The sequence below is a fragment of the Balaenoptera physalus genome, assembly GCF_965194825.1.
Source record: "Balaenoptera physalus genome assembly, contig: HAP1_SCAFFOLD_1694, whole genome shotgun sequence".
NCBI lineage: Eukaryota > Metazoa > Chordata > Mammalia > Artiodactyla > Balaenopteridae > Balaenoptera > Balaenoptera physalus.
The window spans coordinates 1-138,000 of NW_028125107.1; the positions used below are offsets into that span (position 1 = coordinate 1).

The 138,000-nt window shown below is 46.5% G+C and overlaps 1 long non-coding RNA gene across 1 annotated transcript; it reads left to right on the top strand.

Moving 5' to 3' along the window:
* Positions 1–3,848: 3,848 nt before the first annotated feature.
* On the top strand, positions 3,849–87,797 carry LOC309654016. Its single transcript, XR_014259724.1, has 2 exons — positions 3,849–3,906; positions 87,671–87,797. It is a non-coding gene; the product is annotated as an uncharacterized lncRNA (long non-coding RNA).
* Positions 87,798–138,000: the final 50,203 nt, after the last annotated feature.

The following is a 138,000-nucleotide window of genomic DNA, read 5'->3' on the forward strand; positions in this document are numbered from 1 at the left end:
GTTGTCATGGAGCATTTTGATGACAAGTGTCCATGAACATTGTGATGACATGGTTCATGGAGTATTGTGATGACAAGTGCCATGGCGAATTGTGATGACAGGTGTCATGGGGCATTGTGATGACAGTGGTCATATAGAATTGTGTTGAAATGTATCATGGAGGACTCTGATGACAGGGGTCGTGGAGCACTGTGATGAGAGTGGTCATCTAGAATTGTGATGAAATATACCACGGAGCAATGTGATGACAGGGGCCGTGGAGCACCGCAATTAGAGGGGCCATGGAGCATTGTGAATACAAAGGTCATGGAGCATTGTGATGACAGGGGTCATGGAACATGGTGATGACAGGGGTCCTGGAACCTTGTGATGACACAGTTCATGGAGCATTGTGATGACAAAGGCCATGGAACATTTTGATGACATGAATTCTGGAGCACTGTGATGACAAGCGCATGGAGCATTGTGATTATAGGGAACATGGAACATTGTGATGACAATGGTATGGAACAATGTGATGACAAGGGTCTTCGTGCATTGTGATGACAGGGGTCATGGAGCATTGTGATGAAGGGGATCATGGAGCAATGTGTTTACAGGGGCCATGGAGCATTGTGAATACATAGGCCATGGAGGATTGTGATGACAGGGGTCAAGGAGCATTGTGATGAAAGTGGTCATGGAGCATTGTGATGACACGGGCATGGAGCATTATGATGACAAGAGTTCTGGAGCATTGTGATGAAATGGGTACGGAGCATTGTGATTACAGGGGACCAGGAGCATTGTGATTACATGGGCAGTGAATATTGTGATGACAGGGGTCATGGAGCACTATGATGACAAGTGTCATGGAACATTGTGATGACAGGGTTCATGGAGCATTGTGATGAGAGGGGCCTTGGAGCATTATGATGATAGGCGTCATGGGGTATTGTGATGAGAGTGGTCATAGAATATTGTGATGAAATGGATCATGGAGAAATGTGATTACAGGTGCCATGGAGCATTGTGAATGCATAGGCCATGGAGCAATAAAATGACAGGGGTCAAGGAGCATTGTGATGTAAGCGGTCATGGATCATTGTGATGACAAGTGTCCTGGACCATTGTGATGGCACGGATCATGGAGCATTGTGATGACAAGGGCCATGGCTAATTGTGATGACATGTGTCTTGGGGCATTGTGATGACAGTGGTCATCTAGAATTGTGATGAAAGGTATCATGGAGCACTGTGATGACAGGGGCCATGGAACATTGTGATGACAAAGGCCATGGAGCATTGTGATGAAAAGTATCATGGAGCTTTGTGATGACATGGGCATTCATCATTATGATGACAAGAGTTCTGGAGCATTGTGATGACAAGGGCATGGAGCATTGTGATTACAGGGGTCATGGAGCATTGTGATGACAACTCTCATGGAACATTGTGATGACAGGGTTCATGGAGCATTGTGATTAAAGGGGTCATGGAGCATTTTGATGACAAGGGCAGGCGAACATTTGGATTACATTGGTAATGGAGCATTGTGATGACATGGGCAGGTAACTTTGTGATGACAGGTGTAATAGAACATTGTGATTACAGGGGACATGGAGCATTTTGTTGACATGGGCAGGCAATATTGTGATGACAGGTGTCATGGAGCATTGTCATGACAATTGTCATTTAAAGTTGTGCTGACAGGGATCATGGAGCATTGTGATGAGACGGGCATTGGAGCATTGTGAAGACAGGCGTACTGGAGACTTCTGAGGAAAGATCTCATGGGTCATTGTGATTACAGCAATCATGGAACATTGTGATGACAGTGGTCATGGAGCATTGTAATGACAGGGGCCATGGAGAATTGTGATGACAGGGTTCATGGGGCATTGTGATGACAGTGGTCATGGAGGATTGTGATGAAAGGGGTCATGGAGCACTGTGATTACAGGGGCCATGTATAATTGTGATGACAAAGGCCATGGAGCATTGTGATGACAGTTGATATGGAGCATTGTGTTGAAAGGGGCATGGAGCATTGTGACGACAATGGTCATGGAGCATTGTGATGACTGTTATCATGGAGCTTATTATGAAAAAGGTCATAGGGCAGTGTAATGACAAGTATCATGGAACATGTGATAAAAGGAGTCATGGAGCATTGTGATTAAAAGGATCATGAGGCATTTTGATGATAAGAGTCATGGAACATTGTGATGACAGGGATCATGGAGCATTGTGATGACAAGGGCTATGGAGCATTGTGATGACTGTGGTCATGGGGTATGGTGATGACAGTGGTCATGGAGCATTGTAATGACAGGGGTCATGGGGCATTGTGATGACAGTGGTCTTGGAGCATTGTGATGAAAGGGGTCATGGAGCACTGTGATTAAAGAGGCCATGTATAATTGTGATGACAAAGGCCATGGAGCATTGTGATGACAGTTGTCATGGAGCATTGTGTTGAAAGAGGCATGGAGCATTGTGACGACAATGGTCATGGAGCATTGTGATGACTGGTATTATGGAGCATTGTTATGAAAAAGGTCATGGGGCAGTGTAATGACAAGTATCATGGAGCATGTGATGAAAGGAGTCATGGAGCATTGTGATTAAAAGGATCATGAGGCATTTTGATGACAAGAGTCATGGAATATTGTGATGACAGGGATCATGGAGCATTGTGATGACAAGGGCTATGGAGCATTGTGATGACTGGGGTCCTGGGGCATGGTGATGACAGTGGTCATGGAGCATTGTGATGACAAAGACCACGGAGCATTGTGATGACAGGTGTCATGGAGCATTGTGATGAAAGGGGTCATGGATCACTACGATGACATGGGTAATGGAGCATTGTGATGATACGGGCATGGAGCATTGTGATGACAGGGATCATGCAGCATTGTGATGAAAAGGGCTATGGAGCATTGTGATGACTGGGGTCGTGGGCCATGGTGATGACAGTGGTCCTGGAGCATTGGGATGACAAAGACCACGGAGCATTGTGATGACCGGTGTCATGCAGCATTGTGATGAAAGGGGTCATCGATCACTACGATGACATGGGTAATGGAGCATTGTGATGATACGGGCATGGAGCATTGTGATGACATGGGCATGGAGCATAGTGATGACAAGAGTTCTGGAGCGTTTTGGTGACCAGGGCATGGATCATTGAGATTACAGTGGCCATGAAACATTGAGATGACAAAGGAATGGAGCATTGTGATGAAAGCAGTCCTGGAGAATTGTGAGGAAACGGGTCATGGATTATTGGGCTGGAAGGGTTCCTGGAGCATTGTGATAACAAGTGCCATGGAGCATTTTAATGAAAGGGGTACTGGAGCATTGTAGAGAAAAGGTTCATGGATCATCATGATTACACGGATCATGGAATATTGTTATGACAAGGGTTTCGGAGAATTGTGATGACAGGGGTCATGAAGCACTGTAATAGCAGGCGTGATGTGGCATTGGATGACAGGGGCATGGAGCATTGTGATGACAGAAGTTATAGAATATTGTGATGACAAGGGCCATGGAGCATTGTCATGAAAGGTCTTATCTGGCATTGTGATGAGAGTGGTCATGGAGCATTGTGATAAAAGTTGTCATGAAGCACTGTTATTACAGGGGCCATGTAGAATTTTGGTGACAAAGGCCATGGAGCATTGTGATGACAGGCATCATGGAGCAATTTGATGAAAGTGGTCATGGAGCATTGTGGTGAAATGCGCCATGGAACATTGTGAAGACAAGTGTCCTGGAGCATTGTGATGACAAGGGCCATGGCCAATTCTGATGACAGGTGTCATGGAGCATTCTGATGAGAGTGGTCATCTATCATTATGATGAAAGGTATCACGGAGCACTGTGATGACAGGGGCCATGGAGCATTGTGATGACACGGTCATGGAGCATTTTGATGAGGAATGATCTGGAGCATTACGATGACAAGGGTATGGAGCATTGTGATTACAGGGGCCAGGGAGCATTGAGATGACAAGGGCAGGGAACATTTTGATGACAGCGGTCATGGATCATTGTGATGATATCTGTCATGGAACATTGTGCTGACAGGGTCCATAGAGCATTGTGATGACAGGTGTCATGTGGCCTTGTGATGACAGTGGTCATAGAACATTGTGATGAAAAGGATCATAGAGCAATGTGATTACAGGGGCCATGGAGCATTGTGAATACATAGGCCATGGAGCATTGTGATGAGAGGGGTCAAGGAGCATTGTGATGAAAGTGGTCATGGAGCATTGTGATGACACGGGCATGGAGCATTATGATGACAAGAGTTCTGGAGCATTGTGATGACAAGGTTATGGAGCATTGTGATTAGAGGGGACCAGCATCATTGTGATTACATGGGCAGTGAATATTGTGATGACAAGGGTTCATGGAGCACTGTGAAGACATGTTTCATGGAAAAATGTGATGACAGGGTTCATGGAGCATTGTAGATGAGAGGGGCCTTGGAGCATTATGATGATAAGCGTCATGGGGTATTGTGATGAGAGTGGTCATAGAATATTGTGATGAAAAGGATCATGGAGCAATGTGATTACAGGGGCCATGGAGCATTGTGAATACATAGGATATGGAGGATTGTGATGACAGGTGTCAAGGAGCATTGTGATGAAAGTGGTCATGGAGCATTGTGAGGACACGGGCATGGAGCATTATGTTGACAAGAGTTCTGGAGCATTGTGATGAAAAGGGTATGGAGCATTGTGATTATAGGGGACCAGGAGCATTGTGATTACATGGACAGTGAATATTGTGATGACAGGGGTCATGGACCACTGTGATGACAAGTGTCATGGAACATTGTGATGACAGGGATCATGGAGCATTGTGATGAGAGGGGCCTTGGAGCATTATGATGATAGGCGTCATGGGGTATTGTGATGAGAGTGGTCATAGAGCATTGTGATGAAAGGGATCATGGAGCAATGTGATTACAGGGGCCATGGCACATTGTGAATGCATAGGCCATGGAGCAATGAAATGACAGGGGTCAAGGAGCATTGTGATGTAAGTTGTCATGGAACATTTTGATGACAAGTGTCCATGAACATTGTGATGACATGGTTCATGGAGCATTGTGATGACAAGTGCCATGGCGAATTGTGATGACAGGTGTCATGGGGCATTGTGATGACAGTGGTCATATAGAATTGTGTTGAAATGTATCATGGAGGACTCTGATGAGAGGGGCCGTGGAGCACTGTGATGAGAGTGGTCATCTAGAATTGTGATGAAATATACCACGGAGCAATGTGATGACAGGGGTCGTGGAGCACCGCAATTAGAGGGTCCATGGAGCATTGTGAATACAAAGGTCATGGAGCATTGAGATGACAGGTATCATGGAACATTGTGATGACAGGGGTCCTGGAACCTTGTGATTACACAGTTCATGGAGCATTGTGATGACAAAGGCCATGGAATATTTTGATGACATGAATTCTGGAGCACTGTGATGACAAGCGCATGGAGCATTGTGATTATAGGGACCATGGAACATTGTGATGAGAATGGTAGGGAACAATGTGATGACAAGGGTCTTCGTGCATTGTGATGACAGGGGTCATGGAGCATTGTGATGAATGGGATCATGGAGCAATGTGATTACAGGGGCCATGGAGCATTTTGAATGCATAGGCCATGGAGCACTGTGATAACAGGTGTCATGGGGCATTGTGATGACAGTGGTCATCTAGAACTTTGATGAAAGGTAACATGGAACACTGTAATAATAGGGCCATGGAGCATTGTGATGACAAAGGCCATGGAGCACTGTGATGGAAAGTGTCATGGAGCATTGTGATGAGACGGGCATGGAGCATTATGATGCCAAGAGTACTGGGGCATTGTGGTGAAAAGGGCTTGGAGCATTGTGATGACAAAGGCCATGGAGCATTGAGATGAATGGGGTCATGGGGCATGGTGATGACAGTGGTCATTGAGCATTGCGATGACAAAGACCTCGAAGCATTGTGATGACAGGTGTCATGGAGCATTGTGATGATTAGTGGTCATGGATCACTACGATGACATGGTTAATGGAGCATTGTGATTATACGGGCATGGAGCATTGTGATGACAGGGGTCATGGAACATTGTGCTGACAGGCATCATGGAGCATTGTGATGAGACGGGCACTGGAGCATTGTGAAGACAGGCGTACTGGAGCCTTGTGAGGAAAGATCTCAAGGGTCATTGTGATTACAGCGATCATGGAACATTGTGATGACAGTGGTCATGGAGCATTGTAATGACAGGGGCCATGGAGAATTGTGATGACAGGGGTCATGGGGCATTGTGATGACAGTGGTCATGGAGCATTGTGATGAAAGGGGTCATGGAGCACTGTGATTACAGGGTCCATGTATAATTGTGATGACAAAGGCCATGGAGCATTGTGATGACAGTTGTCATGGAGCATTGTGTTGAAAGGGGCATGGAGCATTGTGACGACAATGGGCATGGAGCATTGTGATGACTGGTATCATGGAGCATTGTTATGAAAAAGGTCATGGGGCAGTGTAATGACAAGTATCATGGAGCATGTGATGAAAGGAGTCATGGAGCATTGTGATTAAAAGGATCATGAGGCATTTTGATGACAAGAATCATGGAACATTGTGATGACAGGGATAATGGAGCATTGTGATGACAAGTGCCATGTAGCATTTTAATGAAAGGGGTACTCTAGCATTGTACATAAATATTTCATGGATCATCGTGATTACACGGATCATGGAATATTGTGAGGACAATGGTTTTGGAGCATTGTGATGACCGGGGTCAATGAGCACTGTAATAGCAGGGGTGATGGGGCATTTTAATGACAGGGGCATGGAGCATTGTGATGACAGAAGTCATAGAATATTGTGATGACAAGGGCCATGGAGCATTGTCATGAAAGGTCTTATCTGGCATTGTGATGAGATTGGTCATGGAGCATTGTGATAAAAGTTGTCATGAAGCACTGTTATTACAGGGGCCATGTAGAATTTTGATGACAAAGGCCATGGACGATTGTGATGACAGGCATCATGGAGCAATTTGATGAAAGTGGTCATGGAGCATTTTGATGAAATGCACCATGGAACATTGTGAAGAAAAGTGTCCTGGAGCATTGTGATGACAAGGGCCATGGCCAATTCTGATGACAGGTGTCATGGAGCACTGTGATGACAGTGCTCATCTATCATTATGATGAAAGGTTTCATGGAGTACTGTGATGACAGGGGCCATGGAGCATTGTGATGACACGGGCATGGAGCATTATGATGAGAAGTGGTCTGGAGCATTTCGATGACAAGGGTATGGAGAATTGTGATTATAGGGGCCAGGGAGCATTGACATGACAAGGGCAGGGAACATTGTGATGACAGCGGTCATGGATCATTGTGATGAGATCTGTCATGGAACATTGTGCTGACAGGGTCCTTAGAGCATTGTGGTGACAGGTGTCATATGGCCTTGTGATGACAGTGGTCATAGAACATTGTGATGAAAAGGATCATGGAGCAATGTGATTACAGGGGCCATGGAGCATTGTGAATACATAGGTCTTGGAGCATTGTGATGACAGGGGTCAAGGAGCATTGTGATGAAAGTGGTCATGGAGCATTGTGAGGACACGGGCATGGAGCATTTTGATGACAAGAGTTCTGGAGCATTGTGATGACAAGGGTAAGGAGCATTGTGATTACAGGGGACCAGGAGCATTGTGATTACATGGGCAGTGAATACTGTGATGACAGGGGTTCATGGAGCACTGTGATGACAAGTGTCATGGATCATTGTGATGACAGGGTTCATGGAGCATTGTGATGAGAGGGGCCTTGGAGCATTATGATGATAGGCGTCATGGGGTATTGTGATGAGAGTGGTCATAGAATATTGTGATGAAAAGGATCATGGAGCAATATGATTACAGGTGCCATGGAGCATTGTGAATGCATAGGCCATTGAGCAATGAAATGACAGGGGTCAAGGAGCATTGTGATGTAAGTTGTCATGGAGCATTGTGATGACAGGTGTCATGGGGCATTGTGATGACAGTGGTCATGTAGAATTGTGATGAAAGGTATCATGGAGGACTCTGATGACAGGGGCCGTGGAGCACTGTGATGGCAGTTGTCATCTAGAATTGTGATGAAATATACCAGGGAGCATTGTGATGACAGGGGTCATGGAGCCCCGCAATTATAAGGGCCATGGAGCATTGTGAATACAAAGGTCATGGAGCATTGAGATGACAGGGGTGATGGATAATTGTGATGACACTGTTCATGGACCATTGTGATGACAAAGTTCATCAAGCATTGTGATGACAGGGGTCATGGAGCATTGTGATGCCAAAGGCCGTGGAACATTTTGATGACATGAATTCTGGAGCACTGTGATGACAAGCACATGGAGCATTGTGATTATAGGGACCATGGAGCATTGTGATGACAACGGTATGGAAAATTTGATGATAAGGTTCTTCGAGCACTGTGATGACAGGGGTCTTGGAGCATTGTGATGAAGGGGATCATGAAGCAATGTGATTACAGTGGCCATGGAGCAATGATATGACAAGGGTCAAGGAGCATTGTGATGTAAGTTGTCATGGAGCATTATGATGACAATTGTCCATGAACACTGTGATGACATGTTTCATCAAGCATTGTGATGTCAAGGGCCCTGTCCAATTGTGATGACATGTGTCTCGGGGCATTGTGATGACAGTGGTCATCTAGAATTGTGATGAAAGGTATCATGGAGCACTGTGATTAGAGGGGCCATGGAGCATTGTGATGACAAAGGCCATGGAACATTGTGATGACAAGTGTCCTGGAACATTGTGATGACACGGGCATGGAGCATTATGATGAAAAGAGTTCTGGAGTATTGTAATGGCAATGGCCTGGAGCATTGTGTTTACAGGGGCCATGGAGCATTGTGATGACAAGGTTATGTGGCATTGTGATTAAATGGAACAAGGAGCACTGTGATGACATGGGCAGGGAACATTAGGATGACAGGGATCATGGAGCATTGTGATGATAGTGGCCTTGGAGCATCGTGATGACAGGCTTCATGGGGCATTGTGAATACATAGGCCATGGAGCATTGAGATAACAGGTGCCATGGAGCATTGTGATGAAAGTGGTCAAGGATCATTGTGATGTTAAGTGTCCTGGAACCTTGTGATTACTCGGATCATGGAGCATTGTGATGACTCGTTTCATGGAGGATTATGATGAAAAGGGCAATGGAGAATTGTGATGCCAGGTGTCATGGGGCATAGTGATGACACTGGTAATCTAGCTGTGTGATGAAAGGTATCATGGAACACTGTGATGAAAGGGGACTTGGAGCATTTTGATGACAAAGGCCGTGGAGGATTCTGATGACAAGTGTCATAGAGCATTGTGATGACATGGGCAAGGGGCATTATGATTACAAGTGTTCTGGAGAATTGTGATGACAAGGGCATGGAGCATTGTGATTACAGTGTCCATGGAGCATTGTGATGAAAAGTGCAGGGAACATTGTGATGAGAAAGGTCATGGAGCATTGTGATGACAAGGGCTGGGATCATTGTGATGAGAAGGGTCGTGGAGCATTGTGATGAAAGGGATCATGGAGCAATGTGATTACAGGGGCCATGGAACTTTGTGATGACAGTGGTTATGGAGCATTGTGATGAAAGAGGTCAAGGATCATTGTGATGACAAGTGTCCTGGAATCTTGTGATGACACGGTTCATGGAGCATTGTGATGTCAAGGGCCATGGTGAATTATGATGACAGGTGTCATTGGGCATTGTGATGACAGTGATCATCTAGCATTGTGATGAAAGTTATACTGGAGCACTGGGATGACAGGGGCCATGGAGCATTGTGATGTTAAAGGCCAAGGAACATTGTGCTGACACGTGTCATGTAGCATTGTGAGGACAAGTGCATAGAGCCTTATGATGACAAGAGGTCTGGAGCATTGTGATGAGAATGGCATGGAACATTGTGATTACAGGGGCTATGGAGCATTGTGATGACAAGGGTCATTGAGCATTGTGATGACAGGGGTCATGGAGCATTGTGATGATAAAGGCCATGGAGCATTGTGATGACAGGGGGCATGCAGCATTGTGAAGAAAGGGATCATGGAGCAATGTGATTTCAGGGGCCATGGAAAATTGTGAATACATAGGCCATGGAGTATTGTGATGACAGGTGCCATGGCAAATTGTGATGACAGTGGTCATCTAGAATTATGAAGAAAGGATTCATGGAGCACTGTGATGACAGGGACCATGGAACATTGTGATGACAAAGGCCATGGAGTATTGTGATGACAAGTGTCATGGAGCATTGTGATGAAATGGGCATGGAGGACTATGAAGACAAGAGTTCTAAAGCATTGTGATGACAACTGTCATGGAACATTGTGATGACAGGTGTCATGCGGCATTGTGATGACAGTTGTAATGGAGCATTGTGATGAAAAGGATCATGGAGCAATGTGATTACAGAGTCCATGGAGCATTTTGAATACATAGGCCATGGAGTATTGTGATGAAAGTGGTCATGGATCATTGTGATGGCAAGTGTCTTGGAACACAGTGATGACACTGTTCATGGAGTATTGTGATTACAAGGGCCATGGCCAATTTTGATGACAGGTGTCATAGGGCATTGTGATGACCGTGGTCATCTAGAATTGTGATGAAAGGTATCATGGAGCACTGTGATGATAAAGGCCATGGAACATTTTGATGACAAATGTCATGGAGTATTGTGATGACACCGTCATGGAATATTGTGATGACAAGAATTCTGTAACATTGTGATGAAAAGGGCATGGAGCATTGTGATTACAGGGGTCATGGAGCATTGTGATAACAAGTGTTTAGAACATTGTCATGACAGGGATCATGGAGCATAGTGATGAAAGGGGCCATGGATCATTGTGATGACAGGCGTCATGGGACATTGTGTTGAGAGTGGTCATGGAGCATTGTGATGAAAGGGATCATGGAGCAATGTGATTTCAGGGCCCATGGAAAATTGTGAATATATAGGCCATGGAGCATTGTGATGAAAGTGGTCAAGGCTCATAGTGATGACAAGTGTCCTGGAATATTGTGATGACACGTTTCATGGAGCATTGTGATGACAAGGGCCATGGCAAATTGTGATGACCGGTGTCATGGAGCATTGTGATGACCAGGGCCTTCGAGCAATGTGATGAAAAGGGTCATGGAGTATTGTGATGAAAGGGGTCATGGATCATTGTGATTACAGGGATCATGACACATTGTTATGACAAGTGCCATGGAGCACTGTGATGACAGGGGGCATGGAACATTGTTATGAATGGGGTCATGGAGCATTGTGATGTCAAGGGTCAGGTAGAACTGTGATGGCAAGTGTCATGGATCATTGTGATAAAAGGGGTCATGGAGAACGGTGATTACAGGGGCCATGGACCATTGTGATGATAAGGACATAGAGCAATGTGATGACAATGATCAAGGAGCATTGTGATGAAAGAGATCATGGATCATCTTGATTAGAGGGGTCATGGAGCATTGTGATGGCAATGATCCTGGAGCATTGTGATGAAATGCGTCAGGGAGCATTGTGATGAAAGGGGCCATGGGCCATTTTGATGACAAGGGCCATAGAGATTTGTGATGAAAGGTGACATGGACCATTGTGATGAAAGTGGTCATGGAACATTGTGAGGAAAGCGCAATGGGGCATTGTGATGACGGGGGCATGGAGCATTGTGATGAAAATTGTACTGGAGCACTGTGATTACAGGAGTCCTGGATCATTGTGGTGACAAACGCTATGAAATATTATGGTGACATGTGTCATGGAGAATTGTGATGACAAGGGCCTGGAGTATTGTAAAGATAAGTGTCATGGAGCATTGTAATGGCAAGGGCCATGGAACATTGTGATGACAGGGGGCATGGAGCATTGTGATGACAAGGTCATGGAGCATTGTGAGAAAAGTGTCATGGAGCATTTTGATGACAATGGCATGTAGCACTGTGATGACATGGGTCATGGAGTATTTTGATGACAAGGGTCATGGAGCATTGTAATGAAAGTAGTCAGGGAGCATTGTGATGAAAGGGGTCATGGAGCACTCTTGTGAAAATGGTCATGGTGCTTTGCGATGAAAAGTACCATGGAGCATTGTGATGGAAGGGGTCATGGAGCATTGTGATTACAGGGATCTCGGAGGATTGTGAAGATAAGGGCGTGGAGCATTCTGATGACATGGGTTATGGAGTATTTTGATGACAAGCGTCATGGAGATTTGTGATGACAAGGGCCAGGGAGCATTGTGAGGAAAGGTGTCAAGGATCATTGTGATAAATGTGGTTATGGAGCACTGTTATGACAAGGGGCATGGAGCACTGTGCTGACAAGGGCCATGGAACATTGTGATGACAAGGATCATGGAGCATTGTGATGAAAGGGGTCATGGAGCATTGTGATGAATGGGGTTACGGATCATTGCGATGACAGGTGTCATGGAGGATTGTCAGTGTAAGGGCATGGAACATTGTAATGACAAGGGGCATGGCACATTTTGATGAAAGGGGGCATGGAGCATTGTGAAAACTGGGCTCATGGAGCATTTTGATGACAAGTGTCATGGATCATTGTGATGAAAGATATCATGGAACATTGTGATGATACGGTCATAGAGATTGGTGATAATTGTCATGGTGTATTGTGATGGAAGGGGTCATGGAGCATTGTGATGAATATGGTCATGGAGCGATGTGATGAGAGGGAACATGGCGCATTGTTATGACAAGCGCCATGGATCATTGTGATGAAAAGGGCCATGGAGCATTGCTGTGACAAGTGCCATGGAGCATCGTGATGAAGGTGTCATGGACCATTGTGGTGACAGGGCCATGGAGCATTGTGTTGACAGGAGTCATGGAGCACTGTGATGAAAGGGGTCATGGAGCTATCTGATTACAGGGACCATGGAGCATGGTGATGACAAAGGCCATTGAGCATTCTGATGACAGGTGTCAAGGAGCATTGTGATGAAATGGGTCATGGATCATTGCGATGACAGGAGTCAGAGAGCACTGTGATTTCAGGGGCCATGGAGCTTTGTGATGACATGGGCATGGAGCATTGTGATCACAATGGTCATGGAGCATTGTGATGAAAGTGGTCATGGAGCATTGTGATGAAAAGGGTCATGTGGCATTGTGAGGACAAGAGTCATGTAACATTGTGAAGAAAGAGGTCATGGAGCATTTTGATGAAAGTTTTCATGGAGTATTGTGATGAAAAGCATGAGGTAGCATTGTGATGACAAGTGCCATGGACCATTGTCATGACAGTGTTCATGGTGCTTTGTGATGAAAGGGGTCATGTAGAATTGTGATGACAAAGACCATGGAGCATTGTGATGACAGTTGTCATGGAGCATTGTGATGAAAGGGGCATGGAGCATTGTGACGACAATGGTCATGGAGCATTGTGATGAAAGAAGTCATGGATCATTGTGAGGATAAGGGCGTGGAGCATTGTGATGATAGTGGTCACGGAACATTGTGACGATAAGGGCATGGAGCCTAGTTAGGGACAGTCTAGCGGCCTTGGGAGTAAATTCAGTGCCTGAGATAGGCACAGTATAAGGTCTTTAGTTAGCATAAGAGGTAGGACATTGGCTCGGGACAGGGTTAGGGAAAAGGCTAGAAATCATGTCAGGAAATGACCTAAGGATAGTGTGAAGACCTTTGTTACTGAGAATATCAGGGCCTTATTCAGAACCAGTGTTAAGGCTTCAGGTAGGGACAGCATCGTGGCCTGACTTAGGGAGAGCGACAGGGACTGAGTGAGGCCTAATGTGAGGCCCTTAGCTGGGGACACTGTCAGGGAGTGACTTAGGAGCAACATCAGTGCCTTTGTTGGATCAGCTTCAGGCTCTTAGTTAAAGACATGACCGGAGCCCTAGATAGTCACAGCATCAAGGTCTCAGTTAGGGAAAGCTTCAGAGCCTGAGTTATGGACAGCCTCAGGTCTTCACTTAAAGACAGTGACAGGGCTTTCATAGAGACAGTGTCAGGACCTTGGTTAGAAATGGGTCAGCATATTAGCTCAGGAGAGTGTCAGGACTTTAGTTATTGCTGGCAGCAGGGCCTATATTAGGGACAGATTCCAGGCCTTTGTTAGAGACAGTGTCATGGCCTTAGTTAGGAGTCGTCAGGGCCTTAGTTAGGGAGAGCATTAGGGTTTCAGTTAGCATAAGATGCAGGAGATTATGTCGGGACAGAGTCAGGTTCTAAGCCAGAGATAGTGAAAGGAAATGACCAAGGGATAAGGAGAAGACCTTACATATTGAGAGCATCAGGACCTTAATTAGCAGCAGCGTGAGGGCCTCCGGACCATTACCAGGGCTTGATGTATGGACAGCGTCAGAGCCAAACTAAGGTACAGCAACAGGGCCTAAGTGAGGCCTATCTTTAAGACCTGAGTAAGGGACAGTATCAGGGCATGACTTAGGAGCAGCATAAAGGCCTCTGTAGGGTCAGCATTAGGGTCTTCGTTAAAGCTATTACCAGGGCCTCTCTTAGGGACAGGCTCAAGGCCTCACTTAGGGAGAGCGTTAGGGCTTACTTTGGGAAAGTTATAGGACCTTGGTAAGACATGGGTCAGGCTATTAGCTCAGAATAATATCAGGTGTTCAGATATTGACGGCAGCAGGGCCTTAGTTAGAGGCAGTGTCAGGGCCTAAGTTAGGACTAGCATCAGAGCCTTTGTTAGGTATAATGTCAATGACTGATTTAGGTGTAGTGTCAGGGCCTTAGTTAGGGACAGTGTCACGGCCTGCGTTAGAATGAGCCTCCAGGCCTCAGTTAAGGACAAGATCACTGCCTCGGACCTAAATTCAGGGCCTCATTTAGGGACAGAATCAGGAATTTAGCTAGCATAAGAGGATCTACAGTTGAAGGCAACTTGAACACCACCTCAAGCAGATGCAGAAGTGAACCATGCACGTTCCTATGAAAGAATATGGCACAGCAGTTGAGTACATTTTGTTTAAAGTTAGTAACACTATAAAAATTATGTCTTTAAGAAAACTATATTCAGAAGATGAAAGAATCTCATTCTAAAGAATCTCTTTAGCTAATCTCTACATTAACTAAAGAGAAAGTTAGGTTAAGGTCTAGGGACAGTGTCAGGAAATGACCTAGGGGTAGTGTCAAGACCTTAGTTACTTAGAGCATCAGGGCCTAATTTAGGACCTGTGAGTGTCAGGGCTTTGGGTAGGGACAGCGTCAGAGCCTGACTTAGGGAGAGCGACAGGGCCTGAGTGAGGCCTAGCGTCAGGGCCTTAGCTAGGGACAGTGTCAGGCCGTGACTTAGGACGAACATCGAGGCCTTAGGTAGGGACATGGTCACAGCCTCGAGACTAAATTCAGGGCCTTAGTTAAGGACAGCAACAGGGTTTTAGTTAGCATAAGAGGCCTGACATTTGCTAGGGACAGGGTCAGGTTACGGTCTAGGGATAGTGTCAGGAAAGGACCTAGGCATAGTGTCGAAACCTTAGTTACTGAGAGTATCAGGTCCTTATTTAGAACCAGTGTCAGGGCTTCAGGTAGAGACAGCATCAGAGTCTGACTTAGGGAGAGCGACAGGGGCTGAGTGAGGCCAAGCATGAGGCCCTTAGCTGAGGACACTCTCAGGGCATGACTTAGGAACAGCATCAGCGCCTCTGTTGCATCACCCTTAGCATCTTAGTTACAGACATGATCAGGGCCTGAGTTAGTCGCAGCGTCAAGGCCTCAGTTACGGAAAGCTTCAGGGCCTTAGTTAGGGACAGCCTCAGTTCTTAACTTAGGGACAGCATCAGGGCTTACTTTGGGACAGTGTCAGGACCTTGGAAATACATAGGTCAGGATATTAGCTCAGGATAATGTCAGGACGTTAGATACTGATGGCAGCAGGGCCTTAGTTACAGACAGTTTCAGGGCCTGAGTTAGGCCTAGCATCAGAGACTTTGTTAGGTACAGTGTAAGGGACTGTGTTAGGAGTAGTGTCAGGGCCTTGCTTAGGGACAGTGTCAGGGTCTGATTTAGGTGTACTGTCTGAGACCTAGTTAGGGACAGTGCTAGGGCCTGAGTTAGGATTAGTGTCAAGGCCTTATTTAGGACCAATTTCAGGGACTTAGTTTGGACTAGCATCAGAGCCATTGTTAGGAATGGTATGAGGGCCTCAGTTAGGCCTACTGTCAGGGTCTTAGTTAGGGACAGTGTTAGGGCCTGAGTTAGGATTAGTGTCAAGGCCTTATTTAGGACCAATTTTAGGGCTTTTGTTTGTAGTAGCAACTGAGCCTTTGTTAGGTATCATGTCGGGGCCTATGTTAGGTGTAGTGTCAGGGCCATTGTTAGGGATATTATCAGGGCCTGACTTAGGAGAAGCTCAGGGCCTTAGCCAGGGAAAGTGTCAGGGCCTTAGTTAGTGACATTATCAATGCCGGAATTAGCAGTAGTGTCAAAAGTCCTTAGTGAGGCGAGTAAGGAGTAAGTTAGGAATCAGGCCCTGACACTGTCTTTAACTAAGTCCCTGACACTACTAGTAACACAGGCCCTGATCTGATTCCTATTATAGGCCATGAGGGTAATCTTAACTAAGGCCCTGACACTGGCCCTAACTAAAACTGTGACACTACTCTTAACTCAGTCCCTGACACTGTCACTTACAAACCTCTGACACTATTCCTAACTCAGGCACTGACACTGTCCCTAACTAAGGCCCTGACAATACTCCTAACTCAGGCCCTGACACTGTCTCTAATTAAGGCCCTGATACTACTCTGTACTCAGCAGTGACACAGTCCCTAACTTAGGCCCTGACTCTACTCCTAACTCAGGAAGTGACACTGTCATTAACTAAAGCCTTGACACTATTCATAACTCACGCCCTAACACTACTCCTAAATCATGCCCTGGCAATGTCCCTAACTTAGGCCCTGACACTATTCCTAAATCAGGCGCTGATACAGTACCTAAGGAAGGCCCGGACATTACTCCTAACTCTGGCCCTGAAAAAGTTCCTAACTAAGCCCGACGCAATTCCTAACTCAGGCACTGACACTGTCCCTAAATAAGGCCCTGAAACTATTCCTAACTGAGGTGCTTATACAATACCTAATGAAGGCACTGATGTTACTCCTAACTAAGGCCCTGACACTACTGCCAACTCAGGCACTATCAGTGTCCATAACTAAGGCCCTGACACTACTCCTTACTCAGAGTGTCCCTAACAACGGCCCTCACACTACTCCCAACTCAGGCACTGACGCCGTCCCTAAGTAAGGCCCTGACACTACTCTCAACTCAGGCACTGACGCTGTCCCTAACTAAGGCTCTGACACTACTCCCAACTCAGGCACATATGCTGCCCTAACTAAGGCCATAACACTACTCCCAACTCAGGCACTGACACTGTCCCTAACTAAGGCCCTCACACTACTCCTAACTCAGCCTCTGACACTGTCCCTAACTTAGGCCCTCACACAACTCCCTACTTAGGCACTGACATGCTCCCTAACGTAAGCCCTGAGACTATTTCTACCTCAGGCCCTGACACTGTCCCTAACTAAGGCCCTGATAGTACTCACAACATAGGAACTGAGACTATCCCTAAATACGCGCTGAGAGTACTTCCAACACAGGCACTGACACTGTTCCTAACTAAAGCCCTGAGACTACTCCTAACTCACGCCCTGATATTGTACATAACTAAGGCCCTGACACTATTCCAAACTCAGGCACTGACACTGTCCCTAACTAAGGTCCTGACACTACTCTCAACTCAGGCACTAGCACTGTCCCTAACTAAGGACCTGTCACTACTTTTAACTCAGGCCCTGACACAGTCCCTAACAAAGGTCCTGACACTACCCCCAACTCAGGCACTTACATTGTCCCTAACTATGTCCCTCACACAAGTCCCAACTCAGGCACTGAAGCCATCCCTATCTAAGGCTCTGACACTACTCCCAACTCAGGCAATGACGCTGTCCTTACTACAGCCATAACACTACTCCCAACTCAGGCACTGACACTGTCCCTAAATAAGGCCCTGACACTACTCCCAACTCAGGCACTGGCACTGTCCCCAAGTAAGGCTCTGACACTACTCCCAACTCAGGCACTGACACTTTGCTTAACTAAGGCCCAGACAATAGAACCAACTCAGGCACTGACACTGTCCCTAACTAAGGCCCTGACATTACTCCCAACCCAGGCACTGACACTGTCCCTAAGTAAGGCCCTGACACTACTCCTAACTCAGGCTCTGACACTGTCCGTAACTTAGGCCCTACACTACTCCTTACTTAGGCACTGACACACCCCTTAACTAAGGCCCGGAGTCTACTTCTACCTCAGGCCCTGACACTGTCCCTAACTAAGGACCTGATACTACTCTCAACTCAGGCACTGACACTGTTCCTAACTAAGGCCTTGACACTACTCTTAACTCATGCTGTGACACTGTCCCTAACAAAGACCCTGACACTATTCCCAACTCAGGCACTGACACTCTCCTTAACTAAGACCCTGACAATACTCCCGTCTCATCCACTGACACTGTCCCTAAGGCTCTGACACTACTTCCAAATCAGGCACTGACATTGTCACTACTTAAGGCCCTGACCGTATTCTCAAGTCAGGCACTGACACTGTCCCTATCTAAGCCCAGACACTACCGCCAACTCAGGCACTGACACTGTCCCTAACTATATCCCTGACATTACTCCCAACACCGGCACAGACACACTCACTAACTAAGGCCCTGAAACTACTAACAACTCAGGCTCTGACACTGTTCCTAACTACCGGTGTCAGATTGCTCCTAACTCAAGCACTGACACTATTCCTAACACATTCACTGACACTGTTCCTAACTAAAGTCCTGAGACTACTCCTAACTCAGGCCCTAACACTGTCCGTAACTTAGGCCCTCGCACTACTCCCAAATCAGGCACTGACGCTGTCCCTAATTAAGGGTCTGACACTACTCACAATGAGACACTGACACTCTTCCAAATTAAGGCCTTGACACTACTCTTAACTCAGGCCCTGACACTGTCCATAATAAAGACCCTGACACTACTCCCACCTCAGGCCCTGACATTGTCCCTAATAAAGGCCCTGACACTAATCCCATCTCAGCCACTGACACTGTCCCTAAATAACGTCCTGACACTATTCCCAACTCTGGCACTGACACTGTCCCTTTTAAGGCCCTGACACAACTACCAACACAGGCACTGACACTTTCGCTAAATAAGGCAGTGAGACTACTCCTTACATAGGCACTGACATCATCCCTAACTGGGCCCTGACACTACTCCCAACTCAGGCACTGACACTGTCCAGAACTACTGCCTTGACATTACTCCCAAATCTGGAACTGAAACTGTCACTAACTATGTCCCTGACAGTACTCACAACTCAGGCCCTGACACTGTCCATCCCTAACTACCGCTCTCACACTACTCCTAACCCAGGCCCTGACACTATTCCTAACACGATCGCTGACACTGTCCGTAACTAAGGTCCTGAGATTACTCTTAACTCACGCCCTGACGTTCTCCCTAACAAAGGCCCTGACTTTTATCCCAACTCAGGCACTGACACAGTCCCTTACTAATGCCGTGACACTACTGCCAACACAGGCACTGACACTGTCTGTAACTGAGGCCCTGAGAGTACTCCTAACTCATGCCCTGACACTGTCCATAACTTAGGCCCTGACACTACTCCCAACTCAGTCACTGATGCTGTACCTAACTAAGGCCCTAAGACTACTCCTACCTCAGGCCCTGACAATGTCCCTAACTAAGGCCCTGATACTTCTCCCAACTCAGGCACTGGCAGTGTCCCTAACTGAGGCCATGATACTACTCCCAACTCAGGCACTAAGGCTTTGGACCATTGGGATGACAAGCACCATGGAGCATTGTGATGACAAGGGCATGGAGCATTGTGATGACATGGGACATGGAATATTGTTATGAAAGGGGGCATGGAGTACTGTGATGACATGAGTCATGGAGCATTGTGATGACAGGGGTCATGGAATATTGTGATGACAAGGGTCATGGAGCATTTTGATGACAAAGGCTATGGAGCATTTTGATGAAAGGGGTCATGGAGCATTGTAATGACAGGGGTCATGGAGCATTCTGATGAGAGGGGTTATGGAGCATTGTGATGAAAGAGGTCATGGAGCATTGTGATGACAGGGACCATGGAGCATTGCCGTAAAAATTGCCATGGAGCATCGTGATGAAATTGTCATGGAGCATTGTGGTGACAGGGGCCATGGAGCATTGTGATGACAGGGGGCATGGAACATTGTTATGAATGGGGTCATGGAGCATTGTGATGTCAGGGGTCATGTAGCACTGTGATGGCAATTGCCATGGATCATTGTGATAAAAGGGGTCATGGAGAATGGTGATTACAGGGGCCATGGAGCATTGTGATGATAAGAACATAGAGCAATGTGATGACAATGATCAAGGAGCATTGTGATGAAAGGGATCATGGATCATCTTGATTAGAGGGGTCATGGAGCATTGTGATGACAATGATCCTGGAGCATTGTGATGAAATGTGTCAGGGAGCATTGTGATGAAAGGGACCATGGGCCATTTTGATGACAAAGGCCATGGAGATTTGTGATGAGAGGGGACATGGACCACTGTGATGAATGTGGTCATGGAATATTGTGATGAAAATCGCCATGGGGCATTGTGATGACAGGGGTCCTGGAACATTGGGATGACAGGCGTCATGGAATATTGTGATTACAGGTGTCCTGGAGCATTGGGATGACAAGGGTCATGGAATATTGTGATGAAAGGCGTCATGAATCATTCTGATGACAGGGTTTACAGGACTTTGTGGTGTCAGGGGTCATGGAGCATTGTGATGAAAAGTATACTGGACCACTGTGATTACAAGGGTCCTGGATCATTGTGATGACAAACGCTATGGAACATTATGGTGACATGTGTCATGGACAATTGTGATGACAAGGGCCTGGAGTATTGTAAAGATAAGAGTCAAGGAACATTGTAATGGCAAGGGCCATGGAGCATTGTGATGACAGGGGGCATGGAGCTTTGTGATTACAAGGTCATGGAGCATTGTGAGAAAAGTGTCATGGAGCATTGTGATGACATGGGTCATGGAGCATTTAGATGACAAGAGTCATGGAGCATTGTGATGAAAGTGGTCAGGGAGCATTGTGATGAAAATGGTCATGGGGCATTGTGATGTAAAGGACCATGGAGCATAGTGATGACAGGTGTCATGGAGCATTGTGATGATAGGCATGGAGACTTTATTGCAATGGTCAAGGAGCATTGCAATGAAAGGGGTCATAGATCATTGTGATTAAAGGGGTCATGGGGCATTGTGATGAAAAGTGACATGGATCATTATAATTAGAGGTTTCATGGAGGATTGTGATGACAAGCGCCATTGAGCATTGTGATGACAAGGGCCAAAGAGCATTGTGATGAAAGTGGTCATGGAGCATTGTGATGTCAAGGGTCATGGAACATTGTGAGGATAAGGGCGTGGAGCATTGTGATGACAAGGGTCATGGAGCCCTGTCATGACAGAGGTCATGGAGCAGTGTGAGGAAAAGGGCCATGGAGCATTGTGATGACAGCAGTCATGGGGCATTGTGATGAATGTTTTCATGGTGCATTGTGATGACAAGGTCCTGGAGCTTTGTGATGACAATGGCCATGGAACTTTGAGTTTACAAGGGTCGTGGAGCATTGTGATGACTGGGACCATGGAGCAATATGATGACAAGCGCCATGGAGCATTGTGATGACAGGGGTCATGGAGCATTGTGGTGACAGGTGGCATGGGCATTGTGATGAAATGGATACAGCAACGTTGTGATTAAAGGGTTCATGGATCATTGTGATTACAGGGATCATGGATCATTATGATGAAAGAGGTAATGGACCTTTGTGATGACAGCGGTAATAGGGCATTGTGGTGACAGGGGACATGGATCATTGCGATAAAAGTGTAATGGAGCACTGTGATTACAGGGGTCCTAGATCATTGTGATGACAAGAGCCATGGAACACTGTGATGAAAAGGGTCTGGAGCATTGTGATGACAAGGGTCATGGATCATTGTGATGGCAGGGGTCATGGAACATGGTGATGAATTGGGTCATGGGATATTGTGATGACAAGGGCCATGGAGCATTACGATGTCAGTGGTCATGGGGAATTGTAATGACAGGGGTAATGGAGAATTGTGATGAAAGGTGTCATGGAGCACTGTGATTACAGGGGACATGGAACATTGTAATGACAAAGGCCATGGTGCATTGTGATGACCGGTGTCATGGAGCATTGTCATGAAAGGCATCTTGGAGTATTGTGAGGAAAAGGGTCATGGGGCATTGTGATGACAGGGGCCATGGAGAATTGTGATGAAAATGGTCATTGATGTTTGTGATGAAATGCGCCAGGGACCATTGTGAAGACAAGGGTCATGGATCATTGTGATGACAGGGGTCATGGAATATTGTGATGCAAAGGGTCATGGGTCATTGTGATGACAGGGGTCATGGGCATTGTGATGACAAAGGCCATGGGGCATTGTGATGACAGTGGTCATATAGCATTGTGAATGACAGGGGCCATGTAGAAGTGTGATGACAAGTGTCATGGAGTGTTGTGATGACAGGGGTCATGGAGCATTGCGATGACATGGGCATGGACCATTCTGATGACAAGTGTTTTGGAGCATTGTGATGAAAAGTGCATAGAGCATTGTGATGACAGGGGTTATGGAGTATTGTGGTGACAGAGGGCATGGAGCATTGTGATAAATTGGGTACTGGAGAATTGTTTTGAAAGTGGACATGGATTATTGTGATGACAGGGATCATGGAGCATTGTGAAGACAAGTGTCATGGAGCATTTTGATGACAGTGGTCATGGAGCATTGTGATGACAAGGGCCTTGGAGCATTGTGATCAATGGGGTAATGGAGCATTGTGATGAAAGTGGTCATGGATCATTGTGATTACCGGGATCAAGGAGCATTGTGTGGACAAGCGCCATGAATCATTGTGATGAAAGGGGTAATGGAGAATTATGATGAAAGGAATCATGGATCATTGTAATGAGAGGGGTCAGGGAGCATTGTGCTGAAAGTGGTCATGGATTTTTGTGATGACATGTGCCAGGGAGCATTGTGATGCCAAGGGCCATGGAACATTGTGATGACAAGTGGCATGGAGCATTGTGATTATAGGGGTCTTGGAGCATTGTGATTAGAGTGGCCATGGAGCATTGTGATGACAGGGTGCATGGAACATTTTGATGAAATGGGGCCTAGAGCATTGTGGTGAGAGGGGTCATGGAGCACTATGATGACAAGGGTCATGGACATTTTGATGAAAGTGGTCATGGAGATCTGTGATTTTAAGGGCCATGGAGCACTGTAATGAAAAGGGCATGGAGCAATGTGATGACAATGATCATGGAGCATTGTGTTGACAAGGGCCATGGTGCATTTTGATTAAAGGGGTCATAGGGCATTGTGATGAAACGGGTCATGGATCATTGTGATTACAGGGATCATGGAGCATTGTGATGACAATGGTCATGGAGCATTGTGATGAAAGACGTCAGGGAGCATTGTGATGAAAGGGGCCATGGGGTATTGTGATGACAAGAGCCATGGAACATTCTGATGAAAGGGGTCATGGACCAATGTGCTGAATGTTCCACAGTAATCAAAATGCTCCATGAGCCATGTCATCACAATGCCCCATGACCACTTTCATCACAATGCCCCATCAACCATTTCATCACAATGCTCCATGACCCCTTTCATCACAATGATCCATGACCACTTTCATCACAATGCTGCATGACCACTGACATCTCAAGGCTCCATGGCCCTTGTCATCACAATGCTCCATGACCCCTGACTTCACAATGCTCCATTACCCTTGTCATCACAATGCTCCACGCCCTTATCCTCACAATGCTCCATGACCCTTGTCATCACAATCCTCCATGAACTCTGTAATCACAATGATCCATGACCAATTTCATCACAATGTCCCAATACCACATTCATCGCAAAGCTACATGACACATTTCATCACAATACACCATGACCATTGTCATCACAAGTCTCCATGCCCGTATCATCACAATGTTCCATGACCGCTTTCATCACAATGATCCATGACACTTACCATCACAGTGCTTCATGACCCCTGTCATCACAATGCTCCATGCCACCTTTCATAACAATGTACCATGCCCCCTGTCATCACAATGCTCCATGACTCCTGTCCTTACAATGCTCCATGGACATTGTCATCAAAATGCTCCCTAGCGCTTTTGATCTCAATGCTCCATGATGACATTCATTACAAAGCTCCTTGACCCTTGCATGACAATGCTCCATGGCCTTGTCAGCACAATGCTCCATGGCCCTTGTCATAACCATGCTCCATGACCACATTCAACAAAATGCTCTTTGACACCTTTCTCACAAGGCTCCATGGCCTTGTCATCAGAAATCTCCATGACGCTTGTCGTCACAATGCTCCATGACCCATGTCATCACAATGCTCCACGCCCATATCCTCACAATCCTCCATGATCCCTGTAATCACAATGTTCCATGACCCCTTTCAGCACAGTGCTCCATGGTCCCTGTCATCACAATCCTCCATGAACTCTGTAATCACAGTGATCCATGACCCCTTTCATCACAATGCCCCAATATCACTTTCATCACAAAGCTACTTGACCCCTTACATCACAATACACCATGACCATTGTCATCACAAGTCCCCATGCCCTTAACATCACAAAGTTCCATGACCCCTTTCATCGCAATGATCCATGACCCTTGTCATCACAATGCTCCATGACACCTGTCATTGCAATGATCCATGACCCCTTTCATCACAATGCTCCATGACCCCTTTCATCACAATGCTCCATGGCCTTATCATCACAATCCTCCATCAACCTTGTTATTGCAATGATCCATTACCCCTTTCATCACAGTGCTCCCTGACCCTTGTCATCACAATGCTCCATGGCCTTTGGAATAACCATGTCCATGACGATTGTCATCACAATGCTCCATGACTCCTGCCCTCACAATGCTCCATGGACATTGTCATCAAAATGCTCCATAGCACTTTTCATTACAATGCTCCATGAGCCTTGTCTTCACAGTGCTCCATGCCCCCTTTCATCACAATGTGCCATGCCCCCTGTCATTTCAATGCTCCATGCCCTTATCCTGACAATGCTCCATGACACCTGTCATCGCAATGACCCATGACCCCTTTCATCACAATTCTCCATGATCCCTCTCATCAGAATGCTCCATGACCCGTCACAATGTTCCATGACCCATTTCATCACAAGGCTCCATGACTCCTTTCATCACAATATTCCATGACCCCTGTCATCCCAATGTTCCAGGACCCCTGTCATCACAATGCCCCATGGCGCTTTTCATCACAATGTGCCATGAACACTTTCATCACAATGCTCCATGCCCCCTGTCATCACAATGCTCCATGGCCCCTGTCATCAAAATGCTCCATGAAACTTTCATCACGATGCTCCATGGCACTTGTCACGACAATGCTCCAGGTCCCTTCTCATCACAATGATCAATGGCACTTGTCATAACAATGCGCCATGATCCCTGTCATCACTATGCTCCATGACCACATTCGTCACAATGCTCCATGATCACTTTCATCACAATGCTCCAAGGCCTTTGTCATCACAATGCTCCATGGCACTTTTCTTCACAATCCTCCATTATAAATGTAATCACAATGATCCATGACCACTTTCATCACAATGCTTCATGACCCCTTTCATCACAATGCTCCATGACCACTTTCATCAAAATGCTCCATGACCACTGACATCACAAGGCTCCATGGCCCTTGTCATCATAATGCTCCATGACCCCTGACTTCACAATGATCCATGACCGAATTCATCACAAAATTCCATGATCCTTGTCATCACAATGCTCCATGACCCCTGTCTTCACAATCCTCCATTACTCTTGTCATCACAATGCTCCAAGCCCTTATCATCACAATGCTCCATGACCCTTGTCATCACAATCCTCCATGAACTCTGTAATCACAATGATCCATGACCAATTTCATCACAATTCCCCAATACCACTATCATCACAAAGCTACATGACCCCTTTCATCACAATACACCATGACCATTGTCACCACAAGTCTCCATGCCCTTATCATCACAATGTTCCATGACCCCTTTCATCGCAATGATCCATGACCCTTGTCATCACAATGCCCCATGACCCCAATTATCACAATGCTCCATGGCTCGTGTCATCACAATGCTCCATGGGCATATCATCAGAATGCTCCATCACCCCTGTCATTGCAGTGATCCATTACCCCTTCCATCACAGTGCTCCTTGACCCTTGTCATCACAATGCTCCATGGCCTTTGGAATAAACATGTCCATGACACCTTTCATCACAATGCTCCATGACCCTTGTCATCACAATGCTCCATGATCCCTTTTATCACAATGATCCATGACCTCTTTCATCACAATTCTCCAATACCACTTTCATCGCAATGCTCCATGCCCCATTTCATCACAATGACACATGACCCCTGTCATCACAGTGCTCCATGGACCTTGTCATCAGAATGCTCCTTTGCGCTTTTCATCACAATGCTCCATGATGATTTTAATCAGAAAGCTCCTTGACCCTTTTCATAACAATGCTCCATGGCAATTGTCATCACAATGCCCCATGACCCATTTTATCACAATGCTCCTTGACCCGTGTCATCACAATGTTCCATGGCCCTTGTCAGCAAAATGCTCCATGGCCCTTGTCATAACCGTGCTCCATGACCACATTCATCACAATGCTCCTTTATACCTTTCCTCACAAGTCTCCATGGCCCTTGTCATCACAAATCTCCATGACGCTTGTCATCACAATGCTCCATGACACATGTCATCAAAATGCTCCACGCCCATATCCTCACAGTCCTCCATGATCCCTGTAATCACAATGCTCCATGACCCCTGTCATCACAATGCTCCATTACAATTTTCATCACAATGCTCCATGACCACTGACATCACAAGGCTCCATGGCCCTTGTCCTCACAATGCTCCATGACCCCTGACTTCACAATCATCCATGACCGAATTCATCACAAAATTCCATGACCCTTGTAATCACAATGTTCCATGACCCCTGTCTTCGCAATGCTCCATTACTCTTGTCATCACATTGCTCCAAGCCCTTATCCTCACAATGCTCCATGACCCTTGTCATCACAATCCTCCATGACCTCTGTAATCACAATGATCCATGACCAATTTCATCACAATGCCCCAATACCACTTTCATCACAAAGCTACATGACCCCTTTCATCACAATACACCATGACCATTGTCATCACAAGTCTCCATGCCCTTATCATCACAATGTTCCATGACCCCTTTCATCACAATTATCCATGACCCTTGTCATCACCATGCTCCATGACCCCTATTATCACAAAGCTCCATCACCCCTGCCATCGCAATGATCCATTACCCCTTTCATCACAGTGCTCCATGACCCTTGCCATCACAATGCTCCATGGCCTTTGGAATAAACATGTCCCTGACACCTTTCATCACAATGCTCCATGACCATTGTCATCACAATGCTCCATGATCCCTTTAATCACAATGATCCATGACCTCTTTCATCACAATGCTCCAGTACCACTTTCAGTGCAATGCTCCATGCCCCATTTCATCACAATGACACATGACCCCTGTCATCACAATGCTCCATGACTCCTGTCCTCACAATGCTCCATGGAACTTGTCATCAAAATTCTCCCTAGCGTTTTTCATCACAATGCTCCATGACGATTTTCATCAGAAAGCTCCTTGACTCCTTTCATAACAACGCTCCATGGCACTTGTCATCACAATGTCCCATGACCCCTTTTATCACAATGCTCAGTGACCCTTGTCATCACAATGCTCAGTGACCCTTGTCATCACAATGTTCCATGGCCCTTGTCAGCACAATGCTCCATGGCCCTTGTCAGCACAATTCTCCATGGCCCATGTCATAACCGTGCTCCATGACCACATTCATCACAATACTCCTTTACACCTTTCCTCACAAGGCTCCATGGCCCTTGTCATCACAAATCTCCATGACGCTTGTCAACACAATGCTCCATGACCCATGTCATCACAATGCTCCACCCCCATATCCTCACAATCTTCCATGATCCCTGTAATCACAATGCTCCATGACCCCTTTCATCACAATGCTCCATGGTCCTTGTTATCACAATGCCCCATGAACACTTTCATCACAATGCCCCATGACCCCTTCCATCACAATGTTCCCTGACCACTTTCCTGACAATGCTCTATGACCCTTTTCATCACAAGGCTCCATGACCCTTGTCATGGCAATGCTACATGCCATTGTCATCAAAATGCTCCATACCCCGTCTCATCAAAATGCTCCATGACACTTGTCTCACAATGCTCCATGAACTTGTCATCACAATGCTTCATGCCCCCTGTCATCACAATGCTCCATGGCCCTTGCCATTAAAATTCTCTATGACAGTAATCTTTACAATAATCCAGTCCCTTGTCGTCACAATGCTCCATGACACTTGTCATCATAATGTTCCATGGTGTTTGTCATCACAATAATCCAGGACCCCTGTCATCACAAAGTTCCATGACCCTTGGCATCACAATGCTCCATGGCCCCTGTCATCAAAATGATCCATGACCCTTGTAATCTCAATGCTCCATGGCCCTTGTCATCACACAGCTCCACGCCCTTGTCATCACAATGTTCCATGACCACTTTCAACACAATGCTCCATGTCCCCTTTCATCACAATGATCCATGGCCCTTGTCATCAAAATGGCCCATGGCCCCTTTCATCACAATGCTCCCTCACATCTTTCATCACAATGCTCCATGACCATTGTCATCACAAGGCTCCATGATCCCTCTAATCAAGATGATCCATGATCCCTTTTATCACAATGCTCCTTGATCATTGTCATTATGTTGCTCCATGGCCCCTGTAATCACCATTCTCCATGAACCCTTTCATCACAATGATCTATGACACTTGCCATCACAGAGCTCCATGACCTCTGTCATCACAATTCTCCATGCCCCCTTTCATAACAATGTTCCATACCCCCTGTCACCACAATGCTCCATGACACTTTCATCAAAATGCTCAATGAGCATTGTCATCACAAAGCTCCATGCCCTTATCATCACAATGCTCCATGACCACTGACATCACAATGCTCCATGGCCCTTGTCATCACAATGCTCCATGAACCCTGACTTCAAAATGATCCATTGCACTTGCCATAACAAAGCGCCATGATCCCTGTCATCACAATGCTCCATGACCACATTCATCACAATCTTCCATGACCCCTTTCATCAAAATGCTCCAAGGCCCTTTTCATCACAATGTTCCAAGGGCCTTTTCATCACAATGCCTCATGACCCCTTCATCACAATGCTCCATGACCACTTTCATCAATATGCTCAATGAGCATTGTCATCACGAAACTCCATGCACTTATCATCACAATGCTCCATGACCACTGACATCACAATGCTCCATGGCCCTTGTCATCACAGTGTTCCATGACCCCTCTCATCAGAATGCTCCATGACCCATCACAATGTTCCATGACCCATTTCATCAAAATGCTCCATTACCCCTTTCATCACAATATTCCATGAACCCTGTCATCCCAAAGTTCCAGGACCCCTGTCATCACAATGCCCCATGGCGATTTTCCTCACAATTTTCCATGACCACTTTCATCACAATGCTCCCTGACCCCTTTCATCACAATGCTTCATGACAATTGTCATCACAATGCTCCGTGATGCCTCTAATATAGATGATCCATGATCCCTTTCATCACAATGATCCTTGATCATTGTCATCACATTGCTACATGCCCTTATCATCACAATGCTCCATGGCCCCTGTAATCACCGTTCTCCATGACCCCTTTCATCACAATGATCCATGACACTTGCCATCACAGTGCTCCATGACCCCTGTCATCACAATGCTACATGACTCCTGTCCTTACAATGTTCCATGGACATTGTCATCAAAATGCTCCCTAGCGCTTTTGATCTCAGTGCTCCATGACGACATTCATCACAAAGCTCCTTGACCCTTTCATGACAATGCTCCATGGCACTTGTCATCCCAATGCCCCATGACCCCTTTTATCACATTCCTCCGTGACCCTTGTCATCACAATGTTCCATGGCCTTGTCAGCACAATTCTCCATGGCCCATGTCATAACCGTGCTCCATGACCACATTCATCACAATACTCCTTTACACCTTTCCTCACAAGGCTCCATGGCCCTTGTCATCACAAATCTCCATGACGCTTGTCAACACAATGCTCCATGACCCATGTCATCACAATGCTCCACCCCCATATCCTCACAATCTTCCATGATCCCTGTAATCACAATGCTCCATGACCCCTTTCATCACAATGCTCCATGGTCCTTGTTATCACAATGCCCCATGAACACTTTCATCACAATGCCCCATGACCCCTTCCATCACAATGTTCCCTGACCACTTTCCTGACAATGCTCTATGACCCTTTTCATCACAAGGCTCCATGACCCTTGTCATGGCAATGCTACATGCCATTGTCATCAAAATGCTCCATACCCCGTCTCATCAAAATGCTCCATGACACTTGTCTCACAATGCTCCATGAACTTGTCATCACAATGCTTCATGCCCCCTGTCATCACAATGCTCCATGGCCCTTGCCATTAAAATTCTCTATGACAGTAATCTTTACAATAATCCAGTCCCTTGTCGTCACAATGCTCCATGACACTTGTCATCATAATGTTCCATGGTGTTTGTCATCACAATAATCCAGGACCCCTGTCATCACAAAGTTCCATGACCCTTGGCATCACAATGCTCCATGGCCCCTGTCATCAAAATGATCCATGACCCTTGTAATCTCAATGCTCCATGGCCCTTGTCATCACACAGCTCCACGCCCTTGTCATCACAATGTTCCATGACCACTTTCAACACAATGCTCCATGTCCCCTTTCATCACAATGATCCATGGCCCTTGTCATCAAAATGGCCCATGGCCCCTTTCATCACAATGCTCCCTCACATCTTTCATCACAATGCTCCATGACCATTGTCATCACAAGGCTCCATGATCCCTCTAATCAAGATGATCCATGATCCCTTTTATCACAATGCTCCTTGATCATTGTCATTACGTTGCTCCATGGCCCCTGTAATCACCATTCTCCATGAACCCTTTCATCACAATGATCTATGACACTTGCCATCACAGAGCTCCATGACCTCTGTCATCACAATTCTCCATGCCCCCTTTCATAACAATGTTCCATGCCCCCTGTCACCACAATGCTCCATGACACTTTCATCAAAATGCTCAATGAGCATTGTCATCACAAAGCTCCATGCCCTTATCATCACAATGCTCCATGACCACTGACATCACAATGCTCCATGGCCCTTGTCATCACAATGCTCCATGAACCCTGACTTCAAAATGATCCATTGCACTTGCCATAACAAAGCGCCATGATCCCTGTCATCACAATGCTCCATGACCACATTCATCACAATCTTCCATGACCCCTTTCATCAAAATGCTCCAAGGCCCTTTTCATCACAATGTTCCAAGGGCCTTTTCATCACAATGCCTCATGACCCCTTCATCACAATGCTCCATGACCACTTTCATCAATATGCTCAATGAGCATTGTCATCACGAAACTCCATGCCCTTATCATCACAATGCTCCATGACCACTGACATCACAATGCTCCATGGCCCTTGTCATCACAGTGTTCCATGACCCCTCTCATCAGAATGCTCCATGACCCATCACAATGTTCCATGACCCATTTCATCACAATGCTCCATTACCCCTTTCATCACAATATTCCATGAACCCTGTCATCCCAAAGTTCCAGGACCCCTGTCATCACAATGCCCCATGGCGATTTTCCTCACAATTTTCCATGACCACTTTCATCACAATGCTCCCTGACCCCTTTCATCACAATGCTTCATGACAATTGTCATCACAATGCTCCGTGATGCCTCTAATATAGATGATCCATGATCCCTTTCATCACAATGATCCTTGATCATTGTCATCACATTGCTACATGCCCTTATCATCACAATGCTCCATGGCCCCTGTAATCACCGTTCTCCATGACCCCTTTCATCACAATGATCCATGACACTTGCCATCACAGTGCTCCATGACCCCTGTCATCACAATGCTACATGACTCCTGTCCTTACAATGTTCCATGGACATTGTCATCAAAATGCTCCCTAGCGCTTTTGATCTCAGTGCTCCATGACAACATTCATCACAAAGCTCCTTGACCCTTTCATGACAATGCTCCATGGCACTTGTCATCCCAATGCCCCATGACCCCTTTTATCACATTCCTCCGTGACCCTTGTCATCACAATGTTCCATGGCCTTGTCAGCACAATGCTCCATGGCCCTTGTCATAACCATGCTCCATGACCACATTCAACAAAATGCTCCTTGACACCTTTCCTCACAAGGCTCCATGGCCCTTGTCATCAGAAATCTCCATGACGCTTGTCATCACAATGCTCCATGACCCATGTCATCACAATGCTCCATGCCCATATCCTCACAATCCTCCATGATCCCTGTAATCACAATGTTCCATGACCCCTTTCAGCACAGTGCTCCATGGTCCTTGTCATCACAATCCTCCATGAACTCTGTAATCACAATGATCCATGACCCTTTTCATCACAATGCCCCAATATCACATTCATCACAAATCTACTTTACCCCTTTCATCACAATACACCATGACCATTGTCATCACAAGTCTCCATGCCCTTATCATCACAATGCTCCATGAACCTTGTGATCACAATGCTCCATGAGCCCTGTCTTCACAATGCTCCATGCCCCCTTTCATCACAATGTGCCATGCCCCATGTCATGACAATGTTCCATGCCCTTATCCTAACAATGCTCCATGACTCCTCTCATCACAATGCTCCATGACCCATCACAATGTTCCATGACTCATTTCATCACAATGCTCCATGACCGCTTTCATCACAATATTCCATGACCCTTGTCATCCCAGTGTTCCATGACCCCTGTCATCACAATGCCCCATGGCGCTTTTCTTCACAATGTGCCATGACCACTTTCATCACAATTCTCCATGCCTTTCTCATCACAATGTTCCATGCCCCCTTTCATTACAATGTTCCATGCCCCCTGTCATCTCAATGCTCTATGACCCTTGTCATCACAATGCTCCATGGTGCTTGTCATCACAATGATCCAGAGCCTTAGTGCCTGAGTTGGGAGTAGTATCATTGCCTCAGTTAGGGCCACTGTCAGTGCCTGAGTTGGGAGTAGTCTCAGCGCCTTAGTTAGGGACAGTGTCAGGGCCTGAGGTAGGAGTAGTCTCAGGGCCTTAGTTAGGGACAGTGTCAGTGAGTGTGTTGGGAGTAAAGTCAGGGCATTAGTAAGGGACAGTGTCAGTGCCTGAGTTGTGAATAGTTTCAGGGCTTTAGATAGGGGCAGTGTCAGTGCCTGAGTTGGGGATAGTGTCACGGTCTTTGTTAGGGACAATGTCAGGGCGTGAGTTAGGAGTAATCTCAGGGCCTTAGTTAGGGACAGTATCAGTGACTCTGCTAGGAATAGTGTCAGGGCCTGGGTTAGGAGTAGTGTGAGAGCGGTAGTTAGGGACAGTGTCTGTGCCTGAGTTGGGAGTAGTGTCAGGGCCTAATTAGGGACAGTGTCATTGCCTATGTAGGGAGTACTTTCACTGCCTTGTTTAGCGAAAGTGTCAGTGCCTGTGTTGGTAGTTGTGTCAGGGTCTTAGTAAGGGACAATGTCATTGCCTGAGTTGGGAGTAGTGCCAGGGTCTTAGTTAAGGACAGAGTCAGGACATGAGTTAAATATTCTGTCAAAGCCTTAGTTAAGGAGAGAGTCATTTCTTGAGTTAAGAGTAGTGTAACGGCCTTAGTTATGGGCAGCGCCAGTTCCTGAGTTGGGAATAGTGTCAGGGCCTTAGTCATGCACAATGTCAGTGCCTGAGTTGGCATTAGTGTCAGGGTCTTTATTATGGACAGTGTCAGGGCCTGAGTTAGGAGTAGTCTCAGAGTCTTAGTTAGGGACAGTTTCAGTGACTTTGTTAGAAAGAGTGTCAGGGCATGAGTTAGGAGTAGACCGACACCGGTGGTTTGGAACAGTGACAGGTTCTGAGTTGTGAGTAGTTTCAGGGCCTTAGTTAGGGCCAGTGTCAGTGCCTGCGTTGGGAGTATTGTCAGGGCCTAGTTAGAGACAGTGTCAGTGGCTGAGTTGGCAGTAGTGTCAGGGCATGAGTAAGGGACAGTGTTAGTGCCTGAGTTGAGAATAGGGTCACGGCCTTAAATAGGGACAATGTCAGTGCCTGAGTTGGAAGTGGTTTCAGGGACTTATGGACAGTGTCAGTGGCTGAGATGGGAGTAGTGTCAGGGTCTTAGTTAGGGAGAGTGTCAGTGCCTGAGTTGACAATAGTGTCAGGGTCTTTGTTAGGGCCAGTGTCAGGGCATGAGTTAAGAGTAGTGTGAAGGCCTTAGTTAGGGACAGTGTCAGGACCTGAGGTAGAAGTATTCTCAGGGCCTTAGTTAGGGAGCGTGTTAGTGCCTAAGTAAGGAGTAGTGTAAGGGCCGAAGTTAGGGACAATGTCAGAGCCTGAATTAGGAGTACTGTGAGGGCCTTAGTTAGGGACAGTGTCAGTGCCTGAGTTGAGAGTAGTGTCAGAGCCTTAGTTAGGGACAGCTTCAGTGCCTGAGGTAGGAGTAGTGTCAGTGCCTTACATAGGGACGGTGCCACTGCCTGAGTTGGGAGTAGTGTGAGGGCCGTTGTTAGGGACACTGTCAGTGCCTGAGTTGGGAGTAGTGTCAGCGCCTTAGTTAGGGACAATTTCAGGGCTGAGTTAGGAGTAGTCTCAGGGCTTTGGTTAAGGACAGTGTCATTGACTGAGTTGGGAGTATTGTCAGGGCATATTTAAGAACAGTCTCAGTGCCTATGTTGGGAGTAGTGTCAGGGCCTTTGTTAGGAACAAAGTCAGTACCTGAGTTGGGAGTAGTGTCAGGACGTTAGTAAGGGACAGTGTCAGTGCCTGAGTTAGGAGTAGGGTCAGGGCCGCCATTAAGGACAGTGTCAGTGGCTTAGTTGGGATTAGTTTCAGGGTGTTTGTTACGGACACTGTCAGGGCCTGAGTTAAGAGTAGTGTCAAGGCCTTAGTTAGGGAAAGTGTCAGTGCCTGAGTTGGGAGTAGTATCAGAGCCTTAGTTAGGGACAGCGTCAGTGCCTGATTTGGGAAGAGAGTCAGGGCTTTAGTTAGGGACAGCATAAGTGCCTGACTTGGGAATAGTGTCAGGGTCTTTGTTAGGGACAGCGTCATTGCCTGAGTTTGGAGTAGTGTCAGGGCTTTAGTTAGGAACAGTGTCAGTGCCTGAGTTGGGATTAGTGTCAGGGTCTTTATTATGGACAGGGTCATTGTCTGATTTGGGAGTAGCGTCAGGGCCTTAGTTTGAGACAGTGTCAGTGCCTGAGTTGGGAGTAGTGTCAGGGTCTTTGTTAGGGACAGTGTCAGGGCCTTAGCTAAGAGTAGTGTTAAGGCCTTAGTTAGGGAGAGTTTCAGTGCTGGAGTTGGGAGTAGTGTCAGGGTCTATTTTAGGGACAGTTTCAGGGCCTGAGGTTAGAGTAGTCTCATGGCCTTAGGTAGGGGTAGTGTTAGTGCTTGAGTTGGGAGGAATGTCAGGGCCTTAGTTAGGGATAGCATCAGTGCCTGTGTTGGGAGTAGTGTCAGAGCCTTAGTTAGGCACACTCTCAGTGCCTGAGATGGGAGTAGTGTCAGGGCCTTAGTCAGGGACAGTGTCAGTGCCTGAGTTGGGAATAGTGTATTGTGTCAAGTTCACTTAAGGAGAGCATCAGTTCTTGCGTTAAGAGTAGTTAAATGGCCTTAGTTAGTGAAAGTGACAGTGCCTGAGTAAGGAAAGGTGTCAGGGCCTTATTTAGGGTAGTGTCAGTGCCTGAGTTAAGACTAGTGTCAGGGCCTTAGTTAGGGACAGTGTCAGTGCCTGAGTTGGGCGTAGTGTCAGAGACGTAATTAGGGACAGTGTCAGTGCCTGAGTTGGGAGTTGTGCCAGGGCCTAATTTAGGGACAGTGTCAGGGCCTGAGGTAGGAGTAGTCTCAGGGCCTTAGTTAGGGACAGTGTCAGTGACTGTGTTAAGAATAGTGTCAGGGCCTGAGTTAGGAGTAGACTGAGACCGGTAGTTAGGAATAGTGTAAGGGCCTGAGTTGTGCATTGTTTCAGGGCCTTAGTTAGCGAAAGTGTCAGTGTCGGAGTTGGGAGTAATGCCAGGACCTTAGTTAGGGACAGTGTCAGTGCCTGCGTTGGGAGTACTGTCAGGTAATTAGTAAGGGACAGTGTTAGTGCCTGTGTTGAGAATAGGGTCAGGGCCTTAAGTAAGGACAATGTCAGTGCCTGAGTTGGAAGTAGTGTCAGGGACTTACGGACAGTGTCAGTTGCTGAGATGGGAGTAGTGACAGGGTCTTAGTTAGGGAGAGTGTCAGTGCCTGAGTTGGGAATAGTATCAGGGTCTTTGTTAGGGACAGTGTCAGGGCATGAGTTAAGAATAGTGCCAAGGCCTTAGTTAGGGAGAGTGTCAGTGCCTGAGTTGGGAGTAGTATCACTGCCTTAGTTAGGGACAGCATCAGGGCCTGAGGTAGAAGAAGTCTCAGGGCCTTAGTTAGGGAGCGTGTCAGTGCCTAAGTAAAGAGTAGTGTCAGAGCCTAAAATAGGGACAGTGTCAGAGCCTGAGTTAGGAGTAGTGTGAGGGCCTTTGTTAGGGACACTGTTAGTGCCTGAGTTGGGCGTAGAGTCAGGGCCTTAGTTAGGGACAATTTCAGGGCTGAGATAGGAGTAGCCTCAGTGCTTTAGTTAGAGACAGTGTCATTGCCTGAGTTGGGAGTTATGTTAGGGCGTATTTAGGGACAGTCTCAGTGCCTATGTGGGAATACTGTCAGGTCCTTTGCTAGGAACAATGTCAGTGTCTGAGTTGGGAGTAGTGTCAGGACGTTAGTAAGAGACAGTGTCAGTGCCAGAGTTAGGAGTAGTGTCAGGGCCTAGTTAGGGACAGTGTCAGTGGCTTAGTTGGAAGTAGTGTCAGGGCCGTAGTTAGGGACAGTTTCAGTGGCTTAGTAGGTATTAGTGTCATGGTCTTTGTTAGGGACAGTTTCTGGGACTGAGTTAAGAGTAGTGAAAAGGCCTTAGTTAGGGAGAGTGTCAGTGCCGGATTGCGGAGTAGTATCAGAACCTTAGTTAGGGACACCGTCAGTGCCGGGGTTGGGAGTAGTGTCAGGATTTTAGTTAGGAACAGTGTCATTGCCTGAGTTGGGATTAGTGTCTGGGTCTTTATTATGGATAGTGTAATTGCCGGAGTGGGGAGTAATGTCAGGGCATTAGTTAGGGACACGTTCACTGTCTGAGTTGGGAGTAGTGTCAGGGCCTTTGTTAGTGACAGTGTCAGTTCCTGAGTTAGGAGTAGAGTCAGGGCCTATGTTAGTGACAGTGTCAGTGCTGAGTTCGGAGTAGTATCAGGGCCTTATTTAGAGACAGTGTTAGGGCCTGAGTTTGGAGCAGTGTCAGAGGCATTGTTAGGGACAGTGTCAGGGCCTGAGTGAAGAGTGGTGTCACAGTTTTTGTTTGGACCAGTATCACGGCCTTGGTTAAGACCAGCATCAGGGCCTATGATAGGAATCAGATCAGGGCCTGTTTTACGAGTAGTGTCAGGACCTTAGTTAAGGACAGTGTCAGGGCCTGAGTCCTGACTTACTCCTTACCCTCCTCACTAAGGACTTTTGACACTACTGCTAATTCAGGCGCTGATAATGTCCCTAACTAAGGCCCTGACACTTTCCCTGGCTAAGGCCCTGAACTTCTCCTAAGTCAGGCCCTGATACTGTCCTTAACAATGGCCCTGACACTACACCTAACTGAGGCCCCAACATGATACCGAACAAAGGCTTTGTTGCTAGTCCAAACTAAAGCCCTAAAATTGGTCCTAAATAAGGCCTTGACACTAATCCTAACTCAGGCCCTAGCACTGTCCCTAACTAGGTCTCAGACAGTGCACCTAAATCAGACCCTGACACTGTCCCTAAGCAAGGCCCTGACACTACTCCTAACACAGTCCCTTACACTGTACCTAACAAAGTCTCTGATGCTAGGCCTAACTCAGGCCCTGAAACCGTCTGTAACTAAGGCCCTGCTGCCATCACTATCAAAAGTCCTGACATTATCCTGAGCTAATATCCTGACCTATGTCTTTCCAAGGTCCTGAAACTGTCCCAAAGGAAGCCCTGACGCTGTCCCTAAGTGAAGACCTGAGGCTGTCCCTAACTCAGGCCCTGAAGCATTCCTTAACTGAAGCCTTGAAGCTGTGACTAATTCAGGCCCTGATCATGTACCTAACGAAGACCTTAATGCTGATCCAGCAAAGACGCTGATGCTGCTCCAATGTCATGCCTTGACAGTGTGCCCAGCTAAGGGCCTGACGTTAAGCCTCACTCAGGCCCTGTCGCTCTCCCTAAGTCAGGCCCTGACACTGTCACTAACTAAGGCCCTGACTCTACTCCTAATTCAGTCCCGTACATTGTATCTAACAAAGGCTCTGATGCTAGTCGTAACTCAGGGCCTGACACTGTCTCTAACTAAGGGCTGCTGCCATCAACATCTAAAGTCCTGACATTATCCGGAGCTAATAACCTGACCCATGTCTTACCAAGGTCCTGAAACTCCCAAAGTAAGCCCTGACGCTGTCCCTAAGTGAGGCCCTGAAGCTTTCCCTAACTCAGGCCTTGATGCTGTGACTAACTCAGACCCTGATCATGTCTTTAACTAAGACCCTAAGGCTGATCCAACAGAGGCCCTGATGCTGCTCCTAAGTCATGCCCTGACAGTGTCCCCAGCTAAGGGTCTGATGCTAGGCCTCACTGAGACCCTATCGCTCTCCCTAAGTCAGGCTCTGATGCTGTCCCTATCTGAAGCTCTAACACTGGTTCTGAATAAGGCCCTGAGAGTCTCAGTAACAAAGGTCTTCACAGTATCCTTAGGTCATTTCCCGACACTATCCCTAGATGTTAAACTGACACTGTCACTAGCTAATGTCATGTCTCTTATGCTAACTGAAGCCCTTAGGCTGTGGCTACCTCAGGGACTGAATTTAGTCCCAAGACCGTGAAACTGTCCCGAACTAAGGCCTAGATGCTCGCCCTACATCCGGCCCTGACACTGTCCCTAACTAAGGCCCTAACACTATTGCTAACTGAGGACCTGACACTGGACCTATCAGAGGCCCGCTACTCCTAACTAACGCCTTGACACTGTCCCTAACTTAGGCCCTGCTACCATCAATATCTAAAGTCCTGACATTATCCTGAGCTAATATCCTGACCCATGTCTTACCAAGGTCCTGAACCTCTCCCAAAGTTAGCCATGACACTGTCCCTAAGTGAGGCCCTGAGGCTGTCCCTCACAGAGGTCCTGATAAAGTCTTTAACTAAGACACTAATGCTGATCTTACAGAAACATTATGCTGATCCTATGTCATGCCCTGACGCTGTCCGTAGCTAAGGCCCTGACTCTAGACATCACTCAGGCCCTGTCACTCTCCCTAATTCAGGCTAACACCCTGTCCCTAGCTAAAACCCTGACACTGGGCCTAAATTAGGCACTGATGCTCTAATTAGCTATGGTATTGACACTATCCCTAGGTCACTTCCTGACACTATCCCTAGATCTTAAGCTAAACTTGTCTTTAGATATTGTCGAGCCTCTTATGCTAACTAAATCCCTGATGCTGTCTCTAACTAAGAGCTTGAAATTAGTCCCGAGGCCATCAACCTGTCCTTAACTGAGGCTTGGAGGCTCATCCTAACTGAGGTGCTGACACTGTCCCTAACTAAAGCCCTGACACTACATCTAACTCAGTCCCTGACACTGTGCTTTACAAAGGCTCTGATGCTAGTCCTAACTCAGGCCCTGACATTGTCTCTAAGTAAGGCTCAGAATTTGCCCCTAATATAGGCCCTGCTGTCAGCAATAACTAAAAACTGGACACTAGCCTGAGTTAATATCCTGACATATTTCTAACCAAGGACCTGACACTGTCCGTACGAAAGCCCTGTCGCTGTCCCTAAGTTAAGAACTGAGGCTGTCCCTAACTCAGGCCCTGAAGCTTTCCCTAACTGAGGCCTTGACGCTGTGACTAAGTCAGGCCCTGATCATGTCTGTAACAAAGATGCTAAGGCTGATCCAACAGAGGCGCTGATTCTGTTCCTAAGTCATGCCCTGACAGTGTCCTCAGCTAAGGGCCTGACGCTAGGCCTCACTCAGGCCCTGTCGCTCTCCCTAAGTCAGGCTCTGATGCAGTCCCTACCTGAAGCCCTGACACTGGTTCTAAACAAGGACCTGATACTCTCAGTAACTAAGATTTTGACACTATGCCTAGGTCCTTTCTTAACACTATCCCTAGGCCGTAACCTGACCCTGTCCCTAGCAAATGTCCTGCCTCTTATGCTAACTAAAGCCCTGATGCTGTCCTTAACTAAGGCCCTGAAATTAGTCTCGAGGCTGTGACCTTGTCCCTACCTAAGGCCTCGATGTTCGTCCTCAGTCAGGGCCTGACACTGTCCCTAACTAAGGCCCTGCTGCCATCAATATCTAAAGTCCTGACACTATCCTGAGCTAATTTCTTGACCCATCTCTTACCAAGGTCCTGAAACTGTCCCTAAGGAAGCCCTGATGCTGTCCCTAAGTGAGGCCTTGAGGCTGTCCCTAACAGAGGCCCTGATAATATCTTTAACATAGCCCCTGAGGCTGATCCTACCGTGGCTCTTATGCTGTTCCTAAGTCATGCCCTGACACTTCCCCTAGCTAAGGCCCTGACGCTAGGCCTCACTCAGGCCCCGTCGCTCTCCCTAAGTCAGGCTCTGACGCTGACCCTACCCAAAGCCCTGACACTCACTGGTCCTAAATTAAGCCCTGATGCTCTAAGTAACTAAGGTTTTGAAACTATCCCTAGGTCATTTCCTGACACTATCCCTAGACCTTAACCTAACCTTCTCTTTAGCTAATGTCGAGATTAGCAAAAGAGATTCTTTAGAACGACTTTCTTTCATCTTCTGAATATAGTTTTCTTCAAAACATAATTTTTATAGTGTTACTAACTTTAAACAAAATGTACTCAACTGCTGTGGAATATTCCTTCATAGGAGCGTGCATGGTTCACTTGTGCATCTGCTTGTGGTGGTGTTCAGGTTGCTTTCAGCTGTAGATCCCCTTATGCTAGCTAAATCCCTGATTCTGTCCCTAAATGAGGCCCTGAATTTAGGTCCGAGGCCGTGAACCTGTCCCTAACTGAGGCCTGGAGGCTCGTCCTAAAGCAGGCCCTGACCCTGTCCCTAACTAAGGCCCTGACACTACACCTAACTCAGTACTGACATTGTACCTAACAAAGGCCCTGATGCTAGTCCTAACTTCGGCCCTGACACTGCCTCTAACTAAGACCCTGCTGCCGTCAATATCTGAACACCTGATATTATCCTGAGCTAATATCCTGACCCATGTCTTACCAAGGTCCTGAAACTTTCCGAAAGTAAGCCCTGACGCTGTCCCTAAGTGAGGCCTTGAGGCTGTCCCTAACAGAGGCCCTGATAATATCTTTAATGAAGACCCTAATGCTGATCCTACAGAGGCTTTTATGCTGCTCCTAAGTCATGCCCTGATACTGTCCCTTACTCAGGCCCTAAAGATAGGCCTCACTTAGGCCCTGTTGCTGTACCTTAGTTAGGCTCTGATGCTGTCCGTACATCAAGCCCTGGCACAGGTCCTGTTTAAGGCCCTTATGCTGCTGCTAACTAAGGCCCTGATGCTCTCAATAATTAAGGTCTTCTCGTTATCCCTTGGTGATTTCCTTTCACTATCTCTCGCCTGGAACCTGACTCTGTCCCAAGATAATCTCCTGCATCTTATGCTAACTGAAACCCTAATGCTCTCCCTAAATAAGGCCCTGACTACTCCTAACTAAGGCCATGACACTGTCTCTAACAAAGGCCCAGAATCTGTCCCTAATATAGGCCCTGCTGCCAGCAATAATTGAAATCCTGACACTCTCCTAAAGTAATATCCTGACCCATTTCTAACCAAGGTCCTGACACCTTCCCTAAGAATGCATTGTCGCTGTCTTTAAGTGAACACCTGAGGCTGTCTGTAACTCAGGCCCTGAAGCTTTCCCTAACTGAGGCCTTGACGCTGTGACTAAGTAAGGCTCTGGTCATGTCTTTAACTAAGAGCCTAAGCTGATCCAACAAAGGCACTGATGCTGCTCCTAAGTCATTCCCTGACAGTGTCCCCAGCTAAGGGCCTGACATTAGGTCTCACTCAGGCCCTGTAGCTCTCCCTAGGTCAGGCACCGATGCTGTCCCTACCTGAAGCCTTAACACTGGTTCTGAATAAGGCCTTGATATACCCATTAACAAAGGTCTTCACACTATCCTTAGGTCATTTCCTGACATGATTCGTAGCCTTTACCTTAAGCCTGTCCCGAGCTAATGTCCTACCTCTTATGCTAACAAAAGACCTTATGCTGTGCCTACCTCAGGAACTGAATTTAGTCCCAAGGCTTCTAGACTGTCCCTAACTAGGCTCCATGCCCTCATCGTCACAATGCTAGGTGACCACTGTCATCACAATGCCCCATTACTCCTGTCATCACAATTCGCCATTGCCCTTGTCATCATAATGCTCCATGAACCGTTTCATCACAATGTTCCAGGACACTTGTCATCAAAATGGTCCATGACCACTTCCAGCACAATGCTCCATGACCACTCTCATCACAATGTTCCAAGGCCTAAGTATTCGCAATGCTCCTTGGCCCCTGTAATCACATTGCTCCATGATCCCTTTCATCACAATGCTCCTTGACCACTTTCATCACAATGCCCCATGACGCCTGTCATCACAATGCTCTATGAACACTATCATCACAATATTCCCTGCCCTTGTCATCACAAGGCTCCATGGCCCCTGTAATCACAATGCTCCATGTCCTTTTCATCACAATGCTCCAGAATTCTTTTCATCACAATGTTCCATGACAGTGACATCACAATGCTCCATTACCCATGTCATCTAAATTCTCCATGATCCTTTTCATCACAAATCTCCATTGCTCTTGTCATCACTAGGCTCCTTGGTGCTTTTCATCACAATGCCCCAAAAAATTTCTTCACAGTGCTCTATGCCCCCTGTCATCACAATGCCCAATGCCCCCTGTCATCACAATGTCCCTTAACCCCTGTCATCACAATGCTCCATGAACACTGTCATCAAATATTCCATGTCCCCTGTCATCACATAACTCCCTGATCCCTCTCATCACAATGCCCCTTAACCCTTGTCATCACAATGCCTCATGAACCCTGTCATCACAATGCTCCATGGCACCTGTCATCACATAGCTCCATGACCCATATCATCACTATGATCCATGACCCCTTTCCTCACAATGTTCCAGTACGCCTTTCATCACAATGCTCCATGCCACTTGTCATCACAATGCACCATGACCTTTTCAGCACAATGCTCCTTGGCCCCTGTAATCAAAATGCTCCATGCACTTGTCATCACAATGCTCCTGATCTCTTCTCCTCCCAATGCTCTATGCCCGTGTAAACACAATGCTCCAGGAACCCTGTCATCACAATGCTCCATGCCCTTGTCATCACAATGCTTCATGAACCTTGCCATCACAATGATCCATGATCCCTGTCATCAAAATGCTCCATGACCCTTGACATCTCAATGCTGCATGATCCCTCTCATCACAATTCTCCGTGACCGCTGTCACCACAATGCTCCAGGACCCTTTTCATCACAATGTAACATGACCCCTCTCCTCACAATACTCCATGCCATTATCATCACAATGCTCCATGAACCTTGTAATCACAATTCTCCATGCCCTTGTCATCACAATGCTCCAGAACTGTTGTCATCACAACGTTCATAGCCTTTGCCATCACAATGCTCCATGGCTCTTGTCATCACAGTGCCCCATGATACCTCTCATCACAATTTTAGAAAACCACAGTCATCAGAATGCCCCATGACACCTCTCTTCACAATTCGCCATAGCCCTTGTCATCACAATGCTCCATGAACCGTGCCATCACAATGTTCCAGGACACTTATCATTAAAATGATCCATGACCTCATTCTTCACACTGCTCAATGACCCCTGTCATCAAAATGCTCCATGGCATATGTATTCACAATGCTCCATGTCCCCTGTAATCACATTGCTCCATGATACCTTTCATCACAATGCTCCATGACCCTTGTCATCACAATGCCCCATGATGCCTGTCATCACAATGCTCCATGTCCACTGTCATGACAATGCCCCATGACACCGGTCATCACAATGCTACAAGGCCACTCTCATAACAAAGTTCCATGATCCCTGTCAGCAAAATGTTCCATGACACTTGTAACCACAATTCTCCATGAACCCTCTCTTGACAATGTCCCTGCTCATATCATCACAATGCTCCATATCCCCTGTAATCACAATGCTCCATGACCTTTTCATCACAATGCTCCAGAATTCTTGTCATCAGAATGTTCCATGACCCCTCTCATCAAAATGTTCCCTGCCCATGTCATCACAATGTTCCTTGTCCCCTGTAATCATAATGCTCCATGCCCCCTTTCATTACATTGTTCCATGCCCCCTGTCATCACAATGCTCCATGGCCCCTGTCACCACAATGCTCCATGACACTTTCATCACAATGCCCCATGACACTTGTCACCATCATGTTCCATGGTCCTTGTCATCACAATGATCCATGGCGCTTGTCGTAACAATGCGCAATGATCCCTGTCATCACAATCCTCCATGACCACATTCATCACAATGCTCCATGACCCCTTTCATCACAATGCTCCAATGCCCTTGTCACCAAAATGCTCCATGGCACTTTTCTTCAAAATCCTCCATTATCCTTGTAATCACAATGATCCATGACCCCTTTCAACACAATGACTCATGACCCCTTTCATCACAATGCTCCATGTCCACTGACATCAAAATGCTCCATGGCCCTTTTCATCACAATGCTCCATGACCCCTGTCTTCACAATGCTCCATTACTCTTGTCATCACAATGCTCCAATCCCTTATCCTCACAATGCTCCATGACCCTTGTCATCACAATCCTCAATGAACTCTGTAATCACTATGATCCATGACCAATTTCATCACAATGCCCCAATACCACTTTCATTACAAAGCTACATGACCCCATTCAACACAATACACCATGACCATTGTCATCACAAGTCTCCATGCCCTTTTCATGACAATGTTGCATGACCCCTTTCATCACAATGATTCATGACCCTTGTTATCACAATGCTCCATGAGCCCTGTCTTCCCAATGCTTCATGCCCCATTTGATCACAATGTGCCATGCCCCCGTCATTACAATGCTCCATGCCCTTATCCTGACAATGCTCCATGACACCTGTCATCGCAATGATACATGACCACTTTCATCACAATGCTCCTTGACCCCTATCAACACAATGATCCATGACCCCTTTCATCACAATGCTCCATTGCTCTTGTCATCAAAATGCTCCATGGCTTTATCATCACTATGCTCCATCACCCCTGTCATCACAATGATCCATTACCCCTTTCATCACAATTGTATATGACCACTGTCATCACAATGCCCCATGAAACCTGTCATCACGATTGGCCATGGCCCTTGTCATCACAATGCTCCATGGCCACTGTCATCACAATTCTTGATGACCCTTGTCATCACAATTCTCCATGCCCTTGTCATCACAGTGCTCCATGACACTTTTCATCACAATGCTCCATGGTCTTTTTCATCACAATGCTCCATGGCACCTGTCATCACAGTGCTCCTGGATACCTTTCATCACAATGCCAGATGACCTCTGTCATCACAATCCCCCATAACACCTGTCATCACAATTCACCATGGCCCTTGTCATCACAATGCTCCATGAAACATGTCATGAGAAGGTTACAAGACACTTGTCATCACAATGATCCATGACCACATTCGTCACAATGCTCCATGACCACTGTAATCACAATAATCCATGGCCTATGTATTAACAATGCTCCAAGGCCACTGTAATCACATTGCTCGATGATCCCTTGTCATCCCAATGCTCCATGAACCATGTCATCACAAGGTACTAGGAAACTTGTCATCACAATGATCCATTACAACATTCATCACAATGCACCATGACCACTGTCATCACAATGCCCCATGACGCGTGTCACCACAATGCTCCAAGGCCCCTGTCATCAAAATGCTCCATGATCACTGTAAGCACAATGTACCATGGATCTTGTCATCACAATGCTCCATGATGCTTTTCATCACAATACTCCAGGACAAATTTCATCACAGTGCTCCATGCCCCCTGTCATCACAATGCCCAATGCACCCTGTCATCACAATGCACCCTGACCCCTGTCATCACAATGCTCCTAACACAGTGACTCCTAACACAGTCCCTGACACTGTCCCTAACTAAGGCCCTGAGACTACTCCTAACTCAGGCCCTGACACTGTCCATAACTTAGGCTCTGGCATTACTCCCAACTCAGACACTGATGCTGTCCCTAACTAACGGTCTTACAGTACTCCCAACTGAGACGCTGACACTCTCCCAAATTAAGGCCTTGCCATTACTCTTAACTCAGGCCCTGACACTCTCCATAATAAAGACCCTGACAGTAATCACAATTTAGGCACTGACACTGTCCGTAACTAAGGCCCTGACACTACCACCATCTCAGCTACTGACACCGTCCCTAACTATGTCCCTGAAACTACTCACAACTCAGGCACTGGTGCTGTCCCTAACTAAGGGAGTGGTACTACTCCAAACTCAGGCACTGGCACTGTCCCTAACTAAGGTTCTGACACTACTCCCAACTCAGGCGCTGACAATCTCCCTAATTAATGCCCTGACACGATTCCCAACTGAGGCACTGACACTGACCCTAACTAAGGCCCTGGCACTACTCCTAACCCAGGCAATGGCACTAACCTAAATAAGGCCGTGACTCCACTCCTAACTCAGGCACTGTAACTGTCACTAACTAAGACCATTACACTACTCTTAACACAAGAACTGACACTTTCTGTAACTAAGGCTTTGACACAGTACTTAACTCATGCCCTGACACTTTACTTAACGAAGACCCTGACACTACTCCCAAATAAGTCACTGACTCTGTTCCTAACTAAGGCCCAGAAACTACTCCCAATTCAGGCCCTGACAATGTCCCTAACTAAGGCACTGATACTACTCGCAGCTCAGGCACTGACACTGTCCCTAATTAAGGCACTGACACTACTCCCAACTCAGGCACTGACACTGTCCCTAACAAAGGCCCTGACGCTACTCCCAACTCAAGCACTGACACTGTCACTAATTAAGGCACTGAAACTACTCCCAACTCAGGCAATGTCACTGTCCCTTACTAATGCCCTGACACTCCTCCCACCTCAGGCACTGACACTGTCCCTAACTAAGGCCCAGATATTACTCCCAACTCAAGCACTGACACTGTCTCTATCTTAGGCCCTTACACTACTCACAACACAGGCCCTGACACTGCCCCTAAATACTGCACTCACACTACTCTTAAATCAGGCCCTAACACTATTCCTAACACAGTCACTGACACTGTCCATAACTAAGGCCCTGACACTACTCCCAACTAAGCCACTGACATTGTCCCTAACTACGGCCCTGACACTACTCCAAACGCAGGCACTGACACTGTCCCTTTCTAATATCCTGACTCTACTCCCAACTCAGGCACTGACAGTGTCCCTAACTATGGCCCGCACAGTACTCCCAACTCAGGCACTGATGCCGTCCCTAAGTAAGGTCCTGACACTACTCCCAAATAAGGTACTGAAGTTGTCCTTAACTAAGGCTCTGACACTACTACCAACTCAGGCACTGACGCTGTCCCTAACTAAGGCCATAACACTACTCCAAACTCAGGCACTGACAATTTCCCTAAATAATGCCCAGACAATAGAACCAACTCAGGCACTGAAACTGATCCTAACTAAGGCCCTGACACTACTCCCAACCCAGGCACTGACACTCTCCCTAACTAAGGCCCTCACACTACTCCTAACTCAGGCTCTCACACTGTCCCTAACTTAGGCCCTGACACTACTCCTTACTTAGGCACTGACACGCTCCCGAACTAAGGCCCTGAGACTACTTCTACCTCAGGACCTGACATGGTCCCTAACTAAGGCCCTGACACTACTCCCAACTCAGGCATTGACGCTATCCCTAAGTAAGGCTCTGACACTACTCCCAACACAGGCATTGACACTGTCCTTAACTAAGGCCATAACACTACTCCCAAATAAGGCACTGACACTGTCCCTAACTAAGGCCCAGAGAATAGAACCAACTCAGACAATGATGCTGTCCCTAACTAAAGCTCTGACTCTCTTCCCAGCTCAGGCACTGACGCTGTCCCTAACTAAGGCTCTGACACTACTCCAAACCCAGACACTGACACTGTCCCTAACTTAGGTCTTGATAATACTCTTAACTCAGGCCCTGACACTGTCCCTATAAAAGACCCTGACACTACTCCCAACTCAGGCACTCACACTGTCCCTAACTAATGGTCTGACACTACTCCCAACTAAGCCACTAACACTGTCCCTAACTACGTCCCTGACACTACTCCTAACTCAGGCACTGACACTATCCCTTACTAATGTCCTGACACTACACCCAACTCAGGCACTGACATTGTTCCTAATAAAGGCTTTGACACTCCTCCCAATATAAGCACTGGGACTGTCCCTAAATACGTCCTGACACTACTCCCAACTAAGGCACTGACAGTGTCCCTAACTACGGCCCTCACATTACTCCCAACTCAGGCACTCACACTGTCCCTTATTAATGTCCTGACAGTACTGCCACTCAAGCTCTGACACTGTCCCTAACTAGGCCCTGACACTACTTTCAACTCAGGCACTGACATTGTCCCTAACTAAGGCCCTGACACTATTCTCCACTCAGGCACTAACACTGTCCCTTACTAATGCCCTGACACTACGGGCAACTGAGGCACTGACACTGTCTCTAACTAAGGCCCTGACACTACTCCCAACACCGGCAGTGACACTGTCCCTTACTAATGCCCTGACACTACCCCCACCTCAGGCACTGACACTGTCCGTAACTAAGGCAGTGAAAACAATCCCATTATAGGCACTGACACTGTCCGTAACTAAACCCTGATACTTCTCCTACCTCAGGCACCTACGCTGTCCCTAACTAAGGCCCAGAAATTACTCCCAACTCAGGCACTGACACTGTCACTAACTTAGGCCCTTACACTACTCACAACACAGGCCCTGAGGCTGTCCCTAAATACTGCTCTCACACTACTCCTAAATCAGGCCCTAACACTATTCCTAACACAGTCACTGACAAGGTCCCTAACAAAGGCCCTGAGAATACTCCTATCTCAGGCCCTCACACTACTCCCAACTCAGACACTGAAGCTGTCCCTAAATAAGGCTCTGACACTATGCCCAACTCCGGCAGTGACGATATCCCTAACTAAGGCCGTGACACTGCTCCCAACTCAGGCAATGACACTGTCCATAATAAAGACCCTGACACTCATCCCAACTCAGGTACTGACTCTACTCCCAACTCAGGCAATGACGCTGTCCCTACCCAAGGCACTGACACTACTCCTAACTCAGGCCCTGATACGATATCTAAGAAAGGCCCTCACACTACTCCTAACTCAGGCACCGACACTGTCCATAACTTAGGCCCTGACACTACTCCTAACTCAGTCACTGACACTCTCCCTAACTAAGGCCCTGAGACTACTCCAACCCATGCGCTGAAACTGTCCCTAACTAAGGCCCTGACACTACTCCCAACATAGGCACTGACACTGTCCCTAACAAGGCACTGGCACTACTCCTAACTCAGGCACTGACGCTGTCCCTAACTAAGGCCAAAACACTACTCCCAACTCAATCACAGACACTGTACCTAACTAAGGCCCAGAAAATAGAACCAACTTATGCACTGACACTGTCCCTACATAAGGCCCTCACACAACTCCTATCTCAGGCTCTGACACTGTCCCTAACTTAGGCCCTGACACTACTCCTTACTTAGGCACTGACACTCTCCCTAGCTAAGGCCTTGACACTACTCTTAACTCATGCACTGACACTGTCCCTAACAAGGACCCTGGCACTACTCCCATTGCAGCCAGTGACACTGTCCCTAAGGCCCTGACATTACTTCCAACTCAGGCACTGACATTCTCCCTACCTAAGGCCCTGACCCTATTCTCAACTCATGCACTAACACTGTCCCTTACTAATACCCTGACACTACTGCAAATTAAGGCACTGACACTGTCCCTAACTAGGCCTTGATACTACTCCCAACTCAGACACTGACACTGTCCCTAACTAAGGCACTGACATTACTCCCAACTCCGGCACTGACACTTTCGCTAACTAAGGCTCTGACACTGTCCCTAACTTAGGCCCTGACACTGTTCCTAACTACCGGTCTCAGACTACTCCTAACTCAGACCCTGACACTCTTCCTAACACCGTCACTGACACTGTCCCTAACTAAGGCCCTGAGACTACTCCTAACTCAGGCCCTGACACTGTCCGTGACTTAGGCCCTGGCATTACTCCCAACTCAAGCACTGACTCTGTCCTTAACTAAGGCCATAACACGTCTCACAACTCAGGCACTGCCACTGTCCCTAACTAAGGCCCTTACACTACTCTTAACTCAAGAACTGACATTCTCCGTAACTAAGGCTTTGACACAATACTTAACTCATGCCCTGACACTGTCCTTAACTAAGACCCTGACACTACTCCCATATCAGTCACTGACACTGTTCCTAACTAAGGTCCAGAGACTACTCCCAATTCAGGCCCTGACACTGTCCCTAACTAAGTCACTGATTCTACTCCCAAATCAGGCACTGACATTGTCCCTAACTAAGGCAGTGAAAATACTCCCAACATAGGCACTGACACTGTCCGTAACTAGGCCCTGATACTACTCCCACCTCAGGCACCGACACTGTGCCTAACTAAGGCCCTGACATTACTCCCAACTCAGGCACTGACACTGTCTCTACCTTAGGCCCTTACACTACTCACAACACAGGCCCTGACACTGTTCCTAAATACTGCTCTCACACTACTCCTAAATCAGGCCCTAAAACTATTCCTAACACAGTCACTGACATTGTCCCTAACTAACGCCCTGAGCATACTCTTTACTCAGGCCCTGACTTTGTCCCTAACTAAGGCCGTGACACTACTCCTTACTCAGGCCCTGACACGATAACTAAGAAAGGCTCATACACTACTCCTAATTCAGGCACTGACACTGTCTATAACTAAGACCCTGACACTGCTCCCAACTCAGGCACTGACATTGTCCCTAACAAGGACCTGGCACTACTCCCAACTCAGGCACTGACACTGTCCCTAACTACTGCTCTCACACTACTCCAACTCAAGCCCTGTCACTATTCCTATCTCAGTCACTGGCACTGTCCCTAACTAAGGTCCTGACTCTACTCCCAACTCAGGCACTAACACTGTCCCTTACTAAGGCCCTGACACAACTACCAACACAGGCAGTGACACTTTCGCTAAATAAGGCAGTGAAACTACTCCATACATAGGCAATGACACTGTCCAGAACTAAGGCGCTGACATTACTCCCAAATCAGGCACTGAAACTGTCGTTAACTATACCCCTGACACTAGTCACAAATCAGGATCTGACACTGTCCCTAACTACCGCTCTCACACTATTCCTAACGCAGGCCCTGACCCTATTCCTAACAGAGTCACTGACAGTGTCCCTAACTAAGGCCCTGAAATTACTAATAACTCACGCCCTGACATGGTCCCTAAGAAAGACCCTGTCACTAATCCCAACTCAGGCACTGACACTTTCCCTATCTAAGGCCCTGAAACTCTTCACAACTCAGGGTCTGACACTGTCCCTTACTAGTACCCTGACACTACTGCCAACACAGGCACTGACATTGTCCCTAACTAAGGCCCTGAGACTGCGCCTAACTCATGCCCTTACACTGTCTGTAATTTAGGCCCTGACACTACTCCTAATTCAGGCACTGACACTCTCCATAACTAAGACCCTGATACTACTCCCAACTCAGGCTCTGACAATGTCCCTAACTATGTCCCTGATAATACACCCAAGTCAGACACTGACACTGTCCATAACTGAGGCAATGATACTACTCCAAACTCAGGCACTAAGGCCTGATCATTGTGATGACAAGGGTCATGGAGAATTGTGATGACAAGGGCATGGAGCATTGTGATGACAAGGGTAATGGAGCATTGTGATGACAAGGACCATGGAGAATTGTGATGACAGGGGTCATGGAGAATTGTGATGACAAAGTCCATGGAGCATTGTGATTACAGGGTTCATGGGGCATTGTGATGAAAGTGGTCATGGAGCGTTGTGATGAAAGTGGTCATGGAGCATTGTGATTACAGGCATCATGGAGCTGTATGTTGAAAGGGGTCATGGAACATTGTGATGACAACGGCCTGGAGCATTGTGATGACAAGGGTTATGGAGCACTATGATGACATTCGCCATGGATCATTGTGATTAATGGAGAAATGGAGAATTGTGATGAAAGGAATCATCGATCATTGTGATGACAGGTATCATGGAGCATTGTTATGACAAGAGCCAAGGAGCGCTGTGATGACAAAGCCAATGGATCATTGTGATGACAGCGGTCACGGATCATTGTGATGAAAGGGCTCGGGTACCATTGTGATGAAAGGGGACATGGGGAATTGTGATGACAAGGGCGTGGAACATTGTGATAAATTGGGTCATGGATCATTGTGAAGTCAGTGTTTATGGAGCATTGTGATGAAAGTGGTCCTGCAGCATTGTGATGAAAGGGGTCATGAGGCATTGTGATGAAAGGGGTCATGGATCATTGTGATTACAAGGATAATGGAGGATTGTGAAGAAAAGCACCATGGAGCATTGTGATGACCAGGGCCTTCGAGCCATGTGATGAAAGGGGTCATGGAGTATTGTGAAGAATGTGGTCATGGAGCATTGTGATGACAGGGATCATGGCGCATTGTTATGACAAGTGCCATGGATCATTGTGATGACAATGGACATGGAGCATTGTGATGAAAGTGTCATGGAGCATTGTGGTGACAAGGGCCATGGAGCATTGTGATGTCACGGGTCCTGTAGCACTGTGATGGCAAGTGTCATAGATCATTGTGATAAAAGGGGTTATGGAGAACGGTGATTACAGGGGCCATGGAGCATTGTGATGGTAAGGACATAGAGCAATGTGATGACAATGATCAAGGAGCATTGTGATGAAAGGGATCATGGATCATCTTGATTAGAGGGGTCATGGAGCATTATGATGACAATGGTCACGGAGCATTGTGATGAAATGTGTTAGGGAGCATTGTGATGAAAGGGGACATGGGCCATTTTGATGACAAAGGCCATGGAGCATTGTGATGAAAGGGGACATGGACCATTGCGATGACAGTGGTCATGGAACATTGTGATGAAAAGCGCCATGGGGCATTGTTATGACAGGGGTCTTGGAACATTGGGATGACAGGCCTCATGGAATATTGTGATGAAAGGGGTCATGGAGTATTGTGATGAAAGGGGTCAGGGAGCATTTTGATGAAAGATGCCATGGGGCATTTTGATGACAAGGGCCATGGAGCATTGTGATCACAGGTGTCTTGGAGCATTGGGATGGCAGGGGTCATGGAATATTGTGATGAAAGGGGTCACAGATCATTCTGATGAAAGGGTTTACAGGGCATTGTGGTGTCAGGGGTAATGGAGCATTGTGATGGAAAGTGTACTGGAGCACTGTGATTACAGGGCCCATGGAGCATGGTGATGACAAAGGCCATAGAGCACTGTGATGACAGGTGTCAAGGAGCATTTTGATGAAATGGGTGATGGATCATTTTGATAACAGGATTCATAGAGTGCTGTGATTTCAAGGGCCATGGAGCATTGTGATGACAAGGGCATGAAGCCTTGTGATTAAAGGGTTCATGGAGTATTGTGATGAAAAGCACGAGGGAGCATTGTGATGAAAGGTATCATGGATCATTGTGATGATAAGGGCTTGGAACATTGTGATGACAGTGGTCACAGAACATTGTGTTGATAAGGGCATGGAGCCTAGTTTGGGACAGTCTTTCAGCCTTGGACTAAATTCCGTGCCTGAGGTACGCACAGCATAACGTCTTTATTTAGCATAAGAGGTAGGACATTAGCTCGGGACAGGGTTAGGGAAAAGGCTAGGAATTGTGTCAGGAAATGACCTAAGGATAGCGTGAAGACCTCTGTTACTAGAATATCAGGGCCTTATTCAGAACCAGTGTTAAGGCTTCAGGTAGGGACAGCATCAGGGCCTGACTTAGGGAGAGCGACAGGGACTGAGTGAGGCCTAATGTCAGGCCCTTAGCTGGGGACACTGTCAGGGAATGACTTAGGAGCAGCATCAGTGCCTTTGTTGGATCAGCTTTAGGTTCTTAGTTAAAGACATGACCGGAGCCCTAGTTAGTCACAGTGTCAATGCCTCAGTTAGGGAAAGCTTCAGGGTCTGAGTTACAGACAGCCTCAGGTCTTCACTTAAAGACAGCAACAGGGCTTTCTTAGGGACAGTGTCAGGACCTTGGTTAGAAATGGATCAGGATATTAGCTCAGGAGAGTGTCAGGACGTTAGTTATTGCTGGCAGCAGGGCCTATATTAGGGACAGATTCTGGGCCTTTGTTAGAGACAGTGCCATGGCCTTAGTTAGGAGTAGTCAGGGCCTTAGTTAGGGAGAACATTAGGGTTTCAATTAGCATAAGATGCAGGAGATTATCTCGGGACAGAGTCAGGTTCCAGGCAAGAGATAGTGAAAGGAAATGACCAAGGGATAACGAGAAGACCTTAGTTATTGAGAGCATCAGGGCCTTAGTTAGCAGCAGTGTGAGTGCCTTAATCAGGACCAGGGCCAGGGCTTGATGTATGGACAGCATCAGAGCCTAACTAAGGTACAGCAACAGGGCCTAAGTGAGGCCTATCCTTAGGGCCTGAGTAAGGGACAGTATCAGGGCATGACTTAGGAGCAGCATAAAGGCCTCTGTAAGATCAGCATTAGGGTCTTTATTAAAGATATTATCAGGGCCTCTGTTATGGACAGCCTCAAGGCCTCACTTTGGGACAACGTCAGGGCTTACCTTGGGAAAGTTTCAAGACCTTGGTAAGACATGGGTCAGGCTATTAGCTCAGGATAATATCAGGTGTTCAGATAGTGACGGCAGCAGGGCCTTAGTTAGAGGCAGTGTCAGGGCCTAAGTTAGCACTAGCATCAGAGCCTTTGTTAGGTATAGTGTCAGTGACTGAGTTAGGTGTAGTGTCAGGGCCTTAGCTAGAGACAGTGTCAGGGCATGACTTAGGAGCAGCATAAGAGCCACGGTAGGATCAGCCTAAGGGGTTATGTTAAAGATATTATCAGGGCCTCTGTTAGGGACAGCATCAAGGCCTCACTTAGGGACAGCATCAGGGCTTCCTTAGGGACAGTTTCAGGACCTTGGTAGAAGATGGGTCAAGAAATTAGCTCAGGATAGTGTCAGGACTTCAGGTATTGACGGCAGCAGGGCCTTAGCTAGGGACAGTGTCAGGGCATGACTTAGGAGCATTTAAGATCCACGGTAGGATCAGCCTCAGGGGCTATGTTAAAGATATTATCAGGGCCTCTGTTAGGGACAGCCTCAAGGCCTCACTTAGGGACAGCATCAGGTCTTCCTTAGGGAAAGTTTCAGTACCTTGGAAAGAGATGGGTCAAGAAATTAGCTCAGGATAGTGTCAGGACTTTAGATATTGACGGCAGCAGGGCCTTAGTTAGGGACAGTTTCAGGCCCTGACTTAGGACGAACATCGAGGCCTTAGGTAGGGACAGGGTCACAGCCTCAAGACTAATTTCAGGCCCTTAGTTAAGGACAGCAGCAGGGCTTTAGTTAGCATAAGAGGCACGACATTTGCTAGGGACAGTGTCAGGTTACGGTCTAAGGATAGTGTCAGGCAATGACCCAGACATAGTGTCAAAACCTTAATTACTGAGGGTATCAGGTCCTTATTTAGAACCAGTGTCAGGGCTTCAGGTAGGGACAGCATCAGAGCCTGACTTAGGGAGAGCGACAGGGTCTGAGTGAGGCCTAGCATCAGGGCCTTAGCTAGAGACAGTGTCAGGGCATGACTTAGGAGCAGCATAAGAGCCACGGTAGGATCAGCCTCAGGGGCTATGTTAAAGATATTATTAGGGCCTCTGTTAGGGACAGCCTCAAGGCCTCACTTAGAGACAGCATCAGGGCTTCCTTAGGGACAGTTTCAGGACCTTGGTAAGAGATGGGTCAAGAAATTAGCACAGGATAGTGTCAGGACGTTAGATATTGATGGCAGCAGGGCCTTAGTTAGGGACAGTGTCAGGCCCTGAATTAGGACGAACATCGAGGCCTTAGGTACGGACAGGGTCACAGCCTCGAGAGTAATTTTAGGCCCTTAGTTAAGGACAGCAGCAGGGCTGTAGTTAGCATAAGACACACGACATTTGCTAGGGACAGGGTCAGGTTATGGTCTAGGGATAGTGTCAGGAAAGGACCTAAGCATAGTTTCAAAACCTTAGTTACTGAGAATATCAGATCCTTATTTAGAACCAGTGTCAGGGCTTCAGGTAGGGACAGCATCAGAGCCTGACTTAGGGAGAGTGACAGGGCCTGAGTGAGGCCTAGCGTCAGGCCCTTAGCTGAGGACACTGTCAGGGCATGACTTAGGAACAGAATCAGCGCCTCTGTTGGATCAGCCTTAGGGTCTTAGTTAAAGACATGTTCAGGGTCTGAGTTTGTCACAGCATCAAGGCCTGAGTTATGTAGGGAAAGCTTCAGGGCCTCACTTAGGGACAGCGTCAGGGCTTAATTCGGGAAAGTTTTAGGACCTTGGTAAAACATGGGTCAGGATATTAGCTCAGGATAATGTCAGGACTTTAGATATTGATGGCAGCAGCCCTTAGTTAGAGACAGTGTCAGACCCTGAGTTACGACTAGCATCAAAGCCTTTGTTAGGTACAATGTACGGGACTGAGTTAGGAGTAGAGTCAGGGCTGTAGTTAGTGAAAGTGTCTGAACCTGACTTAGGGAGAGCGACAGGGCCTGAGTGATGCTTAGCATCAGGCCCTTAGCTGGGCACACTGTCAGGGCATGACTTTGGAGCAGCATCTGCGTCTTTGCTGGATCAGCATTAAGGTCTTCGTGAAATACATGATCAGGGCCTGAGTTAATCACAGCTTCAAGGCTTCAGTTAAGGAAAGCTTCAGGGCCTGAGTTAGGGACAGCCTCAGGTCTTCACTTAGGGACAGCGTCAGGGCTTACTTTGGGACAGTTTCAGGACCTTGGAAAGACATAGGTCAGGATATTAGCTCAGGATAATGTCAGGACTTTTGATAGTGATGGCAGCAGGGCCTTAGTTACAGAGAGTTTCAGGGCCTGAGTTAGGCCTAGCATCAGAGACTTTGCTAGGTACAGTGTAGGGGACTAAGTTAGGAGTAGTGTCAGGGCCTTGCTTAGGGACAGTGTCAGGGTCTGATTTAGGTGTACTGTCTGAGACCTAGTTAGGGACAGTGCTAGGGCCTGAGTTAGGATTAGTGTCAAGGCCTTATTTAGGACCAATTTCAGGGCCTTAGTTTGGACTAGCATCAGAGACATTGTTAGGAATCGTATAAGGGCCTGAGTTAGGTGAACTGTCAGGGCCTTAGTTAGGAACAGTGTTAGGGCCTGAGTTAGGATTAGTGTCAAGACCTTATTTAGGACCAATTTTAGGGCTTTAGTTTGGAATAGCAACCGAGCCTTTGTTAGGTACCATGTCGAGGCGTAAGTTAGGTTTAGTTCCAGGGCCATTGTTAGGGACAGTATCAGGGCCTGACTTAGGAGAATTTCACGACCTTAGCCAGTGAAAGTGTCAGGGTCTTAGTTAGGGACATTATCAGGGCCTGAATTAGCAGTAGTGTCAAAAGTCCTTAGTGAGGAGAGTAAGGAGTAAGTCTGGACTCAGGCCCTGACACTGTCCTCAACTAAGGCCCTGACACTACTCGTAACACAGTCCCTGACACTGTCTCTAACTAAGTCCCTGATACTACTCCGAACTCAGCACTGACCCAGTCCCTAACATAGGCCCTGACTCTACTCATAACTCAGGAACTAGCACTGTCATTAACTAAAGCCCTGACACTATTCATAACTCATGCTCTAACACTAATCATAAATCAAGCCCTGGCAATATCCCTAACTAAGTCCCAGACACTATTCCTAAATCAGGCGCTGATACAATACCTAAGGAAGGCCCTGACATTACTCCTAACTCAGGCACTGAAAAGGTCCCTAAATAAGGCTCTGAAAGTATTCCTAACTGAGGCGCTGATACAATACCTAACGAAGGCACTGATGCTACTCCTAACTACGGCCCTGACACTACTTGTAACTCAGGCACTGACACTGTCCCTTACTAATGTCCTGACATTACTCCGAACACAGGCACTAATATAGTTCCTTATAAAGGCCCTGACACTACTCCCAACAGAGGCACTGAGACTGTCTCTAACTAAGGCCCTGACACTACTCCCAAATCAGGCACTGACACTCTCCCTAACTAAGGCCCTGACAGTACTCCCAACTCAAGGCACTGACACTGTCCCTAACTAAGGCCCTGAAACTACTCACAACTCAGGCCCTGACACTGTTCCTAACTACCGGTCTCAGACTTCCCCTAACTCAGGCACTGACACTATTCTTAACACAGTCACTGACACTGTTCCTAACTAAGGTCCTGAGACTACTCCTAATTCTGGCCTTAACACTGTCTGTAACTTAGTCCCTGGTGCTAATCCCAATTCAGGCACTGATGGTGTCCATAACTGAAGGTCGGGCACTGCTCCCAATGAGACACTGACACTCTCCCAAATTAAGGCCTTGACACTACTCTTAAATCAGCCCCTGATACTGTCCATAATAAAGACCCTGACACTAATCCCAACTCAGACACTGACACTGTTCATAGCTAAGGGCGTGACACTACTCCCATCTCAGCCACTGACACTGTCCCTAACTATGGCCCTGACACTACACCCAACTCAGGCACTGGCGCTGTCCCTAACAAAGGCTCTGACACTACTCCCAACACAGGCACTGACACTCTCCCTAATTAAGGCCCTGACACTGCTGCCAACTCAGGCCCTGACATTGTCCCTAATAAAGACCCTGACACTAATCCCATCTCAGCCAATGACACTGTCCCTAAATAAGGCCCTGACGCTACTCCCAACTCAAGCACTGACACTGCCCCTTTTAAGGCCCTGAAACAACTACCAACACAGGCATTGACACTTTCGCTAAATAAGACAGTGAGACTACTCCCTACATAGGCATTGACACTGTCCCTAACTAGGCCCTGACTCTACTCCTAAGTCAGGCACTGAGAGTTTCCCTAACAACGGCCCTCACACTACTCCCAACTCAGGCACTGACGCCGTCCCTAAGTCAGGCCCTGATACTACTCCCAACTCAGGCACTGATGCTGTCCGTAACTAAGGCCTTCACACTACTCCTAACTCAGCCTCTGACACTGTCCCTAACATAGGCCCTTAAACTGCTCCTTATTTAGGCACTGACATGCTCCCTAACTAAGGCCCTGAGACTACTTCTACCTCAGGCCCTGACACTGTCCCTAACTAAGGACCTGATACTACTCCCAAAATAGGCACTGAGACCGTCCCTAAATACGCCCTGAGAGTACTCCCAACTCAGGCACTGACACTGTCCCTAACTAAGGACCTGTCAGTACCCTTAACTCAGGCCCTGAAACAGTCCCTAACAAAGGCCCTGACACTACCACAAACTCAGGCACTGACAGTGTCCCTATCTCCGGCACTCACAAAACTCCCAAATCAGGCACTGATGCCGTACCTGACTAAGTCTCTGACAATACTCCCATCTCAGCCACTGACACTGTCCCTAAGGCCCTGACACTACTTCCCACTCAGGAACTGATATTGTCACTACCTAAGGCCCTGACCCTATTCTCAAGTCAGGCACAGACACTGTCCCTATCTAAGCCCTGACACTACGGCCATCTCAGGCACTGACACTGTCCCTAACTAAGGCCCTGACATTACTCCCAACACCGGCACTGACACTTTCGCTAACTAAGGCCCTGAAACTACTCACAACTCAGACCCTGACACTGTTCCTAACTACTGCTCTCAGACTACTCCTAACTCAGGCCCTACCACTGTCTGTAACTTAGGCCCTGGCACTACTCCCAAATCAGGCACTGACGGTGTCCCTAACTAAGGGTCTGACACTGCTCCCAATGAGACACTGACACTCTTCCAAATTAAGGCCTTGATACTACTCATAAGTCAGGCCCTGACACTGTCCATAATAAAGACCCTGACACTAATCACAACTCAGGCACTGACACTGTCCCTACCTATGGCCCTGGCACTACACCGAACTCAGGCACTGGCGCTGTTCCTTACAAAGGCTCTGACACTACTCCCAACACAGGCACTGAAACTGTCCCTTTTAAGGCCCTGACACAACTACCAACACAGGCACTGACACTTTCACTAAATAAGGCAGTGAGACTACTCCCTACATAGGCACTGACACTGTCCCTAACTAGTCCCTGACACTACTCCCAACTCAGGGACTGACACTGTCCAGATCTACGGCCCTGACATTACTCCCAAATCTGGCACTGAAATTGTCACTAACTATGTCCCTGACACTACTCACAAGTCAGGCCATGACACTGTCCCTAACTACCATTCTCACACTACTCCTAACCCAAACCCTGACACTATTCCTATCACAGTCACTGACACTGCCCATAACTAAGGTCCTGAGATTACTCCTAACTCACGACCTGACGTTGTCACTAACAAAGACACTGACTCTAATCCCAACTCAGGCACTGACACTGTCCCTATCTAAGGCCCTGAAATTATTCACAACTCAGGCACTGACACTGTCCCTTACTAATGCCCTGACACTACTGCAAACACAGGCACTGACACTGTCCCTAACTAAGGCCCTGATACTACTCCTAACTCTTGCCCTGACACTGTCCGTAACTTAGGCCGTGACACTACTCCTAATTCAGGCACTGACACTCTCCCTAACTAAAGCCCTGAGACTACTCCTAACTCAGTCCCTGACACTGTCCCTCACTAAGGCCCTGATACTACTCCCAACTCATGCTCTGACACTGTCCCTTACTGAGGCAATGATACTACTCCCAACTCAGGCACTAAGGCTCTGGATCATTGTGATGACAAGCACCATGGAGCATTGGGATGACAGGGGTCAAGAAGGATTGTGATGACAAGGGCATGGAGCATTGTGATCACAAGGGTAATGGAGCATTGTGATGACAAGGGCATGGAACATTGTGATGACAAGTGGCATGGAGCATTGTGATTATAGGGGTCTTGGAGCATTGTGATTAGAGTGGCCATGGAGCATTGTGTTGAAAGGGTGCATGGAATATTTTGATGAGATGGGGCATGGAGCATTGTGGTGAGAGGGGTCATGGAGCATTGTGATGAAAAGGGTCATGGACATTGTGATGAAAGGAGTCCTGGAGCTCTGTGATTACAGGGGCCATGGGGCACTGAAATGAAAAGGGCATGGAGAATTGTGATGACAATGATCTTGGAGCATTGTGATGACAAGGGCCATGGAGCATTTTGATTAAAGGGGTCATAGGGCATTGTGATGAAACGGGTCATGGATCATTGTGATTACAAGGATCATGGAGCATTGTGATGAAAGGGGCCATGGGTTATTGTGATGACAAGAGCCATTGAGCATTCTGATGAAAGGGGTCATGGACCAATGTGCTGAATGCTCCACAGTAATCAAAATGCTCCATGAGCCATGTCATCACAATGCCCCATGACCACATTAATCACAATGCTCCATGACCACATTTATCACAATGCCCCGTGACCCCTGTCATCACAATGCTCCATGATCGCTGTAATCACAGTGATCCATGACACCTTTACTCACAATGCTCCAGGACGCCTTTTAGCACAATGCTCCATGCCCCGTGTCATCACAACTGTCCATGACCTTGTCATCAAATGCTCCATGGCCCATGTCATAACAACGCTCCATGTACTTGTCATCACAATGCTACAGAACCCTTCTCATCACAATTCTCCATGCCCGTGTCATCACAATGCTCCTGGACACTTGTCTTCCCAATGCTCCATCACACTTTTCTTCACAACGCCCCATAACACATTTAATCACAATGCTTCATGGCACTTGTCATCACAATGCTCAATGGCCCGTTTACTCACAATGCTCCAGTACCCCTCTCATCACAATACCCCATGATCCCTTTAAACACAATGCTCCATGACCACTTTAATCACAGTGCTTCATGACCATTCTCATCACAGTTCTCCATGGCTTTATCATCACAATGCTCCATGACCCCAGTCATCACAATGATCCATAACCCCTTTCATTACAATGCTCCATGGGCCCTGTAATCACAGTGCTGCATGACCATTTTCATCACAATGCTCCATGACCCCACTCATCAAAATGTCCCAAGACCCCTGTAATCAAAATTCTCCATGGACTTGTCATCACAAAGCTCCATGAACCCTGTCATCACAATGCTCCATGATCGCTGTAATCACAATGATCCATGACACCTTTCCTCACAATGCTCCAGGATGCCTTTCATCACAATGCTCCATGCCAGGTGTCATCACAATGCCACATGATCCCTTTAATCACAATGCACCATGGCCCTTGTCATCACAATGACCAATGATCCATTTTATCTCAATGTTCCATGCCCCCTGTCATCACAATGCTCCATGATCCCTGTACTCCCAATGATCCATGACCACTTTCATCACAATGCTCAAGGACAATTTTCATCACAATGCCCAAAGCCACCTGTCATCACAATGCTCCATGGCACTTCTCATCACAATGCTCCAGAACTCTTGTCGTGATAATGCTCCATGCCCGTCTCATCACACTGCTCCATGACACTTGTCATCACATTGCTCCAGGGTCCCAGTCATCACAATTCTCCAAGACCCATATCATCACAATACTCCATGTGCTTGTCATCACAATGCTTCATGAACCATGTCATCACAATGCTCCAAGACCCTTTTAATCACAAGCTGCATGATCCCTGTCATCGCAGTTCTCTGTGACCGCAGTTATCATCATGCTCCAGGACCATTTTCATCACAATGCTCCATGCCCTTGTCATCACAATGTCCCATGACCGCTGTCATCACAATGCTTGATGACCCTTGTCATCACAATATTCCATGCCGTTGTGATCACAATGCTCCATGGCCCTTGTAATCACAATGCTCCATGCCCTTGTCATCACAGTTCTCCAGAACTTTTGTCATCATAATGTTCCATGCCCGTCTCATCACAATGCACCATGACACTTGTCATCAAAATGTTCCATGGTCTTTGTCATCACACTGCTCCATTGCCTCTGTCATGAGAGTGCCCCATGATACCTACCATCACAATTTTAGATGACCAGTGTCATCAAAATGCCCCATGACACCTGTCATCACAATTCGTCATTGCCGTTCTCATCACAATGCTCCATGAACTGTGTCAACACAAGTTTCCAGGACACTTGTCATCACAATGATCCATGACCACTTTCAGCACAATGCCCCATGACCACTGTCATCACAATGCTCCAAGGCCTAAGTATTCTCAATGCTCCCTGGCTGATGTAATCACATTGCTCCATGATCCCTTTCATCAAAATGTTCCATGACCACTGTCATCACAATATTCCCTGCCCTTGTCATCACAATGCTCCATGCCCTTGTCATCACAATGATCCAGAACACATGTCATCATATTGCTCCATGCCCGTGTCATCACAATTCTCCATGATACTTGTCACCACAATGTCCCATATCCTTTGTCATCGCAATGCCCCATGCCACCTGTCATCACAATTACTCATGGCACTTGTCATCACAAGATTCCAGGACAATTGTCATCACAGTGATCCATGCCCAATTTCATCACAATGCTCCATGACCCCTGTCATCACAATGCTCCATGGCCTATGTATTCACAATGCTTCAGGGCCCCTGTAATCACATTGCTCCATGATCCCTTTCATCACAATGCTCCAAGACCACTGTCACTACAATGCCCCATGACGCCTATCATCACAATGCTCCATGACCCCTGTCATCACAATGTTCCATGACAGTTGACATCACAATTCTCCATGATCTCTGTCATCACAATGTTCCCTGCCCTTGTCATCACAATGGCCCATGGCCCCTGTAATCACAATGCTCCATGCCCTTGTCATCACAATGCTCCAGAACTCTTGTCATCATAATGCTCCATGCCTGTGTCATCACAATTTTCAATGGCACTTGTCATCACAATGCTCCATGGCCTTTGTCATCACAATGCTCTGTGAACCGTGTCATCACAAGGTTCCAGGACACTTGTCATCACAATAATCCATGACCACTGTTATCACCATTCTCCATGATCCCTGTCATCTCAATGCTCCATGGCCGTTGTATTCACAATGCTCCATGGCCCCTATAATCAAGGTGCTCCATGACCCCTTTCAACACAATGCTCCATGACCAGTTTCATCATAATGCCCCATTAAGCCTGTCATCACAATGCACCAAGGCCCCTCTCATCAAAATGCTCCATGATCCCTGTGAGCACAGTGTTACCTGCACAGGCATCACAATACTCTCTGTCCCCTGTAATCACAGTGCTCCATGCCCTTTTCATCACAATACTCCGGAATTCTTGTCATCACAATGTTCCATGACCGTGACATCACAAGGCTCCGTGACACATGTCATCACATTTCTCCATGAACTTTGTCATCAAAATGTTCCATGGCTCTTGTCAGCACTATCCTCCGTGGGGCTTTTCATCACAATGCTCCAGGACAACTTTCATCCTAGTGCTTCATGCCCCCTATCATCCCAATGCCCAATGCCCCAAGTCATCACAATGCCCGTTAACCCCTATCATCAAAATGCTCCATGAAACCTGTCATCACAATGCTCCATGGCCCTTGTCATCACATAGCTCCATGACCTTTGTCATCACAATGATCCATGAACCTTTTCCTCACAATGCTCCAGTACCCCTTTCATCACAATGCTCCATGCCATTTTTCATCACAATGCACCATGTCCTTGTCAGCACAATGCTCCTTGGCCCCAGTAATAAAAATGCTCCATGTCCTTGTCATCACAATGCTCCAGATCTCTTCTCATCCCAATGCTCCATGCCCGTGGAATCACAATGCTCCAGGAACCCTGTCATCACAAAACTCCATGCCCTTGTCATCACAATGCTGCATGATCCCTGTCATCACAATTCTCCGTGACTGCTGTCATCACAATGCTCCAGGACCAATTTCATCACAATGTTCCATGGCTTTTTTCATCACAATGCTCCATGACCCCTGTCATCACAATGCTCGATGACACTTGTCATTACAATGCTCCATGCCCTTGTCATCACAATGCTCCGGAACTCTTTTCATCACAATGATCCATGACCCCTGTCCTCACAATGTTCCCTGCCCATGTCATCACAATGCTCCATGTCCCCTGTATTCACAAAGCTCCATGACTTTTTCATCGCAATGCTCTAGAATTCTTGTTATCACAATGTTCCTTGACCCATATAATCACAATTCTCCATGACCCTTGTCATCACAATGCTCCATCGTGCTTTTCATCACAATGCTCCAAGGCAACTTTCATTACAGTGCTACATGCCCCCTGTCATCACAATTCCCCATGAGCCCTGTCATCACAATGCTCCATGGCCCTTGTCATTACAATGCTCCATGACCCCTGTCATCACAATGCTCCATGACCCTTGTCATTACAATGCTGCATGATCCCAGTCATCACAATTCTCTGTGACCGCTGTCATCAAAATGCTCCATGACCCTTTTCATTACAATGCTGCATGATCCCAGTCATCACAATTCTCTGTGACCGCTGTCATCAAAATGCTCCAGAATCACTTTCATCACAATTCTCCATGCCCTTATCATCATGATGCTCCATGGCCACTGTCATCACAATGCTCCATGCCCTTGTCATCACAATTCTCCAGAACTCTTTTCATCATAATGCTCCATGCCCATGCCTTCACAATGCTCCATGACAGTTGCCTACAGAATGTTCCATGGTCTTTGTCATCACAATGCTCCATGGCCCCTGTCATCACAATGCTCCATGATTTCTTTCATCACAATTGTAAATGACCACAGTCATCACAATGCCCCATGACACATGTCATCAGAATTCGCCATGGCCCTTGTCATCACAATGCTCCATGAACCGTGTCATCACAATGTTCCAGGACACTTGTCATCAGAATGATCCATGACCACATTCATCAAAATGATCCATGACCCCTGTCATCACAAAGCTCCATGGCCTATATTCACAGTGCTCCATGGCCCCTGTAATCACATTGCTTCATGATCTTTTTCATCACAATGCTCCATGACAACTGTCATCACAATGCCCCATGACGCGCGTTATCACAATGCTCCATGGCCCCTATCATCAAAATTTTCCATGACCCCTGTCATCACAATGTTCCATGACAGTTGTCATCATAATGCTCTATGACCCTTGTCATCACAATATTCCCTGCCCTTGTCATCACAATGCTTCATGGTCCCTGTAATAACAATGCTCCATGCCCTTGTTATCACAATACTCCAGAACTCTTGTCATCATAATGCTAAATGCCCGTGTCATCACAATGTTCCATGACAGTTGTCATCACAAAGCTACATGGCCTTTGTCATCACAATGCTCCATGGCCCCTGTCATCACAGTGCTCCATCATACCATTCATCACAATTTTAGATGACCCTTGTCATCACAATGCCCCATGACTCCTGTCTTCACAATTCGCCATGGCCCTTGTCATCACAATGATCTATGAACCGTGTCATAACAATGTTCCCTGTCAATGTCATCACAATTCTCCATATCCCCTTCAATCACAATGCTCCATAACTTTGTAATCACAATGCTCCTTGGCCCGTGTGAACAGAATGCTCCATGCCCCTGTCATCACAATACTCCAGAACTCTTGTCATCATAGTGTTCCATGCCTGTGTCATCACAATGCTCCCTGACTCTTGTCATCGAAATGTTCCATGGCCTTTGTCATCACAAAGCTCCATGGCCCCTGTCATCACAGTGCTCCGTGGTAATTTCATCACAATTCTAGATGACCACTGTCATCACAATGCTCCATGACACCTGTCATGACAATTTGCCATGGCCCTTGTCATCAAAATGGTCCATGAACCGTATCATCACAATGTTCCAGGACACTTGTCCTCACAATGATCCATGACCACTTTCTTCACAATGCTCCATGGCCCCTGTAATCACATTGCTCCATGATCCCTTTCATCAGAATGTTCCCTGCCCTTGTCATCACAATGCTCCATGACACCTCTCATCACAATGTTCCATGACAGTTGTCATCAAAATGCTCCAATACCTCTGTCATCACAATGTTCCCTGCCCTTGTCATTATAATGCTCCAGAACTATTGTCATCATAATGCTCCATGCCCATGTCATAGCAATGCTCCATGACACTTATCATCACAATGCCCCATGGCCCCTTTCATCACAATGCTAGATGACCATTGTCATCACAATGCCCCATGACAACTGGCATCAAAATTCGCCATGGCACTTGTCATCACAATGCTCCATGGCTCTTGGCATCACATTGGTCCATGGTGCTTTTCATCACAATGCTCCAGGACAACTTTCATCACAGTGCTCCATGACCCGTGTCATCTCAATGCTCCATGGCCTTTTTTTCACAATGCTCCATGGCCCCTATAATCACGCTGCTCCATGACCACTTTCATCAAATGCTCCATGACCACTGTCATCTCAATGCACCCTGACACCTGTCATCACAATTCGCCATGGCCCTTGTCATCACAATGCTCCAAGAACCGTGTCATCACAGTGGTCCAGGACACTTGTCATCACAATGATTCATGACCACTTTCATCACAATGCTCCATGACCCCTGTCATCACAATGTTCCATGACAGTTGTCATTACAATTCTCAATGACCCCTGTCATCACAGTGTACCCTGCCCATTTCATCACAATGCTCCCTGGCCCTTGTAATCACAATGCTCCAAGCCCTTGTCATCACAATGCTCCAGGACAACTTTCATCACAGTGCTCCATGAACCCTGTCATCTCAATGCTCCATGGCCTTTTTATTCACAGTGCTCCATGGACCCTATAATTCATGCTGCTCCATGACCATTTTCATCAGAATGCTCCATGATCACTGTCATCTCAATGCCCCATGACACCTGTCATCACAATTCAACATGGCCCTTGTCATCACAATGCTCCAAGAAACGTGTCATCACAATGATCCAGGATACTTTTCATCACAATGATCCATGACCACTTTCATCACAATGCTCCATGACCCCTGTCATCACAATGTTCCATGATACTTTTCATCACAATGCTAGATGACCACTATCATCACAATCCCTCATGACACCTGTCATCACAATTTGCAATGGCCCTTGTCATCACAGTGCTCCATGAATCGTGTCATGAGAAGGTTACAGGACACTTGTCATCACAATGCTCTATGGTGTTTTTCATCACAATGCTCCAGGACTTCTTTCATCACAATGCACCATGACCCTTGTTATCACAATGCTCTCTGGTGCTTTTCATCACAATTGCTGTGACCACTTTCATCACAATGCTCCATTGCTCTTGTCGTCACAATGCCACATGAGCCCTTTCATCACAATGCTCCATGATGCCTGTCATCAAAAAGCTCCATGGTCTTTTTCAACAAAATGATCCATGCCCCCTGTAATTACAGTGCTACATGACCGCTCTCATCACAATGCTCCAAGACCCCTTTCATTGCAAAGCTCCGTGAACCTTGTCATCAAAATGCCCCATGATAACTTTCATCTCAATGCTCCATGACCATAGTCATAACCATGCTCCATACCCTTATTATAACAAAGCTCCATGACCCTTTCATCACAACGATCCACCACACCTTTCATCACAATGCTCCATGACCATTGTCATCACAATGCTCCATGCCCCTATCATCACAATGCTCCATGACCCCTGTCAACGCAGTGATCCATGACCCCTTTCATCAAAATGCTCCATCACACCAGTCATCACACTTGTGGTGACAAGGGTCATGTAGCTTTGTGATAACAAAGGCCATGAAGCATTGTGATGACAGGTGTCATGGAGCACTGCGATGAAAAGGGTCATGGATCATTGCGGTGACAGGGGTCATTGATCATTGTGATGACAAGAGCAATTGAGCATTGTGATGACAGGGGTCATTGGCAATTGTGATGACAGGGGGCATGGAGCATTGTGATGAAAGGGGTCATGGTGCATTTTGATGAGAGGTGTTATGGAGCATTGCGGTGACAAGTGTCATGGAGCTTTATGATGATAGGGGCAATGGAACATTGTGATGAAAGGGGGCATGGAGAATTATGTTGAATGTAGTAATGGAGCATCGTGATGAAAGGGGTAATGGAGCATTGTGATGAAAGTGGTCATGGGGCATTGTGATGACAAGGGGCATGGAGCATTGTGATGACAAGCGCCATGGAGAATTTTGATTATAAGGGCCATGGAGCCTTGTGTTGAAAGGGTTAATGGAGCATTGTGATGAAAGGGGGCATGGAGCATTGTGATGACAAGGGCCATGTTGAATTATGATGACAAATGTCCTGGAGCATTGTAATGACAGGGGTCATAGGTCATTTTGATGACAGGGGGCCTGGAGCATTGTAATGAAAGTGGTCATGGATCATTTTGATTACCGGGGGTATCGAGTATTTTGGTGACATGGGGCATGGAACATTGTGATGAAAGGGGTACTGGAGCATTGTGATGACACACGGCTTAGAGCTTTGCGATGAAAGGATTAATTGAGTCTTGTGATGACAGGGGTCATGGATCATTGTGATGACACGGGGCTTGGAGCACTGTAATGAAATGGGTTATGGAGCACTGTGATTACAGGGGTAATTGTGATGCATTGTGATGAAAGGGGTCATGGGACAGGTGTAACGGAGCATTGTGATGAAAGGGGTCATGGCTCATTGTGATGAACTGGGGCATAGAGCATTGTGATGAAAGGGGTTATGGAGCACTGTGATTACAGGGGTAATTGTGAGCATTGTGATTAAAGGGGTCATGGAGCATTCTGATGACAGTGGTCATGGGGAATTGTGATGACAAGGGCCATGGATCTTTGTGATGACAGGCGTCATTTGGCATTGTGAATGACAGGGGCCATGGAGCATTTTCACGACAAGGGTCATGGAGCATTATTTTGACAGGGGTCATGGAGCATTTGGGTGAAAGCCGTCATGGAGCATTGTGATGACAAGGGCCATGGAGCATTGTGATGAAAGGGGTCATGGAGCAATGTGATGATAAGTGCGTGGAGCATTGCGATGAAAGTGGTCATGGAGCCTTGTGATGATAAGGGCATGGAGCCTTGTGATGATAAGGGCATGGAGCCTTGTGATGTCTATGGTCATGGAGCATTGTGATGAAAGGGGTCAGGTAGAATTGTGATGAAAGTGGCCATGGGGCATTGTGATTACAGGGTTCACGGAGGATTGTGATGACAAGTGCCATGGAGCATTGTGATGACAAGGGCCATGGAGCAGTGTGATGAAAGGGGTCATGGAGAATTGTGATGATAAGGGCGTGTAGCATTGTGATGACAGTGGTCACAGAGCATTGTGACGATAAGGGCATGAAGCCTAGTTAAGGACAGTCTAGCAGCCTTGGGACTAAATTCAGTGCCTGAGGTAGGCACGGCATAAGGTCTTTAGTTAGCATAAGAGGTAAGACATTAGCTCGGGACAGGCTTAGGTTAAAGGCTAGGAATCGTGTCAGGAAATGATCTAAGGATAGTGTGAAGACCGTTGTTACTCAGAATATCAGGGCCTTATTCAGAACCAGTGTTAGGACTTCAGGTAGGGACTGCATCAGGGCCTGACTTAGGGAGAGTGACAGGGCCTGAATGAGGCCTAATGTCAGGCCCTTAGCTGGGCACACTGTCAGGGCATGACTTTGGAGCAGCATCAGCGTCTTTGCTGGATCAGCATTAAGGTCTTCGTTAGGTACATGATCAGGGCCTGAGTTAGTCACAGCTTCAAGGCTTCAGTTAAGGAAAGCTTCAGGGCCTGAGTTAGGGACAGCCTCAGGTCTTCACTTAGGGACAGCGTCAGGGCTTACTTTGGGACAGTTTCAGGACCTTGGAAAGACATAGGTCAGGATATTAGCTCAGTATAACGTCAGGACTTTAGATAGTAATGGCAGCTACAGGCAGTTTCAGGGCCTGAGTTAGGCCTAGCATCAGAGACTTTGTTAGGTACAGTGTAAGGGACTGAGTTAGGAGTAGTGTCAGGGCCTTGCTTACGGACAGTGTCAGGGTCTGAGTTGGGAGTACTGTCAGAGACCTAGTTAGGGACAGTGCTAGGGCCTGAGTTAGGATTAGTGTCAAGGCCTTATTTAGGACCAATTTCAGGGCCTTAGTTTTGACTAGCATCAGAACCATTGTTAGGAATCGTATGGGATCCTGAGTTAGGCATACTGTCAGGGCCTTAGTTAGGGACACTTTTAGGGACTGAGTTAGGATTAGTGTCTAGGCCTTATTTAGGACCAATTATAGGGCTTTAGTTTGGACTAGCAACAGAGCCTTTGTTAGGTATCAGGTCAGGGCCTAAGTTAGGTGTACTGTCAGGGCCATTGTTAGGGACAGTATCAGGGTCTAACTTAGGAGAAGTTGAGGACCTTAGCCAGGGAATGTTTCAGGACCTTAGTTAGGGACATTATCAGGGCCTGAATTAGCAGTAGTGTCAAAAGTCCTTAGTGAGGAGAGTAAGGAGTAAGTCAGGACTCAGGCCCTGACACTGTCCTTAACTAAGGCCCTGACACTACTCGTAACACAGGCCCTGATCTGATTCCTATCATAGGCCCTGATGCTGGTCTTAACTAAGACTCTGACACTGGTCCTAACTAAAGCTGTAACACTACTCTTAACTCAGGCCCTGACACTGTCCCTAACAAAGCCTCTGACACTATTCCTAACTCAGGCACTGACACTGTCCCAAACTAAGGCCCTGACACTACTCCTACCCCAGGCACTGAAACTGTCCCTAACTAAGACCCTGACACTACTCCCAACTCAGGCACTGACAGTGTCCATAACTAAGGCCCTGACACTACTCTTAACTCAGGGGCTGATAATATACCTAACACAGGCACTGATACTTCTCCTCACTTAGGCCCTGATATTCGCCCCAACTAAGGCCTTGACTCTACTCCTAACTCAGGCAATGACACTGTTTCTAACTAAGGCCATGAAAGTACTCTTAAGTCAGGAACTCACACTGTCCCTAACTAAGGCCCTGAAACTACTCCCAACTCAGGCACTCACACTGTCCCTAACTAAGGCCCTGACACTACTCTCAACTCAGGCACTAACACTGTCCCTAACTAATGACTTGACACTACTCTTTACTCAGGTCCTGCCACAGTCCCTAACAAAAGCCCTGACACTACCCCCAACTCTGGCACTGACAGTGTCCCTGACTACGACCCTCACACTTCTCACAACTCAGGCACTGAAGCGGTCCCTACGTAAGGCCCTGAAACTACTCCCAAATCCGGCGCTGATGCTGTCCCTAAATTAGGCCCTGACACTACTCCTTATTAGGCACTGACATGCTCCCTAACTAAGGACCTGAGACTACTTCTACCTCAGGCCCCGACACTGTCCCTAACTAAGGCCCTGATACTACTCCCAACTCAGGCACTGACACTCTCCCTAACTAAGGCCTTGGAACTACTCTTAACTCATACCCTGACACTGTCCATAACTAAGACCCTGACACTAATCCCATCTCAGCCACTGACACTGTCCCTATGGCCCTGACACTATTTCCAACTCAGGCACTGACATTGTCCATACCTAAGGCACTGAAATTCTCTCAACTAATGCACTAACACTGTACCTTACTAATGCGCTAACACTACTGCCAATTCAGGCACTGACACTGTCTCTAACTAGGCCCTGACTCTATAGCCAACTCAGGCACTTACACTGTCCCCAATTAAGGCACTGACATTACTCCCAACTCCGACACTGAAACTGTTCCTAACTACCGGTCTCAGACTACTCCTAACTCAGGGCCTGACACTATTCCTAACACAGTCACTGACACTGTACTTAACTAAGGCCCTGAGACTACTCCTAAATCAGGCCCTGAGACTGTCAGTAAACTAGGCCCTGGCACTACACACAACTCAGGCACTGACGCTGGGCCGAACTAAGGGTCTGACACTAGTCCCAACACAGACACTGACACTCTACAAAATTAAGGCCTTGACAATACTCTTAACTCAGGCTCTGACACTGTGCATTATAAAGACCCTGACACTAATCCCAACTCAAGCACTGACACTGTCCGTAACTAAGACCCTGACACTACTTCCATCTTAGCCACTGACACCGTCCCTAACTATGGCCCTGACACTACTGCCAACTCAGGCACTGGCGATGTCTCTAACTAAGGCACTGGCACTACTCCCAAATCAGGCACTGATGCTGTGCAGAACATAGGCCCTGGCACTACTCCCAACTCAGGCATTGACGCTGTCCGTAACTAAGGGTCTGACACTACTCCCAACGCAGACACTGACACTCTAACAATTTAAGGCCTTGATACTACTCTTAACTAAGGCCCTGACACTGTCCATACTAAGGACCCTGACACTAATCCCAAATCAGGCACTGACACTGTCCATAACTAAGGCCCTGACACTACTCACAACCCAGGTACTGGCGCTGTCCCTAACAAAGGCACTGGCACAACTCCCATCTCAAGCACTGACCCTATCCCTAATTAAGGCCCTGACACTACTCCCAACTCAGGCACTGACACTGTCCCTAACTAAGGCACTGAAATTACTCCCAACTCAGGCAATGACGCTGTCCCTAACTAGGGCCATGACACTACTCCCAAGTCAGGCAGTGACACTGTTGCTAACTTAGGCCCTTACACTACTCACAACCCAGGCCCTGATACTGTCTCTAAATACCACTCTCACACTACTCCTAAATCTGGCCCTAACAATATTCCTAACACAGTCACTGACACTGTCCCTAACTAAGGCCCTGAGACTACTTCTAACTCAGGCCCTGACACTGTCCCTAACATAGGCCCTGACACTACTTCCAACTCAGGCACTGACATTGTCCCTACCTAAGGCCCTGACCCTATTCTCAACTCAAGCACTAACACTGTCACTTCCTAATGCCCTGACACTACTGCCAACTCAGGCACTGACACTGTCCCTAACTGAGGCCCTGAGAATACTGCTTACTCAGGCCCTGACACTGCCCGTAACTTTGGCCTTGGCACTACTCCCAAGTCAGGCAGTGACGCTGTCCCTAACTAAGGGTCAGAAAATACTCCCAACTCAGGCACTGACACTCTACCAAATTAAGGCCTTGACACTACTCTTAACTCAGGCCCTGACACTGTCCATAATAAAGACCCTGACACTAATCCCAACTCAGGCACTGACACTGTCCGTAACTAAGGCCCTGACACTATTCCCAACCCAGACACTGGCGTTATCCCTAACTAAGGCACTGGCACTACTCCCAACTCACACCCTGACACTATCCCTAATTAAGGCCCTGACATTACTCCCCACTCAGGCACTGACACTGTCCCTAACTAAGGCCCTCAAACTACTCCCAACAGAGGCACTGACACTGTCCCTAACTAAGGCCCTGAAACTACCCCCAACCCAGGCACTGACACTGTCCCTATCTAAGGCCCTGACACTTCTCTCAACTCAGGCACTAACACTGCCCGTAATAAGGACTTGACACTACTCTTAACTCAGGCCCTGACACAGTCCCTAACAAAGACCCTGACACTACATCCAACTCAGACACTGAGAGTGTCCCTAACTACGGCCCTCACACTACTCCCAACTCAGGCACTGATGCTGTCCCTAACTAAGGCCCAGACAATTGAACCAACACAGGAACTGACACTGTCCCTAACTAAGAACTTCACACTACTCCTCACTCAGGCTCTGACACTGTCCCTAACTTAGGCCCTGACACTATTCCTTACTCAGGCACTGACATGCTCCCTAACAAAGGGCCTGAGACTACTTCTACCTCAGGCCCTGACACTGTCCCTAACTAAGGCCCTGATACTACTCCCAACTCAGGCACTGACACTCTCACTAACAAGACCCTGGAACTACTCACTTCTCAGCCACTGACACTGTCCCGACGGCCCTGACACTATTTCCAACTCAGGCACTGACATTGTCCCTACCTAAGACCCTGACCCTATTCTCAATTCAAGCACTAACACTGTCACTTACTAATGCCCTGACACTACTGACAACTCAGGCACTGACACTGTCCCTAACTAAGGTCTTGAAACTACTCACAACTCAGGCCCTGACACTAATCCTATCACAGACACTGACACTGTACCTACCTAAGGACCTGAGAATACTACTTATTCAGGCCCTGACACTGTCTGTAACATTGGCCCTGGCAATACTCCCAAGACAGGCACTGACGCTGTCCCTAACTAATGGTCTGACAATACTCCCAACTCAGGCACTGACACTCTACCAAATTAAATCCTTGACACTACTCTTAACTCAGGTCTTGACACTGTCCATATTAAACACCCTGACACCAATCCCAACTCAGGCACTGACACTGTCCGTAACTATGGCTCTGACACTACTGCCAACTAAGGCACTGGCGCTGTCCCTAACTAAGGCTCTGACACTACTCACAACTCAGGCACAGGCACTCTACCTAATTAAGGCCCTGACACTACCTCCAACTAAGGCACTAACATTGTCCCTAATTAAGACCCTGACACTACTCCCAACTCAGGCACTAAAACTGTCCCTAACTAAGGACTTGACACTACTCTTAACTCAGTCCCTGACACAATCTCTAGCAAAGACCCTGACAATACCCCCATCTCAGGCACTAAGAGTGTCGCTAAATATGGCCCACACAATACTCCCAACTCAGGCACTGACGCCGTCCCTAAGTAAGGTCCTGAAATTACTATCAAATCAGGCACTGACACTCTCCCTATCTAATGCCTTGACACTACTCTTAACTCATGCCCTGACACTGTCCCTAACTAAGACCCTGAAACTACTCCCTTCTCAGCCAATGACACCGTCCAGAAGGCCCTGACACTACTTCCAACTCAGGCACTGACATTGTCCCTACCTAAGGCCCTGACCCCATTCTCAACTCAGGCACTAACACTGTCACTTACTAATGCCCTGACACTACTGCCAACTCAGGCACTGACACTGTCCCTAATTAGTCCCTGACACTACTCCCAATTCAGGGACTGACACTGTCCGTAACTAAGGCCCTGACATTACTCCCAACTCCGGCACTGACACTTTCGCTATCTAAGTCCCTGAAATTACTCACAACTCAGGACCTGACACTGTTCCTAACTACCGGTCTCAGACTACTCCTAACTCAGGGCCTGACACTATTCCTAACAGCGTCACTGACACTGTCCCTAACAAAGGCCCTGAGACTACTCTTAACTCAGGCCCTGATACTGTCAGTAACTTAGGCCCTGGCATTACACACAACTCAGGCACTGCCGCTGGCCCTAACTAAGGTTCTGACACTAGTCCGAACTCAGACACTGACACTCTACCAAATTAAGGCCTTGACAATACTCTTAATTCAGGCTCTGACACTGTGCATAATAAAGACCCTGACACTAATCCCAACTCAGGCACTGACACTGTCCGTAACTAAGGCCCTGACACTACTCCCATCTCAGCCACTGACACCGTCTCTAAATGTGGCCCTGACACTACTCCCAACTCAGGCACTGGCGCTGTCCCTAACTAAGGCCCTGAAACTACTCCCAACCCAGGCACTGACACTGTCCCTTACTAAGGCCCTGACACTACTCTTAACTCAGGCACTAACACTGCCCTTACTAAGGACTTGACACTACTCTTAACTCAGGCCCTGACACAGTCCCTAATAAAGGCCCTGACACTACCTCCAACTTAGGCACTGACAGTGTCCCTAACTACGGCCCTCACACTACTCCCAACTCAGGCACTGACGCCATCCTTAAGTAAGGCCCTGACACTACTCCCAACTCAGGCACTGACGCTGTCACTAACTAAGGCCATAGCACTTCTCCCAACTCAGGCACTGACACTGTCCCTAAATGAGGCCCAGACAATAGAACCAACTCAGGCTCTGACACTGTCCCTAACTTAGGCCCCGACACTACTCCTTACTTAGGCACTGACATACTCCCTAACTAAGGTCCTGAGACTACTTTTACCTCAGGCGCTGACACTGTCCCTAACTAAGGCCCTGAAAATACTCCCATCTCAGCCACTGACACTGTCCCAAAGGCCCTGACACAACTTCCAACTCAGGCACTGATATTCTCCCTACCTAAGGCCCTGACCCTGTTCTCAACTCAAGCACTAACAGTGTCACTTACTAATGCCCTGACACTACTGCCAACTCAGGCACTGACACTGTCCCTAACTAGTCCCGGACACTACTCCCAACTCAGGCACTTACACCGTCCCTAACTAAGGCCCTGACATTACTCCCAACTCTGGTACTGATACATTTGCTATCTAAGGCCCTGAAACTACTCAAAACTCAGGCCCTGACACTGTTCCTAACTACCGGTCTCAGACTACTCCTAACTCAGGGCCTGACACTATTCCTAACAGCGTCACTGACACTGTCCCTAACTAAGGCCCTGAGACTACTCCTAACTCAGGCCCTGACACTGTCAGTAACTTAGGCCCTGGCACTACACCCAACTCAGTCACTGACGCTGGCCCTAACTAAGGTTCTGACACTAGTCCGAACTCAGACACTGACACTCTACCAAATTAAGGCCATGACACTTCTCTTAACTGAGGCCCTGACACTGTGCATAATAAAAACCCTGAAACTATTCCCATCTCAGCCACTGACTTTGTCCATAACAAAGGCCCTGACACTACTCCCAACTCAGGCACTGGCGCTGTCCCTAACTAAGGCACTCGCACTACTCTCAACTCAGGCACTGGTGCTGTCCCTAACTAAGGCTCTGACACTACTCTCAACTCAGGCCCTGACACTGTCCCTAACTAAGGCCCTGACAACACTCGTAACTCAGGCACTGTCACTGTCACTACCTAAGGCCATTACACTCCGCTTAACTCAAGAGATGACACTCTCTGTAACTAAGTCTTTGACACAATATTTAACTCATGCCCTAACACTGTCCTTAACTAAGACCCTGACACTACTCCCATCTCAGGCCCTGACACTATAACTAATAAAGGCCCTCACACTACTCCTACCTCAGACACTGACACTGTCCATAACTTAGGCCCTGACACTACCCATAAATCAAACACTGACACTCTCCCTACGTAAGGCCCTGAGACTATTCCTACCTCAGGCCCTGACACTGTCCATAATTAAGTCCTTGATACTACTGCCACTCAGGCTCTGACACTATCCCTAACTATGGCCCGGACACTACTCTCAACTCAGGCACTGAGAGTGTCCTTAACTAAAGCACTGACAATACTCCCCACTCAGGTACTGACGCTATCCTTAACTAAGGCCCTGAAACTTCTCCCAAGTCAAGCACTGATGCTGTCCCTAACTAAGGCTCTGACACTACTCCCAACTCAGGCACTAACAACCTCCCTAACTAAGGCCTTGACACTACTCTTAAGTCAGGCCCTGACACTGTCCGTAACAACGACACTGACACTACTCCCAACTCAGCCACTCACATTGTCCCTAACTACGGCCCCGACACTACTGCCAAATCAGCCACTGATATTATCCGTAACTAAGGTGCTGACACTAATCCCAACTCTGGAACTGACACTGTCCCTAAATAAGGCCCTGACACTTTGCCCAACTCAGGCACTGAGACTGTCAGTAACTAAGACCCTGATACTACTCACAACTCAGGCACTGACACTGTCCTTTACTAATGTCCTGACACTACACCCACCTCAGGCACTGACACTGTCCCTAACTAATGCAGTGAAAATACTCCGAACATAGGCATTGACCGTGTCCCTAACTAGGCCCTTATACAACTCCCACATCAGGCACTGATACTCTCCCTAACTAAGGTCCTGACATTACCCCCAACTCAGGCACTGACACTGTCACTAACTTAGGCCCTTACACTACTCACAACACAGGCCCTGACACTGTCCTTAAATACCACTCTCACACTACTCCTAAAACTGGCCCTAACACTATTCCTAACACAGTTACTGACACTGTCCCTAACTAAGGCCCTGAGAATGCACCTTACTCAGGCCCTGACTCTGGCCCTAACTAACGCCGTGACACTACTCCTAACTCAGGCCCTGACACTATAACTAAGAAAGGCCCTCACACTACTCCTAACTCAGACAATGACACTGTCCATAACTTAGGCACTGACACTACTCCTAACTCAGCCACTGGCAATCTCCCTAACTAAGGCCCTGAGACTACTCCAACCTCAGGCCCGGCAACTGACCCTAAGTAAGGCTCTGACACTGCTTGCAAATCCGGCACTAACACTCTCCCTAACTAAGGCCTTAACACTACTCTTAGCTAAGGTCCTGGCACTGTCCGCAACATCGACCCTGACACTACTCCCAACTCCAGCAATGACGCTGTCTCTAACTAAGACCTTGACATGACTCACAAATCAGGCAATGACACTGTCCCTAGCTAAGGCCCTGACACTACTCCCAACTCAGGCACTGACACTGTCCGTAACTAAGGCACTGTCAGTACTCTCAATTCAGGCACTAACACTGTCCCTAAATAAGTACTCTTAACTCAGGCCCTGGCACAGTCCCTAAGAAAGGCCCTGACACTACCCCCACCTCAGGCACTGACAGTGTCCCTAACTACGGCCCTCACACTACTACCAACTCAGGCACTGACGCCATCCCTAGAGTAAGGCTCTGACACTACTCCCAACTCAGGCAGGTACGCTGTCCCTAAATAAGGGTCTGACACTACTCCCAACTCAGGTACTGATGCTGTCCCTAAATAAGGCCATAACAATACTCCAAACTCAGGCACTGACACTCTCCCTAACTAAGGTGCTCACACTACTCCTAACTCAGGCTCTGACACTGTCTGTAACTATGGCCCTGATACTACTCCCAATTCAGGCACTGACACTCTCACTAACTAAGGCCTTGACACAACTCTTAACTCATGCCCTGACACTGTCCCTAACTAAGACCCTGACACTACTCCCATCTCAGCCACTGACACTGTCCTTAAGGCCCTGACACTACTTCCAACTCAGGCACTGACATTGTCCCTACCTAAACCCCTGACCCTGCTCTCAACTCAGGCACTAACACTGTCCCTTACTAATGCCCTGACACTTCTTCCAAATCAGGCACTGAAGCTGTCCCTAATTAAGGCCCTGGCACTACTCCTAACTCAGGCACTGACACTGTCCATAACTTAGGCCCTAACACTACCCATAAATTAGACACAGACACTCTCCCTAACTAAGGCCTTGAGACTACCAATAACTCAGGCCCTGACACTGTCCATAACTAAGGCCTTGGTACTATTGCCAACTCAGGCTCTGACACTGTCCCTAACTAAGGCCCTGAAACTACTCCCAAGTCAAGCGCTGCTGCTGTACCTAACTAAGGCTCTGACACTACTCCCAACTCAGGCACTAACACTCTCCCTAACAAAGGCCTTGTCTCTACTCTTAACTCAGGTCCTGAGACTGTCCCTAACAACGACCCTGACACTGCTCCCACCTCACCCACTGACATTGTCCCTAACTATGGCCCCGACACTGTTGCCCACTCACCCACTGATATTGTCCCTAACTAAGGCACTGACACTACTACCAACTCAGGCACTGACACTTTCACTAAATAAGGCCCTGACACTTCTACCAACTCAGGCACTGACACTATCCCTAACTAAGACCTTGATACTACTCCCAACTCAGGCACTGACACTTTCCCTAACTAGGCCCTGATACTACTCCCAACTCAACCACTGACACTGTACCTTACTAAGGCCCTTATATTACTCCCAATTCAGGCACTGACACTGTCGCTAAGTTAGGCTCTTACACTACTCACAACACAGACCCTGACATTGTCCCTAAGTACTGCTCTCACACTACTCCTAAATCAGGCCCTAACACTCTTCCTAACACAGTCACTGACACTGTCCCTAATTAAGGCCCTGAGAATGCTCCTTACTCAGTCCCTGACTCTGGCCCTAACTAACGTCGTGACACTACTTCTAACTCACGCCCTGACATTGTCCCTAACAAAGACCCTGACACTAATCCCAGCTCAGGCACTAACACTGTCCCTATCTAAGGCCCTGAAACAATTCACAACTCAGGCACTGACACTGTCCCTTACTACGGCCCTGAGACTATTCCTATCTCAGGCCCTGACACTGTATGTAACTTAGGCCCTGACACTATTCCTAATTCAGGCACTGACACTCTCCCTAACTAAGGCCCTGAGACTACTCCCAACTCAGGCACTGACACTTTCCCTAACTATGACCCTGACACTAATCCCAACTCAGGCACTGAAAGTGTCCCTAAATGAGGCAAAGATACTACTCCCAACTCAGGCACTAAGGCTCTGGATCATTGTGATGACAAGCGCCATGGAGCATTGTGATGAAAAGGGCATGGAGCATTGTGATGACAATTGGAAAGGAACATTGTGATGAAAGGGATAATGAAGCTTTGTGAGGAATGGGGCCACGGAGCATTGTGATGACAAGAGCAAGGATCATTGTGATGACAAGTGGCATGGAACATTGTGATGAACGGGGTTCTGGATCATTGTGAGGAAAGGGGTCATGGATCATTGTGATTACAGGGATCATGGAACATTGTGATGTCAAGTGTCATGCAGCATTGTGATGACAGAGGTCATGGAGCACTGTGATGACAAGGGAATGGAGCATTGTGATGACAGGGGTCATGGAACATTGTGATGACAAGGTTCTTGAAGCACTGTGTTGACACGGGCATGGAGCATTGTGATGAGAAGAGATCTGGTGCATTGTGATGACATGGGCAGGGAACACTGTGATGACAGAGGTCATGGAGCATTGTGATGAGAAGTGTCATGGAGCATTTTGATGAAACGGCCATGGAACATTATGATGAGAAGAATTCTGGAGCATTGTGGTAACAAGGGCATGAAGCATTGTGATTAGAGGGGCCATGTAGCATTCTGATGACAATGGCATGGAGCATTGGGATGACAAGGGTCATCGAGCTTTGTGATGACAGTGGTCATGGAGCATTGTGATGAAAAAGGCCATGTAGTATTGTGCTGACAGGAGTCAAGGAGCATTGTGATGACAGGGGCCAAGGAGCTTTGTGCTGACAAGGGCTTGGTGCATTGTGATGACAAGTGGAATGGAGCATTGTGATGAAAGGCGTCATGGGGCATTTTGATGAGAGTGTTCATGAAGAATTGTGATGAAAAGTATCATGGAGAACTCTGATGACAGGGAACATGGAGCACTGTGATGACAAAGGGCATGGAGCATTGTGATGACAAGTGTTCTGGAGCATTTTGATGACACGGGCATGGAGCATTGTGAAGACAGGGGTCATGGAACGTTATGATGACAACTGTCATGGAAAATGGTGATGACAGGGGTCATGGAGCATTGTGATGAAAGGGGCCATCGAGTATATTGAGGACAGGCGTCATTGGGCATTGTGATGACAGTGGTCATGGAGCATTGTGATGATAAGGGCCATGGCGAATTGTGCTGACAGGTGTCATGGGGCATTGTGATGACAGTGGTCATCTAGCATTATAATGAAAGGTATCATAGAGCACTGTGATGACAGGGACCATGGAACATTGTGATGACAAAGGCCATGGAGCACTGTGATGACAGCGGTAATCGGGCATTGTGATGTCAGGGGTCCTGGAGCATTGTAACGAATATGGTCCTGGAACATTCTGATGACAGCGGTCACGGAGAATAGCGATGACAGTGATCATGCAGCATTGTGATGAAAGGGTCAAGGAGCATTGTGTTGACAGGGGTCATAGAACATTTTGATGACAAGGTTCATGACGCATTGCAATAAAAAAGGCATGTAGCATTGTGATGATGTGGGTCATCGAGCATTGTGATGACTGGTGTCATGGAGCATTGTGTTGACACGGGCATGGAGCATTGGGTTGAGAAGAGATCTGGAGCATTGTGATGACAAGGGTATGGAGAATTTTGATTAAAAGGGCCAAGGAGCATTTTGCTGACAATGGCATGTTGCAATGTGATGACAAGGGCATGGAGCATTGTGATTACAGGGGCCATGAAGCAGTGTGATGACAAAGGCTTGGAGCACTGTGATGACAAGGGCCATGGAGCATTGTGATTACAGGGGACATGGGGCATTGTGATGAGTGAGGTAATGGAACATTGAGATGAAACGGGTCATGGAGCACTGTGATTACAGGGGCCATGGAGCATTGTGATGACAAAGGACATGGAGCATTGTGATGACAGGTGTCATGGAGCATTGAGATGAAACGGGTCATGTACCATTACGATGACAGGGGTCATGGAGATTTGTGATGACAGTGGCCAAGGGGAATTGGGATGAAAGGCATACTGGAGCATTGTGAGGAAATGTTTCATGGAGAATTGTGATGACAAGGGCCATGGAGCAATGTGAATACAAGGGACATGGAGCCTTGTGATGACAAGGGTCATGGATCATTGTAAAAACAGGTATCATTGGGCATTTTTATGTAAGTTGCCATGGAGATTTGTGATGAAAGGGATCATGTGGATTTGTAATGACAAGGGCCATGGAGCATTGTGATGAAACAAATCTTGGAGAATTTTGATGAAAGTTGTCATGGAGCATTGCAATGAAAAGCACCAAGGAACATTGTGATGACAAGGGCCATCGAGCATTGTGATGACAAGTGTCATGGAGAATCGTGATGACAAATACCATGGAGAATTGTGATGAGCGGTGGCATTTGGCATTGTGATGAAAGGGGTCATGGAGTACTGTGATTACAGGGGCCATGAAGCATTGTGATAACAAGTGACATGGAGAATAGTGATGACAGGCGTCATAGAGCATTATGATGACAAGTGCCATTTAGCATTTTGATGACAGGCGTCATCAGGCATTGTGTTGACAGAGGTCACGGAGCATTGTGATCACAAAGGCCGTAGAGCATTGTGATGACAGGGGTCATGGAACACTGTGATGACATGTGCCATGGAGCATTGTGAAGACAAGATTCATGGAGCATTGTGATGACACGGGCATGAAGCACGGTGATGACAACAGACCTGGAGCATTGTGATGACAAGGGCATGGAGCATTGTGATTACAGGGATCATGGAGCATTGTGATGACAAGTGTCATGCAATATTGTGCTGACACAGATCATGGAGCATTTTGATGAGAGTGGCCTTGTAGCACAGTGATAAGAGATGTCATGGGACATTACGGTGACAGTGGTCAAGGAGCATTGTGATGAAAGTGTTCATGGAGCAACGTGATTATCGGGATAATGGAGCATTGTGAATACAAAGGCCATGGAGCATTGAGATAACAGAGTTCATGGAGCATTGTGATGAAAGTGGTCATGGATCACTCTGATGACAAGTGTCCTGGAACCTAGTGATGACACGGTTCATACAGCATTGATATGACAAGGGCCAAGGCGAATTGTGATGAAACATATCATGGGGCATTGTGATGACATTGGTCATCTTGCATTGTGATGAAAGTGGTCATGTAGAATTTTGATTAAAGGTATCATGGAGCACTGTGATGACAAAGGCCAAGGAACATTTTGATGACAAGTGTCATTGAGCAATGGGATGACACGGGAATGGAGTATTATGATGACAAGTGTTCTGGAGCATTGTGATGAAAAGGGCATGGAGCATTGTGATTACAGGGGCCATGGAGCATTGTGATGACAGGGGTCATTGAGCATTGTGATTACAAAGACCATGAGGCATTGTGATGACAGTGGCCTTGGAGCATTGTGATGACAATGGTCATCAAGCATTGTGATGAGAGGGGTCATAGAGCATTGTGATGAGAAAGACCATGGAGCATCGTGATGACAGAGGCCATGGAACATTGTGATGACAAGGCCATGTACCATTGTGATTACAAGGGTCATGGAGCATTGTGACGAAAAGTGTCATGGAACATTTTCCTGACAGGGATCATGGAGCTTTTTGGTAAGAGTGGCCTTGGAGATTTGTGATGGTAAGCGTCATGGGGCATTGTGATGAAAGCAGACTTGGAGCATTGTGATGAAAGGGGTCATGAAGCACTGTGATTACAGGGGCCATGGAGCATTGTGAATACAAAGGTTATGGAGCATTGAGATGACAGGGTTCATGGAGCATTGTGATGAAAGTGATCATGGATCATTTTGGTGACAAGTGTCCTGGAACCTTATGATGACTCGGTTCATGGAGGATTGTGATGACAAGGACCATGGCGAATTGTGATGACATCGGTCATGGGGAATTGTGATGAAAGGTATCATGGAGCACTGTGACGACAGGGGCCATGGAACATTGTGATGACAAAGGCCATGGAGCATTGTGATGACAAGTGTCATGGGGCATTTTGATGACATTGGCATGGAGCATTATGATGACAAGAGTTCTGGAGCATTTTGATGACAAGGGCATGGAGAATTGTGATGACAGGGGCCATGGAACATTGTGATGACAAAGGCCATGGAGCATTGTGATGACAAGTGTCATGGGGCATTTTGATGACATTGGCATGGAGCAGTATGATGACAAGAGTTCTGGAGCATTTTGATGACAAGGGCATGGAGCATTGTGATGACAGGGCCCATGGAGCATTGCGATGAAAAGGGCAGGGAACACTGTGATGACTGGGTTCATGGAGCATTGTGATGAAAGGGGCCATGGAGCATTGAGATGACAGGCGTCATGAGGCATGGTGATGACACTGGTCATGGAGCATTGTGATCAAAGAAATCATGGAGCAATATGATAACAGGGGCCATGGAGCATTGTGATGACAGGTGTATTGGAGCATTGTGATGAAAGTAGTCATGGATCATTGTGATGACATGTGTCCTGGAACACTGTGATGACACAGTTCATCGAGTATTGTGATGACAAGGGTCATAGCGAATTGTGATGACAGGTGTCATGGGGCATTGTGATGACATTGATCATCTAGGAATTGTGATGAAATGTATCATGGAGCACTGTGATGACTGGGGGCATGAAGCATTGTTATGAAAATTGTCCTGGATTATGTGATGACAGCAGTCATGGAGAATTGTGATGACAGGGATTATGCAGCATTGTGTTGACAAGGCTATGGACTATTGTGCTGACAATGGTCATGGAGCAATGTGATGAAAGTTTTCATGGAACATCGTGATGAAAAGTGCCTGGGAGCATTGTGACGATAAAGGCCATGGAGCATTGTGATGACAAGTGTCATGGAGCATTGTAATGAAAGGTTTCATTGTGCACTGTGATGACAAGGGGGATGGAGTATTGTGATGAAACTGGTCCTGGAGCATTGTGATAACAGAAGCCGTGGAGCATTGTGATGACAGGCATCATGGAGCATTGTGAAGAAAGGGACGATGGGGAATTGTAATGACAATAGAGAAATGTGATGAAAATGGTCAGCGAGCATAGTGATTAAAGTGGTCATTGAGAATTGTGATGAAAAGCGACATAGAGCATTGTGATGACAAAGGTCAGGGAGAACTGTGATGACCAGGGTCATGTAGCATTGTGATGACACGGTCATGGAACATTGTGATGACAAGAATTCTGGAGCATTGTGATGACAAGGGCCATGGAGCATTGTGATGCCACGGTCATGGAACATTGTGATGACAAGAATTCTGGAGCATTGTGAGGAAAAAGGCATGGAGCATTTTGATTATAGGGGACATGGAACATTGTGATGACAAAGGCCATGGAGCACTGTGGTGACGGGTGTCATGGAGCATTGAGATGAAACGGGTCATGGACCATTATGATGACAGTGGTCATGGAGAATTGTGATGACAGTGGCCACGGGGAATTTGGATGAAAGGCGTACTGGAGCATTTTGAGGAAATGTTTCATGGAGACTTGTGATGACAAGGGCAGTTGAGCATCATGATGACAGGGGTCATGGGGCATTGTGCTGAAAGCGGTCATGGAGCATTGCGATGAAAAGCGCTATGGAGCATTGTGATGACAAGGGCCATGGAGCAATGTGAATACAAGGGACATGGAGCCTTGTGATGACAAGGGTCATGGATCATTGTAAAAACAGATATCTTTGGGCATTGTGATGACAGGGGCATGGAGCATTTTTATGTAAGTTGCCATGGACAATTGTGATGAAAGGGATCATGTGGATTTGTAATGACAAGGGCCATGGAGCATTGGGATGAAACAAATCTTGGAGTATTTTGATGAGAGTTGTCATGGAACATTGCGATGAAAAGCACCAAGGAACATTGTGATGACAAGGGCCATCGAGCATTTTGATGACAAGTGTCATGGAGCATTGTGATGACAGGTGTCATGGAGCATCGTGATGACAAATGCCATGGAGAATTGTGATAAGAGGTGGCATTGGGCATTGTGATGAAAGGGGTCATGGAGTACTGTGATTACAGGGGCCATGGAGCATTGTGATAACAAGTGACATGGAGAATAGTGATGACAGGCGTCATAGAGCATTGTGATGACAAGTGCCATTTAGCATTTTGATGACAGGAGTCATCAGGCATTGTGTTGACAGGAGTCACGGAGCATTGTGATGACATGGGCCATGGAGCATTGTGAAGACAAGATTCATGGAGCATTGTGATGACACGGGCATGAAGCATGCTGATGAAAACAGACCTGGAGCATTGTGATGACAAGGTCATGGAGCATTGTGATTACAGGAGACATGGAACATTGTGATGTTATTGGCAGGGATCATTGTGATTACAGGGATCATAGAGCCTTGTGATGACAACTGTCATGCAATATTGGGCTGACACAGATCATGGAGCATTTTGATGAGAGTGGCCTTGGAGCACAGTGATGAGAAACGTCATGGGTCATTACGGTGACAGTGGTCAAGGAGCATTGTGATGAAAGTGTTCATGGAGCAATGTGATTATCGGGACAATGGAACATTGGGAATACAAAGGCCATGGAGCATTGAGACAACAGAGTTCATGGGGCATTGTGATGAATGTTGTCATGGATCTCTTTGATGACAAGTGTCCTGAAACCTAGTGATGACACGGTTCATACAGCATTGAGATAACAAGGGCCAAGGCGAATTGTGATGACACGTGTCTTGGGGCATTGTGATGACATTGGTCACCTTGCATTGTGATGACAATGGTCATGTAGAATTTTGATTAAAGTTATCATGGATCACTGTGATGCCAAAGGCCAAGGAACATTTTGATGACAAATGTCATTGAGCAATGGGATGACACGGGAATGGAGTATTATGCTGACAAGTGTTCTGGAGCATTGTGATTACAGGGGCCATGGAGCATTGTGATGACAAAGGCATGGAGCATTGTGATGACAGGGGTCATTGAGCATTGTGATTACAAGACCATGAGGCATTGTGATGACAGGGGCCTTGGAGCATTGTGATGACAATGGTCATCAAGCATAGTGATGACAGGGGTCAGAGAGCATTGTGATGAGAAAGACCATGGAGCATGGTGATGACAGAGGCCATGGAACATTGTGGTGACAAGGCCATGTACCACTGTGATTACAAGGGTCATGGAGCATTGTGATGACAAGAGCAGGGAACCTTGTGGTGACCAGGGTCATGGAGACTTTTGATGACAACTTTCCTGGAACGTTGTGATGACAGGGTTCATGGACCATTGTGTTGAAAGGGAACATGGAGCAGTGTGATTACAGGGTCCATGGAGCATTGTGAATACATAGGCCATGGAACAATGTGATGACAGGGGTCATGTAGCATTGTGATGACAGGGTCATGGAGCATTGTGATTACAGGTGTTAAGGGGCACTGTGATGACAGGGGGCATGGAGCATTGTGATGAAAATTGTCCTGGAGCATTGTGATGACAGCGGTGACAGAGAGTTGGGATGAAAGGTATCATGCAGCATTGTGATGACAACTGTCATGGATCATTTTGATGACAGGGGTCATGGATTATTCTGATAACAAGGTTCATAAAGCAATTTGATGACATGGGTCATGGAGCATTGTCTTGACACGGGCATGGAGCATTGTAATGATAGGATATCTGGAGCATTGTGATGAAAAGGGGATGGAGCATTTTGATGACAGGGTCCAAGGAGCATTGTGCTGACAATGGCATGGAGCATTGTGATGAAAAGGGTACTGGAGCACTGTGAGGAAAGGAGTCATGGATCAATGTGATGACAGAGGTCATGGAGCTTTGTGATGACAACGGTCATGGAGCATTGTGATGACAGTGGTCATGGAGCTTTGTGATGACAAGCGTCATGGATCATTGTGATGACAGGGGTCATGGAGCTTTGTGATGACAAGGGTCATGGATCATGGTGATGACAGGGGTCATGGAGCTTTGTGATGACAAGGTTCATGGAGCATTGTGATGACACGGTCAAGGAACATTGCGATGACAAGAATTCTGGAGCATTGTGATGACAGTGGTCATGGAGCTTTGTGATGACAAGCGTCATGGATCGTGATGACAGGGGTCATGGAGCTTTGTGATGACAAGGGTCATGGATCCTGGTGATGACAGGGGTCATGGAGCTTTGTGATGACAAGGTTCATGGAGCATTGTGATGACACGGTCAAGGAACATTGCGATGACAAGAATTCTGGAGCATTGTGATGAAAGGGCATGGAGCATTGTGATTAAAGGTGACAAGGAGCATTGTGATGATATGGGCAGAGAACTTTGTGATGACAGGGGTCATGGAGCATTGTGATGAAAAGTGCCATCGAATATTGTGCTGACAGGGATCATGGAGCATTTTGGTAAGAGAGGCCTTGGAGATTTGTGAAGGCAGGCGTCATGGGGCATTGTGATGACAGCGGTCTTGGAGCATTGTGAGGAAAGGGATCATGGAGCACTGTGATTACAGGAGCCATGGAGCATTGTGAATACAAAGACTATGGAGCATTGAGACGACAGGGTTCATGGAGCATTGTGATGAAAGTGATCATGGATCATTGTGATGACAAGTGTCCTGGAACCTTGTGATGACACAGTTCATGGAGCATTGTGATGACAAGGACCATGGCGAATTGTGATGACATCTGTCATGGGGCATTGTGATGACAGTGGTCATCTAGAATTGTGATGAAAGTTATCATGGAGCACTGTGATGACAGGGGCCATGGAACATTGTGATGACAAAGGCCATGGAGCATTGTGATGACAAGCGTCATGGGGCATTTTGATGACATTGGCATGGAGCATTATGATGACAAGAGTTCTGGAGCATTTTGATGACAAGGGCATGGAGAATTGTGATGCCAAAGGCCAAGGAACATTTTGATGACAAATGTCATTGAGCAATGGGATGACACGGGAATGGAGTATTATGCTGACAAGTGTTCTGGAGCATTGTGATTACAGGGGCCATGGATAATTGTGATGACAAAGGCATGGAGCATTGTGATGACAGGGGTCATTGAGCATTGTGATTACAAGACCATGAGGCATTGTGATGACAGGGGCCTTGGAGCATTGTGATGACAATGGTCATCAAGCATAGTGATGACAGGGGTCATAGAGCATTGTGATGAGAAAGACCATGGAGCATGGTGATGACAGAGGCCATGGAACATTGTGGTGACAAGGCCATGTACCACTGTGATTACAAGGGTCATGGAGCATTGTGATGACAAGAGCAGGGAACCTTGTGGTGACCAGGGTCATGAAGACTTTTGATGACAACTTTCATGGAACTTTGTGATGACAGGGTTCATGGACCATTGTGTTGAAAGGGAACATGGAGCAGTGTGATTACAGGGTCCATGGAGCATTGTGAATACATAGGCCATGGAACAATGTGATGACAGGGGTCATGTAGCATTGTGATGACAGGGTCATGGAGCATTGTGGTTACAGGTGTTAAGGGGCACTGTGATGACAGGGGGCATGGAGCATTGTGATGAATATTGTCCTGGAGCATTGTGATGACAGCGGTCACAGAGAGTTGGGTTGAAAGGTATCATGCAGCATTGTGATGACAACTATCATGGATCATTTTGATGACAGGGGTCATGGATTATTCTGATAACAAGGTTCATAAAGCAATTTGATGACATGGGTCATGGAGCATTGTCTTGACACGGGCATGGAGCATTGTAATGATAGGATATCTGGAGCATTGTGATGAAAAGGGGATGGAGCATTTTGATGACAGGGTCCAAGGAGCATTGTGCTGACAATGGCATGGAGCATTGTGATGAAAAGGGTACTGGAGCACTGTGAGGAAAGGAGTCATGGATCAATGTGATGACAGGGGTCATGGAGCTTTGTGATGACAACGGTCAGGGAGCATTGTGATGACAGTGGTCATGGAGCTTTGTGATGACAAGCGTCATGGATCATTGTGATGACAGGGGTCATGGAGCTTTGTGATGACAAGGTTCATGGAGCATTGTGATGACACGGTCAAGGAACATTGCGATGACAAGAATTCTGGAGCATTGTGATGAAAGGGCATGGAGCATTGTGATTAAAGGTGACAAGGAGCATTGTGATGATATGGGCAGAGAACTTTGTGATGACAGGGGTCATGGAGCATTGTGATGAAAATTGCCATCGAATGTTGTGCTGACAGGGATCATGGAGCATTTTGGTAAGAGAGGCCTTGGAGATTTGTGAAGGCAGGCGTCATGGGGCATTGTGATGACAGCGGTCTTGGAGCATTTTGATGAAAGGGGTCATGGAGCACTGTGATTACAGGAGCCATGGAGCATTGTGAATACAAAGACTATGGATCATTGAGACGACAGGTTTCATGGAGCATTGTGATGAAAGTGATCATGGATCATTGTGATGACAAGTGTCCTGGAACCTTGTGATGACACGGTTCATGGAGCATTGTGATGACAAGGACCATGGCGAATTGTGATGACATCTGTCATGGGGCATTGTGATGACAGTGGTCATCTAGAATTGTGATGAAAGTTATCATGGAGCACTGTGATGACAGGGGCCATGGAACATTGTGATGACAAAGGCCATGGAGCATTGTGATGACAAGTGTCATGGGGCATTTTGATGACATTGGAATGGAGCATTATGATGACAAGATTTCTGGAGCATTTTGATGACAAGGGCATGGAGAATTGTGATGACAGGGGCCATGGAACATTGTGATGACAAAGGCCATGGAGCATTGTGATGACAAGTGTCATGGGGCATTTTGATGACATTGGCATGGAGCATTATGATGACAAGAGTTCTGGAGCATTTTGATGACAAGGGCATGGAGCATTGTGATGACAGGGCCCATGGAACATTGCGATGAAAAGGGCAGGGAACACTGTGATGACTGGGTTCATGGAGCATTGTGATGAAAGGGGCCATGGAGCATTGAGATGACAGGCGTCATGAGGCATGGTGATGACACTGGTCATGGAGCATTGTGATCAAAGAGATCATGGAGCAATATGATAACAGGGGCCATGGAGCATTGTGATGACAGGTGTATTGGAGCATTGTGATGAAAGTAGTCATGGATCATTGTGATGACATGTGTCCTGGAACACTGTGATGACACAGTTCATCGAGTATTGTGATGACAAGGGTCATAGCGACTAGTGATGACAGGTGTCATGGGGCATTGTGATGACATTGATCACCTAGGAATTGTGATGAAATGTATCATGGAGCACTGTGATGACTGGGGGCATGAAGCATTGTTATGAAAATTCTCCTGGATTATGTGATGACAGCAGTCATGGAGAATTGTGATGACAGGGATTATGCAGCATTGTGTTGACAAAGGTATGGACTATTGTGATGACAATGGTCATGGAGCAATGTGATGAAAGTTTTCATGGAACATCGTGATGAAAAGTGCCTGGGAGCATTGTGACGATAAAGGCCATGGAGCATTGTGATGACAAGTGTCATGGAGCATTGTAATGAAAGGTTTCATTGTGCACTGTGATGACAAGGGGGATGGAGTATTGTGATGAAAGTGGTCCTGGAGCATTGTGATAACAGAAGCCGTGGAGCATTGTGATGACAGGCATCATGGAGCATTGCGAAGAAAGGGACGATGGGGAATTGTAATGACAATAGAGAAATGTGATGAAAATGGTCAAGGAGCATAGTGATTAAAGTGGTCATTGAGAATTGTGATGAAAAGCGACATAGAGCATTGTGATGACAAAGGTCAGGGAGAACTGTGATGACCAGGGTCATGTAGCATTGTGATGACACGGTCATGGAACATTGTGATGACAAGAATTCTGGAGCATTGTGATGACAAGGGCCATGGAGCATTGTGATGCCATGGTCATGGAACATTGTGATGACAAGAATTCTGGAGCATTGTGAGGAAACAGGCATGGAGCATTTTGATTATAGGGGACATGGAACATTGTGATGACAAAGGCCATGGAGCACTGTGGTGACGGGTGTCATGGAGCATTGAGATGAAACGGGTCATGGACCATTATGATGACAGTGGTCATGGAGAATTGTGATGACAGTGGCCACGGGGAATTTGGATGAAAGGCGTACTGGAGCATTTTGAGGAAATGTTTCATGGAGACTTGTGATGACAAGGGCAGTTGAGCATCATGATGACATGGGTCATGGAGCATTGTGTTGACACGGGCATGGAGCATTGTAATGATAGGATATCTGGAGCATTGTGATGAAAAGGGGATGGAGCATTTTGATGACAGGGTCCAAGGAGCATTGTGCTGACAATGGCATGGGGCATTGTGATGAAAAGGGTACTGGAGCACTGTGAGAAAAGGAGTCATGGATCAATGTGATGACAGGGGTCATGGAGCTTTGTGATGACAACGGTCATGGAGCATTGTGATGACATTGGTCATGGAGCTTTGTGATGACAAGCGTCATGGATCATTGTGATGACAGGGGTCATGGAGCTTTGTGATGACAAGTGTCATGGATCATTGTGATGACAGGGGTCATGGAGCTTTGTGATGACAAGTTTCATGGAGCATTGTGATGACACGGTCAAGGAACATTGCGATGACAAGAATTCTGGAGCATTGTGATGAAAGGGCATGGAGCATTGTGATTAAAGGTGACAAGAAGCATTGTGATGATAAGGGCAGAGATCTTTGTGATGACAGGGGTCATGGAGCATTGTGATGAAAAGTGCCATCGAATATTGTGCTGACAGGGATCATGGACTATTTTGGTAAGAGAGGCCTTGGAGATTTGTGAAGGCAGGCGTCATGGGGCATTGTGATGACAGCGGTCTTGGAGCATTGTGATGAAAGGGGTCATGGAGCACTGTGATTACAGGAGCCATGGAGCATTGTGAATACAAAGACTATGGAGCATTGAGACGACAGGGTTCATGGAGCATTGTGATGAAAGTGATCATGGATCATTGTGATGACAAGTGTCCTGGAACCTTGTGATGACACGGTTCATGGAGCATTGTGATGACAAGGACCATGGCGAATTGTGATGACATCTGTCATGGGGCATTGTGATGACAGTGGTCATCTAGAATTGTGATGAAAGTTATCATGGAGCACTGTGATGACAGGGGCCATGGAACATTGTGATGACAAAGGCCATGGAGCATTGTGATGACAAGTGTCATGGGGCATTTTGATGACATTGGCATGGAGCATTATGATGACAAGAGTTCTGGAGCATTTTGATGACAAGGGCATGGAGAATTGTGATGACAGGGGCCATGGAACATTGTGATGACAAAGGCCATGGAGCATTGTGATGACAAGTGTCATGGGGCATTTTGATGACATTGGCATGGAGCATTATGATGACAAGAGTTCTGGAGCATTTTGATGACAAGGGCATGGAGCATTGTGATGACAGGGCCCATGGAGCATTGCGATGAAAAGGGCAGGGAACACTGTGATGACTGGGTTCATGGAGCATTGTGATGAAAGGGGCCATGGAGCAATATGATAACAGGGGCCATGGAGCATTGTGATGACAGGTGTATTGGAGCATTGTGATGGAAGTAGTCATGGATCATTGTGATGACATGTGTCCTGGAACACTGTGATGACACAGTTCATCGAGTATTGTGATGACAAGGGTCATAGCGAATTGTGATGACAGGTGTCATGGGGCATTGTGATGACATTGATCACCTAGGAATTGTGAAGAAATGTATCATGGAGCACTGTGATGACTGGGGGCATGAAGCATTGTTATGAAAATTGTCCTGGATTATGTGATGACAGCAGTCATGGAGAATTGTGATGACAGGGATTATGCAGCATTGTGTTGACAAGGGTATGGACTATTGTGATGACAATGGTCATGGAGCAATGTGATGAAAGTTTTCATGGAACATTGTGATGAAAAGTGCCTGGGAGCATTGTGACGATAAAGGCCATGGAGCATTGTGATGACAAGTGTCATGGAGCATTGTAATGAAAGGTTTCATTGTGCACTGTGATGACAAGGGGGATGGAGTATTGCGATGAAACTGGTCCTGGAGCATTGTGATAACAGAAGCCGTGGAGCATTGTGATGACAGGCATCATGGAGCATTGCGAAGAAAGGGACGATGGGGAATTGTAATGACAATAGAGAAATGTGATGAAAATGGTCAGCGAGCATAGTGATTAAAGTGGTCATTGAGAATTGTGATGAAAAGCGACATAGAGCATTGTGATGACAAAGGTCAGGGAGAACTGTGATGACCAGGGTCACGTAGCATTGTGATGACACGGTCATGGAACATTGTGATGACAAGAATTCTGGAGCATTGTGATGACAAGGGCCATGGAGCATTGTGATGCCACGGTCATGGAACATTGTGATGACAAGAATTCTGGAGCATTGTGAGGAAAAAGGCATGGAGCATTTTGATTATAGGGGACATGGAACATTGTGATGACAAAGGCCATGGAGCACTGTGGTGACGGGTGTCATGGAGCATTGAGATGAAATGGGTCATGGACCATTATGGTGACAGTGGTCATGGAGAATTGTGATGACAGTGGCCACGGGGAATTTGGATGAAAGGCGTACTGGAGCATTTTGAGGAAATGTTTCATGGAGACTTGTGATGACAAGGGCAGTTGAGCATCATGATGACAGGGGTCATGGGGCATTGTGCTGAAAGCGGTCATGGAGCATTGCGATGAAAAGCGCTATGGAGCATTGTGATGACAAGGGCCATGGAGCAATGTGAATACAAGGGACATGGAGCCTTGTGATGACAAGGGTCATGGATCATTGTAAAAACAGATATCTTTCGGCATTGTGATGACAGGGGCATGGAGCATTTTTATGTAAGTTGCCATGGACAATTGTGATGAAAGGGATCATGTGGATTTGTAATGACAAGGGCCATGGAGCATTGGGATGAAACAAATCTTGGAGTATTTTGTTGAGAGTTGTCATGGAACATTGCGATGAAAAGCACCAAGGAACATTGTGATGACAAGGGCCATCGAGCATTGTGATGACAAGTGTCATGGAGCATTGTGATGACAGGTGTCATGGAGCATCGTGATGACAAATGCCATGGAGAATTGTGATAAGAGGTGGCATTGGGCATTGTGATGAAAGGGGTCATAGAGTACTGTGATTACAGGGGCCATGGAGCATTGTGATAACAAGTGACATGGAGAATAGTGATGACAGGCGTCATAGAGCATTGTGATGACAAGTGCCATTTAGCATTTTGATGACAGGAGTCATCAGGCATTGTGTTGACAGGAGTCACGGAGCATTGTGATGACATGGGCCATGGAGCATTGTGAAGACAAGATTCATGGAGCATTGTGATGACACGGGCATGAAGCATGGTGATGAAAACAGACCTGGAGCATTGTGATGACAAGGGCATGGAGCATTCAGATTACAGGAGACATGGAACATTGTGATGTTATTGGCAGGGATCATTGTGATTACAGGGATCATAGAGCATTGTGATGACAACTGTCATGCAATATTGGGCTGACACAGATCATGGAACATTTTGATGAGAGTGGCCTTGGAGCACAGTGATGAGAAACGTCATGGGTAATTACGGTGACAGTGGTCAAGGAGCATTGTGATGAAAGTGTTCATGGAGCAATGTGAGTATCGGGACAATGGAACATTGGGAATACAAAGGCCATGGAGCATTGAGATAACAGAGTTCATGGGGCATTGTGATGAATGTTGTCATGGATCTCTTTGATGACAAGTGTCCTGAAACCTAGTGATGACACGGTTCATACAGCATTGAGATAACAAGGGCCAAGGCGAATTGTGATGACACGTGTCTTGGGGCATTGTGATGACATTGGTCACCTTGCATTGTGATGACAATGGTCATGTAGAATTTTGATTAAAGTTATCATGGATCACTGTGATGCCAAAGGCCAAGGAACATTTTGATGACAAATGTCATTGAGCAATGGGATGACACGGGAATGGAGTATTATGCTGACAAGTGTTCTGGAGCATTGTGATTACAGGGGCCATGGAGCATTGTGATGACAAAGGCATGGAGCATTGTGATGACAGGGGTCATTGAGCATTGTGATTACAAGACCATGAGGCATTGTGATGACAGGGGCCTTGGTGCATTGTGATGACAATGGTCATCAAGCATAGTGATGACAGGGGTCATAGAGCATTGTGATGAGAAAGACCATGGAGCATGGTGATGACAGAGGCCATGGAACATTGTGGTGACAAGGCCATGTACCACTGTGATTACAAGGGTCATGGAGCATTGTGATGACAAGAGCAGGGAACCTTGTGGTGACCAGGGTCATGGAGACTTTTGATGACAACTTTCATGGAACGTTGTGATGACAGGGTTCATGGACCATTGTGTTGAAAGGGAACATGGAGCAGTGTGATTACAGGGTCCATGGAGCATTGTGAATACATAGGCCATGGAACAATGTGATGACAGGGGTCATGGAGCATTGTGATGACAGGGTCATGGAGCATTGTGATTACAGGTGTTAAGGGGCACTGTGATGACAGGGGGCATGGAGCATTGTGATGAAAATTGTCCTGGAGCATTGTGATGACAGCGGTCACAGAGAGTTGGGATGAAAGGTATCATGCAGCATTGTGATGACAACTGTCATGGATCATTTTGATGACAGGGGTCATGGATTATTCTGATAACAAGGTTCATAAAGCAATTTGATGACATGGGTCATGGAGCATTGTGTTGACACGGGCATGGAGCATTGTAATGATAGGATATCTGGAGCATTGTGATGAAAAGGGGATGGAGCATTTTGGTGACAGGGTCCAAGGAGCATTGTGCTGACAATGGCATGGAGCATTGTGATGAAAAGGGTACTGGAGCACTGTGAGAAAAGGAGTCATGGATCAATGTGATGACAGGGGTCATGGAGCTTTGTGATGACAACGGTCATGGAGCATTGTGATGACATTGGTCATGGAGCTTTGTGATGACAAGCGTCATGGATCATTGTGATGACAGGGGTCATGGAGCTTTGTGATGACAAGGGTCATGGATCATTGTGATGACAGGGGTCATGGAGCTTTGTGATGACAAGTTTCATGGAGCATTGTGATGACACGGTCAAGGAACATTGCGATGACAAGAATTCTGGAGCATTGTGATGAAAGGGCATGGAGCATTGTGATTAAAGGTGACAAGGAGCATTGTGATGATAAGGGCAGAGAACTTTGTGATGACAGGGGTCATGGAGCATTGTGATGAAAAGTGCCATCGAATATTGTGCTGACAGGGATCATGGACTATTTTGGTAAGAGAGGCCTTGGAGATTTGTGAAGGCAGGCGTCATGGGGCATTGTGATGACAGCGGTCTTGGAGCATTGTGATGAAAGGGGTCATGGAGCACTGTGATTACAGGAGCCATGGAGCATTGTGAATACAAAGACTATGGAGCATTGAGACGACAGGGTTCATGGAGCATTGTGATGAAAGTGATCATGGATCATTGTGATGACAAGTGTCCTGGAACCTTGTGATGACACGGTTCATGGAGCATTGTGATGACAAGGACCATGGCGAATTGTGATGACATCTGTCATGGGGCATTGTGATGACAGTGGTCATCTAGAATTGTGATGAAAGTTATCATGGAGCACTGTGATGACAGGGGCCATGGAACATTGTGATGACAAAGGCCATGGAGCATTGTGATGACAAGTGTCATGGGGCATTTTGATGACATTGGCATGGAGCATTATGATGACAAGAGTTCTGGAGCATTTTGATGACAAGGGCATGGAGAATTGTGATGACAGGGGCCATGGAACATTGTGATGACAAAGGCCATGGAGCATTGTGATGACAAGTGTCATGGGGCATTTTGATGACATTGGCATGGAGCATTATGATGACAAGAGTTCTGGAGCATTTTGATGACAAGGGCATGGAGCATTGTGATGACAGGGCCCATGGAGCATTGCGATGAAAAGGGCAGGGAACACTGTGATGACTGGGTTCATGGAGCATTGTGATGAAAGGGGCCATGGAGCAATATGATAACAGGGGCCATGGAGCATTGTGATGACAGGTGTATTGGAGCATTGTGATGGAAGTAGTCATGGATCATTGTGATGACATGTGTCCTGGAACACTGTGATGACACAGTTCATCGAGTATTGTGATGACAAGGGTCATAGCGAATTGTGATGACAGGTGTCATGGGGCATTGTGATGACATTGATCACCTAGGAATTGTGATGAAATGTATCATGGAGCACTGTGATGACTGGGGGCATGAAGCATTGTTATGAAAATTGTCCTGGATTATGTGATGACAGCAGTCATGGAGAATTGTGATGACAGGGATTATGCAGCATTGTGTTGACAAGGCTATGGATAATTGTGATGACAATGGTCATGGAGCAATGTGATGAAAGTTTTCATGGAACATCGTGATGAAAAGTGCCTGGGAGCATTGTGACGATAAAGGCCATGGAGCATTGTGATGACAAGTGTCATGGAGCATTGTAATGAAAGGTTTCATTGTGCACTGTGATGACAAGGGGGATGGAGTATTGTGATGAAACTGGTCCTGGAGCATTGTGATAACAGAAGCCGTGGAGCATTGTGATGACAGGCATCATGGAGCATTGCGAAGAAAGGGATGATGGGGAATTGTAATGACAATAGAGAAATGTGATGAAAATGGTCAGCGAGCATAGTGATTAAAGTGGTCATTGAGAATTGTGATGAAAAGCGACATAGAGCATTGTGATGACAAAGGTCAGGGAGAACTGTGATGACCAGGGTCACGTAGCATTGTGATGACACGGTCATGGAACATTGTGATGACAAGAATTCTGGAGCATTGTGATGACAAGGGCCATGGAGCATTGTGATGCCACGGTCATGGAACATTGTGATGACAAGAATTCTGGAGCATTGTGAGGAAAAAGGCATGGAGCATTTTGATTATAGGGGACATGGAACATTGTGATGACAAAGGCCATGGAGCACTGTGGTGACGGGTGTCATGGAGCATTGAGATGAAACGGGTCATGGACCATTATGGTGACAGTGGTCATGGAGAATTGTGATGACAGTGGCCACGGGGAATTTGGATGAAAGGCGTACTGGAGCATTTTGAGGAAATGTTTCATGGAGACTTGTGATGACAAGGGCAGTTGAGCATCATGATGACAGGGGTCATGGGGCATTGTGCTGAAAGCGGTCATGGAGCATTGCGATGAAAAGCGCTATGGAGCATTGTGATGACAAGGGCCATGGAGCAATGTGAATACAAGGGACATGGAGCCTTGTGATGACAAGGGTCATGGATCATTGTAAAAACAGATATCTTTCGGCATTGTGATGACAGGGGCATGGAGCATTTTTATGTAAGTTGCCATGGACAATTGTGATGAAAGGGATCATGTGGATTTGTAATGACAAGGGCCATGGAGCATTGGGATGAAACAAATCTTGGAGTATTTTGTTGAGAGTTGTCATGGAACATTGCGATGAAAAGCACCAAGGAACATTGTGATGACAAGGGCCATCGAGCATTGTGATGACAAGTGTCATGGAGCATTGTGATGACAGGTGTCATGGAGCATCGTGATGACAAATGCCATGGAGAATTGTGATAAGAGGTGGCATTGGGCATTGTGATGAAAGGGGTCATAGAGTACTGTGATTACAGGGGCCATGGAGCATTGTGATAACAAGTGACATGGAGAATAGTGATGACAGGCGTCATAGAGCATTGTGATGACAAGTGCCATTTAGCATTTTGATGACAGGAGTCATCAGGCATTGTGTTGACAGGAGTCACGGAGCATTGTGATGACATGGGCCATGGAGCATTGTGAAGACAAGATTCATGGAGCATTGTGATGACACGGGCATGAAGCATGGTGATGAAAACAGACCTGGAGCATTGTGATGACAAGGGCATGGAGCATTCAGATTACAGGAGACATGGAACATTGTGATGTTATTGGCAGGGATCATTGTGATTACAGGGATCATAGAGCATTGTGATGACAACTGTCATGCAATATTGGGCTGACACAGATCATGGAACATTTTGATGAGAGTGGCCTTGGAGCACAGTGATGAGAAACGTCATGGGTAATTACGGTGACAGTGGTCAAGGAGCATTGTGATGAAAGTGTTCATGGAGCAATGTGAGTATCGGGACAATGGAACATTGGGAATACAAAGGCCATGGAGCATTGAGATAACAGAGTTCATGGGGCATTGTGATGAATGTTGTCATGGATCTCTTTGATGACAAGTGTCCTGAAACCTAGTGATGACACGGTTCATACAGCATTGAGATAACAAGGGCCAAGGCGAATTGTGATGACACGTGTCTTGGGGCATTGTGATGACATTGGTCACCTTGCATTGTGATGACAATGGTCATGTAGAATTTTGATTAAAGTTATCATGGATCACTGTGATGCCAAAGGCCAAGGAACATTTTGATGACAAATGTCATTGAGCAATGGGATGACACGGGAATGGAGTATTATGCTGACAAGTGTTCTGGAGCATTGTGATTACAGGGGCCATGGAGCATTGTGATGACAAAGGCATGGAGCATTGTGATGACAGGGGTCATTGAGCATTGTGATTACAAGACCATGAGGCATTGTGATGACAGGGGCCTTGGTGCATTGTGATGACAATGGTCATCAAGCATAGTGATGACAGGGGTCATAGAGCATTGTGATGAGAAAGACCATGGAGCATGGTGATGACAGAGGCCATGGAACATTGTGGTGACAAGGCCATGTACCACTGTGATTACAAGGGTCATGGAGCATTGTGATGACAAGAGCAGGGAACCTTGTGGTGACCAGGGTCATGGAGACTTTTGATGACAACTTTCATGGAACGTTGTGATGACAGGGTTCATGGACCATTGTGTTGAAAGGGAACATGGAGCAGTGTGATTACAGGGTCCATGGAGCATTGTGAATACATAGGCCATGGAACAATGTGATGACAGGGGTCATGGAGCATTGTGATGACAGGGTCATGGAGCATTGTGATTACAGGTGTTAAGGGGCACTGTGATGACAGGGGGCATGGAGCATTGTGATGAAAATTGTCCTGGAGCATTGTGATGACAGCGGTCACAGAGAGTTGGGATGAAAGGTATCATGCAGCATTGTGATGACAACTGTCATGGATCATTTTGATGACAGGGGTCATGGATTATTCTGATAACAAGGTTCATAAAGCAATTTGATGACATGGGTCATGGAGCATTGTGTTGACACGGGCATGGAGCATTGTAATGATAGGATATCTGGAGCATTGTGATGAAAAGGGGATGGAGCATTTTGGTGACAGGGTCCAAGGAGCATTGTGCTGACAATGGCATGGAGCATTGTGATGAAAAGGGTACTGGAGCACTGTGAGAAAAGGAGTCATGGATCAATGTGATGACAGGGGTCATGGAGCTTTGTGATGACAACGGTCATGGAGCATTGTGATGACATTGGTCATGGAGCTTTGTGATGACAAGCGTCATGGATCATTGTGATGACAGGGGTCATGGAGCTTTGTGATGACAAGGGTCATGGATCATTGTGATGACAGGGGTCATGGAGCTTTGTGATGACAAGTTTCATGGAGCATTGTGATGACACGGTCAAGGAACATTGCGATGACAAGAATTCTGGAGCATTGTGATGAAAGGGCATGGAGCATTGTGATTAAAGGTGACAAGGAGCATTGTGATGATAAGGGCAGAGAACTTTGTGATGACAGGGGTCATGGAGCATTGTGATGAAAAGTGCCATCGAATATTGTGCTGACAGGGATCATGGACTATTTTGGTAAGAGAGGCCTTGGAGATTTGTGAAGGCAGGCGTCATGGGGCATTGTGATGACAGCGGTCTTGGAGCATTGTGATGAAAGGGGTCATGGAGCACTGTGATTACAGGAGCCATGGAGCATTGTGAATACAAAGACTATGGAGCATTGAGACGACAGGGTTCATGGAGCATTGTGATGAAAGTGATCATGGATCATTGTGATGACAAGTGTCCTGGAACCTTGTGATGACACGGTTCATGGAGCATTGTGATGACAAGGACCATGGCGAATTGTGATGACATCTGTCATGGGGCATTGTGATGACAGTGGTCATCTAGAATTGTGATGAAAGTTATCATGGAGCACTGTGATGACAGGGGCCATGGAACATTGTGATGACAAAGGCCATGGAGCATTGTGATGACAAGTGTCATGGGGCATTTTGATGACATTGGCATGGAGCATTATGATGACAAGAGTTCTGGAGCATTTTGATGACAAGGGCATGGAGAATTGTGATGACAGGGGCCATGGAACATTGTGATGACAAAGGCCATGGAGCATTGTGATGACAAGTGTCATGGGGCATTTTGATGACATTGGCATGGAGCATTATGATGACAAGAGTTCTGGAGCATTTTGATGACAAGGGCATGGAGCATTGTGATGACAGGGCCCATGGAGCATTGCGATGAAAAGGGCAGGGAACACTGTGATGACTGGGTTCATGGAGCATTGTGATGAAAGGGGCCATGGAGCAATATGATAACAGGGGCCATGGAGCATTGTGATGACAGGTGTATTGGAGCATTGTGATGGAAGTAGTCATGGATCATTGTGATGACATGTGTCCTGGAACACTGTGATGACACAGTTCATCGAGTATTGTGATGACAAGGGTCATAGCGAATTGTGATGACAGGTGTCATGGGGCATTGTGATGACATTGATCACCTAGGAATTGTGATGAAATGTATCATGGAGCACTGTGATGACTGGGGGCATGAAGCATTGTTATGAAAATTGTCCTGGATTATGTGATGACAGCAGTCATGGAGAATTGTGATGACAGGGATTATGCAGCATTGTGTTGACAAGGCTATGGACTATTGTGATGACAATGGTCATGGAGCAATGTGATGAAAGTTTTCATGGAACATCGTGATGAAAAGTGCCTGGGAGCATTGTGACGATAAAGGCCATGGAGCATTGTGATGACAAGTGTCATGGAGCATTGTAATGAAAGGTTTCATTGTGCACTGTGATGACAAGGGGGATGGAGTATTGTGATGAAACTGGTCCTGGAGCATTGTGATAACAGAAGCCGTGGAGCATTGTGATGACAGGCATCATGGAGCATTGCGAAGAAAGGGATGATGGGGAATTGTAATGACAATAGAGAAATGTGATGAAAATGGTCAGCGAGCATAGTGATTAAAGTGGTCATTGAGAATTGTGATGAAAAGCGACATAGAGCATTGTGATGACAAAGGTCAGGGAGAACTGTGATGACCAGGGTCACGTAGCATTGTGATGACACGGTCATGGAACATTGTGATGACAAGAATTCTGGAGCATTGTGATGACAAGGGCCATGGAGCATTGTGATGCCACGGTCATGGAACATTGTGATGACAAGAATTCTGGAGCATTGTGAGGAAAAAGGCATGGAGCATTTTGATTATAGGGGACATGGAACATTGTGATGACAAAGGCCATGGAGCACTGTGGTGACGGGTGTCATGGAGCATTGAGATGAAACGGGTCATGGACCATTATGGTGACAGTGGTCATGGAGAATTGTGATGACAGTGGCCACGGGGAATTTGGATGAAAGGCGTACTGGAGCATTTTGAGGAAATGTTTCATGGAGACTTGTGATGACAAGGGCAGTTGAGCATCATGATGACAGGGGTCATGGGGCATTGTGCTGAAAGCGGTCATGGAGCATTGCGATGAAAAGCGCTATGGAGCATTGTGATGACAAGGGCCATGGAGCAATGTGAATACAAGGGACATGGAGCCTTGTGATGACAAGGGTCATGGATCATTGTAAAAACAGATATCTTTCGGCATTGTGATGACAGGGGCATGGAGCATTTTTATGTAAGTTGCCATGGACAATTGTGATGAAAGGGATCATGTGGATTTGTAATGACAAGGGCCATGGAGCATTGGGATGAAACAAATCTTGGAGTATTTTGTTGAGAGTTGTCATGGAACATTGCGATGAAAAGCACCAAGGAACATTGTGATGACAAGGGCCATCGAGCATTGTGATGACAAGTGTCATGGAGCATTGTGATGACAGGTGTCATGGAGCATCGTGATGACAAATGCCATGGAGAATTGTGATAAGAGGTGGCATTGGGCATTGTGATGAAAGGGGTCATAGAGTACTGTGATTACAGGGGCCATGGAGCATTGTGATAACAAGTGACATGGAGAATAGTGATGACAGGCGTCATAGAGCATTGTGATGACAAGTGCCATTTAGCATTTTGATGACAGGAGTCATCAGGCATTGTGTTGACAGGAGTCACGGAGCATTGTGATGACATGGGCCATGGAGCATTGTGAAGACAAGATTCATGGAGCATTGTGATGACACGGGCATGAAGCATGGTGATGAAAACAGACCTGGAGCATTGTGATGACAAGGGCATGGAGCATTCAGATTACAGGAGACATGGAACATTGTGATGTTATTGGCAGGGATCATTGTGATTACAGGGATCATAGAGCATTGTGATGACAACTGTCATGCAATATTGGGCTGACACAGATCATGGAACATTTTGATGAGAGTGGCCTTGGAGCACAGTGATGAGAAACGTCATGGGTAATTACGGTGACAGTGGTCAAGGAGCATTGTGATGAAAGTGTTCATGGAGCAATGTGAGTATCGGGACAATGGAACATTGGGAATACAAAGGCCATGGAGCATTGAGATAACAGAGTTCATGGGGCATTGTGATGAATGTTGTCATGGATCTCTTTGATGACAAGTGTCCTGAAACCTAGTGATGACACGGTTCATACAGCATTGAGATAACAAGGGCCAAGGCGAATTGTGATGACACGTGTCTTGGGGCATTGTGATGACATTGGTCACCTTGCATTGTGATGACAATGGTCATGTAGAATTTTGATTAAAGTTATCATGGATCACTGTGATGCCAAAGGCCAAGGAACATTTTGATGACAAATGTCATTGAGCAATGGGATGACACGGGAATGGAGTATTATGCTGACAAGTGTTCTGGAGCATTGTGATTACAGGGGCCATGGAGCATTGTGATGACAAAGGCATGGAGCATTGTGATGACAGGGGTCATTGAGCATTGTGATTACAAGACCATGAGGCATTGTGATGACAGGGGCCTTGGTGCATTGTGATGACAATGGTCATCAAGCATAGTGATGACAGGGGTCATAGAGCATTGTGATGAGAAAGACCATGGAGCATGGTGATGACAGAGGCCATGGAACATTGTGGTGACAAGGCCATGTACCACTGTGATTACAAGGGTCATGGAGCATTGTGATGACAAGAGCAGGGAACCTTGTGGTGACCAGGGTCATGGAGACTTTTGATGACAACTTTCATGGAACGTTGTGATGACAGGGTTCATGGACCATTGTGTTGAAAGGGAACATGGAGCAGTGTGATTACAGGGTCCATGGAGCATTGTGAATACATAGGCCATGGAACAATGTGATGACAGGGGTCATGGAGCATTGTGATGACAGGGTCATGGAGCATTGTGATTACAGGTGTTAAGGGGCACTGTGATGACAGGGGGCATGGAGCATTGTGATGAAAATTGTCCTGGAGCATTGTGATGACAGCGGTCACAGAGAGTTGGGATGAAAGGTATCATGCAGCATTGTGATGACAACTGTCATGGATCATTTTGATGACAGGGGTCATGGATTATTCTGATAACAAGGTTCATAAAGCAATTTGATGACATGGGTCATGGAGCATTGTGTTGACACGGGCATGGAGCATTGTAATGATAGGATATCTGGAGCATTGTGATGAAAAGGGGATGGAGCATTTTGATGACAGGGTCCAAGGAGCATTGTGCTGACAATGGCATGGAGCATTGTGATGAAAAGGGTATTGGAGCACTGTGAGAAAAGGAGTCATGGATCAATGTGATGACAGGGGTCATGGAGCTTTGTGATGAAAACGGTCATGGAGCATTGTGATGACAGTGGTCATGGAGCTTTGTGATGACAAGCGTCATGGATCATTGTGATGACAGGGGTCATGGAGCTTTGTGATGACAAGGGTCATGGATCATTTGATGACAGGGGTCATGGAGCTTTGTGATGACAAGGTTCATGGAGCATTGTGATGATACGGTCAAGGAACATTGCGATGACAAGAATTCTGGAGCATTGTGATGAAAGGGCATGGAGCATTGTGATTAAAGGTGAAAAGGAGCATTGTGATGATATGGGCAGAGAACTTTGTGATGACAGGGGTCATGGAGCATTGTGATGAAAAGTGCCATCGAATATTGTGCTGACAGGGATCATGGAGCATTTTGGTAAGAGAGGCCTTGGAGATTTGTGAAGGCAGGCGTCATGGGGCATTGTGATGACAGCGGTTTTGGAGCATTGTGATGAAAGGGGTCATGGAGCACTGTGATTACAGGAGCCATGGAGCATTGTGAATACAAAGACTATGGAGCATTGAGACGACAGGGTTCATGGAGCATTGTGATGAATGTGATCATGGATCATTGTGATGACAAGTGTCCTGGAACCTTGTGATGACACGGTTCATGGAGCATTGTGATGACAAGGACCATGGCGAATTGTGATGACATCTGTCATGGGGCATTGTGATGACAGTGGTCATCTAGAATTGTGATGAAAGTTATCATGGAGCACTGTGATGACAGGGGCCATGGAACATTGTGATGACAAAGGCCAAGGAGCATTGTGATGACAACTGTCATGGGGCATTTTGATGACATTGGCATGGAGCATTATGATGACAAGAGTTCTGGAGCATTTTGATGACAAGGGCATGGAGAATTGTGATGACAGGGGCCATGGAACATTGTGATGACAAAGGCCATGGAGCATTGTGATGACAAGTGTCATGGGGCATTTTGATGACATTGGCATGGAGCATTACGATGACAAGTGTTCTGGAGCATTTTGATGACAAGGGCATGGAGCATTGTGATGACAGGGCCCATGGAGCATTGCGATGAAAAGGGCAGGGAACACTGTGATGACTGGGTTCATGGAGCATTGTGATCAAAGAGATCATGGAGCCATATGATAACAGGGGCCATGGAGCATTGTGATGACAGGTGTATTGGAGCATTGTGATGAAAGTAGTCATGGATCATTGTGATGACATGTGTCCTGGAACACTGTGATGACACAGTTCATCGAGTATTGTGATGACAAGGGTCATAGCGAATTGTGATGACAGGTGTCATGGGGCATTGTGATGACATTGATCACCTAGGAATTGTGATGAAATGTATCATGGAGCACTGTGATGACTGGGGGCATGAAGCATTGTTATGAAAATTGTCCTGGATTATGTGATGACAGCAGTCATGGAGAATTGTGATGACAGGGATTATGCAGCATTGTGTTGACAAGGGTATGGACTATTGTGATGACAATGGTCATGGAGCAATGTGATGAAAGTTTTCATGGAACATCGTGATGAAAAGTGCCTGGGAGCATTGTGACGATAAAGGCCATGGATCATTGTGATGACAAGTGTCATGGAGCATTGTAATGAAAGGTTTCATTGTGCACTGTGATGACAAGGGGGATGGAGTATTGTGATGAAACTGGTCCTGGAGCATTGTGATAACAGAAGCCGTGGAGCATTGTGATGACAGGCATCATGGAGCATTGCGAAGAAAGGGACGATGGGGAATTGTAATGACAATAGAGAAATGTGATGAAAATGGTCAGCGAGCATAGTGATTAAAGTGGTCATTGAGAATTGTGATGAAAAGCGACATAGAGCATTGTGATGACAAAGGTCAGGGAGAACTGTGATGACCAGGGTCACGTAGCATTGTGATGACACGGTCATGGAACATTGTGATGACAAGAATTCTGGAGCATTGTGATGACAAGGGCCATGGAGCATTGTGATGCCACGGTCATGGAACATTGTGATGACAAGAATTCTGGAGCATTGTGAGGAAAAAGGCATGGAGCATTTTGATTATAGGGGACATGGAACATTGTGATGACAAAGGCCATGGAGCACTGTGGTGACGGGTGTCATGGAGCATTGAGATGAAACGGGTCATGGACCATTATGGTGACAGTGGTCATGGAGAATTGTGATGACAGTGGCCACGGGGAATTTGGATGAAAGGCGTACTGGAGCATTTATGGAAATGTTTCATGGAGACTTGTGATGACAAGGGCAGTTGAGCATCATGATGACAGGGGTCATGGGGCATTGTGCTGAAAGCGGTCATGGAGCATTGCGATGAAAAGCGCTATGGAGCATTGTGATGACAAGGGCCATGGAGCAATGTGAATACAAGGGACATGGAGCCTTGTGATGACAAGGGTCATGGATCATTGTAAAAACAGATATCTTTCGGCATTGTGATGACAGGGGCATGGAGCATTTTTATGTAAGTTGCCATGGACAATTGTGATGAAAGGGATCATGTGGATTTGTAATGACAAGGGCCATGGAGCATTGGGATGAAACAAATCTTGGAGTATTTTGTTGAGAGTTGTCATGGAACATTGCGATGAAAAGCACCAAGGAACATTGTGATGACAAGGGCCATCGAGCATTGTGATGACAATTGTCATGGAGCATTGTGATGACAGGTGTCATGGAGCATCGTGATGACAAATGCCATGGAGAATTGTGATAAGAGGTGGCATTGGGCATTGTGATGAAAGGGGTCATAGAGTACTGTGATTACAGGGGCCATGGAGCATTGTGATAACAAGTGACATGGAGAATAGTGATGACAGGCGTCATAGAGCATTGTGATGACAAGTGCCATTTAGCATTTTGATGACAGGAGTCATCAGGCATTGTGTTGACAGGAGTCACGGAGCATTGTGATGACATGGGCCATGGAGCATTGTGAAGACAAGATTCATGGAGCATTGTGATGTCACGGGCATGAAGCATGGTGATGAAAACAGACCTGGAGCATTGTGATGACAAGGGCATGGAGCATTCAGATTACAGGAGACATGGAACATTGTGATGTTATTGGCAGGGATCATTGTGATTACAGGGATCATAGAGCATTGTGATGACAACTGTCATGCAATATTGGGCTGACACAGATCATGGAACATTTTGATGAGAGTGGCCTTGGAGCACAGTGATGAGAAACGTCATGGGTAATTACGGTGACAGTGGTCAAGGAGCATTGTGATGAAAGTGTTCATGGAGCAATGTGAGTATCGGGACAATGGAACATTGGGAATACAAAGGCCATGGAGCATTGAGATAACAGAGTTCATGGGGCATTGTGATGAATGTTGTCATGGATCTCTTTGATGACAAGTGTCCTGAAACCTAGTGATGACACGGTTCATACAGCATTGAGATAACAAGGGCCAAGGCGAATTGTGATGACACGTGTCTTGGGGCATTGTGATGACATTGGTCACCTTGCATTGTGATGACAATGGTCATGTAGAATTTTGATTAAAGTTATCATGGATCACTGTGATGCCAAAGGCCAAGGAACATTTTGATGACAAATGTCATTGAGCAATGGGATGACACGGGAATGGAGTATTATGCTGACAAGTGTTCTGGAGCATTGTGATTACAGGGGCCATGGAGCATTGTGATGACAAAGGCATGGAGCATTGTGATGACAGGGGTCATTGAGCATTGTGATTACAAGACCATGAGGCATTGTGATGACAGGGGCCTTGGTGCATTGTGATGACAATGGTCATCAAGCATAGTGATGACAGGGGTCATAGAGCATTGTGATGAGAAAGACCATGGAGCATGGTGATGACAGAGGCCATGGAACATTGTGGTGACAAGGCCATGTACCACTGTGATTACAAGGGTCATGGAGCATTGTGATGACAAGAGCAGGGAACCTTGTGGTGACCAGGGTCATGGAGACTTTTGATGACAACTTTCATGGAACGTTGTGATGACAGGGTTCATGGACCATTGTGTTGAAAGGGAACATGGAGCAGTGTGATTACAGGGTCCATGGAGCATTGTGAATACATAGGCCATGGAACAATGTGATGACAGGGGTCATGGAGCATTGTGATGACAGGGTCATGGAGCATTGTGATTACAGGTGTTAAGGGGCACTGTGATGACAGGGGGCATGGAGCATTGTGATGAAAATTGTCCTGGAGCATTGTGATGACAGCGGTCACAGAGAGTTGGGATGAAAGGTATCATGCAGCATTGTGATGACAACTGTCATGGATCATTTTGATGACAGGGGTCATGGATTATTCTGATAACAAGGTTCATAAAGCAATTTGATGACATGGGTCATGGAGCATTGTGTTGACACGGGCATGGAGCATTGTAATGATAGGATATCTGGAGCATTGTGATGAAAAGGGGATGGAGCATTTTGATGACAGGGTCCAAGGAGCATTGTGCTGACAATGGCATGGAGCATTGTGATGAAAAGGGTATTGGAGCACTGTGAGAAAAGGTGTCATGGATCAATGTGATGACAGGGGTCATGGAGCTTTGTGATGAAAACGGTCATGGAGCATTGTGATGACAGTGGTCATGGAGCTTTGTGATGACAAGCGTCATGGATCATTGTGATGACAGGGGTCATGGAGCTTTGTGATGACAAGGGTCATGGATCATTTGATGACAGGGGTCATGGAGCTTTGTGATGACAAGGTTCATCGAGCATTGTGATGACACGGTCAAGGAACATTGCGATGACAAGAATTCTGGAGCATTGTGATGAAAGGGCATGGAGCATTGTGATTAAAGGTGACAAGGAGCATTGTGATGATATGGGCAGAGAACTTTGTGATGACAGGGGTCATGGAGCATTGTGATGAAAAGTGCCATCGAATATTGTGCTGACAGGGATCATGGAGCATTTTGGTAAGAGAGGCCTTGGAGATTTGTGAAGGCAGGCGTCATGGGGCATTGTGATGACAGCGGTCTTGGAGCATTGTGATGAAAGGGGTCATGGAGCACTGTGATTACAGGAGCCATGGAGCATTGTGAATACAAAGACTATGGAGCATTGAGACGACAGGGTTCATGGAGCATTGTGATGAAAGTGATCATGGATCATTGTGATGACAAGTGTCCTGGAACCTTGTGATGACACGGTTCATGGAGCATTGTGATGACAAGGACCATGGCGAATTGTGATGACATCTGTCATGGGGCATTGTGATGACAGTGGTCATCTAGAATTGTGATGAAAGTTATCATGGAGCACTGTGATGACAGGGGCCATGGAACATTGTGATGACAAGTGTCATGGGGCGTTTTGATGACATTGGCATGGAGCATTATGATGACAAGAGTTCTGGAGCATTTTGATGACAAGGGCATGGAGAATTGTGATGACAGGGGCCATGGAACATTGTGATGACAAAGGCCATGGAGCATTGTGATGACAAGTGTCATGGGGCATTTTGATGACATTGGCATGGAGCATTATGATGACAAGAGTTCTGGAGCATTTTGATGACAAGGGCATGGAGCAGTGTGATGACAGGGCCCATGGAGCATTGCGATGAAAAGGGCAGGGATCACTGTGATGACTGGGTTCATGGAGCATTGTGATGAAAGGGGCCATGGAGCATTGAGATGACAGGCGTCATGAGGCATGGTGATGACACTGATCATGGAGCATTGTGATGAAATGGGCCACGGAGCAATATGATAACAGGGGCCATGGAGCATTGGGATGACAGGTGTATTGGAGCATTGTGATGGAAGTATTCATGGATCATTGTGATGACATGTGTCCTGGAACACTGTGATGACACAGTTCATCGAGTATTGTGATGACAAGGGTCATAGCGAATTGTGATGACAGGTGTCGTGGGGCATTGTGATGACATTGTTCATCTAGGAATTGTGATGAAATGTATCATGGAGCACTGTGATGACTGGGGGCATGAAGCATTGCTATGAAAATTGTCCTGGATTATGTGATGACAGCAGTCATGGAGAATTGTGATGACAGGGATTATGCAGCATTGTGTTGACAAGGGTATGGACTATTGTGTTGACAATGGTCATGGAGCAATGTGATGAAAGTTTTAATGGAACATCGTGATGAAAAGTGCATGGGAGCATTGTGACGATAAAGGCCATGGAGCATTGTGATGACAAGTGTCATGGAGCATTGTAATGAAAGGTTTCATTGTGCACTGTGATGACAAGGGGGATGGAGTATTGTGATGAAACGGGTCCTGGAGCATTGTGATAACAGAAACCGTGGAGCATTGTGATGACAGGCATCATGGAGCATTGCGAAGAAAGGGACGATGGGGAATTGTAATGACAATAGAGAAATGTGATGAAAATGGTCAGCGAGCATAGTGATTAAAGAGGTCATTGAGAATTGTGATGAAAAGCGACATAGAGCATTGTGATGACAAAGGTCAGGGAGAACTGTGATGACCAGGGTCATGTAGCATTGTGATGACACGGTCATGGAACATTGTGATGACAAGAATTCTGGAGCATTGTTATGACAAGGGCCATGGAGCATTGTGATGCCACGGTCATGGAACATTGTGATGACAAGAATTCTGGAGCATTGTGAGGAAAAAGGCATGGAGCATTATGATTATAGGGGACAAGGAACATTGTGATGACAAAGGCCATGGAGCACTGTGGTGACGGGTGTCATGGAGCATTGAGATGAAACGGGTCATGGACCATTATGATGACAGTGGTCATGGAGAATTGTGATGACAGTGGCCACGGGGAATTTGGATGAAAGGCGTACTGGAGCATTTTGAGGAAATGTTTCATGGAGACTTGTGATGACAAGGGCAGTTGAGCATCATGATGACAGGGGTCATGGGGCATTGTGCTGAAAGCGGTCATGGAGCATTGCGATGAAAAGCGCTATGGAGCCTTGTGATGAGAAGGGCCATGGAGCAATGTGAATACAAGGGACATGGAGCCTTATGATGACAAGGGTCATGGATCATTGTAAAAACAGATATCTTTCGGCATTGTGATGACAGGGGCATGGAGCATTTTTATGTAAGTTGCCATGGACAATTGTGATGAAAGGGATCATGTGGATTTGTAATGACAAGGGCCATGGAGCATTGGGATGAAACAAATCTTAGAGTATTTTGTTGAGAGTTGTCATGGAACATTGCGATGAAAAGCACCAAGGAACATTGTGATGACAAGGGCCATCGAGCATTATGATGACAATTGTCATGGAGCATTGTGATGACAGGTGTCATGGAGCATCGTGATGACAAATGCCATGGAGAATTGTGATAAGAGGTGGCATTGGGCATTGTGATGAAAGTGGTCATAGAGTACTGTGATTACAGGGGCCATGGAGCATTGTGATAACAAGTGACATGGAGAATAGTGATGACAGGCGTCATAGAGCATTGTGATGACAAGTGCCATTTAGCATTTTGATGACAGGAGTCATCAGGCATTGTGTTGACAGGAGTCACGGAGCATTGTGATGACATGGGCCATGGAGCATTGTGAAGACAAGATTCATGGAGCATTGTGATGACACGGGCATGAAGCATGGTGAGGAAAACAGACCTGGAGCATTGTGATGACAAGGGCATGGAGCATTGAGATTACAGGAGACATGGAACATTGTGATGTTATTGGCAGGGATCATTGTGATTACAGGGATCATAGAGCATTGTGATGACAACTGTCATGCAATATTGGGCTGACACAGATCATGGAGCATTTTGATGAGAGTGGCCTTGGAGCACAGTGACGAGAAACGTCATGGGTCATTACGGTGACAGTGGTCAAGGAGCATTGTGATGAAAGTGTTCATGGAGCAATGTGATTATCGGGACAATGGAACATTGGGAATACAAAGCCATGGAGCATTGAGATAACAGAGTTCATGGGGCATTGTGATGAATGTTGTCATGGATCTCTTTGATGACAAGTGTCCTGAAACCTAGTGATGACACGGTTCATACAGCATTGAGATAACAAGGGCCAAGGCGAATTGTGATGACACGTGTCTTGGGGCATTGTGATGACATTGGTCACCTTGCATTGTGATGACAATGGTCATGTAGAATTTTGATTAAAGTTACCATGGATCACTGTGATGCCAAAGGCCAAAGAACATTTTGATGACAAATGTCATTGAGCAATGGGATGACACGGGAATGGAGTATTATGCTGACAAGTGTTCTGGAGCATTGTGATTACAGGGGCCATGGAGCATTGTGATGACAAAGGCATGGAGCATTGTGATGACAGGGGTCATTGAGCATTGTGATTACAAGACCATGAGGCATTGTGATGACAGGGGCCTTGGAGCATTGTGATGACAATGGTCATCAAGCATAGTGATGACAGGGGTCATAGAGCATTGTGATGAGAAAGACCATGGAGCATGGTGATGACAGAGGCCATGGAACATTGTGGTGACAAGGCCATGTACCACTGTGATTACAAGGGTCATGGAGCATTATGATGACAAGAGCAGGGAAACTTGTGGTGACCAGGGTCATGGAGACTTTTGATGACAACTTTCATGGAACGTTGTGATGACAGGGTTCATGGACCATTGTGTTGAAAGGGAACATGGAGCAGTGTGATTACAGGGTCCATGGAGCATTGTGAATACATAGGCCATGGAACAATGTGATGACAGGGGTCATGGAGCATTGTGATGACAGGGTCATGGAGCATTGTGATTACAGGTGTTAAGGGGCACTGTGATGACAGGGGGCATGGAGCATTGTGATGAAAATTGTCCTGGAGCATTGTGATGACAACGGTCACAGAGAGTTGGGATGAAAGGTATCATGCAGCATTGTGATGACAACTGTCATGGATCATTTTGATGACAGGGGTCATGGATTATTCTGATAACAAGGTTCATAAAGCAATTTGATGACATGGGTCATGGAGCATTGTCTTGACACGGGCATGGAGCATTGTAATGATAGGATATCTGGAGCATTGTGATGAAAAGGGGATGGAGCATTTTGATGACAGGGTCCAAGGAGCATTGTGCTGACAATGGCATGGAGCATTGTGATGAAAAGGGTACTGGAGCACTGTGAGGAAAGGAGTCATGGATCAATGTGATGACAGGGGTCATGGAGCTTTGTGATGACAACGGTCATGGAGCATTGTGATGACAGTGGTCATGGAGCTTTGTGATGACAAGCGTCATGGATCATTGGGATGACAGGGGTCATGGAGCTTTGTGATGACAAGGGTCATGGATCATTGTGATGACAGGGGTCATGGAGCTTTGTGATGACAAGGTTCATGGAGCATTGTGATGACACGGTCAAGGAACATTGCGATGACAAGAATTCTGGAGCATTGTGATGAAAGGGCAAGGAGCATTGTGATTAAAGGTGACAAGGAGCATTGTGATGATATGGGCAGAGAACTTTGTGATGACAGGGGTCATGGAGCATTGTGATGAAAAGTGCCATCGAATATTGTGCTGACAGGGATCATGGAGCATTTTGGTAAGAGAGGCCTTGGAGATTTGTGAAGGCAGGCGTCATGGGGCATTGTGATGACAGCGGTCTTGGAGCATTGTGATGAAAGGGGTCATGGAGCACTGTGATTACAGGAGCCATGGAGCATTGTGAATACAAAGACTATGGAGCATTGAGACGACAGGGTTCATGGAGCATTGTGATGAAAGTGATCATGGATCATTGTGATGACAAGTGTCCTGGAACCTTGTGATGACACGGTTCATGGAGCATTGTGATGACAAGGACCATGGCGAATTGTGATGACATCTGTCATGGGGCATTGTGATGACAGTGGTAATCTAGAATTGTGATGAAAGTTATCATGGAGCACTGTGATGACAGGGGCCATGGAACATTGTGATGACAAAGGCCATGGAGCATTGTGATGACAAGCGTCATGGGGCATTTTGATGACATTGGCATGGAGCATTATGATGACAAGAGTTCTGGAGCATTTTGATGACAAGGGCATGGAGAATTGTGATGACAGGGGCCATGGAACATTGTGATGACAAAGGCCATGGAGCATTGTGATGACAAGTGTCATGGGGCATTTTGATGACATTGGCATGGAGCATTATGATGACAAGAGTTCTGGAGCATTTTGATGACAAGGGCATGGAGCATTGTGAATACAGGGCCCATGGAGCATTGCGATGAAAAGGGCAGGGAACACTGTGATGACTGGGTTCATGGAGCATTGTGATGAAAGGGGCCATGGAGCATTGAGATGACAGGCGTCATGAGGCATGGTGATGACACGGGTCATGGAGCATTGTGATCAAAGAGATCATGGAGCAATATGATAACAGGGGCCATGGAGCATTGTGATGACAGGTGTATTGGAGCATTGTGATGAAAGTAGTCATGGATCATTGTGATGACATGTGTCCTGGAACACTGTGATGACATGGTTCATCGAGTATTGTGATGACAGGGGTCATAGCAAATTGTGATGACAGGTGTCATGGGGCATTGTGATGACATTGATCATCTAGGAATTGTGATGAAATGTATCATGGAGCACTGTGATGACTGGGGGCATGAAGCATTGTTATGAAAATTGCCCGGGATTATGTGATGACAGCAGTCATGGAGAATTGTGATGACAGGGATTATGCAGCATTGTGTTGACAAGGGTATGGACTATTGTGCTGACAATGGTCATGGAGCAATGTGATGAAAGTTTTCATGGAACATCGTGATGAAAAGTGCCTGGGAGCATTGTGACGATAAAGGCCATGGAGCGTTGTGATGACAAGTGTCATGGAGCATTGTAATGAAAGGTTTCATTGTGCACTGTGATGACAAGGGGGATGGAGTATTGTGATGAAACTGGTCCTGGAGCATTGTGATAACAGAAGCCGTGGAGCATTGTGATGACAGGCATCATGGAGCATTGCGAAGAAAGGGACGATGGGGAATTGTAATGACAATAGAGAAATGTGATGAAAATGGTCAGCGAGCATAGTGATTAAAGTGGTCATTGAGAATTGTGATGAAAAGCGACATAGAGCATTGTGATGACAAAGGTCAGGGAGAACTGTGAAGACCAGGGTCATTTAGCATTGTGATGACACGGTCATGGAACATTGTGATGACAAGAATTCTGGAGCATTGTGATGACAAGGGCCATGGAGCATTGTGATGCCACGGTCATGGAACATTGTGATGACAAGAATTCTGGAGCATTGTGAGGAAAAAGGCATGGAGCATTTTGATTATAGGGGACATGGAACATTGTGATGACAAAGGCCATGGAGCACTGTGGTGACAGGTGTCATGGAGCATTGAGATGAAACGGGTCATGGACCATTATGATGACAGTGGTCATGGAGAATTGTGATGACAGTGGCCACGGGGAATTTGGATGAAAGGCGTACTAGAGCATTTTGAGGAAATGTTTCATGGAGACTTGTGATGACAAGGGCAGTTGAGCATCATGATGACAGGGGTCATGGGGCATTGTGCTGAAAGCGGTCATGGAGCATTGTGATGAAAAGCGCTATGGAGCATTGTGATGACAAGGGCCACGGAGCAATGTGAATACAAGGGACATGGAGCCTTGTGATGACAAGGGTCATGGATCATTGTAAAAACAGATATCTTTGGGCATTGTGATGACAGGGGCATGGAGCATTTTTATGTAAGTTGCCATGGACAATTGTGATGAAAGGGAACATGTGGATTTGTAATGACAAGGGCCATGGAGCTTTGGGATGAAACAAATCTTGGAGTATTTTGATGAGAGTTGTCATGGAACATTGCGATGCAAAGCACCAAGGAACATTGTGATGACAAGGGCCATCGAGCATTGTGATCACAAGTGTCATGGAGCATTGTGATGACAGGTGTCATGGAGCATCGTGATGACAAATGCCATGGAGAATTGTGATAAGAGGTGGCATTGGTCATTGTGATGAAAGGGGTCATGGAGTACTGTGATTACAGGGGCCATGGAGCATTGTGATAACAAGTGACATGGAGAATAGTGATGACAGGCGTCATAGAGCATTGTGATGACAAGTGCCATTTAGCCTTTTGATGACAGGAGTCATCAGGCATTGTGTTGACAGGAGTCACGGAGCATTGTGATGACATGGGCCATGGAGCATTGTGAAGACAAGATTCATGGAGCATTGTGATGACACGGGCATGAAGCATGGTGATGAAAACAGACCTGGAGCATTGTGATGACAGGGTCATGGAGCATTGTGATTACAGGTGTTAAGGGGCACTGTGATGACAGGGGGCATGGAGCATTGTGATGAAAATTTTCCTGGAGCATTGTGATGACAGCGGTCACAGAGAGTGGGGATGAAAGGTATCATGCAGCATTGTGATGACAACTGTCATGGATCATTTTGATGACAGGGGTCATGGATTATTCTGATAACAAGGTTCATAAAGCAATTTGATGACATGGGTCATGGAGCATTGTGTTGACACGGGCATGGAGCATTGTAATGATAGGATATCTGGAGCATTGTGATGAAAAGGGGATGGAGCATTTTGATGACAGGGTCCAAGGAGCATTGTGCTGACAATGGCATGGAGCATTGTGATGAAAAGGGTACTGGAGCACTGTGAGGAAAGGAGTCATGGATCAATGTGATGACAGGGGTCATGGAGCTTTGTGATGAAAACGGTCATGGAGCATTGTGATGTCAGTGGTCATGGAGCTTTGTGATGACAAGCGTCATGGATCATTGTTATGACAGGGGTCATGGAGCTTTGTGATGACAAGGGTCATGGATCATTGGATGACAGGGGTCATGGAGCTTTGTGATGACAAGGTTCATGGAGCATTGTGATGACACGGTCAAGGAACATTGCGATGACAAGAATTCTGGAGCATTGTGATGAAAGGGCATGGAGCATTGTGATTAAAGGTGACAAGGAGCATTGTGATGATATGGGCAGAGAACTTTGTGATGACAGGGGTCATGGAGCATTGTGATGAAAAGTGCCATCGAATATTGTGCTGACAGGGATCATGGAGCATTTTGGTAAGAGAGGCCTTGGAGATTTGTGAAGGCAGTCGTCATGGGGCATTGTGATGACAGCGGTCTTGGAGCATTGTGATGAAAGGGGTCATGGAGCACTGTGATTACAGGAGCCATGGAGCATTGTGAATACAAAGACTATGGAGCATTGAGACGACAGGGTTCATGGAGCATTGTGATGAAAGTGATCATGGATCATTGTGATGACAAGTGTCCTGGAACCTTGTGATGACACGGTTCATGGAGCATTGTGATGACAAGGACCATGGCGAATTCTGATGACATCTGTCATGGGGCATTGTGATGACAGTGGTCATCTAGAATTGTGATGAAAGTTATCATGGAGCACTGTGATGACAGGGGCCATGGAACATTGTGATGACAAAGGCCATGGAGCATTGTGATGACAAGTGTCATGGGGCATTGTGATGACATTGGCATGGAGCATTATGATGACAAGAGTTCTGGAGCATTTTGATGACAAGGGCATGGAGAATTGTGATGACAGGGGCCATGGAACATTGTGATGACAAAGGCCATGGAGCATTGGGATGACAAGTGTCATGGGGCATTTTGATGACATTGGCATGGAGCATTATGATGACAAGAGTTCTGGAGCATTTTGATGACAAATGCATGGAGCATTGTGATGACAGGGCCCATGGAGCATTGCGATGAAAAGGGCAGGGAACACTGTGATGACTGGGTTCATGGAGCATTGTGATGAAAGGGGCCATGGAGCATTGAGATGACAGGCGTCATGAGGCATGGTGATGACACTGGTCATGGAGCATTGTGATCAAAGAGATCATGGAGCAATATGATAACAGGGGCCATGGAGCATTGTGATGACAGGTGTATTGGAGCATTGTGATGAAAGTAGTCATGGATCATTGTGATGACATGTGTCCTGGAACACTGTGATGACACAGTTCATCGAGTATTGTGATGACAAGGGTCATAGCGAATTGTGATGACAGGTGTCATGGGGCATTGTGATGACATTGATCATCTAGGAATTGTGATGAAATGTATCATGGAGCACTGTGACGACTGGGGGCATGAAGCATTGTTATGAAAATTGTCCTGGATTATGTGATGACAGCAGTCATGGAGAATTGTGATGACAGGGATTTTGCAGCATTGTGTTGACAAGGGTATGGACTATTGTGCTGACAATGGTCATGGAGCAATGTGATGAAAGTTTTCATGGAACATCGTGATGAAAAGTGCCTGGGAGCATTGTGACGATAAAGGCCATGGAGCGTTGTGATGACAAGTGTCATGGAGCATTGTAATGAAAGGTTTCATTGTGCACTGTGATGACAAGGGGGATGGAGTATTGTGATGAAACTGGTCCTGGAGCATTGTGATAACAGAAGCCGTGGAGCATTGTGATGACAGGGCCCATGGAGCATTGCGATGAAAAGGGCAGGGAACACTGTGATGACTGGGTTCATGGAGCATTGTGATGAAAGGGGCCATGGAGCATTGAGATGACAGGACTCATGAGGCATGGTGATGACACGGGTCATGGAGCATTGTGATCAAAGAGATCATGGAGCAATATGATAACAGGGGCCATGGAGCATTGTGATGACAGGTGTATTGGAGCATTGTGATGAAAGTAGTCATGGATCTTTGTGATGACATGTGCCCTGGAACACTGTGATGACACGGTTCATCGAGTATTGTGATGACAAGGGTCATAGCGAATTGTGATGACAGGTGTCATGGGGCATTGTGATGACATTGATCATCTAGGAATTGTGATGAAATGTATCATGGAGCACTGTGATGACTGGGGGCATGAAGCATTGTTATGAAAATTGTCCTGGATTATGTGATGACAGCAGTCATGGAGAATTGTGATGACAGGGATTATGCAGCATTGTGTTGACAAGGGTATGGACTATTGTGATGACAATGGTCATGGAGCAATGTGATGAAAGTTTACTGGAACATCGTGATGAAAAGTGCCTGGGAGCATTGTGACGGTAAAGGCCATGGAGCATTGTGATGACAAGTGTCATGGAGCATTGTAATGAAAGGTTTCATTGTGCACTGTGATGACAAGGGGGATGGATTATTGTGATGAAACTGGTCCTGGAGCATTGTGATAACAGAAGCCGTGGAGCATTGTGATGACAGGCATCATGGAGCATTGTGAAGAAAGGGACGATGGGGAATTGTAATGACAATAGAGAAATGTGATGAAAATGGTCAGCGAGCATAGTGATTAAAGTGGTCATTGAGAATTGTGACGAAAAGCGACATAGAGCATTGTGATGACAAAGGTCAGGAAGAAGTGTGATGACCAGGGTCATGTAGCATTGTGATGCCACGGTCATGGAACATTGTGATGACAAGAATTCTGGAGCATTGTGAGGAAAAAGGCACGGAGCTTTGTGATTATAGGGGACATGGAGCATTGTGAAGACATGGTCAGGGGACACTGTGATGACAGGTGTTATGGAGCAATGTGATGCCAAGTGTCATGGAGCATTGTGATGAGATGGGCCTTGTAGAATTGTGATGACATGCGTCATGGGGCATTGAGATGGCAGTGGTCATCTAGAATTGTGATGAAAGTTATCATGGAGCACTGTGATGAAAGGGGCCATGGAACATTGTGATGACAAAGGCCATGGAGCATTGTGATGACAAGTGTCATGGGGCATTTTGATGACATTGTCATGGAGCATTATGATGACAAGAGTTCTGGAGCATTTGATGACAAGCGCATGGAGCATTGTGATGACAGGGCCCATGGAGCATTGCGATGAAAAGGGCAGAGAACACTGTGATGACTGCGTTCATGGAGCATTGTGATGAAAGGGGCCATGGAGCATTGAGATGACAGGCGTCATGAGGCATGGTGATGACACTGGTCATGGAGCATTGTGATCAAAGAGATCATGGAGCAATATGATAACAGGGGCCATGGAGCATTGTGATGACAGGTGTATTGGAGCATTGTGATGAAAGTAGTCATGGATCATTGTGATGACATGTGTCCTGGAACACTGTGATGACACAGTTCATCGAGTATTGTGATGACAAGGGTCATAGCGAATTGTGATGACAGGTGTCATGGGGCATTGTGATGACATTGATCATCTAGGAATTGTGATGAAATGTATCATGGAGCACTGTGAAGACTGGGGGCATGAAGCATTGTTATGAAAATTGTCCTGGATTATGTGATGACAGCAGTCATGGAGAATTGTGATGACAGGGATTATGCAGCATTGTGTTGACAAGGCTATGGACTATTGTGATGACAATGGTCATAGAGCAATGTGATGAAAGTTTTCATGGAACATCGTGATGAAAAGTGCCTGGGAGCATTGTGACGATAAAGGCCATGGAGCATTGTGATGACAAGTGTCATGGAGCATTGTAATGAAAGGTTTCATTGTGCACTGTGATGACAACGGGGATGGAGTATTGTGATGAAACTGGTCCTGGAGCATTGTGATAACAGAAGCCGTGGAGCATTGTGATGACAGGGCCCATGGAGCATTGCGATGAAAAGGGCAGGGAACACTGTGATGACTGGGTTCATGGAGCATTGTGATGAAAGGGGCCATGGAGCATTGTGATGACAGGACTCATGAGTCATGGTGATGACACGGGTCATGGAGCATTGTGATCAAAGAGATCATGGAGCAATATGATAACAGGGGCCATGGAGCATTGTGATGACAGGTGTATTGGAGCATTGTGATGAAAGTAGTCATGGATCTTTGTGATGACATGTGCCCTGGAACACTGTGATGACACGGTTCATCGAGTATTGTGATGACAAGGGTCATAGCGAATTGTGATGACAGGTGTCATGGGGCATTGTGATGACATTGATCATCTAGGAATTGTGATGAAAGGTATCATGGAGCACTGTGATGACTGGGGGCATGAAGCATTCTTATGAAAATTGTCCTGGATTATTGTGATGACAGCAGTCATGGAGAATTGTGTTGACATGGATTTTGCAGCATTGTGTTGACAAGGGTATGGACTATTGTGATGACAATGGTCATGGAGCAATGTGATGAAAGTTTTCATTGAACATCGTGATGAAAAGTGCCTGGGAGCATTGTGACGATAAAGGCCATGGAGCATTGTGATGACAAGTGTCATGGATCATTGTAATGAAAGGATTCATTGTGCACTGTGATGACAAGGGGGATGGAGTATTGTGATGAAACTGGTCCTGGAGCATTGTGATAACAAAAGCCATGGATCATTGTGATGACAAGGGTCATGGATCATTGTGATGACAGGCATCATGGAGCATTGTGACGAAAGGGGCCATGGGGAATTGTAATGACAATAGAGAAATGTGATGAAAATGGTCAGCGAGCATAGTGATTAAAGTGGTCATTGAGAATTGTGACGAAAAGCGACATAGAGCATTGTGATGACAAAGGTCAGGAAGAAGTGTGATGACCAGGGTCATGTAGCATTGTGATGCCACGGTCATGGAACATTGTGATGACAAGAATTCTGGAGCATTGTGAGGAAAAAGGCACGGAGCTTTGTGATTATAGGGGACATGGAGCATTGTGAAGACATGGTCAGGGGACACTGTGATGACAGGTGTTATGGAGCAATGTGATGCCAAGTGTCATGGAGCATTGTGATGAGATGGGCCTTGGAGAATTGTGATGACATGCGACATGGGGCATTGAGATGGCAGTGGTCATCTAGAATTGTGATGAAAGTTATCATGGAGCACTGTGATGAAAGGGGCCATGGAACATTGTGATGACAAAGGCCATGGAGCATTGTGATGACAAGTGTCATGGGGCATTTTGATGACATTGTCATGGAGCATTATGATGACAAGAGTTCTGGAGCATTTGATGACAAGCGCATGGAGCATTGTGATGACAGGGCCCATGGAGCATTGCGATGAAAAGGGCAGAGAACACTGTGATGACTGCGTTCATGGAGCATTGTGATGAAAGGGGCCGTGGAGCATTGAGATGACAGGCGTCATGAGGCATGGTGATGACACTGGTCATGGAGCATTGTGATCAAAGAGATCATGGAGCAATATGATAACAGGGGCCATGGAGCATTGTGATGACAGGTGTATTGGAGCATTGTGATGAAAGTAGTCATGGATCATTGTGATGACATGTGTCCTGGAACACTGTGATGACACAGTTCATCGAGTATTGTGATGACAAGGGTCATAGCGAATTGTGATGACAGGTGTCATGGGGCATTGTGATGACATTGATCATCTAGGAATTGTGATGAAATGTATCATGGAGCACTGTGAAGACTGGGGGCATGAAGCATTGTTATGAAAATTGTCCTGGATTATGTGATGACAGCAGTCATGGAGAATTGTGATGACAGGGATTATGCAGCATTGTGTTGACAAGGCTATGGACTATTGTGATGACAATGGTCATAGAGCAATGTGATGAAAGTTTTCATGGAACATCGTGATGAAAAGTGCCTGGGAGCATTGTGACGATAAAGGCCATGGAGCATTGTGATGACAAGTGTCATGGAGCATTGTAATGAAAGGTTTCATTGTGCACTGTGATGACAACGGGGATGGAGTATTGTGATGAAACTGGTCCTGGAGCATTGTGATAACAGAAGCCGTGGAGCATTGTGATGACAGGGCCCATGGAGCATTGCGATGAAAAGGGCAGGGAACACTGTGATGACTGGGTTCATGGAGCATTGTGATGAAAGGGGCCATGGAGCATTGTGATGACAGGACTCATGAGGCATGGTGATGACACGGGTCATGGAGCATTGTGATCAAAGAGATCATGGAGCAATATGATAACAGGGGCCATGGAGCATTGTGATGACAGGTGTATTGGAGCATTGTGATGAAAGTAGTCATGGATCTTTGTGATGACATGTGCCCTGGAACACTGTGATGACACGGTTCATCGAGTATTGTGATGACAAGGGTCATAGCGAATTGTGATGACAGGTGTCATGGGGCATTGTGATGACATTGATCATCTAGGAATTGTGATGAAAGGTATCATGGAGCACTGTGATGACTGGGGGCATGAAGCATTCTTATGAAAATTGTCCTGGATTATTGTGATGACAGCAGTCATGGAGAATTGTGTTGACAGGGATTTTGCAACATTGTGTTGACAAGGGTATGGACTATTGTGATGACAATGGTCATGGAGCAATGTGATGAAAGTTTTCATTGAACATCGTGATGAAAAGTGCCTGGGAGCATTGTGACGATAAAGGCCATGGAGCATTGTGATGACAAGTGTCATGGATCATTGTAATGAAAGGATTCATTGTGCACTGTGATGACAAGGGGGATGGAGTATTGTGATGAAACTGGTCCTGGAGCATTGTGATAACAAAAGCCATGGAGCATTGTGATGACAAGGGTCATGGATCATTGTGATGACAGGCATCATGGAGCATTGTGACGAAAGGGGCCATGGGGAATTGTAATGACAATAGAGAAATGTGATGAAAATGGTCAGCGAGCATAGTGATTAAAGTGGTCATTGAGAATTGTGACGAAAAGCGACATAGAGCATTGTGATGACAAAGGTCAGGAAGAAGTGTGATGACCAGGGTCATGTAGCATTGTGATGCCACGGTCATGGAACATTGTGATGACAAGAATTCTGGAGCATTGTGAGGAAAAAGGCACGGAGCTTTGTGATTATAGGGGACATGGAGCATTGTGAAGACATGGTCAGGGGACACTGTGATGACAGGTGTTATGGAGCAATGTGATGCCAAGTGTCATGGAGCATTGTGATGAGATGGGCCTTGGAGAATTGTGATGACATGCGTCATGGGGCATTGAGAAGGCAGTGGTCATCTAGAATTGTGATGAAAGTTATCATGGAGCACTGTGATGAAAGGGGCCATGGAACATTGTGATGACAAAGGCCATGGAGCATTGTGATGACAAGTGTCATGGGGCATTTTGATGACATTGGCATGGAGCATTATGATGACAAGAGTTCTGGAGCATTTGATGACAAGCGCATGGAGCATTGTGATGACAGGGCCCATGGAGCATTGCGATGAAAAGGGCAGAGAACACTGTGATGACTGCGTTCATGGAGCATTGTGATGAAAGGGGCCATGGAGCATTGAGATGACAGGCGTCATGAGGCATGGTGATGACACTGGTCATGGAGCATTGTGATCAAAGAGATCATGGAGCAATATGATAACAGGGGCCATGGAGCATTGTGATGACAGGTGTATTGGAGCATTGTGATGAAAGTAGTCATGGATCATTGTGATGACATGTGTCCTGGAACACTGTGATGACACAGTTCATCGAGTATTGTGATGACAAGGGTCATAGCGAATTGTGATGACAGGTGTCATGGGGCATTGTGATGACATTGATCATCTAGGAATTGTGATGAAATGTATCATGGAGCACTGTGATGACTGGGGGCATGAAGGATTGTTATGAAAATTGTCCTGGATTATGTGATGACAGCAGTCATGGAGAATTGTGATGACAGGGATTATGCAGCATTGTGTTGACAAGGGTATGGACTATTGTGCTGACAATGGTCATGGAGCAATGTGATGAAAGTTTTCATGGAACATCGTGATGAAAAGTGCCTGGGAGCATTGTGACGGTAAAGGCCATGGAGCATTGTGATGACAAGTGTCATGGAGCATTGTAATGAAAGGTTTCATTGTGCACTGTGATGACAAGGGGGATGGAGTATTGTGATGAAACTGGTCCTGGAGCATTGTGATAACAGAAGCCGTGGAGCATTGTGATGACAGGCATCATGGAGCATTGTGAAGAAAGGGACGATGGGGAATTGTAATGACAATAGAGAAATGTGATGAAAATGGTCAGCGAGCATAGTGATTAAAGTGGTCATTGAGAATTGTGATGAAAAGCGACATAGAGCATTGTGATGATAAAGGTCAGGGAGAACTGTGATGACCAGGGTCATGTAGCATTGTGATGACACGGTCATGGAACATTGTGATGACAAGAATTCTGGAGCATTGTGATGACAAGGGCCATGGAGCATTGTGATGCCACGGTCATGGAACTTTGTGATGACAAGAATTCTGGAGCATTGTGAGGAAAAAGGCATGAAGCATTTTGATTATAGGGGACATGGAACATTGTGATGACAAAGGCCATGGAGCACTGTGGTGAGAGGTGTCATGGAGCATTGAGATGAAACGGGTCATGGACCATTATGATGACAGTGGTCATGGAGAATTGTGATGACAGTGGCCACGGGGAATTTGGATGAAAGGCGTACTGGAGCATTTTGAGGAAATGTTTCATGGAGACTTGTGATGACAAGGGCAGTTGAGCATCATGATGACAGGGGTCATGGGGCATTGTGCTGAAAGCGGTCATGGAGCATTGCGATGAAAAGCGCTATGGAGCATTGTGATGACAAGGGCCATGGAGCAATGTGAATACAAGGGACATGGAGCCTTGTGATGACAAGGGTCATGGATCATTGTAAAAACAGATATCTTTGGGCATTGTGATGACAGGGGCATGGAGCATTTTTATGTAAGTTGCCATGGACAATTGTGATGAAAGGGATCATGTGGATTTGTAATGACAAGGGCCATGGAGCATTGGGATGAAACAAATCTTGGAGTATTTTGATGAGAGTTGTCATGGAACATTGCGATGAAAAGCACCAAGGAACATTGTGATGACAAGGGCCATCGAGCATTGTGATGACAAATGCCATGGAGAATTGTGATAAGAGGTGGCATTGGGCATTGTGATGGAAGGTGTCATGGAGTACTGTGATTACAGGGGACATGGAGCATTGTGATAACAAGTGACATGGAGAATAGTGATGACAGGCATCATAGAGCATTGTGATGACAAGTGCCATTTAGCATTTTGATGACAGGAGTCATCAGGCATTGTGTTGACAGGAGTCACGGAGCATTGTGATGACATGGGCCATGGAGCATTGTGAAGAAAAGTTTCGTGGAGCATTGTGATGACACGGGCATGAAGCATGGTGATGAAAACAGACCTGGAGCATTGTGATGACAAGGGCATGGAGCATTGTGATTACAGGAGACTTGGAACATTGTGATGTTATTGGCAGGGATCATTGTGATTACAGGGATCATAGAGCATTGTGATGACAACTGTCATGCAATATTGGGCTGACACAGATCATGGAGCATTTTGATGAGAGTGGCCTTGGAGCACAGTGATGAGAAACGTCATGGGTCATTACGGTGACAGTGGTCAAGGAGCATTGTGATGAAAGTGTTCATGGAGCAATGCGATTATCGGGACAATGGAACATTGGGAATACAAAGGCCATGGAGCATTGAGATAACAGAGTTCATGGGGCATTGTGATGAATGTTGTCATGGATCTCTTTGATGACAAGTGTCCTGAAACCTAGTGATGACACGGTTCATACAGCATTGAGATAACAAGGGCCAAGGCGAATTGTGATGACACGTGTCTTGGGGCATTGTGATGACATTGGTCACCTTGCATTGTGATGACAATGGTCATGTAGAATTTTGATTAAAGTTATCATGGATCACTGTGATGCCAAAGGCCAAGGAACATTTTGATGACAAATGTCATTGAGCAATGGGATGACACGGGAATGGAGTATTATGCTGACAAGTGTTCTGGAGCATTGTGATTACAGGGGCCATGGAGCATTGTGATGACAAAGGCATGGAGCATTGTGATGACAGGGGTCATTGAGCATTGTGATTACAAGACCATGAGGCATTGTGATGACAGGGGCCTTGGAGCATTGTGATGACAATGGTCATCAAGCATAGTGATGACAGGGGTCATAGAGCATTGTGATGAGAAAGACCATGGAGCATGGTGATGACAGAGGCCATGGAACATTGTGGTGACAAGGCCATGTACCACTGTGATTACAAGGGTCATGGAGCATTGTGATGACAAGAGCAGGGAACCTTGTGGTGACCAGGGTCATGGAGACTTTTGATGACAACTTTCATGGAACGTTGTGATGACAGGGTTCATGGACCATTGTGTTGAAAGGGAACATGGAGCAGTGTGATTACAGGGTCCATGGAGCATTGTGAATACATAGGCCATGGAACAATGTGATGACAGGGGTCATGGAGCATTGTGATGACAGGGTCATGGAGCATTGTGATTACAGGTGTTAAGGGGCACTGTGATGACAGGGGGCATGGAGCATTGTGATGAAAATTGTCCTGGAGCATTGTGATGACAGCGGTCACAGAGAGTTGGGATGAAAGGTATCATGCAGCATTGTGATGACAACTGTCATGGATCATTTTGATGACAGGGGTCATGGATTATTCTGATAACAAGGTTCATAAAGCAATTTGATGACATGGGTCATGGAGCATTGTCTTGACACGGGCATGGAGCATTGTAATGATAGGATATCTGGAGCATTGTGATGAAAAGGGGATGGAGCATTTTGATGACAGGGTCCAAGGAGCATTGTGCTGACAATGGCATGGAGCATTGTGATGAAAAGGGTACTGGAGCACTGTGAGGAAAGGAGTCATGGATCAATGTGATGACAGGGGTCATGGAGCTTTGTGATGACAACGGTCATGGAGCATTGTGATGACAGTGGTCATGGAGCTTTGTGATGACAAGCGTCATGGATCATTGGGATGACAGGGGTCATGGAGCTTTGTGATGACAAGGGTCATGGATCATTGTGATGACAGGGGTCATGGAGCTTTGTGATGACAAGGTTCATGGAGCATTGTGATGACACGGTCAAGGAACATTGCGATGACAAGAATTCTGGAGCATTGTGATGAAAGGGCAAGGAGCATTGTGATTAAAGGTGACAAGGAGCATTGTGATGATATGGGCAGAGAACTTTGTGATGACAGGGGTCATGGAGCATTGTGATGAAAAGTGCCATCGAATATTGTGCTGACAGGGATCATGGAGCATTTTGGTAAGAGAGGCCTTGGAGATTTGTGAAGGCAGGCGTCATGGGGCATTGTGATGACAGCGGTCTTGGAGCATTGTGATGAAAGGGGTCATGGAGCACTGTGATTACAGGAGCCATGGAGCATTGTGAATACAAAGACTATGGAGCATTGAGACGACAGGGTTCATGGAGCATTGTGATGAAAGTGATCATGGATCATTGTGATGACAAGTGTCCTGGAACCTTGTGATGACACGGTTCATGGAGCATTGTGATGACAAGGACCATGGCGAATTGTGATGTCATCTGTCATGGGGCATTGTGATGACAGTGGTAATCTAGAATTGTGATGAAAGTTATCATGGAGCACTGTGATGACAGGGGCCATGGAACATTGTGATGACAAAGGCCATGGAGCATTGTGATGACAAGCGTCATGGGGCATTTTGATGACATTGGCATGGAGCATTATGATGACAAGAGTTCTGGAGCATTTTGATGACAAGGGCATGGAGAATTGTGATGACAGGGGCCATGGAACATTGTGATGACAAAGGCCATGGAGCATTGGGATGACAAGTGTCATGGGGCATTTTGATGACATTGGCATGGAGCATTATGATGACAAGAGTTCTGGAGAATTTTGATGACAAGGGCATGGAGCATTGTGATGACAGGGCCCATGGAGCATTGCGATGAAAAGGGCAGGGAAAACTGTGATGACTGGGTTCATGGAGCATTGGGATGAAAGGGGCCATGGAGCATTGAGATGACAGGCGTCATGAGGCATGGTGATGACACTGGTCATGGAGCATTGTGATCAAAGAGATCATGGAGCAATATGATAACAGGGGCCATGGAGCATTGTGATGACAGGTGTATTGGAGCATTGTGATGAAAGTAGTCATGGATCATTGTGATGACATGTGTCCTGGAACACTGTGATGACACAGTTCATCGAGTATTGTGATGACAAGGGTCATAGCGAATTGTGATGACAGGTGTCAAGGGGCATTGTGATGACATTGATCATCTAGGAATTGTGATGAAATGTATCATGGAGCACTGTGATGACTGGGGGCATGAAGCATTGTTATGAAAATTGTCCTGGATTATGTGATGACAGCAGTCATGGAGAATTGTGATGACAGGGATTATGCAGCATTGTGTTGACAAGGGTATGGACTATTGTGATGACAATGGTCATGGAGCAATGTGATGAAAGTTTTCATGGAACATCGTGATGAAAAGTGCCTGGGAGCATTGTGACGGTAAAGGCCATGGAGCATTGTGATGACAAGTGTCATGGAGCATTGTAATGAAAGGTTTCATTGTGCACTGTGATGACAAGGGGGATGGAGTATTGTGATGAAACTGGTCCTGGAGCATTGTGATAACAGAAGCCGTGGAGCATTGTGATGACAGGCATCATGGAGCATTGTGAAGAAAGGGACGATGGGGAATTGTAATGACAATAGAGAAATGTGATGAAAATGGTCAGCAAGCATAGTGATTAAAGTGGTCATTGAGAATTGTGATGAAAAGCGACATAGAGCATTGTGATGACAAAGGTCAGGGAGAACTGTGATGACCAGGGTCATGTAGCATTGTGATGACACGGTCATGGAACATTGTGATGACAAGAATTCTGGAGCATTGTGATGACAAGGGCCATGGAGCATTGTGATGCCACGGTCATGGAACATTGTGATGACAAGAATTCTGGAGCATTGTGAGGAAAAAGTCATGAAGCATTTTGATTATAGGGGACATGGAACATTGTGATGACAAAGGCCATGGAGCACTGTGGTGACAGGTGTCATGGAGCATTGAGATGAAACGGGTCATGGACCATTATGATGACAGTGGTCATGGAGAATTGTGATGACAGTGGCCACGGGGAATTTGGATGAAAGGCGTACTGGAGCATTTTGAGGAAATGTTTCATGGAGACTTGTGATGACAAGGGCAGTTGAGCATCATGATGACAGGGGTCATGGGGCATTGTGCTGAAAGCGGTCATGGAGCATTGCGATGAAAAGCGCTATGGAGCATTGTGATGACAAGGGCCATGGAGCAATGTGAATACAAGGGACATGGAGCCTTGTGATGACAAGGGTCATGGATCATTGTAAAAACAGATATCTTTGGGCATTGTGATGACAGGGGCATGGAGCATTTTTATGTAAGTTGCCATGGACATTTGTGATGAAAGGGATCATGTGGATTTGTAATGACAAGGGCCATGGAGCATTGGGATGAAACAAATCTTGGAGTATTTTGATGAGAGTTGTCATGGAACATTGCGATGAAAAGCACCAAGGAATATTGTGATGACAAGGGCCATCGAGCATTGTGATGACAAGTGTCATGGAGCATTGTGATGACAGGTGTCATGGAGCATCGTGATGACAAATGCCATGGAGAATTGTGATAAGAGGTGGCATTGGGCATTGTGATGAAAGGGGTCATGGAGTACTGTGATTACAGGGGCCATGGAGCATTGTGATAACAAGTGACATGGAGAATAATGATGACAGGCGTCATAGAGCATTGTGATGACAAGTGCCATTTAGCATTTTGATGACAGGAGTCATCAGGCATTGTGTTGACAGGAGTCACGGAGCATTGTGATGACATGGGCCATGGAGCATTGTGAAGACAAGATTCGTGGAGCATTGTGATGACACGGGCATGAAGCATGGTGATGAAAACAGACCTGGAGCATTGTGATGACAAGGGCATGGAGCATTGTGATTACAGGAGACATGGAACATTGTGATGTTATTGGCAGGGATCGTTGTGATTACAGGGATCATAGAGCATTGTGATGACAACTGTCATGCAATATTTTGCTGACACAGATCATGGAGCATTTTGATGAGAGTGGCCTTGGAGCACAGTGATGAGAAACGTCATGGGTCATTACGGTGACAGTGGTCAAGGAGCATTGTGATGAAAGTGTTCATGGAGCAATGCGATTATCGGGACAATGGAACATTGGGAATACAAAGGCCAAGGAGCATTGAGATAACAGAGTTCATGGGGCATTGTGATGAATGTTGTCATGGATCTCTTTGATGACAAGTGTCCTGAAACCTAGTGATGACACGGTTTATACAGCATTGAGATAACAAGGGCCAAGGCGAATTGTGATGACACGTGTCTTGGGGCATTGTGATGACATTGGTCACCTTGCATTGTGATGACAATGGTCATGTAGAATTTTGATTAAAGTTATCATGGATCACTGTGATGCCAGAGGCCAAGGAACATTTTGATGACAAATGTCATTGAGCAATGGGATGACACGGGAATGGAGTATTATGCTGACAAGTGTTCTGGAGCATTGTGATTACAGGGGCCATGGAGCATTGTGATGACAAAGGCATGGAGCATTGTGATGACAAGGGTCATTGAGCATTGTGATTACAAGACCATGAGGCATTGTGATGACAGGGGCCTTGGAGCATTGTGATGACAATGGTCATCAAGCATAGTGATGACAGGGGTCATAGAGCATTGTGATGAGAAAGACCATGGAGCATGGTGATGACAGAGGCCATGGAACATTGTGGTGACAAGGCCATGTACCACTGTGATTACAAGGGTCATGGAGCATTGTGATGACAAGAGCAGGGAACCTTGTGGTGACCAGGGTCATGGAGACTTTTGATGACAACTTTCATGGAGCGTTGTGATGACAGGGTTCATGGACCATTGTGTTGAAAGGGAACATGGAGCAGTGTGATTACAGGGTCCATGGAGCATTGTGAATATATAGGCCATGGAACAATGTGATGACAGGGGTCATGTAGCATTGTGATGACAGGGTCATGGAGCATTGTGATTACAGGTGTTAAGGGGCACTGTGATGACAGGGGGCATGGAGCATTGTGATGAAAATTGTCCTGGAGCATTGTGATGACAGCGGTCACAGAGAGTTGGGATGAAAGGTATCATGCAGCATTGTGATGACAACTGTCATGGATCATTTTGATGACAGGGGTCATGGATTATTCTGATAACAAGGTTCATAAAGCAATTTGATGACATGGGTCATGGAACATTGTCTTGACACGGGCATGGAGCATTGTAATGATAGGATATCTGGAGCATTGTGATGAAAAGGGGATGGAGCATTTTGATGACAGGGTCCAAGGAGCATTGTGCTGACAATGGCATGGAGCATTGTGATGAAAAGGGTACTGGAGCACTGTGAGGAAAGGAGTCATGGATCAATGTGATGACAGGGGTCATGGAGCTTTGTGATGACAACGGTCATGGAGCATTGTGATGACAGTGGTCTTGGAGCTTTGTGATGACAAGCATCATGGATCATTGGGATGACAGGGGTCATGGAGCTTTGTGATGACAAGCATCATGGATCATTGTTATGACAGGGGTCATGGAGCTTTGTGATGACAAGGTTCATGGAGCATTGTGATGACACGGTCAAGGAACATTGCGATGACAAGAATTCTGGAGCATTGTGATGAAAGGGCATGGAGCATTGTGATTAAAGGTGACAAGGAGCATTGTGATGATATGGGCAGAGAACTTTGTGATGACAGGGGTCATGGAGCATTGTGATGAAAAGTGCCATCGAATATTGTGCTGACAGGGATCATGGAGCATTTTGGTAAGAGAGGCCTTGGAGATTTGTGAAGGCAGGCGTCATGGGGCGTTGTGATGACAGCGGTCTTGGAGCATTGTGATGAAAGGGGTCATGGAGCACTGTGATTACAGGAGCCATGGAGCATTGTGAATACAAAGACTATGGAGCATTGAGACGACAGGGTTCATGGAGCATTGTGATGAAAGTGATCATGGATCATTGTGATGACAAGTGTCCTGGAACCCTGTGATGACACGGTTCATGGAGCATTGTGATGACAAGGACCATGGCGAATTGTGATGACATCTGTCATGGGGCATTGTGATGACAGTGGTAATCTAGAATTGTGATGAAAGTTATCATGGAGCACTGTGATGAGAGGGGCCATGGAACATTGTGATGACAAAGGCCATGGAGCATTGTGATGACAAGCGTCATGGGGCATTTTGATGACATTGGCATGGAGCATTATGATGACAAGAGTTCTGGAGCATTTTGATGACAAGGGCATGGAGAATTGTGATGACAGGGGCCATGGAACATTGTGATGACAAAGGCCATGGAGCATTGGGATGACAAGTGTCATGGGGCATTTTGATGACATTGGCATGGAGCATTATGATGACAAGAGTTCTGGAGAATTTTGATGACAAGGGCATGGAGCATTGTGATGACAGGGCCCATGGAGCATTGCGATGAAAAGGGCAGGGAACACTGTGATGACTGGGTTCATGGAGCATTGTGATGAAAGGGGCCATGGAGCATTGAGATGACAGGCGTCATGAGGCATGGTGATGACACTGGTCATGGAGCATTGTGATCAAAGAGATCATGGAGCAATATGATAACA